Source organism: Dunckerocampus dactyliophorus, chromosome 1 (genome assembly GCF_027744805.1).
Source record: "Dunckerocampus dactyliophorus isolate RoL2022-P2 chromosome 1, RoL_Ddac_1.1, whole genome shotgun sequence".
In the NCBI taxonomy this organism is placed as follows: domain Eukaryota; kingdom Metazoa; phylum Chordata; class Actinopteri; order Syngnathiformes; family Syngnathidae; genus Dunckerocampus; species Dunckerocampus dactyliophorus.
This window is the reverse complement of record NC_072819.1, coordinates 10,438,485-10,556,657: the sequence shown is the minus strand read 5'-3', so window position 1 is coordinate 10,556,657 and position 118,173 is coordinate 10,438,485. Positions and strand designations below refer to the sequence as shown.

Sequence of the window (118,173 nt, the reverse complement as noted above, 5' to 3'; positions counted from 1 at the left end):
AAATTGTATTTTCTTTTAAGAATAAATTTTTACTATCATCCCAAAAGACGGCACTTGAAGTTGGTGATTATTATTATAATTTTGTTTAGACACCAATAAATCAAGATATTGGTGAATTTCTCTTACTAAACTTTAAAAAAAAGTATCTATCTGCCGACGCCCAGCGGGCGTTATGTGCAACTGCACCCCCGGAAGTTGTTTTTTTCTCCTTTCTTACATAACGAATATAAACAATGGGAGGAAGAATGTGACAGAATAGTTTGTTTTATCCATTTGTGGATTTTAATTCAAAATCTGTTAGAGTATTAGTTTAGAAACTGAGATTTAAGATTTGATCTCACCCTTACAAAGACATAACAGTCTATAATATTAGATTTATTTTAACTGGGAGAGCCAGAATATCAGCTAGGGAACAAGGGGAAATCACCTGAAATAAAGGTTATAAATTCAGGTGCATTTGAGCCCTTGAGCCAGGGGCACCGTATAGGGCGGAAAGGTTAGGACAATTCCAAAATAGGTACAATTTAAAACATGATTTTGCTATCTGGGTTGAGATTTTTTTTTTCCAAATAGAGTCAAACAACAATCTCTTTGTTTTACTTGTTTTTTACAGTAAAAGTTAAATCCACACCAACCAAAAAGTAAACATCCAAACTGACGAACCACCTCTCTATAAACTCCATCCATCTATTTTTTATGCCGCTTGTCCTCATTAGTCATGAGTTGGGATGCTGCTCTGCTGCCACCTAAATGTCATTTGTTGCAGCACACCTGCTGACCAGGGGAGGAGCTCAGGAACACCTGATGGCAATCAGCCGTGGACTATTTACACCCTGCGTTGCCGCTCACTTGTTGCCAGACGTCTCCCTACGCCACGTGTCAAACTCGTGCCATTTTTTCTCTCCAACCAGTTTCTTCAGCAGGTGATTTAATTGATGAGGCGCTTCTCTCAAATTGAAGGAGGTGTTGATCATTAAAATCACCTGCTTTAGTGACCGGCTGGAAAGAAAACCTGCATTGTCTCGGCCCTCCATGGACCGACTTTGACACCCCTGCCCTACGCACACCTGATTCCCATTCACGTTTTGCCAGGTATTCCTTCTTCCGGTCGCTCCTTGTATCCTACCGTGATTATTTTTCTGCCTGCTGGTTAGTGCAGTGTTTTCTTTGTTGTTGCTAGTTTTTTGTACTCTGCTTGTTATTCAGCAGCTTCTTTTGTAATCTTTTTCCTATCTTTTGTGATAGTGATTTTTTGTTAGTACATGTTTTTGTCTCCTGGTACCCGCATTTGCATCGCATTTAGTTACCTTTTTGTCCTGCTTTATCCGTGCGGCTCAGCCTGGTGCAGACATTCTCATGTCTGATTTTTGTATTGTTATGAACTGTGATTAAAACCTTTTGTTACACAGAGGTCCTCAGTGTCCTCTCTGCACTTGGAATCCTATTAGCGGCCATGTGTCCTTTTTTTTTGACAATTAGGGTAGCGGGGGTATGCTGGAGCCTATCCCAGCTGACTTTGGGCAAGAGGCGGGGTACACCCTGGACTGGTCGCCAGCCAATCGCAGGGCACATATAGACAATCATTCACGCTCATTCATCCCTAAGGACAATTTAGAGTCGCCAGTTAACCTAACATGCATATTTTTGGAATGTGAGAGGAAAAGGGAGTAGCCGGAGAAAACCCACGCACGAACGGGGAGAACATGCAAACTCCACACTGAGATGCCCAAACTCTTAAAAACTCCGAATCAAAATGTTATGACCAGATGAAAAACTAACAATTTGCCTTTTGCTCTGTTGGATCTTAAGGTTCTCAGTAGAAAAAAAAAAAAAAAAGCAATTTATTGCAAACAAGAAGTTCCAAACATATATAGGAGGTCCTCGGTGTCCGAGCAAGTTCCGTTCCTGCAACGGTGATGTAAGTCGGGTTTTAGTGTAAGTCAGACCTTATACCTAAATGATCCCTACATTCACGTCTCAGTCACACAAGCTGTACTCATTGACAGCTAATTTTTATCAGGTGTATAGTGGAGCGTTGCGTTAAAGAAGACTGACCTTGTGTCTGGTGAAAATAGTCGTATTTTCAAAGTGGAACCAAAGAGGAGAGGAAATTGGTGAGAGAAATCTGGGACAGCTGACAGGGTCGAGCCAAGGCAGATCAACGGCTCGTGTTGGCACTGGTGTTACCGACAGTGCGAGCAAAGTTTACAAGTTTGAATCAGATTGGATCAAACACAGAAGGTCAAAAGGACTACTTCAGAAAATTAATTAAGCCAATTTCACCTCCACCTTTGTGATGAGAAGGAAAGATTACACACCAGATTACATTTAAAAAATGTATTGAAAAATAAGTCAGACAGAATAATTTAGCAGCTCAGAATCCTGGAGTATTTCTCGTCCCACGGACGCCTTCCACCTCCTCTCCGAAGGAAGAGAAACAGGTCTCGATCGATGGTCCCATCTGCTTTTTTATAATTGTTTTGCTGAGATCATTGGCGCTAGTCTCCCCAATGATAACTTTGACTGTCGACACTTAGCTAGCATAAACAAGACACCCAGACTTGTCTGTGCTTCCCTATCTGGCTGCTGGTCCCGGCTGGCCTTCACTACGTGTGAGATCTCACTACTATTACAAGTTAACCTTTGACACACAAACAGTTGTTCATCTACCCAGCTAATTATCTAATAAAGCATTATTTCTATAAACTACTTGTAATCAATCACTCAGTTAATCATAAAACAGTTATAATTATACTGTACTTATATTAAGGCACTCAGTTAATAATTCAATCAATAAACAATGCAAACATTTATTAAATGATATAAAAATATTTTTGATATGCTTCTACTTTATAGAGTTGACCTACTTGAAAGACATGAGATGTTGTGTTTTCTGAATGAGTTTAAAATAGCTTTACTGTTTTTCAGTAAATTAGGGTCACAGGTAAGCTGGAGCCTATCCCAGCTGAATGCAGTGAAATACAAACTATGACATTTATTGGTTTCACCCTATCACTGTATCGAGATATTATCATTATCGTGCGCCATATAATGCGTACCATACCGAATTGTGAGGTACCCTGAGAATTTTCTCAACAGCTTTTTGGCTGTTGCCTGTGATAAGACCTGCGTACTTCTGTTGGCAGCAGATACAACTACGGGGCCCAGATACTTTATCTGTATATGAGTTTTGTTTGTTAGATATAAAACTTTTAAATTGGAATTGAACTGCCTTCGTCTCCATCATCCCTCTAGAGAATTCCACGCTTCATTGGACATCCCTAATTTATTTATTAAGTGTCTGTGTATATGCACAGTGAGAGCTAATTTAACCGAAGTCCCAGCTGCTCGCCCATTTGCCCACCCGCTTGCTCATTTGCTGGCTTTCCTCCTCGCCTGGATCTGGGTTGTGTGTCTGGGACTCCGGGGTCCCTTACTGTGCTGCGCTCTGGGTCACCATAGCGCTGTTTTGACCACCCGTGCTACACGCACCGTCTTTTAGGAGAAACCTATGGATCCTCTGGGATGTACCCTCCTGCGACCCACAACACAGTGAAGCTCCAAAATGTGCTGCTTTGTGGATTGTCATAGCAGGCAGACCACTGATCTGTATTATATATCTGGATAGCTCATACGTCGCACGCCGCCGTGCAAGCCGCTGAAGCCAAAGAGATGTCATCTTACCACTCACATCTCGACTACACAGACTGCACAGCGTACATAGTGTACAAAGCAGACGAAGAGGCTCGCAGAACATCTATATTTTAAATTAAAAAGCGGGGAGATTCTCCCATTCCTTCAAGTAACGCAACCTTCGCCCCTTAAAAACGATTTGATACGTTATTCTCTATCTTTTGGCTATATTAAATGTACTTTTCACCTTCCAGTTCTCATTGCCTTTGGGACAAAATTCAGCACTCCCCTATAGCAATGCATAGTTTTACTCCTCTAGAAAGAGATTTTCATTTTAACTGCATATCCCATCCCTTTTTTCCACTAAAATCCATGGTCATGATCCTTTACTTTTTTTTTTCTTACTTTCATACAATTCACTATGCTCTCGTCTGTACAAAATATGAATCATAAAAGAGAGTGACTTTGGACAAGTTTTAAAATCATACATTTTTCAGATTTTTTTTGTTTGTGTTATGAAATAGAAATAACCTCTCTTCTGATATAGAAATATATTTGAACAAAACCCACAGGAATAATATGTGATAACCATAGTGTGCAATAACCATAAACACATACACACACACACACACAAAAAAACAACAACACCAAAACTGTTATGATGGTGTTTGTTGCTCTGCTGCCGCCTGCTGTGTATTTGCTCTCTGTGCAGCTTCAGCCGGTGTGGGTGGAGTCCCCAGCACACACCTGCAGGCAATCTCATCAGGCACCCTTCATATACCCAGCGGCAACTAGGAGCCAGTGCCAGATTGTACTCCTTGCTACCTCCTGTTCCACTTGGTCCGGCTCCTTACCTGCTTCGTTGCCGCTTACTATTGTGCTTTGGACTTGTATACTCACCGTTGTTCCGGCTCAGGTTTGCCTGTTGTACTTCTCAGTTGTATTTATAGTTACTTCCTGTCAGCCTTTTGCTGACAGCGTTTTGTGTTCTTGCTTTTGGTTTGTGACTTTTCTTGTGTTGTACTTTTTTCCCCGCTACGGCACACCCTCTGTTATTAAACCTTTTTGTATCTGATCTGCATTTGGGATCCGCCACCTCACCAGTGGCTCCACCCCCTGTGACAGAACAATCTGGCCACCATGGATCCCGCGGAGATGGATCACTTCCGCAGCGCCCTGGCTCATCAAGGCCAGCTGGTCGGCGGCCATGATGAAAAGCTGCGCGACCTCATGGACACCGTTTCTGCACTCACCCTGGCAGTAGGAACTATGGACCAACGTCTAGCAAGGGTATGTGCACACCTGCCGCAGGAGGACAGGACTGCCACAGCTGCAGTGATTAGTAATCACTGCAGAAACCGAAGCTTTCTGAAGCAGTGAATCAATATGAAGCAATGTGTCGAAATGGTTCAGTGTTATGAAGCATTTGCCACGAATCAGTGTGGTGAGTCACGACACTGCTTCACCACTGCTTTCTGTACCACTGAAGCAAATGTCTTGAAATGGTTCAGTGCTTCGAGGCATTTGACACAATTCAGTGTGGTGACATCTGCTGGACAAAAATATATTGAACTTTCATATAACCAAATCACAAGGTGTCGTCTGAGCAACTAAACCTGTGGGTGGTATGGTGGTTACATAGCTTGCCGAATGTGAAAGCAGTAGTGGGTTTGACTCCTGGCCTGAAATTTATTTTTTATTCTTCCCCCAGATGAATTAAAAAAAAAAAAAAAGCTGTTGTGTTACTTTTAAATGAAAAACGGAAATGCTTGTGCAATAGGGAACTCTTGATGGTAGGTGTATAGAATGCTAGTGACACTGGGATGGGGATTTGGGTGTTTCACACTTTTTATTTAAAAACAAAATCATCTCAGCAGCATTTGGTTTCAGCCGGTTCCTCATTTTGCTAATGACCTCTCCAGCTTTTGAGATTATTCTCTCACATGGCACAGCGGCGGCAGGCATATGCAAATAAGTCTTTGACAACTCTGCAAGATGGGGATAAATGGCTGCCCTAGAGTTCCAGATTTCAAAGGGTCCTCTGCTCTGGAGAGGTTGGGCTCTGACATGTAACGCTGTACTTCCACAGTTGCGTCAGCTGTCACATTATGGACACTCTGTGTTGCACCTGCAAGACATCAGGACAGAAAGGGATTAAATCAATTGTTCATGTTTCGGAGTTAAAGGTAACTCCAGACTAATGCAACCAACCAAGTCTGCAGTCCAGAAGGGCCCACAGACTATCAGGGTCAGCCTGTTGGGTTGAGGGTCCAGGGGCTTCCTCCATTGTGGACTGTAAAAAATGGAAACTGATACATTACTTTTTATAAAGCCATATACAAGCAGAGAAAATGTTAAAAGTTAAATTACCTGCGATGTTGTGGGTGTGGGTACTGAGCGCCGTGCCATCAGTCCTGCACATTCAGCTATGAGGCGAGACACGGCCTCTTGTGCTTTTGTCTGGTTACCAAATGCTAGCGTTTTGAACCTTGGGTCCAAAATAGTGGCCACTGCCAGGACCCGGATGTTTTCCACATTGCACCTTGCCACTAAAAACTGCAGCAGGCTCTGGCTAAGCTGTTTTGCACATGGGTGGAGTAACGATGTAGATTTCTCAGTAATTTTATGCTGAAGCATTCTGACTAATGGAATTACTTTAGACGCAGACACCTTCTTCTCCACTGAAAGCTCTGTAGTAGCCAGAGATAGGGGTCCCAGAACTTCTAGACATTCTGCCACTTCCTCATACTCGGCACAGTTCAGTGGTAGCACATCTGTGGTTAATGACGCCAGGGCTGCTCCGACTGGCTCACGCTGCTCAAGTAAACGTTGCAACATTTGAAAAGTAGAATTCCACCTTGTGTCAACTTCTTGAATTAGTTTATGTTGTGGTTTGTCAAGTTGTAACTGTACTTCAGTCAGTTTCTCTTTGGCCCTTGTGCTTGTTTTAAAGAATACCACAACCTTTCTGGATCTCAAACGGATCTCAGACTTCTGGTGTTGCCTCATGTGCCTTCTTTGCCACTAAATTTAAACTACGGGCAAAAAGAATGTTGCGAAGTTTAAGTAATTTCGCACACGCCACCATATTTGCAGCGTTGTCAGTGACAAGACAGTAGATTTTGTTAGTTAGGCCCCATTCAACAATTAGGCATTCTTTGGCAGTCTTTAGGTTTTCCGCTGTGTGTACTTGTGGGGAATTTTGTGACACCTAACAGGACAGACAACAGTTGGCATTTTTCATCGATGTAATGACATGTGACCCCAAGGAAGGCATCCATGTTGACAGATGTCTGCAGTCAAAGTGACTGCCACAGTTTTCTCCAGCTCTGCTCTTGCTTTGTCTTTGGCCTCTTATTTTTGGTCCACCATGCCTCGCAGTGCCTGTCTTGTGGGGAGAGCATATGTTGGGTCCAGTTTGTAAACAAATGCTCTAAATCCTTTATCCTCAACCACAGAAAATGACTGGCAGTCCTGCACAATCATGTCCACCAAGGCTTTATCCAGCTCAGCCTGTCGTCCTTTAAACAATGTGACCAATGTAGTTACTTACATATAACTTATAATATGTCATTTATATTTGATTTGTCTTATCTTTTGACTATACTATATATAAATACACGACAGTTGCCATAGGCTTACCTTGTCTACTTACTCCAGAAGCAGCTGGAGCAGCTGGATTGGGTGTTGTTTCGGGGTGTTTAGAGCGCAAGTGCCTTAAAATTGAGGATGTGTTATTAATGAATGCCAACTCTTGAGCACAGATCTGACATTTGACCCTTTTTGGTGCAATGAGGTCAAAGTGCTCCCACACATATGACCTGGCTCTGTTAGTCGGCCTTCCCTCCATTCTCCCTATTTCGCCTCACTCTCTACAACTACACAATCACTCACACACTTAATACTCTCACGCAAACAAACAGACAAACGAACAAATATACAAACTGGCAGACAGACACAAACACAAAAACTGACAGACACAAAAACTAACGTGTGTGTGTGTGTGTGTGCGTATTATATAAATCAGTGTATAGTGTGTCAATGAATGCCTATACTATGTGCAATTGCAAATTAATCTAATGTGTAATCTGATCTAACTTCACCTTACATCCTCGTTCTCAATATGACGTAATGCGCGCAAAAGCTCTCCTCCTCACAACCCACAACATTTTGAGGGATATTTCCCCTTTTATGAGCATTGTGAGTTTGACTGACTCAACCCCTCCCTACCTGAGTGACACGTCGATGGTCACGGCCGACACACGTGTGGCGTCACAACGCTTCGCTTCCGCGGCCAGGTGATTTTCCACTGAATGAAGCGAGACATCGGTACAACATATCGGGATACTTGTTGCCGCGAGCGCTCAACACTTGTCGGGCGTCTGCTTCGAGCGTGACGTCACTAGCTATTCCACCGGATCCAGCGAGACATCGGGACGATTGATTGTGATACTTCTGCCGCGAGCGCTCGACACTTGCCTCGAGCGTCTGCTTCGAGCGTAACATCACTAGTGATTATCTCTAACCCTGCCTCATTCGCAACACTGGTTCCTAATTCAGGACGGGAACCTAATATTCCTCACCCTCCTTGTTTTTCGGGTGAGTTGCAGTCTTGTGAACAATTTTTGCATCAATGCTCGCTGGTGTTCAACCAACAGCCTACTACTTATGGCTCGGACCAAGCACGAATAGCGTTTATTATGAGTTTGCTTACCGGCAGAGCAGCTACCTGGGCTATGGCTATTGGCAGGTCAATACCAGCTATGCGCACTTCTATGCAAACATTTTTGGCAGAAATGAGAAGAGTTTTTCACCACCCGGTTGACGGTAGAGAGGCCGGGGGTCGGCTATTAGAACTTAGGCAGAGGGGACGCACGGTGGCGGATTTCGCTATTGACTTCCGTGTCTTGGCTGTCGAGAGTGGCTACACCGATACTGCCGTCCTTCGGGACATTTCTCGTAAGGCACTTAATCCTCGCATAAAGGACGAATTAGTGTCTAAAGACGATTCTGTGTCACTTGATGAACTTATAGATTTAGCCGTAAGATTGGATAATCGTATCAAGGAATGAGCAAAGGAACACGCGGAGGAAAGAAGGATCGATACTCGTCCGTCTACACCGCAACCTGTATCAACCCCGGAGAGGGGACCCGCCTTGTGCTTGCATATGGAGACCGACTCGGCACCAACAGACACCCTGATGCAGCTGGGAGCTCGCCGTCTCACTCAAGCGGAAAGGACCCGAAGCCGCAAGATGGATTTATGTCTGTACTGCGGTGATCCGGATCACCGGCTCCAACGATGTTCTGCCAGACCCGGACGACGACAGGGATCGACCTCGGGATCGGCCGAGAGCCTTACATTGGTATCAGGGATCGATCAACCCAAGTTCGGGGATCGCGCTGCGCTCAGTAACTGAGTATAAGACCAATGCTACTCCTCTTCAGACTGATGCACCCCCACACAGACTACAGGTCCATGGAACTATCATGGGAAGGGGGAATAATATTCAAGTTACAGTACTCATTGACTCTGGTTCTGATTGTTTTTTGGACCCTATTTTTGCTAAAGCGTGTAATCTCAAGGTAGTAGAGCTCGCCTCCCATAAGGAGGTTCTATCCTTGGATGGGCGTCTCTTGGCGGCTGTGTCTCACCAGACCGAACCTCTGTCACTCTGGTTGTCGGGTAATCGTTTTGAGAGTATCCGCTTCTATTTAATCCCGTCTCGTTCCGCCCCGGTTGTTCTAGGTATCACTATTGTATTTGTACTTTATTTATCCCACAGCGGGGAAATTCACTTGTTACAGCAGCAAGCAAGATACGCAAGTAAAGAGTACAGTGTAAAGAATGCATATAGACTACAGTATGATGGTTCAGGTGGTGCACTTGGCTAAAATTGCACAACCCTTCTATTGATTGGAACAAGATGCGTATAATTAACTGGAGTCCTTTATGTCATGCTAATTGTTTGCGCTCTGCTGTCACGGACACTCCTATTATTCCCGTTATTGAGGAGAGGATTGAACTATCTGGGGGACCTGAGATCTATCATGACCTTAATCAGGTTTTTAGTAAGGACCGCGCCCAAACTCTGCCCCCGCACCGTCCGTACGACTGTGCTATTGAACTTTTACCGGATGCTACCTTACCCAATGCCAAATTATATAACGTTTCGGCCCCTGAACAACAAGCCCTCAAGGATTATATTTCCTCCTCTCTCGCTACGGGATTTATCCGCCCGTCCTCTTCTCCTTTAGGGGCGGGATTTTTCTTTGTCACCAAAAAGGATAAGTCACTTAGGCCTTGTATCGACTATAGGGGGCTTAACAGTATCACTCTCCGTAACGGTATTCTCTTCCGCTGATGGACTCCGCCTTCTCTGCTTTGCATTCGGCGCAGGTATTCTCTAAATTGGATCTACGGAACGCATATCACCTAGTGCACATAAAGAGGGGAGACGAGTGGAAGACAGCTTTCAATACACTAATGGGGCATTTTGAATATTTAGTCATTCCATTCGGACTTACGAATGCCCCGGCGGTTTTTCAAAACCTTATTAACGATGTGTTAAGAGACATGATCAATCGTATTTGCTTTGTCTATCTTGACAACATTCTCATTTTCTCTAGGAACATACCCGTCACGTCCGGCTTGTCCTCCAGCGACCTCCGTGTCCTTCCTGGGGTATATTGTGGAGAACGGTCAGATACGTGCCGATCCCGCTAAGATCCAGGCGGTGGTCGAATGGCCGACTCCTACAACAAGGAAGCATTTGCAGAGGTTTTTGGGATTTGCACATTTTTACCGACGATTTATTTGTAACTTTAGCAGCAAAGTCGAACCTCTGACCATGCTTACATCTTCCAAAATACCTTTTGTATGGAACCCCAAGACGGGAGTGGGAGCCGTCCTGTCGAAGCGGTCCCCAGTCGACCAAAAGCTCCACCCGTGTGCATTCTTCTCGCGTCGCCTCACAAAAGCAGAGGGTAATTATGATGTGGGCAATAGAGAGCTGCGGGAGTGGCGTCATTGGTTGGAGGGCGCAGCCCTTCCATTCATGGTCATCACCAATCACAAGAACCTTGCATATATCAGAACTGCTCAAAGACTCAATGCCCGTCAAGCCCGGTGGTCCCTTTTTCTTACCAGGTTCAACTTTTCCATGTCTACAGACCCGGATCACGCAATATTAAGCCCGACGCGCTGTCCAGGACTTTTGGTACTACGGAGGAGGAGGCTGCACCAGAGACTATAATACCTGTGGCTCGGGTGTTGGGGGCAGTTTAGTGGGAGGTGGAGAAAAGGGTTTCGGAGGCCAACAGCAGCACGGAACCGCCTCATGGCTGTTCACCGGGAAGACTATTCGTCCCCCAGGATCTAAGGTCGGACGTCATACAGTGGGGGCACTTGTCCAAGATGGCATGTCATCCTGGGGTCAGTTGCACACAAGCCGCGGTGGTGCGCGGCCGGCTCTGTTTGTGCCAGAAGCAAGACTCCTCACCGTGCTCCTGCTGGACTTCTTCAGCCATTGCCCATCCATCCCGCCCTTCGTCCCACATCGGCCTGGATTTTGTTACTGGACTACCTGCCTCCCGAGGAAAGACTGTTGTTTTGAGCATAGTGGACCGTTTCTCTAAGATGGTCCACTTCATCACCCTGCCAAGTCTGCCTTCATCTCTGGAAACGGCACACCTATTGGTGAGACACGTGTTCCATATTCATGGCATACCACTTGACATTGTCTCCGACAGGGGTCCTCAATTCACGTCCCGAGTGTGGAAGGCTTTTTGCAAGACTTTGGAAGCATCTGTCAGCCTATCCTTGGGTCATCACCCTCAGACTAACGGCCAGACAGAGCGGGCCAACCAGGACCTTGGAGCGGCGTTACACTGTTTGTCACCAGCACCCGGCATCATGGTCCTCCCACCTCCCCTGGGTGGAATATGCCCACAACACCCTTATAAGCTCGGCCACAGGTATGTCACCGTTCAAAGTTGCATACGGTTACCAGCCTCCCCTATTCCCTTCACAGGAGTCGAAGGTTGCAGTTCCGTCCGTTCAAGCCCACCTACGCCGCGCCCGAAGAGTCTGGCGGGAGACTATAGCGGCACTCAAACGGACAGCTGCACACAACCAACGCCTGGCAGATCGCCATAGGGTTCCGGCACCGGACTACCAGGTGGGCCAGGAGGTTTGGCTGTCGGCCAAGGATTTGACATTAGCAGGAACCAGCAGGAAGCTAGCTCCAAAGTTTGTGGGACCGTTTCCTGTTGATGCCATCATCAGCCCCTCCTCCGTCAAGCTCAAGCTTCCATCATCACTCAAGATACATCCCGTGTTTCACGTCTCCTGCATCAAACCAGTTTCCTCCAGCCAGCTGTGCCCGGCGACCGAGGCGCCGCCTCTGCCGCGTATGATCGATGGCCAGCCAGCTTACACTGTGAAGGCTCTTTTGGACTCCCGTAAGAGGGGTAGAGGGTTCCAATACTTGGTCGACTGGGAGGGATACGGTCCAGAGGAACGTTCCTGGGTCTCCCGCTCCTGTATCCTCGACCCCTCACTCATTAGCGACCTCCACAGTCTCCACCCTAGCAAACCAGGTAGGCCGTCATGAGACGCCTTATAAGTGGGGGGAATACTGTTACGATGGTGTGTCGCTCTGCTGCCGCCTGCTGTGTATTTGCTCTCTGTGCAGCTTCAGCCGGTGTGGGTGGAGTCCCTAGCACACACATGCAGGCAATCTCATCAGGCACCCTTCATATACCCAGCGGCAACTAGGAGCCAGTGCCAGATTGTACTCCTTGCTACCTCCTGTTACCTGTTCCGCTTGGTCCGGCTCCTTACCTGCTTCCTGGCTCACCTTCGTTGCCGCTTACTATTGTGCTTTGGACTTGTATACTCACCGTTGTTCCGGCTCAGGTTTGCCTGTCGTACTTCTCAGGTGTATTTATAGTTACTTCCTGTCAGCCTTTTGCTGACAGCGTTTTGTGTTCTTGCTTTTGGTTTGTGACTTTTCTTGTGTTGTACTTTTTCCCCCGCTACGGGACACCCTTTGTTATTAAACCTTTTTGTATCTGATTTTGGACTGTCGTCTCTGCATTTGGGATCCGCCACCTCACCAGTGGCTCCTCCCCATGTGACAGAAACAAAACCATATGCTTTGGGTAATACGTTGTTTGCAATCTCAAACATACTGGTATGCATGTTCAGTAATATTAGTTTCCAGAACATATCATATGAATGAGTCCTTTTGCGTCAGTCATTCAGCAGCAAAAAAAAAAATTGTTGTTTATCCAAATGAAGGGTCATGCCGGGTCAATTGTATGCAAACTGGCTTGCTAACTGCACTGTATACAATGCCTGGTAAGCATCATGGAAACACTGAGATTCTCTCATTCCTTCAAGTAACGCAACCTTCGTCCCTTAAAAAAATACATACAGTATATCATGATATAACAAAAGTACGTAAATTTCCTATTAGCTAGGTTCCAAACAACACAACATGAGATGTAGATTTCCTGTGCGAGCACACGCAAATAACTGTTAGTGGACAGTAGACTTGATGGAGGTTGTGGGAAGAATTGAAATTTACGGGACGCATCCTCAGTAGTGTTCCTCTGGGTCATAGGGTGTTTCAGCCAATTACACTATACACCCTCACCAGAGGCGGCCAGCTGTAGGGTGATCAGTCCTCAGCTTGCGTCCCAAGTCCAATTAGCCATGAGAATCACCTTGGACATCTCATGAGACTATGCATGGCAGGGGCGTCCTGTTCCCTGAGTCAAGCCTAAGCCGACCGCATACCTCCTGTCAAACTACTTGGCCCAACTGGGGTCGTTCCTCTTCAGCCAGGGCCACTGGCTGCTTCTTTCTGCGGACTCCGATGCAGCTTTGACGGCTGCGCGCTGGTTCTTGCCCTTAACTCCCAAGTCCCTCAGCAGTTTTGAGGTGGATGTTCCCACAAACCCTCTGCACCCAACCTCCACTGGGCGGACTTCCGTGTTCCAGCCACGATGCCTTGCGTCGGCAGCTAAGTCGGCATACCGCAGATGCTTCCGCTCAAAAGCCTCCTCCATAGAATCCTCCCAGGGTACAATAAGTTTGATTATTTACACCTCCTTTATGGAGGGGGACCAGAGCACCAGGTCAGGCCTCAAGGTGATGGTGGCAATCTCTGAGGGGAACACCAGCTGTTTGCCAATGTCTACTAGCATCTTGCAGTCACGTGCAATGGAGAGCTGGCTTCTCTCTGATGGAGTTGAGTTGCTTCTGATAGCTGTAGCCCCTTCATGGACGAAGGCCGTTGGCCATGGTGTTGTTGGAGTGTTAGACGTTGGCAGTGCTAGGGTGTTGGTGCTGGCTCGTTTTTCTTCCAGTGTAGCAGCAAGGCTCTTTAGGACTTGGTTATGGCGCCAAGTGTATCGTACTTCAGCAAGGCTGGTTTTAGACCCCGTGAGTATATGCCGGAGGGAGGCTAGCGTGGAGCACAGGACGCACCCGGGCTCTTCCCCAAACCACTGGTGGCGATTAGTTGGTGTTGGGAAGACGTCATATGTGGCCCTGATGGCAAAGCTCAGGCCCCTTGCTTCCATGGCCCACACATCCTTCTAGCTCAACCTCCTACTTTCAACAGGGCCCAGCTGATGTTCTCCTCAAGTTTTCTGAGTAACCTCCTGGTGCATGGGACGGTGGTAGTCAGGGTGGTGATGTCATCCATGTAGGCTCTGAGGGGAGGGAGGCGCCGGCCAGAGTCGGGTCTTTGTCCTCCGACAACCCACTTTGAGGCTTGGATGATGACCTCCATCGCCAAGGTGAAAGCCAAGGGAGAGACTGTGCATCTAGCCATGATGCCTACTTCAAGGCACTGCCAAGAGGTGGTAAATTCTGGCGTAGTGAAGCAAAATTGCAAGTCCTGAAAGTAGGCTTTGATTAGGGTTGCGATGGTGTCTGGGATGTTAAAGAACTCTAAGGAATTCCCGAGGAGTTCATGGGGCACAGAGCCAAAGGCATTTGCAAGATCCAGGAAGATCCCTTTTCTCCAACTTTGCCATTTGGATCTGGTGCCAGATCATGCTGGCATGTTCTAGGCACCCAGAGAAGCCTGATATTCCTGCCTTTTGCATAGATGTATCCACGTACCCATTTCTGTGCAGGTACTGGACCATCCGTTGTGCAATGACTCCGAAGAATATCTTGCCCTCCACATTAAGCAAGGCTATTATAGAGCTATATAAACGTATCAATTCTGGACATACATTTAATCAGAGGAATTTTACACGATCGAAAATATCTGAGAGATCGACAGTGCAAAACCCTTAAATTATCAAACATAAATCGACATTTCAATCATACTTACAGGTGAAAGGTTTGTCCACAGCCTTTGAACTGGCAATTTGTGCAGTTAATAGCTGCACTACAGGCAGCTTAAGACAAAATTTGTGTCCAATCCGAATTAAAAGAAGTTCACCCCGAATGCAAAAGCTTGTCGAAGTGTTTTTTGCGAGTGGCAATATGGCGGCTGTGTGGCTTCACAAGTCATCGCCAATGAGCTATCCAGATATATAATACAGATCAGTGGGGCAGACGCACTGCCGTGTAGCGGCACTTCAAACTCATTAAACTCCTGAAGAGTTACGAAGTGAGTGATAAGAATACCCAATTGATGTTTTTCTTGAAATTCCTCTTTATTTATACACACATGTGCATTATAAAGAGGTTTTTGTGATGTTCGGAGTGTCCCTGAATGCATCTCTCATTCTTGTAATGAGAATGAGAAAGATTGAACAAACTAGAGACGTGTGTGAGTCGGCGATACATACTGTATATGGTGTTGGAATTGTACTGCTGTGTGTGTTCATGTCAGAGTGAAGTTATAAAACAGTGTCTAGCTCTGTGCGACTGTGTGAGGACGCTCTACTGTTCTTCCGTCTGCCGTCATAACAGAGAGGTGTGCTTGCTATGGTGCGCATGCGTTAATTACACAAAACCATTTAACGGAATTAATTAAATAACTTAGTTACGACCATTAACAGGCTAACACGTTATTTTTGACAGCCCTAATTTTTTTATTTGAGAATTTTATTTATTGGAGAAATACCTGCCAGTACAGTAGTACCTCGCATAACGTAAACCTCCTTTTTATGTAAATTCCACTGAACGTAAAGAATTTATGTAAAGTTTTTGCATTGTATTACGTAAGAAATTCCATATAACGTAAAGCGTCAAGTTGGTGCAAGTTCAGAAATTCTATTTGAATCGCTCACGCGACAGAGAGAGGTAAACATTTTCCATGACTAACAGAGTACACTTGGTGACGCCTTCCAACGATTCACGCTCTCATTGGCTGATTATCGGGGCACCGCCTACGCCAGGGGTCACCAACGTGGTGCCCACGGGCACCAGGTAGCCCCCCACGACCACATGAGGTGCCCGCAAGCCTGCTTTTCATTCAGGTTTTCAGTTAATAATGAAAGAACAGTAGAAAGAAATGCATTCTGAAATACAAAATGTGAGTTGTGGACACCAGCATTTTGTTAATGTTCTGGTAAAACAAGCATATTCGCTTTGTTTGGGTTTAAAATAAGCTCTGAAAACAAATGTTACAAAAATGAGTAGCTCTTGGCCATTTTCATTTTGTAAAAGTAGCTCTCACAAGAAAAAACGTTGGTGACCCCTGGCCTATGCTCGCATCACATTGGCTGATTTATGCAGCGCATACGGGAGTTTGTGTGAGAGACAGGCTTCTCCCTTCCTCATCGTAGTCGCCCTTAAACTAGTTGATTGTTTTTGTTTTTCAGTTTTATTCATTTACAGTAATCTTATTTATTACCTTATTTTATATTGGAATGTTACTCTACTATGTTTATGCTAACGTTTTCTTATATTTTCCCACCATATTTGGTGGACTTTGAATATTTTGAAGGGCCAAAGGGGTGAGTTTGGGAAGATCTTGGAACGGATTAAGCTATTTACATGAATTTTACACTCTGTATAACGTAAAAACCCTATAACGTAAACGTTCTCGGAACAGATTATTTACGTTGTAGGGGCGTTTACTGTATATTGAAATTGCATTATTCATGCTCCATTTAAAAAATCATTTACCAAAAAAGCTTAGCTCTGTTTTTCATGATGTTCCTTTACTGCACTAAGTTCACACAGAACCGTGACCTTAATGCCGACGTACCTACCGAGCTGTAAGGATGTCTTACCCTTGCACCCCAAGCAGTTCCGTTTATTTAACAAGGAGAGCCGGTCAGTTCAGTACCTCAAACCGGATGGTCAACTTTTTTATGTTACAACTATGCACTATGCTCAGGTGTGTGATAAAGCATCAAGTAACATGTTACAATTTTAGGAATTCTCGAATGCCGTATGGGCACTACAGTTGAAAAATGTTTTTTGTTTAATTGCCCAAAGCCTGCTGAAAAAAACGCTTAGGCCCTTGCGAGCCTAGGAACCCAATGATTTACCCAATAACCCAAAAGTTATTGTTTAATCCAAAAGTCTTCTTCAGTTCTAAATGCTTTGTTGCAGAGTTGCCATTCGGAGGTGGAATGATTCATTTGCTACATCGATATATATTCCTACGAGAAATGTACCTTTATTGGATTTTCACAAATAGAATAAATCAAAAACTGTGTTTTTATGAACCCCCAAGGTCTGTAGATTACTCCAGTACAGGTTTGACAAGTCTGAGCCTTGTGGTTTTTAAAGTGGACCAGGTCTAATATGGAGTGGGTGCTAAAGAAGTGTCTAAACTTGTATGTCACTTGTTTGTGAAATACAAGTTTCACAAACACAATAGTGAACGTCAGGTAAAGGCAATGCCTCACCTAAAATGTTTTCACATTAGAAGTGTTACAAAAATAGACAATCAGGACACACACCATTGCGCAATACGTCCGTTCCACCTTAAATTTCCCCTTAACTGCGACTCGGAAGCTAGTGAGTCGGAAGGCAACTTCAGCATCATCAATTACATCGATCTGGGTTCTCAAGTTTCCATTCAGGACGACATATACAGTATATCGATCTAACATCGTTTAAAAGGTAATCAATCGATTACATCGATACTAGGAAATGAAGCATTGGATTTAAGCACGGCAGGCTTTATATGGATGTGCTTTTTTTTTTACGTTAAACGTTACAGTCTGCCTGTCGGTGCCGTCATTGTCTTCCGGGTATGAGGTAGTCATAGGAGTTGTAGTTGACCTGTGAAATACAGTTGATTCGCTTCTTCTTCTTTTGGTCAGTTCATTCACTTTATTCAGTATTCATACTTAACTCATTTGTCCTTATTTGAAACTCCTTTTAAGTGACATTTATGGAGACAATGTGCAATATCCACAGCCTTGTCTGAGTCGTTCAGGTGTTTATTGGGAAGCTTCAGACGCGACTGTACATGATGTTTCTTCCTGTGCAGGGAGCACTGCAGGGTCTTAATCCAAAGCCAAACTTGCATGTTTACCTAAAACATAACCACCCGACCCTCTTATCCCATCAAAAACTGCACCTTGGGATGCACAGCCTTCGTCCCGACAGTCAACACTCACAGAAGCCTTTGGTTGACAAAGTAAATACGAACGGAACGACGCAAAATGGTGTGCGCAGACACGCAGAAAGAAATGCTGCTCTTGATACAATTGAAAAGCCAGCATTTTGAGAAATGCTGCAGATGTCTGACACAGTACAAATTGCCTGTGAGAAAATACATGTCAAACGCCAATTCCAGAACAGAAAATCCAAAATAAATTCAAACATGTGGACCCAATTCTTGTTTTACAATCATTCCACCCAAAATGAATATGCCCACCATGCTTATGATGAGTTTGTAAACTTCTGACATCTGTCTGCGGTTAAATATGTGCAATGAGTAGGGTTTGTAAGTTCCATACAAACTGGATGGTCAACTTTTTGAGGGGCGGCAAAGACCTCTCAAGTATAGCATCAGGTAATGTTGTACAATTTTAGGAATTTCAGAACTGACGTATGTCCACTATAATTAAAACCTGTATTTTCAGTTTCATTGCTGCAAACCTGTTTTTAAAAAAAAAAACAACAAAAAAAAACCATACCGCAGACATACATAAATGGTTGACCGCTTTTGTCGACCTAAAATTTGAGAGCCAAGGAGTAATTTCTATGAAAAATCGGTCAGTTTATGTCATATATACATGTGTTGTAGTATTATTAAAAGAGGACAGATGCTACCTATGCAACTTTTCATACTTATGTACATGTTTAAAATGTTGAACTCTTGTTTTACATGATGTGAAAGTGCCACATCTTGAGGTTGGTGTGTTTTTAAGTCATTTCTGGTTTTATTTCTATACCACTCATGAACGGTCGGATGCAAGAACTTCACAAGATTTCCACGGGATGTTTTTAATTTCTTACGTCACTACTCCAACAAGTCCACAAAAAGCAGTGGTTCTCAATTATTTTATGTCATGCCGGGCAGAAATGTCCCCCCCCCCATTTTGAAGTATTTTTGAGAAACTGATATCAATTTTTTTTTCTGTACTGTACAGACCGAACTCGAAACTAAAATCAGGAAAGTGCAACAAAATGGAGAGCTGTGAAGCATACAAACGTATACTAGTGTCAAATTGCATGTTGAGTATGATAGATTTGTACATGTTGGCAGGTCTGCAGTACATGCCCCCCTCTGCCAGTTCACCGCGCTGGACCTTGCTGTTCTCGTATTAACGAGAAACACGTTAAAAACAAAAACTCATTTACCATGGCAGTTCTACGCTTCCGTACTGTTCCGACGGCCCATCTACTGTTTTCATGACGAAACTGGGATTGTACGCCGTCCCCTATTTGCGTGTCTAGGCGTGCTATACGTCAATGAAAAGCGTAGTTTGTTGAGATTTGAGTGATGTACACCATTCAATGATACACTTATAACTGCAGGTTCCGTAAACACAAATGTTTAGTAATGTTTGACATGAATTCAACTCACCTTTGAAGCATCACAGTATTCGAAATGCACTTTAAGTTCGACATTACGGTCCTGGTACGTTGGCAATTGTCCGATAATTCATTCAGTTTAGTCCACATCCATGAAGACACGTTGAGCGCTGCTGCACACTGTCAGTATTTTCGACAGATACGCGTATATTCCACAGATTACGGATGGTAGCTGCAGTTAGCATATTTTATTTAGCCCCATAGCTCCCGCGTCAACTCTGAACTTTGAAGTTTTGATTGGCACCCCACTCGACCCAATAGACAACTGTTCGCTGAGGCACAATAGCCAATTAACTGAATTTAAATTGAAATTACCAACCCCTCTTCAAATGTTCGTAGCAACCTTAGTAACGACTGACACATTAAATATGAGATTGCTGGTTGATAGGTGGACTTTTGTCACAAAAGCGAGGAAATCCTGTGTAATGGAAAATAGTGATGTGGTAGTGATGTGCGACACCACCGATTTTTTTTTTCTTATCCGATACTGAGTAAAATTCAGGCTGGTATCAGCGATATCGATCCGATCACGATACTTTGTGAAAATTCACCTAATGTGTATGGTAAATTTAAAAAAGTCGTGTATTTCATATCATAGCATAAAAAATACAATACATGTAAATGCATTTAGAGAAATTAACCATGTAATAATTCATTTAAGTAGTTTATTTATTATAAACCCTGAAGTATATTGAGGTTGCGGGGCCTTTTACAATATGGCCAAGCTAATACACAACAACAGACAAAACTGGACAAAATCATATAAAATATGTGAATATGGTATTTTAAACAATAAAAAGAAAATAAGTAAATAATAAAAGCATTGGAACACGTGATTAATTATTAAATTATTAAAACTTTATTCACAATCAAGTTTACGATTGTCATTGTTTCAACAAACGTTTCAGATAAACATTACCTCAAATGAGTGAAGTATCGAAAGGATGGATATTTCGATTTGAGAATCGATTTTTCAGCATGAAGAGCTGGTATCGGAAGTATGGATATTTCAGTATCGATCCGCACATCACTACTTTGCAGTATTTTTTTTTGTTTTTATTTCACAATCATGGACAAGATGGCCTGGAAGCCATGGAGGTACTGACTCTGATTTTAAAAAATGATTGGCAAGGACTCAAGCTGTGGTTCCATTTATTTAATGCACATTTCTGAAAAAATATAGGTGCTTTTTTTTTTTAAATCCTTCATTTCAGTGCATTCAAACTCCTGTTACTCAGTGGCGGTAGCACTGAGACAGACAGCTCAATAACTATAGCCTCAGGTAACGTACAGTTTTAGGAATTTTAGAATTGCCGTACGTCCACTATAATTAAAACTGGTATTTTCACTTGAATTGCCACAAACCTGTTTTAAAAACTGCCTCGCTTGTTAATATGATTAATTATGATTATTAAAAGGGGCCGTACGCTACCTTTCCAACTTTTCAGACTTCCGTATATGTTTAAACTGTTGTTGTACACAATGTGGAAGTCCCACATCAGGAGGTTGGTGTTTTTTTGATCAGATGATAAACAACCTATTTCAGTTTTTTTTGTTTTTGTTTAAATTACAAGTTCCAAATGTTTTTTGTCTCACTCCCCCTTCTTGCTTTTGCATGTTGTAGCTCTACTTAAAACCTCATTAAGATCCAAATGATATCATTGATACTAATCTGAATTCTATGTTTCTCACTGCTGTAACCAAAAAGGAGATCACTGATATTGTTAAACATTTTAAGGCAAAAACATCAACTGATTGTCATGGAATCGAAATGGAAACAATTAAAAAGGGTCATCAATGAGATCGCAGACCCGTTAACATATATCAGTAACTTATCTTTTCAGACTGGAATATTTCCAAGCAAAATGAAAACAGCCAATGTGGTTCCAATTTTCAAAAAAGGAGACAAACACCAATTTAAAAATTATCGACCAATTTCCTTGTTACCACAATTCCCTAAAATTGTGGAGAAGCTATTTAATAATAGGTTGGACAAATTTATTAATAAGAATGAATTATTGGCTAGCAGTCAATATGGTTACAGAGCCAACATTTCAACTTCTATGGCACTGATGGAAATCACGGAGGAAATCACAACTGCTATAGACAACAGAAGATGCGCAGCTGCAGTATTCATGGATCTGACAAAAGCTTTCGATACAATTAATCACACTATCTTAATTTCAAAATTAGAAAGGTACGGAATTAGAGGTTTAGTCTTAAATTGGGTTAAAAGCTACCTAGCAAAGAGGAAACAATTTGTAAAGCTAGGAGAATATACATCTGGGAGTTTATACACCACGTGTGGAGTACCCCAGGGGTCCATACTGGGACCAAAACTGTTTAACTTGTACATTAACGACATTTGTAAAGTAACAAACGACTTAAAATTAGTCTTATTCGCGGATGATACCACCGCTTTCTGTTCTGGTGAAAGCACACAAGAACTCATTAAAAAGGTCAAGGATGAAATGGTCATATTAAAGTCATGGTTTGACAAGAACAGATTATCCCTGAACTTAAGTAAAACTAAAATAATGTTATTTGGTAATAGCAGAAAGGATACGTACGAGCAAATACAAATTAATGGAGTGGATATTGAAAAAGTGGAAGAATATAAATTCCTGGAGATCATAATAGATGAAAAAATGAGTTGGAAATCTCATATTAAATATATACAGCAAAAGGTGGTGAGAAATATCTCGATATTGAATAAAGCAAAATATGTTCTTGATCAAAAATCACTCCACACTCTGTACTGTTCTAGTATTAGCATATTTAATGTATTGTGTGGAGATATGGGTAATAATCATAAAAGCAATCTTCACTCACTCACTGTACTGCAAAAAAGATCTGTGAGGATCATTCATAATGCCAAGTATAGACAACATACAAACCCTTTTTTTTTAAATCACAGATACTAAAATTTGCAGATTTAGTATTCTTTCAAACAGCTAGAATAATGCATAAAGTTAATAACTCGTTACCCAAAAACCTCATACAGTATTTCTCAATCAGAGAGGAGAAATATGATCTTAGAGGAAAATGAAACCTAAAACATTTATACACGAGAACTACGCTGAAAACCCACAGCATTTCAATGTGTGGAATTAAATTATGGAACGGATTGAGTAAAGAACTCAAACAATGTACAGAGATGAGCAAATTCAAAAAACAATACAAGCAGTTGATGTTTGCTAAATACAAGGCAGAAGAGTCCTGATTGTTCTGTCAGGTTTGTTATTTTTTGTTTTTTTTTTTTGTTTATAAAAAAAAGAAAGCTTTGTTCTTTTATTTATTTATTTAGTATTGCTATTAATATTATTATTATTATTAATGTATATGTGTGTGTGTGTATATATATATATATATATATATATATATATATATATATATATATATATATAATTTTTTATTTTTTTTTTGGGGAGGGCTGTCTTACCGTTATCTATTATGTATTATCCTGACTATCACAGAAAACATGACATGGAATGCAGGAAGTGAACTACATGTACTGTACAAGATGTGGAATAGATGGGGGGTAGGATTAAATAAGCTTTGCTTCTTCCTACTCCTTTTGGACATGTGGAACTGTGAAATAATGATAATGATTCATTAGATGTATTCCATTGTAACCTTCATGTTCAAATAAACTAAACCAAACCAAACCAAACCAATGTGCAAAATGCAAATTTTAGCAATTTTTCAACTGGTCTTAAGATTTTGATCAGGAGTGTATGTGTTCGTGTCTCACATAAGGATTGTGGATGATGGCAAAATGCCCCCAAAAAGTGCTGTTTTCCTTTAAATTACGCCTGGTTTCTTTTCTATGCAACTTCTAAATCTCGTGATTGGTCGGGTAGGGTTTCATGAGATTTCCACAAGATCTTTTTATATTCTCACGTTGAAACTTTAGCAAGTCCACGTAAAGCAACTTGCCAGCGACCTTGAAGCCATGGAGCTTTGTTTGTATGGAGTTGGTGAAAACTCTGACCTAGTGTGACTTACAGTCTCCAAATGGAACACCTTTGGAACCCCTGATCCAAATGTTCGAAGCACCTGTGTAAAAAAAATTCTATTTTTGTAGTATCAATGTCAAATTTGTAATGGGATTAGGTAAGGACTCATGATGGGCCCATTGTGTTTTCCAGTCCATACCTCCAAGGTAGTTACTTTGAAGGCACGTTTCTGAAAAAAATATAGGAAAACCTAAAAAAAAAAAAAAAACTCCTTCTTTTCAGTGCATTGAAACTCCTATTACTCAGTGCCAGTAGCACTTAGTGATAAAAATTCAGCTTGTTAGCTTTCAAAAGAGGCCGAAGCCATGCCTCTACACGTCAAATGGTTCAAGGGCAACTTTACATTTATTTTGGGTGTGTCTTTTTAGGCATCTTAGCCAAAAAATTCCAAAGGTGCTGTTGTAGTGAATATTTTACTGTTGGCAGTCATTTGTGGAGACGAGCAATTAGTGCCATAAGTACAAATCATTTTTGAAAACAATTCGTCGTCTTTCTCACGTTAATTAGCATTCTTTCCGATCCAGTTTGGGAGGTTGGACTAGTCATAGAATGTTGCCTGCATTAGGAGGGTATGCACTTGGGGGTGGTGTATATAAACAGATGGACAGGAGACACTCAGAAGGCATCCGAAGAGCCCCTCCTGCGCATCATCTCCTCCCCTCTGCTCCATCAACGCTGCACACGGTAGGTCAGGCTGGCAATTTAGACCAGGGTTATTTCTGGAGATGCATGAACTGGGTTGGCATTGATGAGTAGGATATGCTTGAAAATCTTTGCTACAATTAAAACCCATCAGATGGCGAGAAAGACCAAGCGATGACTCCAAGGCCCAACGCTGCATTTTGAAAAGCCTAGCGTAGGCTCGTACGTTACAGTCATCCCTCGCCACGTCGCAGTTCGAATTTCGCCGCTTCGCGCTATCAGGGTTTTTCAAAAATCTATGTTTAGTAATAAATCATGCTGTTTTGTGGGTGAATATGGCTTATTATTAGTCAAAACATGTTCATGCATTGTTTGGCCTCAGTTAAGCATTTTCAAGCAAATTGCTTCATGAATTAAAATACAAATATAAGGCATTCAAAAGACACGTTTAAAGGCATTGACGTCGTATTCTACACTGGTCACAAGGTGTCAGTAATGTTACTGTAATGCTCGGTGAGACACACAATCAACAGACTTGATTGGTGGAACAACAGGCTTTTATTGCAGGTTGGAATTATCTCACAACAGGCACAATAATCCTTAATACAAATCCTTAATAAAAACACAAGCTATTGTTGCGGCCGTAAACCACGGCAAGATGAAACTCTGCCGTCACTTCCTGTGTGACATTCACTCTGTTCCCCTAGGGAACAAATGTATAGCAACAGACACAACCACGAGTCTTATTTATGTCTTAAATGTCTTATTTACCCTTATTATGGATACTATATTGGGTAATATGAGTGCAAAGGTGACTATCGGATGTTAGTTTCATGGCGAGAGGGCTCTAATAATGTTAACAACTGTATTTAGAAGGTTGTAAACAGGTTTTCTATGTTCTAATTATGAAAATATTTACTGTATATATATATTATATATATAAAAAATAAATATAACAAATATACTTTGCAGAAATTCACTTACCACAGTCGGATATGGAACCCATTTGATAAACTGGTAAATGAGGGATTACTGTATAGTTGTTTGGTGCCAATTGGCAGGCAAATAGGCTACAACAAACGTTGTTGTTCTTCTTCTAAGTCTCATGCACGGCCAGGTACGAGAACTTCATGACATTTCCACATTTCACGTCACAACTTTAGGAAAAGTCCACGTACGTCAGTACAGTTTGTTGCTTCATCTTGAAAATGGCAGCCAAAAAGTGGCTTTTTTAAATGTAAGAACTGGACTAGAATAAGGCAGCAATGGGAAGATTTTTGGTTTTCTTGGGGAGCCTACCTGCCTACCTACCTACCTACCTACCTACCTACCCACCTACCTACCTGAGACCTACTGAAAGCACCGTTTGATACCACATTCACCAATATTCGTCCAATTATATCCAACATCCACTTCTTCTTCACTGTTTGCTGATAACCATTAGCATGTAACCGGTTGAAAGGGGCGTGTCTCTATGCAGCTCTTAGCAGCTAACCCTCAATCCCTCACCAATCAAAACACAGTAGGCGTGGTCAGGGGAGCATGTGGCAGAATCAGAGCATTTCAGCCAAAAGGGGAAGAATGCAAATTGTACACAACCTTGACTATTTTATTCAAAGAAACTTACAATCACGCCCCACCGGGGTCCAATATCATTTTAAAATCTCCTGAAATGAGCAGGGTGGGGCCTCGTTTAACTTTATCATTACGGCCAGGACAGCATGTGAAAACAGGATATGCCCCGGGAAAGCAGGATATATGGTCACCCCCCCATCAAAGATATTTTTTTTGGTTATGTCAATGACCGCTTATGTCAACCAATGCGAGGGATGTCGACTTAAACAGAATCCACCCTTTTAAAATGTTTCACCTCAGATGCCATGGCCACGTGAGACCTAAATGTGTTTAACACCTTCAGATTTGCCATGATAAAATATCTCTGAAAATGGAGATAGACATGTTTAAAACATTCAAGTTTAGACTAAATGTTGGAGTCAAATGTATTGACAGCTCCTGATTGACCCCTGATTTAGACCAAGGGACGTTTTAACAACAGTAGGTGTCCGTGAATGGCAAAGGCACTTAGAGCGGAGGACGCAAATATGTGCACTATGTATAAGGAGCAACACAAAACCATTTCAGAGCTAACACCAACTATAGTCATTTCTGTATGTTGGCGTAGATCTGTCCACGCTAATCCGCATGTGTTTCTTTCAGCGATGAAGACGAGCGCGGTGCTCTTCCTGCTGACAGGTGAGAAAACCTTCACCTCACAGTTTTAATTCTGGGCTTTCACCACTTCATCATTTTCGAATATAACTGTTGACCAAAAAGTTCGTCTTATCCTTTTCATGCAGCATTTGCCTGCAGCCAGTATGATCTGGTCCAGTCAGTCCCAATTGGGGATACGATAATCATCCCAATTGACCAATGTCCTCTCAATATTTATGGGAAATTGTTCACAACTGTAAACGTGAGTAGTACTGTTGATTAGCAGAAGTCAGAATTGTACCATGGCAGGCATCCCTCTAATAATTTACATCTCCACAGATTGATGCGACCGCAGACGGACTGACATACTGCTTCATGAATGCTACGAATGCTCCAGATTGCATTTCAATCACGATTGGAAACCTTACGACCTCAGTGGACACGATGATAGAGAACGCCACTGATCCTCAACTTGAAGCATCGGTCAAGAGCGAGCTGTCGCAGCTGAGTGGAAGCCTGACCTGCTATTTGAGAAGCAACCTGTCCAGCAGTACCGGCACTAATGTGAGTCTTTCCAGCTCTTCAACAGCAGCATTAACCGCTCTGTAGAGGGTGGGTGGATGTTGTTAGTTAACATTTTAACTTTAACCTCCATTATGTCTCCTGCATTTACTTAGTCAATACCAACCTGTGCAGTAACCCCCACCCCATTGCTCGTCTTAAATGCTTCTCGTCTCTCCATGTACTCAGATGATTATTACCTGGATGAAATTTGGATCCCAAACGGCATTGAGTGTGCATCTGATGACGTATCTGGAACCGCTCGTTGTAAGGACATTTGTGGTACATTTGGTTCAATGCGTGACTCGTGTGAACACTCCTTGTCCTTTGTGCAGGGCGTAGTTTCACAAGTAGGCACTCAGACGTTGAGAACCAACTTCACCAAGGCTGAGGGGGAGAATAATAAGTACATGGATGTGAGTGGCTGCAGGTCGGTCGGTAAGTAATGATTTCATGGGCCCTTCATGACTACTGATAGCATCTCGGACTGACACAGCTCTTTAAATCTGCAGATGATATTTTAATTTTGCCAATGTCCGAGCTGACTGATCCAGTGATCTGCATGACAGCCATGTGCAGCCATGCGGCCGAGACCAGTTTTGAATCAACTTGTGGTCTCATGGAGACTTGCCAGGGCAACAATACGTAAATGGGTTTTGGCAGGTTGCAATAAAGAATATGACTTTGCCACACGCGCTGACTGACTTCCGTCTCAATTAGGTGTAATCCGATGTACCGCGTGTGTACGGTGACTGCCAGCCAAGTGATCCAGTTCTTCGGCAATGTAGTTTCCATCACGGACCGCTGTGTCCACAGTCTGCTGAAGCCGATGAGCAATCCCAGGTTCGAACTCCTGGCGACCTTCAAGGACCGCCGCAGTCAGATCATGCCCTTCCTGGACAGTCTGGACCTGGTCCTTCAGTCCAACGTCACAATCTCTCTTAAAACAAGCGGAAGAGTTTGGGTAAGAAGATGACCGCTGAGCTCTGCCTGACAATAACCCCTCGCTGTGACTAAAGTAGACTTGCGCGTGTGTCTTCTTTTCTTCCAGGTTGATGGCCAAATACAAATGCTCAGCCCCGAGGCCACGGCGGTCCACGGAGTCATGCTGTCCAGGGACTCAACTGGTGTGACCGTCGGTATTTCGGACCCAGCCATCTCTGACGACCCCATTACCATCCTGTTTGATGGCTACAGCGGACACATCAAAGGTGTGTTGCGTGTCCTTGTGTGGAGCTCACTTGTGGAACCCCACATTGACTGGATAGCTCTGCTCATTGCTCTCAGTACCTGACGGGAAGTCTCTAGCGGGCTTATGTGGCCATGCCGGTGATTCTACCTATCCAGTTTCATCCGCCCCTGATATTGCCCGAAGTGAGCGTGGGTAGGCGCTTCCTTCAAGCGAGTCATGATAGGTTTTCTCTGGTGTTGATGTGCTTGCTCTTTGTTGTGCCCTAGCTGTACTACTATTCCCCAAAACGATGACCTTGAATTCGACGATACAGCTGCAATGGGACGGTAAGCGCACTCCAACAGCAGCGTGTTCAGGGTTCATCTCCATGGCAACACTGACCCTCGCAATCCCTCTGTGCTGCACAGCTGCTCCCTGCTCATGTCAGCTCCTTTCACTGCTTGCCATGAGAAAGTCCCAGCAGAACCGCACGTCATGTCATGCAACACCACGCTGAGCAACTACCCCTTGGTGGACAACCTCCTGTGCCAGTTCTTTGAAGCGTATGACAAAGTCTGTGAGCTGCAGTACGGGATCAATCTGGAAGACTGGAGGGTCTCTGTCGGCTGTCGTAAGAGTGACACACACAGAAGCACGCACACACCTTTCTGGAAGGTTTCCTAGGGTCGAACACATTTTAAACTTAATTTTGAATTTATTTTTTTGTTTCCCTTAAACTCCTCTAGCACAGCTCATTACAGTGGGTCCCCGCCTATTTGTGGTCCAGCATTTTCTCCCCAGCATATTTGCAGATTTCTCTGCTTTACATTGTAAATAAAGTCATCTCTCGTTTTTCGCGGTTAAGCGGTTCCATACCCGACCACGCTAAGTGATTTGCATTTGTGATTTGTATTTGCATTTGTATGTAAGTATGATTCCTTATTTAGAAATCAAACATTTTTGTAGTTAGAGCACATAAAACCTGTTTACGATCTTTTACATACGGTTTTTAATATCATTAGAGCCCTCTAGACGTAGATTAACACCCCCATAGTCACCTTTGCACTCATATTACCCAATATAGGAGGTATAATCAGAGAAAATAATTTTAAAAAAATCATTTGAATAATAAATATTTGTTAAATAATAATTTAAGACATAAATAAGACTCTTGTTCATGTGTGTTTCAATAAATGCCTTCTGGATTGTCCACACATCCAGAAGTCCATCCATCCATTTTCTATGCCGCTTCTCCTCATTAGGGTCGCGGGGGTATGCTGGAGCCTATCCCAGGTGACTTAGTGACTTTGGGAATTCTTAGTTGAGTTTTGAAGTAAAGCACAGTACTCTGTGTTATTATGATGATGATGATGAGGATTATTATTGTTATTTTGTGATGATTGTTCCTGTTGTGAGGTCATTCAAACCTGCAATAATTGTAATAATAGTTGACAGCAATCAAGTCTGGTGCGTGCTACTAGTGACAGCTCGGCGCCAGTGTAGACTACAGTCCATTCATGTCGTTTAATGCCTTAAACTGTATTTGTATTTTAGTTCATTTAGCCATTTTTATGCTTGAAAATACTTAATTTAGGCCAAGAATATGAAAAATTAGCTTAATATGTATTTTTTTTTAAACTAATAGTAGGCCGTGGTCAACTACAAACCGTGGCCATTTATTAATTTATTTTGAAAAACCATGATAGAGTGAGGGCACAATGTTCGAACCACAAAATTATTATTATTATTAAATTAAATTATTTGTTTTAATGGTAATGTGACGTTACCAGTGGACAACACAGGGAAATCTGGATCCCAAGATGCGGAGGACAAAGGTAGGTGCGGAACAGGCTTTTAATAGTCTCTGCTGCACAGGTGCGTGTGAACAAAAAACAACGGTGCCGGTAGGCAAACAAAAGGGCACCGCGACAAAATGGAAAAACAGAGGAAAAGACTACACCAGGCTTGACGGAGCTACGGGACGTGTAGCAAAACTGCTAACTAGACAATCAGGAAGGAAATAGCAGGAAGCGTGGCTTGGCGTCTTGATGTGGAATAGCAGAGCGCCCTCCAGAAGCAACAGGTGAGTTTAAACGGGTAAGGTAAATGAAGAGCAGCTGCGGCACATCCCGCAGCTCCGCCCAAGACAGGAGTGGCCAGGGTCTAGGTGCAGGGCAAAGAAGAATAAGTAAAAAGGCACAACAAAATGTGTAACGGGAAGAAAATAACAAGACCATACAACCAGTGTCACAGCAGGGCGTGACAGCTAACTTAAAAAAAAGTGCTGCCATATTGGCTGTGCTGCGACTATTAATCCATAAAAGGGTGCTGTAACACAATCCACTCAACATTTTCCAGCAGGAAGATGCTTAGACAAGACATGATGTTGTGTAACTACATGTTTTGCAAGTACAGTTTACTGTATGCCTGTAGTTGTTCCTTAATGTGCTAAACCTAATTTAAAATGCTTAATAACTGTGGGAGGCATCAAAAATAGCTTTTTATGGGTGCACAAATAGCAAGGATCAACTGTACTGTGGATCAACATTTGCATCAAAAGTGACTGTTGTAACACATTGGTTAGTTCCAATAACACGCTACATCTGCCTTTGGATAGATATTTGCTTTATTCATCTCCAAGAGAAATTTTACACTTTTACAGCAACTCTGCAAAAAGTATCATGAACCTAATCACTTCATCACAAAATGAAACAACCAAGGCAAGACATGAGAGATAAGAAAAACAGGAAAAGAGAATAAGAATAAATAAATAAATACGAAACAGATTTTTTTTTTAATTCTTGGCTGTTGCTATTTTCACAAGCGACGAAGAAAGCTTACAAGCTATGGGGTTTAGAGTCGCAAAAATGTGTCCGTTATTCACATTTTTTTTTACCTCTGCGGGGGGGGGGGGGGGGGGGGGGGGGGGGGGGGGTCTTGGAGCCAAAGACAGTTCAGCACCTACTCAGCACAAAAGTGCATGAAATAGCGCGTGGTCTGCAATGGAGCGGAACGTCCGCCATTTTAGTAAGCAAGCAAGCTGGGCAGGTCGAGACGCATGCCGGGGTACAATGTATTTGCTAGCTCTGAGCAGAGTGTAAAATACAATTACACTTTGATGAAGTAAATGAATGTTATTTATTGAACAGAATGAGTATACACTAAGTCCCCAACTAATGAACACAATTGGTTCCAGACGACCGTTCTTATGTTGAATCGTTCTCAAGTAGGGGAAAAGGTAATATTACCAATGATATAGGTACTACATGTGCGTGTATACATATATAGTATATGCGTATGTATGTAAATATGAGTTTGAATACAGTAGTAATATTAAACGAGGATAATTAATGAAAAAACAATAATAAAAGTGATATAATAATACGTAATGATAAATGTTATTTACCTTTGAAGAGGAGTGGTCGAGCATTGTGGAGGAGTTGGAAGAGGAGTTATTGAAAAAAAGGACAAGTCGTCGTCGTTAGACTCTTCTAAAAGAGGTAGTGTTCTGTGGGTGGTGTAGAATTAAGCAGGCCTATTAACTCTTCATAAACTTTAATCACACGCTCTGTCCGGGTTGTATAATTTAGCTTTCCATTTAGCTTTACACTGTATCTCCAGTCTAACTCTTCCTCTGTTGGTCTCATTAGCTCAAGGCTGCCTCTTGGTCCCATTAGCAGTGTCACAGTGCCCTCTACTGGTCAAGCATGTACAGTAGCAGTATAAATACTGTTTGAGAGGCTGACTACAAGGCAAAATAAAATAAAACACAGACCGGTCGGCTTGTGTTCGTATCCGCGAGTGTTCGCTAGTCGGGTGTTCGTAAGTTGGGGACCTAGTGTATATTAGAACTGACAAACATAGTGTGTTAACACCGGTAACTAATATATTTAATGAACTGCTTTTACATTTTTGCATAATTAATGCATGCGTACCATGTCAAGCCACACCTCTCTGTTATGATAGCAGACCGAAGCATAGTCCCCACACAGAGGCTGGCGCTCTTTTGTAACTTTATTCAGACCTGAACACATCAACAGCAGTGTAATTCCAACACCATATACAGTATGTATCCCCAACTCTCAAACACGTCTCTAGTTTGCTCAGCATTGCAACAACGCTTCCTCATTGTCACTAGAAGATCGCAAGGTGCATTCATGGACACTCCGAACATCACAACAAAGTCTTTATTATGCATGAATCTGTGATCTAAAACAAACAGTAAGTGGATATTCATGGCTGGTGAGAGAGAGACTACTGTGGAAGTACAATTTGCTGCACTTAAGTCGGCTCGGGAATCCCAGAAAATTCACTCAACACGTGAATTCAACTTAAATTACGTGGTGTCTTTGAACGCAGCCTCTTATGGCTCATACTATTAAGTGTGATTAAAATGTTCATCTGCTGTTAAAGACACCAGCGTTCGGCAAATACATTTTCAGACATGCGTGGAAATGTTTGAACTCGAGGTAAATTTTCAGTTCATTTGGAGCTGTTGATACATACAAATCTATATCTAATTGTGTTCTATTATTTATCTTTCGGTACATAAAATACAGTAAAAATTGTTATATTTTACACAGTTTGAAATGGTGATTAATCATGATTAATTAATTGGAAAACTGTGATTATTTTGATTTTAAAAATCAGCCCTGATATATATAAGTAGGTTAATGTATGCAGCCCTACATCCTGAACATGAATAAATGTAATAAATGTGTAAGAATCCAATATACTGCACAAATATGTACCTCCATGTAGATGAGCAGCAGTATGGCATTTTTATTTTTTTTTTATTTAATTTTTTTCCCCCTTCTTTTGCATGAAAATATAAATCTGAACTGTTGAAGTAAATGATACATGTAGCAGTTAATGCAGCCAAAACATACGTCACATACGCTCATTCCAACTGTGGTTCACGTAAAATGACCATTCACTGTCTTACCAACGCTTACGAAGCAGCATACAAAACATACAAAAATAATTATCCATCAATTTTCTATGCTGCTTAGCCTTAAAAATAATTATTACATTGTTATAAACATTTAATTAAAATAAAAAATATATTAATTTGGAGTATTTGCACAATGCAACATTTATTTACAGACTATAGCCGATATCATCATCACTGACTTGCCATTAATTCAACTGACCATCCACACAAACAAACCAGCTTGCTCAGCCAGGCACACGACAGGAGCCGCAAATAAAAGGCGCTTTTTTAACGATTGTCCGTCTTTGGTAAGGGGGGAGGGGTGCCAGACACATCATCAATGATGGCTGGCTAAAAGTAGAGTACGATTTCATGGTAAGCCAAGCTGTTACAACTTTACAAACGAGCCACAGACAGCCAGACAAGAGAACTCGATGTAACAATGGCGAGTCCGGAGTCCTGTCTGGCGTTTTCAGGATGGAAGTACAGGCACTACTACTTCATTTGCCGTTGACGTAAAAGGCAAGAAGATACGTGTAAAGAGTGCATTATGTTCCCGGGCAAAGTGTTTGTTCGCGTCCACTGTGAGTAACTCTACAATCATGAGCAATGAAAAAACTCACAACAAGGTTGTCAACCCACTGGAAATTGCAGGAGGACATTAGTCAATATAACTGTCTGACTCACGGTGTCATCTTACAAAGAACGCTAAACTCATCACACATCAACTTTACACTCAAAAGGTATACATAAGAAATATACAAACATGGCCAATACGAGTTCAAAATTAAACCCCCCCAGCTATGTTAAAGTTTTCCCATAATGCATTGCGTTTGAGCAAAGCATTTAATTGCCATAGAAAATGGATGGATGGATGGTGATGCAATGATGCCTCTGTCCACCAGAGGAGCCCAGAGTCCAGAGGGAGGCTGACGTCATCGCAGTGCTGAGTCGCAGTGCTGTGATGAGTTTAGTGTTTAGTGTTCTTTGTAAGAGATTAGAAGTTAGTCATAAATTAGCCACACTGCTGTATAAGCCGCAGGGTTCAGAGTTTAAGAAAAAAGTAGCGGTTTGTACACAGGAAATGACGGTACATATTTGAAGGTTTTTGGAAAAAAAAATAAATAAATTTGGTGTTGCCATTTGGCGCATCTGCAGCACACTTATTTTACCCTAATGTGTCTGTCCGTGCACAGCTGCCGACCATCAGGCCTACTGTCAGAACCACACCTGCAGCGCTCACGAGTTCTGTGGAGAGTCCCCGCTCAGCAGAACTGGCTGCCTCTGCCGTGCCATGTTTGCCTCCGAGTACAAGTCAGATAACTCTTTAGGTATGGCTGCGCTACTGTTGCCGCTACCCTACCCGCTAGCTTCCTTCGCTAACGTGATTGTGTTTGCGCAGGCGAGGAGACAACGTGCCAGGAGACCTCGGCGAGCATCTCGCTGATTGGCTGCCTGCTGGAGGAGCAAGGCATTGACTCCTCCGAGTTGCACCTCCTTGATGACACCTGCAAAGGTCAGATAGACAGCGAAACCCATAAGGTGACCTTCAACTTTGACACAAACAACAACTGCGGGTCACAAATCAAGGTGGGTCACCAACACGGATATAACACAGAGCAACTTTGTTACCCACTCAGACTTCGTTGTGGCTCCACCAAAAGGAAATAATGAGCCTTTCTGCTCTGTGCAGACAAACAGCAGCCATGTGGTGTTCAAGAACAGCATCGTCGTGGGCGAACCTGTAAACAGCATCATCACACGCCAAAACCTGTTGGAGGTGGACTTCTCGTGCTTATACGTGCAGCCGGAAGTGAGCACCATGTCCTTCAACATCAGACAGAGGTGCGTGGATCTTACGATGACACATGGGGACGAGGATACGATCAAAACCTGGCTGGTTCGTGTGTGTCCCGCAGCTCCTCGGTGCATCATGTCGTATCGCAGACGTGGAACTACACGTTGTTCATGAATGCATACACGGATGCCGAGCGCAAAAATCTGCTGACACCGGTCATGGATGTGGACCTCAATCAGGAGGTTTGGATCGAGCTGAGCACGGACGGACTGCAAGGGGGGGCGGTCAAACTGGTGACCGACTCCTGCTGGGTGACCAGTGATCCTTTGCCCACGGCAGATTTGAAGTACGACCTCATCATTGATGGGTGAGAACGTGCTCCAGACTGCACCACGTTTGGTCACAATCTTTTATGGACAGCACCTCCTCATGCCCGTTTTATTCCCGAGCAGCTGCCCAGACCTCAATGACGGTACCGTGGGAATAGAGGGCAACGGGTTGGGAACGAGCAACTACTTCTGGTTCCGTATGTTCCAGTTTGTGAGCAGCAGCGACTTCTACCTGCACTGCGAAGTGAACCTGTGTGTGGAACAGGACTGTTCCCCGGTGAGTTGCGAACGCATGCGCCTGCGCATTCTTTACTTCGACTGACATGCGAGAACAATTTTGTCTTGTGTCGTCCACACAGGATTGCAGTCAGCCTGGAGGCAGGAGACGCAGAGCCTTACAAGAAAGCAGAGGCGAGAGGCTGAGAGACAAAAGAAGCGGTGACTTCATCTCGATGGGGTGGAGCAATTAGGTACCTGCTCATGAAACACTCTCCTTGGTCAGGGATGTTCATGAAAATCAGCTCTGGCGAAACAATGTGGGATTAAAAAAAGGAACTATACCAATTAGCACTAATGCTGTCCTTTGTGTTTTCAGGTGACCCAGTTTCAGGCCAGTATGACGGACTCGTGCTTGAAGTCAAGCAGGGTGTGATAGCGTTACATGGACAGAGCAGTGACAAATCAGCCATGTTTCTGCTGATTGGGGACAATGATTTGATTGATTTAAAAATGGAAGAGGGGTTTTTGAATATATTATGCATACAATGGAACCCGCTTAAACCGGTCCCGCTTATGTCAAGTTCAGGGGTGTCCCTAAAAATATAATTTAACAAGAAAAGAAAAAATAAAAACAAAAAAACCCCAGCAAAAATGGACAAATCAGCAGTAATGTCACGAGAATAAAGTCAAACTATTAAGAGGAACAACGTGTAGTCCAACAAGAATTTGTAATAGGAATAAAATAAAGAAAATAATAAGAAAATCGGAATTTTATGAGAACAGTGATGTAATATTATGAGAAAAAAAAAATTAGTAGCATAAAGTTGAAATATGAAAAAAAGACAAAAAATATGTTCTTTTTTTATTTCGTGCTATTATGGGAAACCAACCAAACAAAATTGTAATTTTTGAAAAATGATCTTGTGGAAAAAGTCTTAATATTACGGGGACAAAATTTACAAGAAGAAAATTGAAATAGTTGGAATTATTATTTTTTTTAAACCCAGCAGAAGTGGAAAAAAAATGCAGTAATTTGACAAGGATAAGGTAAAAATGTTAAGATAAAAAAGTCACAATTTTACAAGAATAAAGTCGCAATATTATGAGAAAGATAAGGTCAATTCAGAAGCATACAGCTGAAATATTAAATTAAAAATATTTTATTTTTTTTAATTTAGTTTCTTAAATGATGGGAATAAAGTCAATAGTTGGAAAATGACAAAAAACAGCAAAAAAACTCGTAATATTACAAGAAATATGGCGTTTTAGTAGCATTCAGTTGAAATATTACATGTATATTTTATTTTCTTTATTATTATTTTTTTTATTTTATTTTCTTAGTCTCTTAAATAAAGTCAAGTTGGGGGAAAAAAAAAAAAAAAAGACCAAGATGGATGTTCGTACTAATAAAACGCTTTTTCACCTATATCACAAAGCTGAGATGCAGTTTTTTCTTGAAATACTGTATACATAACTTGTATATCGGCATGTGTTGCGTTACAAAATATCAGCGACCCTTGCGTCTTTTCATTTTTCACTAGGTGGCCCTCGCTGGAAAAGGTTTGGACACCCCCGGTTTCGTAACACCACATTCAAATGTGCACACAATGGCCTCCTGCTCAGTGCAAAGTAAGCTTGAAAATAAAAGCACGGCAGTCGATGCACACTTTAAAAAAATTAAATTGTTAGTCACTGGAAGAAAGATTTGCGTATGGACAAAATCTTTATTGTCACTGTAGTGAGGACATACTACGAAATTACTTATCTAACAGTTGTTAGATAAGAGTATGACATATGAAAATCTAAATAAGGGCGAGTTTCGATTATGTCGTCAACCACTCATGTTGACGTAAGCGGGTTCCACTGTACATAATGGGTATCTCATGAATAGGGTTGGGCATCGTTTGAATTTGAGCGATTCTGGTTCAAATTCCCTGTTTCGATTCCGGTCCCTAACGATTCTCGATTCCGATTCTTTTCAGAGGTAGGATCATAAATATCTTTACATGGGAGTACTCGTTCACAAATGATTTTTATTTTGGAAAACCTCATGAAAAGAAACAATGACACAGAATGCAGAACAGACAAAGTGGAACTTAACCATGTTACCGAGTTCCTACTAACCTGTGAGCAGAATAGCAAGGAAGTGCGGCGACTGGAGTAACACTTCATGCGTGGTCTTGCCAACTTCCTGGCTAAAGTTAGCATTAAGGTTAGGTCGTTTATCTATGAAAAAGTACACAGCTTTACGTTAGCAGGATATTTGAGTAGGCCACCGTATTCACAGTATAAAGTGTCATTTGTTTGCTGCTGCAATGTTGGCAGAAGATCGACGTAATTTGTTGTTTTACTTACCTGACCGGTTGGAAGAAGTCCGGCGTAGCGCGTCAAAAACAGGGCTCTCTGTCCACCGTGAATCCAGAGGTGTTTAATCATGTTAGTGGTGCACCCTCCCTTCATGGTATGATGGCGATGCAATAGTTGCACTGCGCGGACTGTTCATTTTTCTTGCAGAATTTCAGCCAAACTTTCGAGTGCCGTCGCACACTGTCCATGGTTGGAATGGATGAACACAAACGCTTCCTGACGCGTCTTCTTCGTTGATGTTCACCGGCTTCTTCTTTTTCCTGTTATCCGATCAGCAGGCTGGTCGGTCATCGAAAGGCGGAATTGAAATTTTTAAAGATGAACCATTCTGGGAGAATGGGAATGTTAGTCTCGGATCCCATCGATGCCCAACCTTACTCATGAATGGGGTTAAGTGCTGTGATGACTATGTAACAAATGCAGTTGAAAATGATAATAAAAAGGTGGTGATTGCAAACATAAGATTGAGATCTTGTTTTCCTTTCAGTTTCTAAACTATACACATGTAACCCACCCTGTTTCGCACTGCCCGCACCGGGGCTTGAACACAGGACCTTCGTAATGGGAGGCGAGGGTGCTGAGCACGCGACTAAAAGCTCGGACTGTCGGCTGTGTGTTCAGGGCAGCTCTTGAGGCTGATGGAGTGAGGTTTACCAACGTACACTCGCACAGCCTCACAGGCTGGCATCTGTTACACACATACACATCAACACTCCAGGTATTTTGGGCGGCATGGCTCAGGTGGTAGAGTGGTCATCTCCCAACCTAAAGATTGCTGGTTTGATCATGTCCTCCCGTGTCGAAGTATCCTTGGGCAAGATACTGAACCCCCACTTGCTCTTGATGCTGTGTCATCAGTGGGTAAATGTGGTAACAGCGCCAAAGCGCTTCGAGTACCTTAAAGTAAAAAAGCAGCATACAAGTCAAAGTCCATTTACCTTTTACCAACTGAGCACAGTTTGCGTGAACATTTCGAGGTGGGCGTGTTGTCAGGAAATGTCAAAATTGGCTGGTGGGTGGCGAACAACGGCAACAGCTCATGAGCTGATGGACGCTACTTGGCCTCCACAATGATAGGTTTGAGGAAGTCCCACACGAGAGTCGGCAGCACGGTGTTGGTTGGCTGCTTGGTAATCTTTAAGAACGCTGCCATGGCCTCTAAATTGAAATCCACCCAGGGGATCGTTGTCAGCAGATCAGAGTGCAGGCGACACTCTTTAGAGCACGGTCACATATGGAACACGCTTCCTTCATCCCTACGGACCATCGTCGACCGGGTGGGCCACTGGCCTCGTGGGCTGCAGACCCTTAAATTAGACACAGCCAGTGTGACAGAAGCCTGCTGACCTCAACTGAGGATACAGTTGGACATTGGATAGAATACTTTCGGGAACTCAATCCCACGGTGCCTCAAGATTAGCAAATTAGTCTCTTTTGTTACGAGTCCGTAGGGTGTGTTCCAACTACAGGAGGATCACACTCCTCAGCCTTCTTTTTAATCCGGCCCACCGAAGATTGTACAGAATTAAGGTTTGATGTGAATGATTGCGTTCGTTTCATTTTGACTTGTAATGATGGCATTTCAACACCAGGTGGCGCCGTAGGCCATTTCCAATTACCGTTCTTCTTCTACTGGTCAGACCAGAACCCATCTGCAACAATGTCAAAGAAAAGAAAAGTTGACAGTGAGTGCCGGGTGTTTAACAAACTTTTTTTACTGGTCCAAGGCTGTATGGTATGTCTTATTTGCCAAGAAACCGTTGCGGTTTTAAAAGAATACAACATCAGCCGTCACTTTTCCACCAAGCATGCTTGCAGGCTCAGCAAAACACCTTTATTCCATCCATGAAGCAAACACGAAGACAAGTTATTTACTGGCATTCAAACTAGCAAAAGCCAGCAAGCCTTTCTCCGAAGGGTAGTTTGGTAGAGACAGCAGGTATTTTATATCCTGAGAGCAAGAACAAATTTGAAAAAACTAGCTTATCACGCAGGTCAGTGATTCCCCGTATTGAAGTAATTGACGAACACTTAACTAGCAAGCTAAACAAAAAAGCGGAGTCATTTACATGATATTCTTTGGCACTGGACGAAAGCCATGATATAAAGGACACCGCTCAGCTTTTCATTTTTATCAGAGGGATTCATGAGAATTTTGAGATAACGGAGGAGTTTTTGGATATGGAATCCCTGAAAGGAAAAACAAGGGGAGAGGATTTATTTAACAGCGTGTCAGCAGTCATACAGAGGCACAAGTTACCTTGGAGTACGCTCGCCAACGTTACCACAGATGGATCGTCAAATCTGACAGGAAAAAACGTCGCGATGCTCAAGAGAATTCAGGACAGGGTGAAAGAGGACAACCCTGAGCAGGAGGTCATGTTTCTACACTGCATAATTCACCAGGAAGCGCTGTGTAAATCCGTGTTGCAGCTTGACCACGTAGTGAAGCCCCGTTGTGAAGTGAAACTCGTTAACTTTATTCGAGCGAGGGGACTTCACCAACGTCAGTGTATTAATTTTCTTGAGGAAACTGACGCGGATCACACGGACTGACTTTACCATTCTAATGTCCGCTGGTGAAGTTTTGGAAAAGTATGTCAACGTGTGTGGGAGATGATTTGGTTTTTGGAGCTACTTGAGAATACTGACACATTTCCTGAGCTGGATGACACAGTTTGGCTTTGTGATTTAGCTTTTACTGTGGACATACTGGCACACATGAACGAGCTGCGTGTGAAGCTACAAGGGAAAAAACAGCTTGTGCATGAAATGCAAGCAAACGTCAGAGCCTTCAAAACCAAGCTGCTTTTTATTTTCGAAGCAAATGTATGTTAATACATTAATGTTTTTTTCTGTTTATGTTTATATGTACTGTTAACAAATGCAGTTTTTTTTATATGTATCATATCTTGTGCTGACCCGGCCCGTCTGTCAAATTTTAAAAGTCAATGTGGCCCCCCGCCCGAAAAGTTTGCCCACCCCTGCTCTAACCCAAGGCAGCTGTGGATACAAATGTAGATTACCACCACCAGGGAGTGACTGAGGAGTACTTTACTGTGAAGTGCTTTGGATACCTTGACAAGCGCTACATAGAATCTAATCCATTATTACTACTATGGGGCTTCTAAACTATTTTTACAAAAGGAGTTTACCGAGGAAAACAGGATAGTTGACAGTTATGGGGACCCGTGGCTAGTTAATGACCGATGATGTCAATGTTTGAGGTCACGCCAGTGCTACGCAGCCGATTAGGTCGCGTATAAGGAGAGACTATTCGTTCTCCTGACCATTGGACTAATGTGTTGTATGGGTGAAATCTTAAAAATGTCTTTGTTGTACAAGAATCCTAAAAGTGCTGTAATTACAACCTGTCTAATCTGAAGTTCCTTTCTGTTTTCAAATGTAAAAATGAAACAGGTACAGGTGAAATAAATACCTTTTATTATTCTTCACTGTCATAACGAACACACAGCTGTTGCATTACTGCAGAATTTGGCCAAGAAAGTTTAAACGGCACTGCTGCATTTGTCTGGACCAACCATGCATAAATCTTCCCAAGTGAAATAAAAAATATATATATTAAAAAATTATACGTACCACTGATATACAGATCTGATATAAACAGGCGTATTGGTCACAAACCAATTAGAATTATAAACATGGCTTCTTTTACAAGACACACATAAACAGACTTTAGAAAAACAAAAAAAAGGTACATTTCACTTTTTTACATTTGTACAAGTTTTAATCATCGGTGTCCTCCGCTCGTGATGACAACGCTTTAGGCATTATGGGTGGCACCAACTGAGCATAGACAGTAGTTACACACACACACACACACACACACACATACAGTGGCTTCACACACTCAAGTGAGAATGCGTACTGACAAATACTGGTAGTGAAACGTTAATCCACTGTGGTGAATGAGGCCATCTGACAACTTACATTCATTGCAAACACACACACACACACACACACACTTATGTGAGGGAACATTATGTTATGTGCAAAGAAACAGCTGAGGAAGAATTGCAAAAATATAAAATAAAAACTACAGAAAACATAAAATAAAAAAACAAACATTTAAAAACTCAGTGAGTCAAAGATAGTGCATCCTGGTTTAAAGGTTTAAACACAACATGGCCACTAAAGTTTCTATGACTGTATGAAGAGTATTTGTTATAGTGCCATGCGGAGTGAATGTTAAGTGCCGTAAGAGGAATTGTACATTTTGGACAAAACGGGATGGAGGGGAAACAAGTGTGTATTAGTGGCTTTTTGATCCATCAAGTGACCGCTGAAGGCAAAAACACCCTCTAAAATTTAACTGGAATATTTTACCTACAAGACCAAGTGTGGTCATTCCAGCAGACATCAGGCTTCACATTTAACTAAACTACATGAAGCTCAGGGCGTGGTCAATATGGAACATTTAGTTAGGTATGATGGAAGCCAAGTGTACATTTTTTTGGTAAACAGGGGGTGGTGGGGGATCTTTTAAAGCAGACCTCTCTCTGGTGTGGCTCTCATTGGCTGACTGACAGGAACATTTAAGGCATCAATCTCAGGCCAGATGGAGAGTGTTACTGATGGCGACTCACGACTGTGTCACTGCTAAAAGGAACATACGCGAAAATGAAGTATTTGATCCCTTGCTGATGAGGTTTATTGTAACCAAGACAGACACAATGTTGAAAAAAAATTCAGAAAAACTACTTGTTAGGTCGATAAGACACTTACATCACAAAAATCTAACCTCTCCACCACCATGGGCAAGACCAAAGAGCTGTCAAAGGACCGCGGGGACGAGATTGTACAAGACTGGAATGGAATCATTCAGAAATAGAAGAGCCCCAAGCGAGATTTTAAGGGTACGGATGATTGTGAGAAAGTTGAGAGAATTACACGGGAGGAGTTGGTTAATGATGTCAAGGGAGTTGTGAGCACAGTCACCAAGAAAATCCACACCTGCCAGACCTGAAGACATTTCATGAGTCGGATGAGGCCAAAAGTGATCTCGATGGCATAAACTCTGCTCAACGTGTTTGGAAGCAGAGAAATGCGGCCTAAAACACAAACAACTCCATCCCCACTAGCAAACATGGACGTGGAAACATTCTGTTTCTCTACTAAAGGTCTCTCCTGAGATGTGTGCAACCCTGGCGACCTACTAGAAGAAACATCTGAGCTCCGAGCTTGCCAACAACTACTAAGCCACGTTTTGCATTGGGGATCAAATACAAATGAATTTTTCTTTGTGTTTTTTCTGGATTGGTTTCACATTCTGTCTCTCTACCATAAAGAATTATGGATTGTCTTTGCAGATTGGTAAACTTACTAAGCAGGGGATCAAATACTTAGCAGCCCTAGACTGCAACACAGCTGAGGGTTTCATTCAAGGTCTTACAGTTTTTTGTATGTGTGAAAATTACAGTGACTGAAGCAGGCTTTCTTGCATCTATGAGATATTGTGTGTGTGTGTGTGCGTGTGCGGGCTAGCCAGCGGCAGGACTTGGAGCCAACATGTGTGACATAATGCGACGACGACAAACTCATTCAGGCAATGTGGAGAAACTGAAAAAAAGGCACATGGCAAAATGGCGACCGAAAAAGAAGGCGAGATGAAGGCAGGTGAGTGGAAGGTGTTGTCTGCATGGGGTTTTTTTTTAGCAGCAAGTCCAGGTCATCACAGGCAGGAGACTACATTCTGGGGTCTGGTCCACAACAACGACACCAACATTTGAAGAGAGGGCATTAAAAAAAGGGGAGCTGTTTTCTGAGAGTTCTGAGATCGCGCTTGATTCCTCCTTGTTTGAGAAAGTAAGGTGCAAAAAGAGAAGACTTGTGTCTTCAGCAGTTTCATACAAAGAGGCCTGGAAGCACCCAACCATCTTCCTGGTCCAATATGGTTACAGCAAGCAAGCCCGGCTTTAGAAGTGGGTGTGCTGTCAGGCTAAGCCGCTCTCATCTTAATGTACAAAGATGTGCCTCAGCAGCTCATCTGCAGACGGACGCTGCTTGGTCTCCACAAAGATACGTTTGAGAAACTCCCTGCAGTGGTCCGACACGTGAGCTGGCAGCACAGGGTTGGTGGGCTGCGTGGCAATCTTAAAGATCGCCGCCATGGCCTCGAACTCCGCCCAGGGGGGTCGTTGGGTCAGCATTTCCACAACAGTGCAGCCAACACTCCTGAGAGGACGACACACATACAGTATGGAACGTGGGTTTCCCCTCACCCACACGGACCATTCACATTCATCCAAAATAAACATGTACAGCGAGTCCTTTGATGCAAAATACAGTGGAACCTGATTATGTCGACGTCCCTTGGACTGGCGGACTCACATCGACATAAGCAGATATAGACATCACCAAAACTGGCCATTGCTTGCACATTTACTTGTGACTTTGGACGGAGACATACGGAGAATGGGCGATAGTAAAGTATTCATTTTTTGTATATTTTATACTTTTACCTAACAGAGTTACTGCATTGTATGTCTTGCCTACAATGACGAAAAAGGTTTCAGACATGCGCAAATTTTTCTCCTGGTGGCTAAAATTCATTCTTTCATGTTTTTTTCTATACCACTTGTCCTCACTAAGGTCGCGGGGGTTTGCTGGAGCCTATCCCAGCTGACTTCGAGCGAGAGGCCACATATAGACAGACATTCACATTCACGCCCAAAGGCAACTTAGAGTCTCCGATTGGGCTGAAATAGGATGAAGTATCCAGAAAAAACCCACGCACACACAAGAAGAACATGCAAACTCCACACAGAGATGCCCGAATGGAGATACGAACCCACATCACCTCACCTTCATCACCTGACAGTGTGGCCAAGATGCTAACCACTAGGCCACCGTGCAGCCCCAAGCTTACAGCACCTGGTGTTCCCAGGCGGCTTGGCATCTAAGTACTAACCAGGCCTGACCCTGGTTAGTACTTCTGAGATCAGACGAGATTGGGCATCAACAAAGTAGTGAGGGCTACCAATACAAAAAAAAAAAGAAAAAAGAAATGGGTACATTTTGTTCGTTGTTGTAGTAGAAGCAGGTTTCCCACTCTTTCCCTGAAATTATCTTCCAGGACTTTTAAAAGGACATTTTCAGCTGTTACAGAGATCAATACTCATGATATTTTTTAACTTACAGTTGCTAGTTTGGTCTCTAGGCTCAGGGTCTCCAACCAGTGGGAGATACCAGTAGCTTGCCAGCTGATTTTGAGTAGCTCACCAAAGGGTCAATGAATACTGGCTTCAACTCTAAGTATTTTTTGGGAAGCACGATATACATTTTTTCCAACAGATACCTTTCTGCTTCTCAAGACTGATACTGATAAAAATTTATTTATAGCTATTGTTTTTTTTTTAACTATAGATTGAACTGTAGTTTGTGCACACATAAAAGTAAAGAGAGTCAAAGATGGATTAGACAAAAACTGTGCCTGTAGACTTGTCCTAACCATATATAACACCACTATTATTAAACAAAATATAAAGAAACAAAAATCGAGAACAGTTCTGTTTCTAGAAATGGACGTTTATTTTTCTCAAACAAATCAAAACTGTATACAGTCATCCCTCGCTATATCGTGGCTCGAATATAGCGTTTTTTTTTTTTATTATTATTAATGAATAAATGATCGCTGTTTCATGGTTTGACTATGGCCTGTTAGTCAAAAATATTGAAAGATGAGTTACATGTAGTACTGTGGTCACGAGGCATCGGTAATGTTATGAGACATTACATTAGTTAAAGTAGTTTAAAGCAGTTAAAGTATGGAATGAAGAAACTGATCAAGTACTTCAGGACTGCTTTGGCTGCACAAACTGGGATGTGTTTAAAACTGCAGCGGGGAGAGAAGATTGTACTGCTGATTTGGATGAATATGCTTCTGCTGTTACTGGCTACATTAGCACATGTATAGAGACTGTTACCACCACCAAGTATTACAGAAAATACCCTAACCAAAAACAGTGGATGAACTGTGATGTAAGGGCTAAGCTACGTGCTCGTTCGACTGCATTTGTCATGGGCACCGCTGATGACTACAAAAAGGCCAGATATGACCTGAGGAGGTCCATACGGGAGGCCAAAAGACAGTACAGACAGAAGCTGGAGGGCTACTATTCCACCTCAGACCCTCGGCGCATGTGGGCGGGGCTCCAGCACATCACAGACTATCGACAGCAGAGTAGCGTAGCCACGTCCAGCCAAACCACACTTCCAGATGAGCTGAACGAGTTCTATGCCCGCTTTGACACCCAAACTTCTGATGAGCAGAGAGGGTGGCTGAACCTGGGGAGCACACAGGACGCACCTCTCATGGTGACATCAGCTGATGTGCGCAGGGTTCTAAACAAAACAAACCCACGAAAAGCAGCAGGCCCAGACAACATCTCAGGACGTGCACTTCGGGTTTGCTCATCAGAGCTAGCTGATGTGCTTGCTGACATATTTAACCTGTCGCTTGCACAAGCATCTGTACCGACCTGCTTTAAGTCCACCACCATAGTGCCCGTACCCAAGAAGAGCAACGTGACCTGCTTGAATGACTATCGCCCTATAGCACTCACTCCTATTGTTATGAAGTGCTTTGAAAGATTAGTCATGACCCACATCAAAAAGAGCATCCCGGCGGCAACTGTGGACCCTCTACAGTTTGCATATCGCCAGAACCGGTCCACGGATGATGCAGTCAACACTGCCATCCACACAGCCCTTTCTCACCTACAGGGCCAGGACACATACGTCAGAATGCTATTTATAGACTATAGCTCCGCTTTTAATACAGTCAGCCCCCACAAACTCACAAATAAGCTCCTCACACTTGGCCTGTCTCCCTCCCTCTGTAACTGGGTGTTTAACTTTCTCACAGGCAGACCCCAGTCAGTCAGAGTCCACAACCGCACATCCAGCTCAAGAATTGTGAGCACTGGGACCCCACAGGGGTGTGTGCTGAGTCCACTCCTCTACACGCTCTTCACCTACGATTGCGTGGCCTCCCACAACAACACCAGCTTCATTAAATTTGCGGATGACACTACAGTCATCGGACTGATCACTGGTGGTGTTGAAACATCATACAGAAGAGAGGTGGCGGACCTCATAGCTTGGTGTCGTGATAACAATCTCCTTCTCAATACAGATAAGACTAAAGAGATGATCATCGACCCAAGAACAAGGGAAAAGGAGCCACATAGACCCCTGTTTATTGGTGAGACTGAGGTGGAGAGGGTGAAAACCTTCAAGTTCCTTGGCACACACATCAGCGAGGACCTCACCTGGTCTCACAACACCCAACAAATTCTGAAGAAGTCCCAAAGGAGACTGTACTTCCTGAGAAGACTGAGGAAATTTGGCATGTCCACCACAATCCTGAGTTGCTTCTACAGATGCACCATCGAAAGTGTCCTTACCGCCTCCATCACTGTTTGGTACGGTAACTGTACAACACGTGATAGGAAGGCACTCCAGCGGGTGATCAAGACCTCACAGAACATTGTTGGGGCAGCCCTCCCCTCACTGCAAGACATTTATACATCTAGAGTCCTACGCAGAACACACAACCTCATCAAGGACAGCACACATCCACAACACTCATTATTCACACTCCTACCATCAGGCAGACGCTACAGGAGTTTGAAGTCCAGGACCACAAGGCTGGCAAACAGCTTTTACCCACAGGCCATCAGGCTTCTCAATGAAGCACTCAGACACGCCACACGCAACACACACTCATAGCACTTTATTTATTTATTTATTTATTTGTATTATTTACTAGCATTAATGTCTCTTCTGTTGTTGTTGCTTAATTTCTTGGTATTTATGTATATGTGTTTATGTTTCTTATGTTCTTATTCTTTCTTGTGTTTTTCTTTCTTTTCCTTGGGAGAATGAACAGAATAAGATTTTCATTGCATGGTATAACTGCTGTTTTACCATGCACATGACAATAAAACTCTCTTGAATCTCTTGAATCTTGAATTACGTTTCACACTGCATGGAGACTGGTTATTGAGCCTGCAGAGCCGAGGCGACATGTCATGGTTGAGACGGACATGCAATGGCTGAGATCAAGTAAGAAAAAGGTGCTCTCATTCCGTGTGGAAGTGGTAAGTTTTGGGCTTCTTTATCCTTTCCCCCGTTTGGCATCCCCACTCCAAAAGTAAATTGGAGAGGCTAACTAGTTAGCTCAGTAGCTTGCTATGCTAGCGGCAGCTGTCTGTCCATGCAGTGATCCCGTAGCCTGAGCAATGTGATGAGGTGACAACACGTGCGTGCGCATAACTTTTCACCTGTCGGAAGTCACCAGGCAAAAGCGTTTCAAAGACATTTAACCTTTCTTCCTCATTTTCCATATGTTTTCTATGACTGGAAAGTGGGTCGATCATTCTCCAGGTTTTCCAGGACACGTGGGAATCCTGATTTTGCAGTTGTTGTTTGACGCTGCTTAGCAATAATGAGTAAGTTAACATAATACAACACATGTCGACATAAACGGACTCACTTTTCATAGAAATGCATGCCAACGTCAACTTAAGCTGGCACTTTTTAGTAATAAGAAGAATACAGTGGATCGTGACTTGATGAGTTGGTGGACATAGACGGGTTGTCAAAATAAATGGGACCGACTTGAACAGGTTCCACTGTATAGCTTAACATTGGACTGAATTCTTAATTGCAAGGGTGACCAGTCCTGTCTGCACCCCGCCTCTGTACAAGGTGGGATAGGTTCCACTCAAACTGTAGAAAATGGAAGAATGAATATGTGGTCTTACCAGATGTCAGCCTTCCTGCCGTAACCCTCGCCACTAATTACTTCCGGGCTCATCCAGTAAGGGGTGCCGGTCACCGACTTGATTCCTGTTCCTGACAGACAGATGGTCTGCAGCCGCCGACTGGCCCCAAAGTCGCCCAACTTCACATTTCCGACAGAGTCTCTGAGGATATTGGCCCCTGAAGACACAGAGTTTTGAATGAGACTCGCATCTTTCAGGCACATTCAGGCCCTAGCCCAGATACCTGGAGATAACACAATGACACAGGCATCACCTTTGATGTCCCTGTGAACGATCATGTTGCTGTGAAGGTAGGAAACACCTTCAAGAATCTGCCGAGTGTAACGACGTGTCACATTCTCTGTCAGTGCGCCATAGGACTTCACTTGGTCCTTTATGGAACCCTAAAGACAAGAGACATGCTTAGTGGAGCATTCAGAGCTTAACCCACAGCTGAGAGGACATGAGAACTCACTCCAGGCATGTACTCCATGAAGATGGAGAGCGTTCGTTCCAAGGTATCTCGCAGACAGCCGTAGTATTGCACGATGCGCTCGTGACAAAGGTTTTTCAGCAGCTGAATTTCGCACTCCAGCGCACTCACCTCCTGCTCGTAACAAAAGAATCTTTCCAGCTTTCCCGCCACATGAGAAAGAACATTAAAAGTAAAACAATTCTGACCTTGCTCGTCTCAGGACTCTCTGGATCAAACTGGACCTGTTTGACAGCCAGTTCCCGTCCAGTATCAGCGTCATAGCAAAGGAAAACCCGTCCGAAGGCACCCTGGCCAAGCAGCTTCCCCAGACGCCAGTTGGTGGGCGCTCGTGGTGCTGGAGATACATTGCATGGTCAAGGTGGAAAAAAAAAAAAAAAAAAAGCCGAGCTGTCGGGATGTCAAAGAGAGAACTCACAGCGGCTGGGCGGACTGATGTCCATGACTGTCAAGCTTGGGGTGGTCGACTGATTGACTTCAATGTCACTTCCTCTTCGTGGCCGCCTGGCAGGCCCAGCAGCATCTTCCAGGTCGGGGGTAAAGACACTGCTGCCGCTGCTGGTGCTGGGAGACTGCTCCGTGGGGCTGAAGCTGACAGGTGAGCGGAGACCGTGTGCCTGTGTTCGCCGAGCACGAGGGAATGTCTTCCTCCCTGGTGCACAAAAAAAAGGAGAGAAAGGTGTGTTGTACTTGCATCACCCAACGTTTGAGAGGGAACTAGAACCGAATGCACACCATCACTGTAATCCTGCAAGCCGAAGGGAATGCCGTATCGCCGAGGATATGTGCCTCCTTTTCCTGTCTTGTCAAAGACTGGGATGTCGTACTCTGCAGAAGCGGGGATAAGGAGCGCTGCTCATGACAAAAGGTATAGAAGATTCTCTGAATGGGTATGTACCAGTGCTGCAGCCATACATACAGTGGGGGGGTGGATATATCATACAATATTTGATCCCCTGCAAGCATTGAGACCAGGATATTCTTATCCAAGATCGTACGAAACGTGGCCCCATTTATTGGCCACTGAATGCAGCCTGTCCCCTTAGCAAAGAAGCAGCCCAAAAGCAAAACGTTTCCACCTCCATGTTTGACGGCAAGGATGGTGCTGATCCGTCACCTTCCTGTTTTCCTTCCATTTTTAAATTATCACACTAACAGTGGTCTCTTTTTCACCAAGCATCAACTAATTCATTTATAAACCTTATTTAATGGGTGTGTTTGTAGAAGCAGATATGGACTGTGATATTCTGCATCTCTTTGTTAAAATCAACCTAAAATAAAAAATGAAAGACTTAGAATTTAAAAAAAATTCATATCAGTGCTTGGTGGGGGTGACAACTTACAATATCAGCAGGAGATCAAATCATTATTTCCCCCACTGTACATAGACAGTACCTGCACCTGGAAAGTCCTGGTGGTTGTCAGGGTAGCTCTGTGCTCTCGGCATCCTTGACTTTGGGTAGTCGCTGTTTAACAGACGATTATCTCAGTCAAGTATGGTATCATGCAATCTCACTGCAGACTGACTAAATTTGTCCTAACCTGTCCAGAGGGCTGTCCAAAGAAGGACAACTTCCAGACGCAGAATTTTCTGGACTGCTCATGCTCAACGGGTCCAACATCTGAGGAGAGAAAGACGCAACACTCATATTTCCCATGCACGGAGAATGGCAAGGTTTACATGCTTGAAACTGAGGAGGAGCACCTGGTCCATGCTCTCTGGAATGAACTCTCCTTCGCTGTTGATACTTGTGAAGGAGCCATTCCTCGCCACCTGCTGGAGTGCATCAGGAATATATCCAGGCGGAGGAGAGCTGCGGTCCGTCGAATGAGACCCTGAGCCAATTGGACACAACATTTGCTCAATAATAAAACCTTTGGGCCTCTAAAACACAACTGGCCTTGCACGTCACAAGCCACTGGGTGGCAAAGCTTCACTCTGGGTAGGTGATTCAGTAAAAATATTGTTATTCTCTTACCTAATGATCCAAGCATGCTCTTCTTGTCTGGGACTCTGAATCCTGTGTTGTCCAACTCCTCACAGGACGGCAGAAGGCCCATATTGCAGGAAGAGTTCTGGAAACATTGGAAATACACATTGTATCCCACTAGGCACCAGACAATTGGCTACTTCGTTATAGTTATCATTGACAATGTCAGAGAGATTTTGTGTTCCTAGGTTTGGCACATGATATAACAGAAAGTAATGATACAGCATCAAGTCACTTGCAGTTGTAATCACTTGTGTAAGCATACTGAAACCAGGAAGTGCTTCTGAAGTGTGTTGTAAGCCCGTAGACAAACGCAAAGTCTGAACAAAGCCGACTATATACAGAGATAACTACATATGAATGATGACTGAAAGGGATAAATGAACGTTTAAGGTTACTTTTACCGTCGTTGAAGACGTGAATCTGGATGCGACTGTTCCCAAAGACACGATGTCGCTGCAAGACCCCACACGGACACCGCCTTCCTGTTGTGCCATGAGTTATTTACTGAATTCCATAATGTTTTTCACCTCCATAACCCAAAATGGAGCCGAAGAAAGTTGTAAGTCCCAGCATTTTGATAAAGTAGGTGGACAATTCAAAATATGACAAAAAATATGATGGTGTGTGGTCTGTGTGGTTTCTCGCCATGACATTGTGTCTTTGAGAACAGTCACATCTTCAACAAAGGTAAAAGTAACCTTAAAGGGATAGCTCGGATTTTTTTACATGAAGTTGTATGACATCCTCATCAGCAGTGTAGTCCATCAACAGTGACTTACCGCGCACTTGGTCCCGTGAGCCCAGTTCTGGTCTGATTTCCGTGATGAGAAACGTAGTTCTGGTTAGTTATTGGGGCTACTTATGAAAAGAGTTTGGCTTCTCAAAACAATATGCGTTCGTAAGAGTAATACATTTGCATGACAAAAATGCCTCCTTGAAAAAAAAAAAATTCAAAGCTCACAAATTGCTTGGCTTTACTTTTTCTGACGTCGTGTTAATGCACACTATCGGCTGTCAAATGCTGTTTATGTGATGAGAATGGCTGCGACCCTCGCATCTTCATCCGCTGTGGAACACATACGTAAAAAAGATGGCTGCGATGACGATGCATCTTCATCACACACACAACAATGGACAGCCAATAGCATGTTAACATTTTTGAGAGACAACTGCTGATGACAGATTGGCTACATAGCTGACTTTCAGTTCCCATTTTGTTCGTAAGCTAAGGATGCTAACAAGGACGTTTGTGATTAAAAATACAAAATAATCATACAATATATGATTAACAACACAGTTGGACTCATGCAAATCATATTGTAAGCCAAACAGAAAATGTACACAAACTGAGGCAAAATCTATAAATCAATTCAATATTTTTTTACCCAGCCCCTAATTAAAATATTTAATCTGTAATTGATTTTGATAGGCAGCTCCCTCCTCCTACTCAACGCACAGTTCCAGACACTATACAGTCTCGGTCAAAAGTTTACATACACCGGGGGTTTTCAAAGTGTAGCACAGGTTAAGACCAGTTGAGAACCCCCGGTACACAGGGTTTCTTTGTTGGTGTTGTACTGAACCCAAGTTACCTGTGAAGAGATCTGCAGCACCAAGAGGATCTTCAGGCTCTTCATGTGAATGCTCCGATCCAGTAGCTCCACCGCCTTGTCCAGGTCATCCTGAACGGTCAGAGGAATCACCAGCTACAGAAGCCAAGGGGCGAAATAAGCGAGGAGAGCTCAGTGAATGTACTGTTCATCTGAAAAGACTGACTGGGTCAGTTAATAATGGTCTTAACAGTTTTGGCTCTACCTCGTTGTTGCTGTAGTGAAGGTCCATCGCCTGACCAAAAGCCACCTTAGCTTTTGCCCTCAAGTCATCCAACTTGATGGGTCGACGGAATTGCAAAATTCTACAAAAATGAAGACGTCAGAGGTCAAAGGGTGTGCAGAGGAGCACGAGTACTGAAGCAAGCCCAAGCCTCACCTCTTCTCGCCTTTAAACTCGAACTTCACTCTGACGTCATTCTGTCCCAAATGCAAACATTGAGAGAACGTCAAATGTCAGAAGAAACGACATACTGAGAAGATGCCAGTTTTTGTTCTTTGCGTTTTCTGTGTCATTTAAGCAAAGACAAAACCAAACTATATTTACTGCCTTCTGCACTGTTTGGCAGTTTTAACTGTCTGTGGCATCGCACTATTAGAAAGAAACTTGAAAGAATTCACTGCTTTCACTGAAAATAAATGTGTAGAGCAAAAATGTTGCAGGCTAGTTTGTGCAGTATGTTTCTAAGCGCCTAAAAAGAGTATGTGACCTGCTCTGAAATGGTTCTAATATCGTTTATATGCCAAATAATACATTGTGATATATATTGTTATCACAAGAGGCAGCAATGTACACTCCTGGTCAAAATTTTAAGACCAGTTGAAACTGCAAGAATTTACATTTTGCACTGTTGGATCTGAAGGAGGTTCTACGTAGAGTTTCAAAATACAAAAAGAAGACATGGGGAGTGAGACAAACAAATGTTGAGACACGCAATTTATTGCAAAGAACAATTAAACCGAAATAGGATATTCATCATCTGATCAAAAGTTTAAGACCATAGCTAAAAAACAAAAAAAAACAAACAAACCGAAACCCCCTAAAATAAAACTAAAATGTTCCCAAAATGACACAATGAGTAGCTGCACCATTCGTGTTAATCACTTCAAAAATTGGCATGCTTGATGCCAGTGTTTCAAGGAGGCTAGTGGGAATGTTACTCCGGGTGGTGAAGATGGCTTCATGGAGGGCACATTGTCCTGTTGAAAAAGTCAGTCATTACTAGGGTTGGGCATCGAGCGTCGATGGGAACAGGGAATCGTTCATTCTTTAAAATTTTGATTCCTACGTTCGGTGATTGACGAACCCGCCGACCGGAAAAAATGGCCGGATAAAACCAACTAAGAAGAAGGTGGCGAACACCAACGAAGAAGAAGCGGTAGCAAGCGGTTGTGTTCATCCATTTCAACCATGGACAGTGCGCAACGGCGCGCCAAAGTTTGTCTAAAATTCGGAGGAAAAAATAAACGGTCGGTGCAATGCGACATTTGCAACGCCATCATACCATGAAAGGAGGGTGCACCACTAACGTGATTAAACACCTCTTGGATTCACAGTGTACAGAGTGCCCTGTGTTTGACGCGCTACGCCGGACTTTTTCCAACCGGTCAGGTATGTCAAACAATAAATTACATCAATCTTCTGCCAACATTGAAGCAGCAAAAAAATTATACTTTATACTGCAAATACGGTGGCCATGTCAAATATCCAGCTAACCTAAGGCTGTCTACTTTTTCATAGACGTTAACGCTAGTTTTAGCCAGGAAGTTGGCAAGACCACGCGTTAAGTGTTGCTCCATACACCGTACAATATTCTGCATGCAGGTTAGTAGGAGCTCAGTAACATGGTTAAGTTACACTTTGTCTATTCTGCATCATAAGACACTCAACACATAAACAACAATGTGTCATTGTTTTTTCATGAGGTTTTCAAAAATAAAAATCATTTGTGAACGTGTACTGCTATGTAAAGAGACATCTAAACATTTATGTTCAAGTTCAATGGTTTGATATTTATATAATGGTTGAAAATAGCCCTGTGAGAAATTCATTCATAAAAAGTTTATATAATAATAAAAAAAAAAAATCATGGAGAGATTCAGACATTTCAAGAACTTTGGTTAGCGCCCTCATTTAAACCATGAAACTTTTATGATCCTACCGCTGAAAAAAATAGGAATTGAGAATCGTTAGGAACCGGAATCGAAACGAGGAATTGAAATTGGAATCGCTCAAATTCAAGCACTGCCCAACCCTAGTCATTACCACAGACGAGGGCCTTCAGAGGGATGCCCCCCTGCGACATCGCCACATAGCCAGCTGCCGTTTGACGTCCCCGCACAACCTGAAGCTCCATTGTTTCATTGAAAGATAAAGCACCCCAGATCATGGCACCTCAGGTGGGATCTCCTTGTCATGCCAGTAAGTTGGAAGCAAACATTTTTCTCATCAGAGACTAAAACGTTCTGTGGCAAAGAGACAATGCTTTTGAAAAATGTTTTTTGTTCTTAAAACCCTTCTCTCGCAGATGCCGTCTGATGGTTATTGAACTGCAGTCTGCACCAGTAACAATCTTCATTTGGGCTTAAGATCGTCCCGTGTCTTGATAGACAACCAATCAAATCCTCCGGCTCAGGGCCGGTGACATTTTCTTGGGTCTTACCACTTTGAAGCTACTTAGAACCTTCTTAAGATCCAACAGTGCAAAATATCAATTCTTGCAATTTTTCAACTGGTCTTAACATTTTCTTCAGGAGTGTATATAGCAATATGGATTTTATACATGAAGTAAGTCTGCCCTCACCAAAGAGTTCGCCAGGAGCCAAAGTAAGCTTTGAGATGAGATGAGAGCCACAGAAAATGGCTCTTGCTCGGCACCTCCATTGTGCACTTAATCACTGAAAACCAACTCGGAAACAGCCATAATGGAATAGGGGTATATTTGAGCACGGTGCTTACCAGGTTCTTGGGCGAGGAGGCTTTGGGTTTGCTCAGGTCCGACATGAAGCCGGCAGGACGGCTGGAGCGGTGCAGTTCTGCCAGGTCCTGCATGATTGACTGCAGCGCCTCCTGCTCATCTGTTCATTCAAACAAAAAAAAGGAAAATAAATTAACCCCTGTTCATAAAGTAGAACATAGAAACAATCAAACACACTACCTTAACTTTTGATTTTTTTTAAATAACGTATAATTAAAAAAATAACATGATAACACAGTTATCAGTAACAGTAACAGGTTACAGTCGGCTGTAATTCATGCCTAAAGCAACACACCGCAAATTTTACCGCTTGTTAATGTGTCTTACGATGCCCGCTGACGCCGGGCAAATTCAGACTGAAATAAGGACATGAGGCATGTTTATTCTTGCACCAAGCTTGTCTTAGCTGTCAAGAGACATTCTGAACACACACAATACACTTCAAAATAAGAGCACTGCCTGCCACATCCTAATTGTACAAAAAAAGTAGTGTGTCATAAAAAATGTATTACATTAATAACACAATTGGAATAGCATTGGTGACCAAGTCCTGCTTAACCACAAGCATGGTGAGAATTTTGTATCAATGTGTGCAGAGGGTGGCATCCCATAAGAAAAGTTAGCCAGGGTACAGGCGTTTCTGAAATACTGGGCAAAATTGTCCAGTGATGTATTGCAGTGGTTCCTAAACTTTTTACAGTCGCGTACCCTTTTCCGACATTTGACTTGAAGACATGTACCCCCTACTGCTGCACACTTAAAAAACAAAGCATTTTTACATGTCATTAAATTTAAATATGAATCAGGATTAATTGGTTAATTAATTTTATAGTAAGTAATTCTGGTTCAAAACTTTGTATTGTACATGCTCAAATTTTGAAGAAAGTTTTACCAGATAGATCAGATGTCAATTTCTCTTGGAAATGAATAAAGTATCTACGTATTCGTCCGACATATCTTATTTCAGCCGAATTTTAGGATCCTTCCCTTTGAATGGGTTGAACCTAAGCTTCACTTTTTCACTTGCAACCACTTTGATTTAAATATGCACATTAATTTGATCCCAAATTGAAAGGGAAAGGTGAACAAACATGACAAAGCAGTATCTAAAAGTACAAAAATACACACAAGCAGCGATAAAGCCTCATTTTCTTGGGAATCCCCACTCTCTCATCCTGACACGCACATACGTGTCTCCTTCCTTCTTTCTGCTATGACCATGTGCACCGTGTGCTATGAGGCGTTCAGGTGCGCTCATAATTGTGTTAGCCGCTAATTGTTTTCCATTTTTATTCACGTAGCCCCAATGACAATTGGCGTACCCCACTTTGGGAACCTAGGATGTATTGCATCAATAAATGTAAGTATGTTTGCTTTTAATTAAAGGACATTTTACTTACTGTCACAAAAGTACACACTCTGTGCTGGTAAAATAAGTGCAAAAGGTAAAAGACGGAATTCTAAAAAATTTACACGAAAAAAAAAAACAATTTGGAAAGAACTAAAACAAATTACTTAGGGCCCTATGACACCGGCATTTCAGAAAGTGAAACCCGTATTTAAAATAGATTATTTACACAGAGTGAAATATTTCAAACCTTTATTTCTTGCAATTTGACCATTATCACATACTTACAATGAAACCCAAAAATTCAGTGTCTTAAAAAAATGTAAATATTGTTAAAAAAAAAAAAAAAAGCCATGGTGTCACAAACTAATCAGCTAACTAACTCCAAACACGTGCAAAGGCTTTCTCTGCATTTTAATGAGCTCTCAGTCTGGGTTGATAGGCTACATAATCATGGGGAAGACTGTGGACTTGACACATGTCCACAAGACAGTGACTGACAGCCTACACATGAAGGGTAGGCCACAAAAGGCCATTGCTGAAGAAGCTGGCTGTTCAGAGTGTTGTATCCAAGCATATTCATAGAAAGTTAAGTGGAAGGAAAAGGTGCACCAGCAAAAGGGATAAGCGCAGCCTTGAGAAGATTGTCTAGAAAAATCCATTTAAGAATTAGGGAGCGGACTGAGGCTGGAGTCAGTGCATCAAGAGCCACTACGCACAGACCAATCCTAGACGTGGGCTAGGAATGTCGTATTCCTCATGTGAAGCCACTCCTAAACCAGAGACGTCAGAAGCGTCTTACCTGGGCTGTGGAAAAAAACTGGTGGTCCAAAATCCTCTTTCCAGATGAAAGTCCATTTTGCATATCATTTGGAAATCAAAGTCCCATATTCTGGAGGAAGCATTGGAGAGGCACAGAATCCAGGTTGCTTGAAGTCCAATGTGAAGTTCCCACAGTCAGTGATTATTAGGGCTACCATGTCATCTGCTGGTGCTGTTCCACTGTTTTCTCAAGACCACACTCTACGCAGCCATCTACCAGGAAATTTTAAAGCACGTCATGCTTCCTTCTGACAAACTTCACGGAGATGCTGATTTCATTTTCCAGCAGGACTTAGCACCTGACCACACTGCCAAAAGGTACCAAAAGCTGCTTCAACGAACATGGTGTTACTGTGCTTGATTAGCCAGCAAACTCGCCCAACCTGAACCCCACAGAGTCTATTTGGTCAGGGTCGTCAAGAGAAAGATGAGACACATCAGACTAGAGCCCGACAGATATGAGATTTTGGGGCCTTGCCGAAATTAGGGTCTGAAAAAAGCCGACATATTGGCCGATAACTGATATATCAGCCGATATACGAAATAAGAGCACTGACATAGACAGGCTATATACTGCACATACAGGAAGTTTAATTAATAACACTGTCAACATAGGGACATGCCTCTGTGATTAACTTTTAAGTGTTCTTTGCTTTGCTGGTGCAGGAGCCCTAGCTATCTAACGTAACGTCTCCACACCTTACTCTTGCCCTCTGCCTGTGTAATGAATGAATATATATATATATAGTGTATTTTGATAATTAGCATAGAATTTGATACTATAGTTGACCATTTTTAAATAAAAACAAGTGGCTGCATTGGACTGAAGGTGATAATACATAGTTTAAACACCTCACATTAGCCTAATACATGATGTGTTTATAAAAGACACAAAAACATCTTACCAATATCAATTAGTCATACTATTTACTAGCTATAGACAAGTTTCGTATGCAGCCACTGAGAATTTGCAAACAGCTGAAAAACCAACCCTAAAGCAAACATTAAAAAGTGAAAAAAAAAGTTCAATACAAACAAAATAATAAATCAAAACATGTATCGCGTTACTTGACTTAATACAAGAGACTAAACTACATTTTATATAACAATGTAACTGCTTTCAAAACATTAACTTGTGAATGTATGAGTATGTGTATATCTGCATATATTTTTTTTCACTTTAAAACGCTGTATAATGGTCTTACATAATGGTGGACATGTGGATTAACAGTTGAATCTATTTTTAAAACTTGCTTGAAAAAACTACAATGTCCTCCTTGACTGGCCCTGACAGCGTGGCACTAAAGTGTAGTGTTATATTGTTTTATAAAGTCACAGATTACCATGGTGTAAAAATAAATAAATAAATAAAGTAGTATGTTTCGCAGTTTCTCACGTCGTCGTCTCCTGCTGCGGAGTGAGTGAGTGAGTGAGGCACTGCGTTGCTTTGTCTGTGTGTGTGAGGTTGACCATCGGTATCAAAACACTTGTCACTGTGTTTCCATTAGCTGCATAAGTTCTGTTTCATCCTATAAACGACACAGATACATACCCATCATAATGACACGGCTATTGACCCAACAGTCCAGGCAAGAGGATTCTCCCATCAAAGGGATTCCTTCCTCCTGTAAGAGCACACAACACACAAGTTGGAGCAGGAATAGGCTGGCTGACGAGTGCAACGGAACACTTGGTTGACATGTTGTCTTCATGCAGCACCATGTATCGAGCACAGCCAGCAACAGTACATTTTACTAACTACCACCGCATGTTTTAACATAGACAGCAGGTTTTTCACTAGACAGTAATGAACTTTCGCTCCTTACCCATTCAAAGCACAAAACTGTAATGATGAGTGTTTCACTTGAATATATAACATGACAATTCACATGTAACAGCCATGACAAGGTTAAAAGATGACACTGCTGACACTGTTCATCTTGCTCAACAGGCAGTTCATTGTTGTTTTTTGTTTAGGGGTATATGTATGTATGTGCATGTGTGTGTGTGTGTGTGTGTGTGTGTGTGTGTGTGTGTGTGTGTGTGTGTGTGTGTGTGTGTGTGTGTGTGTGTGTGCGTGTGCGTGTGCGTGTGCGTGTGCGTGTGTGTGTATATATATATATATATATGAAGAACATTAATGATTATCAGCTGATGCAGTCTATGGGCATCACTCATTGACTACAATCATGTTGGGACTTCACACACTTACAATATCATTTACACTGTGTTGGTAACATGCTAGCGACCCAGCGTTGCTATACTCACAACAAACATTGCAGCCGTGACTGTGGCCTGCTTGGTGGTTAATTAGCTTCAATGCTATCGGCGAGAGCAAGTTGATAGCTAAAAAATGTCAACTGTTGCGATTCAATTTGCCATCCCAATAAAATAACAGGCTGTGTCGTCTCACAACATGCTAAAATGGCCGTGACTGACGACGGAAGCGAAGGGCAATAAAAAGCAGAAGACAGTTCAGCGTGCAGCTAAGCTGTCAGGCCGGGGGAAGTTGTCAAGCTATGCTAACGCTAAAGTGGATGCACAGTGGGGCTATACCACGATGTGGTAGTAAAACAATCCTTCACCGTTACAATGATAATCTGGTTTGCCACTTGTATTCCACGTATCTTACCTGTACGGAATTCTATTTACTCCCTCATCCACAGGGCCGGTGACTCGCGCACCGGGCCCCGCGGAGAGCCGCTGGGGGAAGCCGAAGTTTGGCACTCCGCTGGCAACTTCACTCGAGTGCTGTTGGAACACGACGACGAGGCCCTCGGGCTGTCACTTTAACCATCAATGTATCTCCTGGCATACAAATGTACCATTCATCCGGTGGTGTAGCCCCTTCTCCGTGCTGTTAGAAAAACGAAGTTACGGAAGAGCTGCCATTTTGTGCTACTTTTCGTTGTGTTGGCTGCCTAGGATAGCTTTGCTTGCTGTGTGGCCTCATCTGCATCAAGGTACTGGATTGTTGACAGCGAGTGCCGGAAGTTGCTACATATGACTGACAAAACAAACGTCTCATGCGATGACACTATAGTAAATAAGCTTTTATTTTGTTATTCCACATGAGGAAATACCACCGTTTTCAGAGTCTACCTGAGCTGTCAGAGAATGATAGCAATTCATGAATATACACACTAAATACAACTTGAACACCAAGACTGTCCTTAATTTTTTTTATATTCATTGCCAAAATAGCTGCAAGAACTGATCGAAAGTAATTATAGCGTTTAACAGTATCACAGTGTAACAATAAAATGTTTATTACGAATTATGATTTTATTTTGAAAGTGGGTCGTTTGTTAACGTCAGTTCCTGTAACCAAGACTCTCACAACATCGGGCTTATGGTGAACGAAGCCGCGTTTGCTAGTTAGCGCTAATTCTATTGTTATTACATTTGTGTCTTCGCCCACAGTGAAAACATGTCAGATACGGTAAGATGCAAGTATTTCATCGTAATTGTTGTTCATTACATGCTTGTAAGGCAAAACGAAACATAAAGCTGCTTTAGTGGTTGTCACGTCGTACCTTGTGCTGTAATATGCTAACATTAGCTCCTGTAGTTAGAGGCCCTCCCCCCAAAACACTTACTCGGTTTATCTTGTAGCTAAAACTTTCCAAGATATTATTTATCACGTTTTTGTTGTAACATTCGGCTGCGTTGTAATCCTCGGCAGTTTGTCTCCTAAGCATCATTTGGGCTACTTTTACAGTCGTGATGTTTAACATTGTATTGGTTGTTTTGTAGGAGACAAAACCATCCAGCCAAGACGGTGGGGATAAGAAGGATGGAGAGTACATCAAGTTGAAAGTGATCGGTCAGGTAGGAGTCCTGTCATGTTATCAAGTTCACAGTTCTTCTGCACCAAACAGGATGCATTTGTATGTAAACAGATAGCATATTCCTGAAATAACGTGTTGGGGATTTGAAATTCTGGTGGTTGGGTGACACTGCCAATATTTGTTCTCCAGGACAGCAGTGAAATCCACTTTAAAGTGAAGATGACAACACATCTGAAAAAGTTGAAGGAGTCTTACAGCCAGAGACAGGTTAGATCACACACAGTATTGGACTTGAACAATAGCAACTGGACCTAAAAATATATGTGTTGCAGGGCGTCCCAGCAAGTACACTCAGGTTTCTGTTTGAAGGACAGAGAATTGCAGATAACCAAACTCCAAAAGAGGTACACTTCTATTACCCATGATGTTCACCTTGATTCGGTCTTAGTGATCTTAATGAAGTGCGTGAATTTGTTTTAACAGTTGGGGATGGAGGACGAGGATGTCATTGAGGTGTATCAAGAACAGACAGGTGGACTTTGGAACGATTAAACCTCCTATCTCCTTAACCTTCTTTTTTTATTTTGTATTTTGCTTTTTTTATGAATGCATTTTGTTCACTTTCAAACCATCTGGATCAAAACTGTCAGGGCTTCCATGCATCAGAATGGAGAGGTGAGAAATAGGACCAGGGCGAATTGCAGGGACCCTCATGCAGATACCTTATCTATTATATAACGTAATGATACAACCGGGAAATGTAAAGGAGTCTGTGTCGTTCAAGGAAGCCAAATCCTGGGATGTAACGTGCCAGGAAGCATTGCACCATGTGAACAAGTGGCAATTTTTGATGTACTTTATTTTTGACATCACATTTCCCTTGTACAGAATTTGAAATCCAGCCCCATTGTTTCCTTTAAAGGTGATGTTAGTGCAACAGTTTGTAGGGCAGGCGGCTTATGTTCTCCACATTTGCGGCTACGTCCCCTAAAATAATTATCATCGGTATTGAAAACATTTTTATGATAATGGTAACTGTGCTTGTACATGTCGGTGTCGGTTTTAGAGCATTTTGAGTGATACAACCATGTTTTTATCTCCTGTGTGGTCGACTGCTCATATTGGAAGGTTTTCATTATGTAAATAAATACCCTGCTGCACCTGTTTGGACACACTTGGTTGGCATGTGCTGCTTCTGTTGTGGCAGCTCCTTTTGTTGTTGCTGTTGGAATCCGACTGTCCGTACTATAAAGTTCCTTGAGAAGATCGCCGTTATTTTAAATTTGAACACATCTTCGTGCTTAGCAAATCAAGAATGTTTGAGATGATGACGCTGAAGTCAGTCTCCCAAAGTGGTGCACATTATTATTAGCAAGGACTGATTCCAGTCCCAATACTGATCTTACTTCTGAGGAACATTGATACAGATGGTTTGAGATTCTGCTGATTTAGCTTTTTTCCAAATAAAATATTTATAAATGGAATGTATTTTCTCCCTTTGTTTGCACTGTATTTGGTGTTGTCCTGAAGTGATATCACATAAGTGATAAAGATGACAAAAGTGGACCAGGCTATAGGTGTCAAACTCAGGCCAGAGGGCCAAATCTGGCCTGCGCTGCAATTTCATCTGGCCCACAGAACAGTTTGGAAAACAGCATGAGCTGGCCTGCCTCACGGACCTTATCAAACAAAGTCTGAGAGCCTGATGCAAGGTCCAGTCTGTTTATCCTCTAAAGGAGGATGCAGGTCCAGACAGCAATTTTTGGCTCTTTTGTGGTGTGAAATGACCATCGTTAGGATACAATAGAGTGGGGCCTCCGGTTGCCAACGATGGTCGTTTGGGTGGTATCACCTTCGTTAGCATCCCATTCAGATGTAATGATAGTCATGAACACATTTGAAACCAAGGTGGCTATGCTTTGTTTATGTCTTAGAGGCTAGAGTCTTTTAGGAAGGGATGAAAGGACAGCATTGTATGTGGGAGTAAAGTGTCGTACACCCGCCCGGGTGCAAATTGGTGCATTTCTCGCTGCACTGGACAACATAGACCAGATTATTCTTCTGGGTACGGGGTGTCCTGTTTTGGGGATGTACAGACCTCTGTCTCAAAGTGTTAGCAGGTTTGAAGTGTACTGGTATGTTTGTCAAAAATCCTGAATTTCTCAGATAGGCCTGAGACATACGGGATGATAATGTTGTTGCATCCGCTACTGTTTTCTTTCTCATCCACCTTGCTTTTTGTTGTTCCTGGAATGAGATGCACTTTTTACAGACGATTGTTTTCAATACATTTTAAGTGTGACTCTTCTCTATGGATATAAAATTGTTACCCAAACACACAGGAAGAGCGTTCAAAAACATCTAGAGTTTCAACACTTTCAGAAGGCAGCCTTTCAAGGATTACGTCACATGCAGCAGCGTGCCCTAATGTGGGCCAGTTTGATGGCCCGATGAAAAACAATGAAAACCAGGACATTTTCATCACTTTAAGGACGTGAAAACAGGACATGTCCTGGGAAAACAGGACGTTTCATCACCATACCATGCAGCTGATGGCCTTAATGCTGGTCAATTTAATGGGCTGGTGAAAAATGAAAATGAGGAACTTTTCATTACTTTGTAAAAAAAAAAAAAAAAGAAAAAACATAAGGATGGACAGGAAGTGAAAACAGGAGCTGTCTTGACTACTTGATATGCTACACCCGTGGGGTGGATGAATTATGAATGATGAATGCTCACTAACACAAATTCATACAGATTTGCGAAAAATATTTGACAGGAATAGGCCTTTTATATACACAGAAAAAATTTGGATCTTTGAGTTCAGCTCATGAAAAATTGGAGGAAAAACAAAAGTGGGGAAATATAATAACATAATCATGCTCACGGACCGATCTCAGCCGCAGTTTGCAGGTGTAATTATTTCAGTTATTATGGTTTCATGACAGCAAACGCGGCGATGTCACTCAAAATGTTTGTTTACTTGCCGAAAAGTGAATGAGAGAACAACGGCTTGCTCCAAAGTAAAAAAAAAAAGAAAATCGAACGTGTCAAACTGCTGGGTCTCATGTGCTCTGGAACTGTAGCGCTGGTCAAAAGTACAATACGATGTGACAGATCATTCGAGGGGAAGTATCCACCCAAGTTGGATGTGAGAGCGCAGAAAATAACGTCGTTTTGAGCCCAGTATGAACAATCTACGAGAGTCTTAACGCGTTCATTTGCAGCACAGCAACGTGCAAAATGAGTGTTCACTTAGGATTGTATGAATGTTGGAGCAAAACAAAAATCTTTCTCTGACGGGAGAGTTGTGAAGTGTTTCTGCAGAGACCTTACTCAAAGGTTAAAAAAGAAAAAGGAGGAAATGTGTGACAAATTTAGGCAAATCCCAATGTCAGCTACAACAGAACAAGACAATCAGAAACTTTAAGAGGGTGTACTGTTGCAGCTTTTGTTTCAAAGAGATACTTATTAAATTATTATTTAAAATTATTTTTTCTGAAAAACCGATGCAGTTTTATTTAACTTAAAAATAGGCCTCTTGTGTTCATTTCATTTTTTGGACAGTCAAACCTTTTGTTATTTATGTGAAATGTGGTCCCTTTTTCTTTTAAATGCAATTGGGGTGCCAAAATAATTACGTTGTATTGAAACAATAGGGTGATGTGCAGGGTTTCATTACATTTCCTATTCATATAAGATAGTTTGTTTGACGCAATGTAAGGCAAAACGAGGCTCGGACTTTTGCTATGAAAAAAAGTAGTATAAACTGACCTTACTCAATTTTAATTGAAGAAAAAAAAAGAAATACAACCCAAGCTGGAAACATTGGTACGCACGTACAACACTGAACCATCAGCACATTTGTATGTTGAATTGAAATATGCAACAGATTGGTGAAAAAACTCAAAGACGATACCATTGCCTGTTACTCATTTATATATTTATTTATGTGTACATGTATCATATCATTGCATTGACCAATACATTTACTGGTTTACTTGCAAATGGGCAGCACGGTGGTCTCGAGGTTAGCATTTTGCCTCACAGTCAGCAGATCAAGGGCTTGAATCTTCCTTTGGGTGTCTTTGTGTGGAGTTTACATGTTCTTCCTGTGTGTGAATTTTTTTCCTGTACTCCTGGTAGAAAATGCATTGGATGGATGGATGACACCAAAACAGATGATCTCAAAGAGAGTCATGTGACATGAATAAAACTAAATGTCCCAAATATGTTCATGAGAATCAAATGCTGGGTTATCCTTTCCGCCAGAGACGTCCCACCGCAACCTTATTGGTGACCTGTATCTACAGTACATAAGCCCAGACACAACCATCAGGACTGTGCCCACCAAACCCATGGCGATGCCACAGCCCACATGCTGAGAATCAGGGGCCCGGGGCATCTTGAATGCGGGGGGGAACATGATGGTCTGATTGGTCACCACTGAGCTCAGATTCCATGCGAGGGGCACAAGTGACATCCCAGAAGCTGACAAGAACAGCGCCCCTGTGATAAAGAAGCAGCTGGGAAAGTTCTTCTCCAATCCAAAGTGGACGTTCCTCAGGGCATAAACCCCACTGCTGTTCCCCAGCAAGCCCACGAGCACAGACAGGAGCATGAGGACTTGACCCGCTGCAATCTCAGGTGGTGTGGACGCCTCCGAGAGGCTGATGTACCTGCAGTGTGTGACCACGAAGCCAGGGCTTACCTGCGTGTGGCTGTTGAAGCAGGCCCTCCACATGCCCACCCAGGCTATGCCTGAGCTGATCGCTTCGTTGTCATACACCAACCAAACCCTCCACTGGACGAGTCCCATAGCCACGGCAGTTAGAATCCAGCCCATGCAGCCCAGCCACAAGGCACAAAGCTGGGAGTGTGTCATGGCAGGGCGCAACGTCACCAATAAGTCCACATCAGAACGTCAACAACAACATCCTCCTGTCCACTCTGTCGCTTGGACTTCTGGCAGAAAAACATCCTAACCCTTCCCCACCCTTCTTTATCCTGTCCTGTAGGATGTAGAAGTTTCTCCAGATTGAGTGAAATTTTGAGTGGGAAGGTTTAAGGCTCACACTTCCTCATCCTCATCCCGGTAACACAGACTGATTCCCGTCATGACGGCGCTGTAAATGATTGACAGTGCCAACTGTTATTGTGTCTGTGCTCAGACTGTCGCTACTCAAACACGCCTTTGCCTTTTTGCCCTGATTGCTTTTCTACAACCAGGAAACAGAAACACCACAGGAAGATGATCACCTGGTTGTTTTATTGCTTTTGCTCCACTGAAAGGGAGCGGGGAGGAATCTGTCCACGAGTCCTGACAAAGGAGTACTTTTAAATGAGAGTAAACACTTATTTGCATCCAGCTGTCTTTCTGAGTAGAAAATAAGACCATCACAAAGTGCTTACAAAAGAAAAAAACACCCTAAATATCTTGCATTGTGACAAATGCATAATAAATACAAAGTATGAAGACCTCGGGCAAGGCCCAGGACATGTTGGAGAGACTATATCGTGTCCCATTTCAGGGTCTGCACCCTGCAAATGTGCACATGCATGTATTTGCGCGTCATTGCAGTGCGCGAAGGCCGTCCCAATTCTAAAAAGCTCCAAAAAATGCGGGCGATGAATGTGTCCTTCAATGCGTGCTCCAAGTTTTCATTGCTACTATCCTTACCGGCCTTCCCCATCCCAAGGTGCATGTCCAGGTGTGAAAAAACATTTTCAACATGCCAGCGCTACACAGAGGAAAAACAAGCGACTTGTATCGTAAGTATAGCTTTATTTACTCATTACATCATATAACGTCACATATGTAAAGCATACTGTGGCATTTGATACGGAAAATTGTGTTAATATACGAGACCTCAACTACCGTAATTATGATCGACCACCGCGGTGCTCGCTCCCCTTTAAGCCAGACAGCAAGGCTCATAAGGCTCAAGGCTTTGCAAGTGTGCCGACAGCCTCATTCATGGAGCTTTTTTTCTTTGGAAGTAAAGACGTAATTCTTTTACTCCAATTGTTAGACTTTGTAAATTTGACTTATGTCTTACTAAGTCAAACCTGTGCGACAGTTTATCATTTGTAGTATAAATTATTACGTAAGTAAATGGACAGGATGGAGTTACTTAGTATTGTTTGTGGACATCGTGTACATTTTATTTTATTGACAAATGTTGACTTTTATGAACGTTTCCATTACTGTCGTTAATGTGATGCGGCGTCTGCTCCCAAACTGCAGGGGGCAGTGTATCAAAAACACGCGTCTACCACGGTACTAAACTAGAGCGGAGGAAGTTTGCCATTGTTTACTTGACTTCCAACATGGCGACACTTGCGCGTCTACTTCTTGAAGAAGAGGAGTTTTTTTGTATTTATTTGCTGCTGCGACAGAAGAGGAAGAGAAGATGGTCCACTCGTCCTTTGAATAGGAGTGCTGCAAATGCAGCTCGTCCATTCCCACCACAGGGACTTGTACCACGGCAGGAGAATGTTCTTACAAAAGGTTTTCTGAACACAGCAAAATAAAAAAAACAATCAACTTGACTTAAAACAACTTGTTTCAGTGTTTCTTTATTTAAACTATTGTGCGTCAGTCTCGGCTGCTCATCCTCTAGTGCAGAAATACCGGCAGTTATATGAGTTAACTGCCGGTATTTCTGCACTTCAGCTGCGAGGATCTCCTGCTCGTCTGCCATTTTTTTCCGCGTGTCTTCGTCTGCGTGGTTGGAAAAATTTGGAGGTGCGCGGGGAGGGAATTTTCCGCATAAAAACGGCCGCTCGAGGGGACGTGGGTGCGAAAATGACGTAATTTTTCCGCAGGGAGCCGCACGGACCTCGCTGATGCGGAAGCATGAAACAGGCTTCAACTGGCCTGGGAGCACCTCAGAATCTGCCGAGAGGAGCTGGACAAAGCGGCCAAGTTAACGGAGGTATGGGCTTTTCATCTTGGCTGCTGCCCCCTCGACCGCCTGCGCATAAACGGAAGAAGATGGATGGATGGATATTCAGCAGGACTTTGAGTCGGTGTCTCGGAAAACCGCCTAGTCTGTGGAAGAATAGCCAGCAAGTTGGTGGATCTAAAAGTAGGGCACACGCTTAAAAAATCTGTGAAAAGTTGAAGAAAACCTAGCAAGATTATAAGAAGCTGAAGGACAGTGGCAGTAGGTCTGTACCAACAAATGGTATAACCAGCTTGGTTATACTACTGCAGCAACAAAGAACTCAGCAGGCTTGAGAATGTGTGAAGAACAAGCAAGAACCGAGAAATAACAGAAATCTCCTTAAAGAATTTGATATAATCGGATGAATATTGGTCAAACTGTGCTTTGTTCACAAACGGCTTTCTGTGGAGCAGTGACTGTGATGTAGATCTTTAGCTCCCCGAAAAAACAAAAGATCTTACTATTGCTCCATTACTCCAGTTTAGATATGCAATACTTAGAAAAAACATTTTCTGGCTGACATTTTCAAGGAAAGGTGACAAATGGTACTGTCTACCTGACTGTTCACAAGATTTAGGCGTGGCATAAAAATGAAAGCAGGGATAGCTAAAAACACACCAAACTCATGATATGGCACTTCCACATCATGGAATGAATAAATTACCTTGAACTTTGAAGTTTGGTGGAAATGCAAACCCCACCTATTAGCAAGAATTATTTTCCCAGGTAAAAAAGTTGTTGGTAATAAAAGTTTCTGTGATTTTGAAGAAAAAGGGGCTCCTGTAAAATATACTACTACCCATACGTCATCAGCCTGATCTGAATAAATTATCCTGAACTTTGAGGTACAGTTGAAACACAAACCATAGAAATGGCAAAGAATTGTTTTACCTGGCTTAAAAAGATGTTGAGAATAAAAATTACTGGGATTTTGGTGGAAATGGCCCAAGGATACTGAAAATCAAAACCATCTTCAAAATCATTTGAAGGTTGTTTTTCAGTACTAACAAGACACACAGCATCTCAGCCTGAGAGCTGTTGTCATTTAAATTGCGAAATTCAAGCAATCTGTCAATCTAGTATTGTTGAGAAAGCATGACACATCACTCTGTGGTTTTGTTCAAAGTTTTCACACAATCCACTTCTTTAATATTCCTGTCCACTATTGCACAAAAAAACCTTCACGGGAAACAGAAACGGTGTCAGTGTCACCAGCAAATACAGTGTAACCAGTCCAGATGCCAGTGAGAGCTTCTTCCTTCACTCCAGAAGATATCAGAGCCATGGCCTCTGCTCCAGTGGCAGACTGTCCAACAGGCACTTGAGCTGCTCCTCCCCCAGCTTGATCTTGTCCTCCAGTTTACGCTGCTCGATGATGAGGGCAGATTTCATCTTCACAAAATGGTGATAGTCATCCAGGTGCTCTGTGTCCAAGTGGGCCTCCATGATAGCGGAAACCAGACACTCCCGGCGATCTAGGTTCTCCTTCAGTTCTTTGGCGTCCTCATGCTGTTGTATTAGCAGTTTGCGCTTCTCAGTTAGTGTGCGCTGATAAGAAGAAATAGATGTTTAGAATCTGAACAAGACAGTTTTGAAAGAGGAAAACGTGACACTAATTACCTTCTCCTCCGGGGGTGTATCATCTTCCAGGCTGTTGAGGGCATTCTCCACCCGGGCAAGACGACCCGACAGCGACAGCAGCAGGCTCACGACCTTGTCCAGGTCACCAACAAACATCCGGAACTTGTCGAGCTGGTTGGGCAAGCAGACACGCTGCACAGTGGTCTCCACCTCAAAGCCCAAAGCATCATTGTCCTCTATGTCCTCCTGTAGGCTTTGGCGTGCTTCTCGAAGCACCTCTAGCTTCTTCGCCAGGCTGGAAATCAGCTCGTGCTGGAGATATTTGAGAGAGAAGTCAGAAAGATAAGTTCATTAAAAGTCATGAATCATCATAATGGGATACCTTTTTACTGGCCAGGTCCACATCCAGCTCATCTTCAGACTCCTGCTCCTCAAATTGTTCCTTCATGTCCTTCATCTTGATGAGGAGCTCAGCCTTTGGAGCTGACGTGTTGTAGTAGGAGGAGCTGGGAACCAGGGAACCTGTTGCAGTGAGGTCGTCCTCCTCCCTCCTAACAAATGCGGACACATGGATGTATTGAAGACAAATGAAGGTCAGTCTCGACCAGCAGGGGGCAGTCCGGGTGAAGGTTAGAACTGACGACTTCTGATTGCACTAAGGTCAGAGTAACTTTAGCTTTTCATATCTGTAAAAATGAGAGAGATTATCATCAAGACCGACCTGCTTATGATAGGTAGCCTGGAGCCGTTGGAAGTCTTTCTGCGCTGCTGGGCCCCCTCAAGGATCCGCTCCTCCGAGGGAAATATTCCTTCCATCAAATCCATGGTGGTCTTCCTTCCACTGTGATCTAAGATGTCCACCAGAGATTTATTTTTGCCCATAATGTCCCTCACTAGTTGCTCTCTCTTGGCCTCTCCCCCCATTAGGCCTAACTCAAGGCTGTTGCCTTTGACTGATCCAGGTCCCCTGTCCACCGTGGGCTGGTGACTGCAGACAAATCGTGAGGAGGGTGAGGCCTCGCCATGCGGAGAGATGACATCAGAGATGTTGCTGCTAGGAGACCACCACATATCTGACGGGGGGACTATTTTCTCTTGGTCTGAGCACTCAGTGATACTTTCATTTCCATCCATCGCAGCTTCAGGGAGCTTGAAGTCATTTTCAGACCTGAAAAAGGTCCACTGTGGTTCAGTGACTTGAACTACAGGTCATATTACTAGGACAGCAAACCTTTATAACAAGTAGACAAAGGGATGCAGCAGACCCGAAGCACTTCAGATAAGCTGCTTACCTTAGAGTTGAGTCCTCCTCCGCAGACACAGCCGGCCGTTTGTCTGTCAGCCTCAAGGGGGAAAGTTGTGGCGAAGGAGAGCGAGCTTGATTAACCGCAGAGGTGATAGATGCAGACTGCTCCTTTATTTTCTCTGGTTCTTCATCATTCCTGTCAGATCCAGGCATCCTGCAGAAGTGAGGACATTCAGCAGGGGTGGGCCTCTTGATAGAGGCGTACTGCTGGGTCTCCAAGCCAAATGAGGGCTGGAGCATCGCTGGGTCTTCAAGGGACTCTGAGAGGAAATCCTGAGATGAGGAAGTTGTTTCAGGGCCTAAATGGGGATGGGATGGTGACACGGCATTGGCTTGTGGGGGTTGGACTGCGTGCTGGGAGTCAAGGACAGGGCTCAGGCTATGAGGGCCAGATGAGACCGCAACATCGGCAGGGCGGACAGCATCTTGGCCAGTCAGGTGGTCAGTGGTGCCTGGAACTGGGGTCTCTTTTCTATCAGTCAAATAGACAATATTCATTTCAATTTAAAGATGACCCAGGTGTAGACATTAGAACACTTGGCATTTAAAATATTGGTTCAAGAAATTGCTTTTTAATGTCATGAATTAAATACTGTATTTCTGTGCCACTAAATCCAAATGGATGGGGAAAATGCAGGCGCATAATAGGTAGCGTGGCATGATCGCACAGCCAGACAGACCCTTTAACTCGCAGCAAAAGTGCAGACTTCAAACTCCTTAAATGGTGAAAACTGATCAAGTAAAACCAGATTCATGCTCAGTAATGCTGACCGTGATTTTGTCATTGTGTCGGTCATGTTAATCAAGACACAAACACCCGTTTGGTTGCAGAGGGTGAGGGGGAAAGCTGAGCCAACAGCGCAAAGACCAACACAGGCCTGATTTTTTTCCTCTGGATGATCAAGGATGTTATATTCAGCTTTCTTGAGGTGGACAAAAAATGTTTTTGGACTGGGACACATTGTTGTAGACATAGTAGGTAGTAAATTGGAATCGCCCGAGGCCTTGCCTGGTTTTGAAGGTAAATAAATTAACTGGTAATTGAAGGTAAACTATTTCACTAACAATTATCTTTGTTGTTTGCTACATTTGTACATGCGTTTTTGAATTTTACATTATATAATTTTACGTTATATTGCAAGAATGGTTCCTAACACAAAAAAACCCTAAAATTTCCCTACTCAGATTTCAGGTTTTAGGATGATTTTATGTTAATGCACTATGTCAAAATGAAAAAATAAAAGTAATTTTAAGTAATTGTACACACCGAGGCAAGATAAACAGTTTTTAAGGTAAGTTACTATGTAAAGATAAAGACAAAAAGGCGTAATTGTGTAAAAACGCTTAAAAACTACCAAAGACTCCAAAGGAGTAAACATGACACACATTAGGACATGACACAGCAAACAACTGGAAATGGCCCAAATGTTAAAGCACTTAAAAAGGTGATTTACGTGCCGGAATAATGGTATAATTTGTCAGCTATACCACAAAGTTGAGATGTAGGCTATTTTTCTTTTAAATTCAATAATTGCTTGGCATATCTTGCACCATATTGATTGATTTTAGCGTGTTTAATAATAAAAATGTGTGGAATATGTGAATACCTTCAAATGCTGAAACCTTTCTACTGTACATGCCCTCAATGGAAAATGTTTGGACGCCCCTGCACTAAATGCTGCAATTTCAGCAAATGCCTTACTATTTGGTCTTACTGGACATACTTACTACCCGACATAAGTGGTTGTCAACAAAACCGAGACCAAAAATGCTTGTTCCGTTTAGCAGAGACACAAGGTGGTGATAAAGGTGAGGTGATAAAGGATTTTTGAGCCTACGGCAGTTTGGTTATCTGTTGTTTCACGCTGCTTAGATGAATAACAATAACAATAGCACAACACATGTTGACATAAACCTACCGATTTTTTTATAGAAATGACCCCTTTGGACCTCAATTTTTATGTCAACAAAAGCGGTCTATGATGTACGTGTATGGTGATGTCGGCTTAAGCGGGCACTTTTTAAGAATAGGAAGAACGTGGTGGACCGGGACTTGGATGACATCATAAACAAGACCGACTGTATGTTATAACATACAGTAGTCTTACCTGTCATTGCTCTGCTTGGCTTGAGGATTTCTCATCAGGGATGGACTGTTCTACAAAAAAAAGGAATGCCTCTGTGTTACTAAGCAAAATAAAAACATCTAAAACAGAAATTTAGAGTGTCTATTCAGAAGAACCTCCATACATCACTTTGGCTCACCTGTGTATGGAAGTCGGCAGAGGGAGAAGATCTAGATCTCTCATGGAAGCACACAGCCTTTTCCTCAGCTTCGCTATCTAAGATGTTCTCTGCTGAGTAATACCTGCCTTGGATCTTGGCCTCAGATGTCCTCTTCTGTTTGCTCCATGAGGCTTGGTACTCAGCAAATGTTCCAAGCCTCTGTTGGTCCTGTTGGACCTCCTCCCATGGGGGGTTGAGGGAGCTAGCTTCTCTAGAGAGATGAGTCACCTCAGCTACTTCTGAAGGGGTTCTGTCCTTTGTTTCTATTGTGTTACCTCCACTTGGGTTCAAATCTGTACTGGATTTAGACACTGGCTTAACCGGCTTAGAAAATGAAGGCTTGGCCTCAAACAATTCCATTTGGTCAAATGATGCAACCTGATGCTCTCTGTCCATCCCGAGCCTGTCTATCTTGTCTGGTTCTGAGAAGGAATGTGTTCGCTTGGCCAAAGGGAAGCGCTTACGCCCTCTAACACGTCCATTGGTGGTTTTAAGGACTGGTGCGTCTGCTCCAAAGGGCTCTAGATCACGTCTCTGGAAGGAGGTTGCCTTGAGGACCCTGGCCTGCGCCTCTTTCAGATTGTCTTTGTATGTGTTTGAGGAGGAGACACTACATGATGTAGAGGTCTCTGCAGATTTCCACTCTGCCAGGTCCGCATCATCGACATTGCAACTCAGTGTTGCAGCACTACGGCTTTTTTGCAGCTCAACTCGCTTCTGCTTCACTTCATTCCGTAGTGTGGTGGCATAGCGATCACTGCGCCGACTGACTTTCTCACAGCTGGGGGCCATGGAATCGTAGACACTCTGTGGTGACACAGTGCTCTTGGGCGTAACTGTTGGATGAATTCTACTCTCCTGTGCCAGGGAGTGTAGAAACGGGGTCCTCAAGGAGGATATTCTGTGGTCTTCTTGAGGCACCCAGGGGTCATGGAGTCTTGAAAGGCTGAAATGCTTATTATTTAGATGAAATGGGAAAATTGTGTGTCTTTCACTTCTCTTTGCGGCATCCTGAGGGCCATGGCAGTGAGAGTGTTCAGAAATTTGATGGTCAAGGAGAACGTTTCTCAGAGGGCCAATGTGTTCCTTATTTTCCTTGTATGGCATATGATGGTTTGTACTTTTGTTGACCAGGCCTGAGTATCTGTTGAGTTCTCTATTTTCTCTTTTTGTGTTTGTGGTGGCCATGTAAGTCTTCATCGGCAGATCCTGAAGACTGCGATAGTAACTTCCAACACTCTGAATATTGGTGGGAGGAACTACGCGTGTCTGGGTGTAGAAAGGACTATCGTCACTGTATTGCCTCTGGTGGACAGGTATGTTGGTGTAATGAGACAGTCTGACATCAGTGCTGGACAAGGAGAAATGTTTCTTTGAGCGTGGTTGGTTGTGGTCACCTGCTCTGCTGGGATGGAGTAACTCCTTGTCAGACAGTGGGGTGAAGCTACGTCTAGATTCTGAATTTTTTTCCGGGAGGGATTTGTTACTCTCAGTTAGCTTTTGACCTAACCTGTCGTAAGTCTTTCGATGTCTCTCAGACCCCTCAGAGTATGGGAACACCTTTTTGGCAGCAAAACTGTCACTGTGCATTGGGAGAGGTGGAGGTGGAGACTGGGATTTCTTCTCTGGTACCTGCCACAGTGGGCCAGCGCTGGGCCTCAGATCACTTGACATCCGAGATGAGTTCTGCTCGTCTAACCATGACCCCTCGAGGTGAAGAGCCTGCAAGTATTTGGGGCGCTCCGCTGCAACAGACCCTTCACCGGCAAATCCCTTGAAAAAAATGTTTTCAATGCTTGTTCCCTTCCTGCCCAGCAAGCTTGGATCTAGAAACGGAGGGCTTGAGCCACCGGAGAAGCAGCTGAATGCGTCTCTTCTGCTTTGTGTATTACTGAGAGGCTCAGTGATGCTGGTGTATTTAGTCTGGGAAGAACAATCTGCTGGGAAGGGATGAGCAGGACGCTCAAGTTTCTCCATGCTGTTCATTGAGCTGAGCTGACCAGTTAGCAGATGCTGGTTATTCTGGTCCACTTGAAAGGATGACTCCTTGGACCTGGTGTGTAGGGTCAGATGACCGTTTATAGTTACAATGCCATAACCTACCACTATTTTGTCATAATTACTCTGAGATGTCTAGTTTTCAAAGAAAATACTGAATCAGTTGCATACAAAAATGACTGGCCCACCTTGCTTCTTTTGGCTGCCACACTGGCACCGGCGTGCCAGGAGACTCCGACTCCTCCTCTTTCAGCTTGGAAGAATGCCAGGAATGAGGCCGTGAGCTCGAATCATTGTTTCTGCCAAATAGAAACGCAAGAAACCATTGAGCTTTTTTCCCTTTACCTTAATCATTGCAGCACATAAGAGAATGCAAGACTGAAAGGTGTAACAATAGAGTGTCCTATTCTCAACTTTGGTTTACTTCTAATATGGATCTAAATCGGTGAACATGTTTACATGAACACAATGTTCCTGTATTAACCAGAATATTGTCAATATTTGGAAAACTTTTGAGGCATGAAAATATTTCAGAATCCCAATTCCAAACTAATTTCCGGTTATTAAAAACACGATTCGGAATCCTGGCATACAGTGGTGTGAAAAAGTGCCCGCCCCCTTCCTCATTTCTTATTTTTTTGCATGTTTGTTACCCTTAAATGTTTCAGTTCCTACAAATTTACATACCTGTATTAGTCAATGAGTACACAAAGTGGCCGGTGAACCAAAATTACCCCAAGAGCGCAGTGACCACTTGTCCCAGAGGTCACAGAAGACAACATCCAAAGAACTGCAGGCCTCACTTGCCTCAGTTAAGGTCCGTGTTCATGACTCCACCATAAGAAAGACACTGGGCAAAAACGGCCTGCATGGCAGAGTTCCAAGATGAAAACCACTGCTGACCAAAGAGAACATTAAGGCTCGTCACAATTTTGCCAGAAAACACCTTAATGAGCCCCAAGACCTTTGGGAAAATACTCTGTGGCTTGACGAGACAAAAGTTGAACTTTTTGGAAGGTGTGTGTCCCATTACATTTGGAGTAAAAGTAACGCCACATTTCAGATGGCAGTGTGTGTGGTGGTGGCAGTGTGATGGTCTGTGGCTGTTTTGCTGCTTCAGGACCTGGAAGACTTCCTGTGATAAATGGAACCATGAATTCTGCTGTCTGCCAAAAAATCCTGAAGGAGAATGTCCGGCCATCTGTTGGTGACCTCAAGCTGAAACCAACTTGGGTTCTGCAGCAGGACAATGATCCAAAACACACCAGCAAGTCCACCTCTGAATGGCTGAACAAAAACAAAATGAAGACTGTGGAGTAGCCGAGTCAAAGTCCTGCCCTGAATTTTATTGAGATGCTTTGGTATGACCTTAAACAGGCGGTTCATAAAGGAAAACTCTCCAATGTGGTTGAATTACAACAATTCTGCAAAGGGTGGGTCAAAATTCCTCCACAGCGCTGTAAGAGACTCATTGCAAGTTATCGCAAACGCTTGATTGCAGTTGTTGGGGTGGCCCAACCAGTTATTAGGTCTGGGGGTCAATCACTTTTTCACACAGGGACATGTAGGCTTGGATTTTTTTCTCCCTTAACAGTGAAAAGTTTCAACAGCATTTTGTGTTCAGTTGTGTTGTCATTCACCAATATTTAAATTTGTTTGATGATCTGAAACACTTAAGTGTGGCAAACATGCAAACTCAGGAAGGGGGCAAACACTTTTTCACACCACTGATTACCTGCTTCAACCCGAATAGTAGGTTATACAAACCATGTAAATGGGAAAATGCAGCTGACCGGAATACAGTGTTAAATTATGTTCACTGCTCAAATTGCAAAGGATTGTGGGATTTGTTTGGGTCCGGCATGCTGTCAAACGGAGACGGTAAAGGTTGACACGTCTGGGGTGAGGAGGAACTGAACGTAATGCTAGACCAAAATATTATGTTATCGATGGGCGTAGGCACCTGAGCAGTAATATTTTGGATCTGAAAAACTTAAAGAAATTGTTTTTTGTCTGAAAGAGAACCTTACTCATGTGTCTTTTGCATGCCTCTGCCAATGTAGTCAGTGTAATGTCGGTAACAATATTACAAGTGATGGAGTCTCTTTCACTTTGAGTAACATCATCCACTTTTGTATCACATACCCTTTGAAGCGGTTCTTCCTGGATAGCATGTTGCAAAAGAAAGACGTTTATCATTCTTGTGTGACACAGGGAATTGTTCAGGATTCACAATCAGAACAATGGAGCTAAAATAAAAACGCTAAGTAATCAGAGGACATCTAGCTACAGGCTAGCAACATAATTGTACCTCATAGAGCTTCGCAAAATCTTGGTGAGAAAGCACCTCGCCACATGAATTTCGCTTTCTGATGGCATTGCGTGTGGTGAGACAACATCAACCATTTTAGCCCTGATCATGCCGAGCAAGGGAAGAGAAAAGGAAAAAGGAGAGATGATTTATTATGACTTGTTATTGTGAAACAGATGGCGACATGGGGAAACTGCATCAACACACAACTGTCATGATCTGTGTTTGTTGCTCTGCTGCCGCCCGTCTGTCGTTTGTTGTAGGACACTGCCATGCCGGCTAGGGCGGAGCCAACCGTGCACACCTGCAAGCAATCTGCCTCATTGTGTATTTTAGCCTGGCACCTGGACTCATTCGGTGCCAGATTGTCCTTCCATACACGCTTGTTGTCCACGCTGCCTTCTTTGTGTAGCCTCACTAGCGCTGTATACTTCCTGGTCTTTATAGTGTGTACTGTGAGTATTCCTACCCTGTTTGGCTATTCCAACAGTGGTTAGTCTGTCTCCAGCTACCATTAATTTCCTGCCTGGGTTTTTCAGTTGTAATTTAGTATTTTTCCCTTTTGCTTTCCCCCTTTTTAACAGCAGTGTTTTTCGTTATTGTTTTTATGGCTCAGCCCAGTGTTTATGTTTGGACTCGGTTTTTGGTTACCCTTTCTGGACATTTGTGTTTACTCCCTTTGTGGACGCTTTCTGTATGAAAAGACTCATTTTTGCATTCACGTGTCGTTCTCTGCTTTAGGATCCAGACCCGGCTATTGCCGAATCGCTACAACAACAACCCTTTCGACCTTCCTTCGCGTGGAAACGCAGATGTGCGCCAGTCACAAGGACCATGAAGCCTCTAAGGTGAAGCTTACACAGAGCTGTTTTACACTCCCACACTCATGGGGGGGGCAGGCATGTCACAGCCATGTGGACCACATGAGGCTTACAGCTGCGTTACTTGGAAACAAATTCAGACTGACCCTATGAAGCAAACAGTGGAATACAGTAATCCCTCACCGCTTCACGCTTCAAATTTCGCAGCTTGTCTCCATCAGATTTTCAAAAATATAAATCACAAAATAAATCAGGCTGTCTTGTGGTTGAATATGATCTATTATTCGTCCAAAAATATGCACATCTAAGCAAATTGTATGTATTTTTTGCCTAAATTAAGTATTTTCAAGCATAAAAATATAATAATAGACTACATTTTATAGCGCGTTTCACGGCACCAAAAGCGCTTCACAATGAAGTGGACCCATTGTTCAGTCACACACTGGTGGTAATCTACTGGGGTAGTCTCAGTGTGGGCAGCACTGGAGGCAAGGTGGGTGAAGTGTCTTGCCCAGGGACACAACGATAGTGACTGGGTGGAGGGAGCGAGGATCGACCTACCAACCTTCCGGTTTCTGGACGACCTGCTCTGCCACTGCCGCCCGCATTCAGAAGGCCCATTCAAAGACGGTGTAATATGTAGAATTCTACACTGGTCATTAGGTGTCAGTAATGTTCGGTGAGACACACAAGCACCCTTGATCGCTCAGAACAACAGGCTTTAATTGCAGGTTTAAATCTCTCAACAGACAATTCCTAACACGGGCTACTGTTGCGGCCGTAACCCACGCCAAGCTAAAACTAAACTATGAACCACCGCCGTCACTTCCTGTCTGACGTCCCATTCAACTCCCCTAGCAGCGGACCACACACGTGTAAGTCTATTATCATATTGATATCTTAAATTATGTTTTTCTGTTGTCTACTACTGTATGTTGGGTAATACAAATGTAAAGGTTACTATAGGGGTGCAATTTCATGTCTAGAGGGCTCTAATAATGTTAATCGGATTTACAAGGTAGTAAACAGGTTTTCTATGCTCTAACTACAAAAATATTTCATTTATAAATAAGGAATCCTACTTTGCGGAAATTCACTTATAATGTACTATACACTACCAGTCAAAAGTTTTAGAACACCAATTTCTCTGGAGGAAAAACCTGCATTTTTTAATTTTAAGATGGTCTGTCTCTTTTCTATTGTTAATTCCCTTTTTACTTGCCATTTTTGAAGCAAAAAATTACTTTCTCCAGTAGGGTGTTGTTGAACTGATGTTCACGAGGGTATAGTACCACAGTGTGTTCCGAACTCTGTTTTTATGCAGACGGCGAAGGTAGTTCATTGGACCAACTAGGATTACTATACAGTGGAGCCCGTTTAAGTCGAGGCCCCTCGGACTAGCTGACTTACAGCGACTGTCAACATCGCCACTCCAAAACCGAAACAAGCCCACTGCTTGCACATTTACTTTGCGAGGAAACGTAAAGAGTGGTCGATAATACAGGGTCTTTGAACAGTTGGCCGGCATCGTTTTCCTCCATTTGCGCATATTTATATTTTGTTTTGTATATTTTATACTAGGGATGAGCGAGTACACCACTATCTGTATCTGTTCACCCATCTAAATTATCTGTATCCGAACACAACTGGATATGGGTGGGGCTTAAATCGGTACATTTCAATTCTGAAATTGACATGGATTGATCAGAAGTTGCTATATTGTTTATTAGTCAGCTATATGTGTACTGTGGATGTGTGTAAGTGATCTGTAAGACTATTATTAATACATTGTTTTTTTAAATGATCTGTGTTAAGTTGGTAATTCATTCAAACATCCAGTGATGGCAAACGGGGAAATAATCTTGTCAGCCTTGTTCACTGTAGTTTCTTCAACAGTACCATGTTCAGTACTATGAGCAAAATTTTCCAACTGACTTTATATCAACAGCCAAATTAGAAGCAAGCACACGGGGGGGGGAGGGCAGGGAGGGACTGACGCAACACGAGCCGTTTACAGCTCTGTCTTGTCAAATGCATTGCGTACGTAACGAAACAAGTTTACTATTTTAATAGTTTACCAAGTCACTATTTATTTACGAGCTGAGCTGAGGGAAAACCTAAAACAACCCGTCCGGAGTTGAGGCAGTGACCAATGCGATACAAGCCATTTTCAACTCTGTCTTGTCAAATGCACCCGTGTGTGACTGGCCAATCACAGAGCGTGAAGCGTAAATACTAGTGATGGGTAGATGAGGCCTCGTGAAGCATTGGCACATTACCCAAACTGTATCGACACTGTCTGTACTGTCGCTCAATACTGACACCTGCTGGATGTTAAAGGGTGCGCATTGCTGCCGTGACACATCACACACACACTAATAGCAGATAACGTTCACACTAACAATAACATTCAGAAAACAATTTGTCCCAGTTCACCCTTAGGCGAGAGACTCAACTGACATATTGATTTAATGACCTACTGTATACAATAATATTGAAATTATTGCATTATTTGATATCTTTATCGAAGTTTAAAATAGATTTTATATCTTTAAAATATACAGTCAATAAATAGTGAACGTGACCGTGTGTCATAATGTGGAAAGTAACGTAAAAGTAAATCAACACTGTAAATTGAATTAAAGTAGTAAATTCATTTAATGAACTACTGCTGAGGAAGTGGTAAAATGTTTATATACTGTATCTGTGTATTGATAAGGTGGCTTTCTTTAGCAGGACAATTCAGTAAAACAATTAGGACATTTAACCGGCAGAAAATAAAACAAATATTTTCAACTAACATGCAGATGAATTCTGTCAGCTCAAGAGGAGATGAACTGTTTCAGAGGAACGGGATGAAATAGGAAAATAAAACCAAATGGCTTATTTGCCGATATAACATCCAAATGGTCTCACATGGCGAAAATCTTTCTTTTATTTCAGTCTCCACGTCACACTGGATTCAGTGGAAGAATTGTGCTTTCAAAGATTTGTTCTTATTGCCGAGACGTTGCACCCTCGCTTCCCTATGAACACACTTTGGTGCCTCACCATAGTCGTTTTTTTTAAAAAGAGCACAGCCTTACCTGTTTTAAATGATATTCAATAATGATCCAATGATGTGTCATATGTAAGAAGCGGGTGACACACGTTGCACTTCTCTTTCTGGTGACATCTTTCTGTCTTTTCAAAATACTGTATTTACACACTAGGAACCTTTTTTCGTAGCCATTATGAGCCAATAAGTCCGTGGATTCTGACGCTTTTCCTAGTGCTCAAAGCTAGCGTTCACCTCAGCTCCTTTGGTTTTGCCACTCAAGCGGGTGATTTTATTAATGCGTGGTCAGTATCTCTTCTGTTAGACGCATGTCATTTTCAATTATTTAACACAAATTAGGCTTTTGAATCAAAATAGGCTATTTATAGCAAAAACATATATTCTTCGTAAAAATGCATGCTCAGCAGGAGCTGTGGGAACCCCCCATGTAGTCGCATGACATTATCATATGATTCGACCGCAAGATTGACAGTCGAATCAGACTCCTCCAAATCGAATCGTCGACTATTACCTAGATAGAGCCCCCTTAATTTGGTCCCGTTTATGTCAATAACCCGTTCGTATCGACAAACTCAAGTCCAGGTCCACTGTATTCTTATTACTTACGTCTATGATACGATCTTTCAGAAAGTATCATTTGCTGCAACTTTGACAGTCCAACATCAGTGTGGTGCTCAGTGTAAGAGTTGTGTTGCTTCCCAACAAGCTGGGCCACAATGGGAATGCAAACATATTTTTCTCCACTGTCAGGGGTCCAGTTGGCCTGTCACAGATATCCCACGGGGGAAAAGACACCCAAGAAACATACACGCCGCTGGTTTAGCTCTGAGGTGTATCAACACTTCATCAACTTGTGACATCTGACACACTGAATGGGCCAGGCTGATTTACCAAGTAGTGAAGAGGAAAAAAAACAACTCACCCAACGCATGGACAGTTAATGTGCACTGAAGACTCAGCTCAGACACGCGCTCATGTCACTTCCTCGCAGCAGACGCCTGAAAAGAAGTTGCACCTTCACTCCAGTGTGACACAAGAGTCCGTGCCGTGTACAAACAACACACCTTGTGCTGCTGGCAGATCTCTGCAGGGATTATAAAAGGGGATTTGAGAGGAGGGGAGGAGTTATTGTCCTGCATGGCGTCCTTGCTGTAATCTAGGCTTTTGGAAAGTCGCTCTGCTCAAGACTGTCATGTCAAGAAGAGCTGTGTTCAATAACTTTTCTTGAACAAGTGTGTGTAAAAGTCAACAGTGATGCATTCCAGCGCAAATGTATTTTGTAAGCCATTTTTTTCCATCTGACTCTGTCCTTGTGGGCAGGCAGCCTGGAATGTTTGCCTTGTGGAGAAAGCTGACAATGTCAGACTGAGCTCCACCAGCAGTGGGAGAAACACAAAGCATGCCCCTGCATCACCCCGTCACTGAGGGCTCACCTGTCCAAAATGAGACATTTAAACTTCCGTCACCTGAGCTGTGCTGCCGAGTCAAAGGCCTGCTGACAACAGTCCCTGAACGTGGGGCCTACAAACACGGCAACACAAAGCAAAGTGCCAGAGTCATCACAGATGGGCTTATCTGAGCGCCACTGGGAAATAAAGCATGAGCAGAGGACAATAAACACCAAAAACCTGATCATTTGGAGCTCTGAGCAGTTATCCACACCAATATAGCCTAAATTATGCAATCTAACTGTTATTGTGTCAACTCACACACTACTTTTTGATGTAACCCTTTCTCTCCTCGCAACACAGAATTATATTGGAGCAGAGAGACGAAGGCACGGGAAAGAGGAAGTACCTGCGAGTAGAATCCTAACATGTCCAGAAAGGGTAAAAGCAGCCAGTCTGTGCACTTGGAGCAGCCAAAGCCCTTGAGCACAATGAGCTCCGCAGATATGGCCTCTCACCTAGGCAACATGGGCCATACCATCCTCCAACAGCAGGGGAGGATGCTTACCCACACACACACATGCACACACTCACTCACACATACCTGGAAATTCTAAAACCTCTCACACAACCTGAGTGGGGTCTGTCATATTGTGATTTTTGGCACAATGTCCACCTCCTCACATCTGCTATATCATCACCATGTGCTCTGTGTCTACAGTGCGTAGACCCCCCCAGACCCACCTACCGTATCGTCGCCAAGCTGAAGCCTGACCGGTGGCTTTGCAACTCCTAATTGGATTTAAACTTCACCACTCTGTGGCAGTCTGCCACTAAGCATGGACTACAACAAAGCCAAAGAGAGGAAACAAAAATAAAAAGTCACATGACTTCCTTTAGGGTCTTCATTTTATTTCATGTTTGTGTACTTTATTTTGTTGTACACATGGCGACATTAATCTTGATAATCTGCACTTTAAAAAAAATCTCTCAAACGTCAACCTTGACTCATACACTTACAAATATACCAACACACACACACACACACACAACAGGACCTACTTGTTGCATCATGATCTACCAGCCATGGGCTTGAAAGCACAAAGCATAGCTCTGAAATCGACTCAGTGCCCTGAGAAAATACAATGACATTGGATGAATGAGTTATTACAGATTATTTTATAGGTGAGTCATAGTTCACCCAACCCCCCATTTGCTGCAAATGAAACCAAAATAGTCCCATTCGTTTGTGCTGAATTTGTGCTGTTTTTTTGTACTTAAAATGACCGTTTGTGCTATTATACATTTTGAGTTAGTAAAGATTTAAGTGTCGGGCTATTACATAAACCCCCCAACATGCACAGAATGAAACCAAACTAGTCTTGCTTTTTTCCCTCTTTAGTTGTGCTATTCTGTACAATAAAAAATATTGATTGTGCAGTTAGGTTTTTAAGTTATTACTTATTACGAAGGTCAATTTAAGTTCACCCAGCCCCCCAATTGCTCCAAATTAAACCAAAATAGTCCCGTTTGCTTTTGCTGCATTTGTGCAATTAAAATGAACGTTTGTTCTGATTTTGTTTTTGAGGTATTACAGATGATTTTATAGGTCAGAGTTCACCCAACTCCCCATTTGCTCCAAATTAAACCAAAATAGTCCCATTTGTTTGTGCTGTGTTTGTGCTGTCGGCTTTTTAAGTTATTCAACATTTAAGTGTCCAGGGATTACATAATCAACTGATGTCATCCCCGCCCCCTCCCCTCCCCGACATGCTCAGAATGAAACAAAAAGAATCAAATTCTTTTTGTCTTTTTTGCGCTGTTTTGTGTAAATAAAATGTATTTTTTTAAACTTATGGTTTAAACCAGGGGTCACCAACGTTTTTCCTTGTGAGAGCTACTTTTACAAAATGAAAATGGCCTAGAGCTACTCATTTTTGTAACATTTATTTTCAGAGCTTATTTTAAACCCAAACAAAGCGAATATGCTTGTTTTACCAGAACATGAACAACATGCTGGTGTCCACAACTCACATTTTGTATTTCAGAATGCATTTCTTTCTACTGTTCTTTCGTTATTAACTGAAAACGTGAATGAAAAGCAGGCTTGCGGGCACCTCATGTGGTCGTGGGTGGCTCCCTGGTGCCCGCGGGCACCACGTTGGTGACCCCTGGTTTAAACAATATTACAAGATTTCTCCGGCGATGACATAATCAAATCCTAACGCTCCAAATTGAGCAAAAGTGGTGTTGCAACTGTCACGGTGGTCTTACCCGATCATACTTTTTTGCTGCCTCACGTCCTCCTTGTTCAGGTTTCATGTCAACCAAAACATGTTTAAAATGCCAATAAAAAAAGCAATGCAAAGCATTTGTTTTGTTACCTCCAAAGCGTTTATCTGTTTGTCTGTTTGTTTGTGTTCAAACTAACTTGAAAAGTTCTGAAATATTCAGGAATTGTCAGAAATGGGATATGGAAGAACTGATTACATTTTGGGGTTGGTACGAATTGTTAACATAACATTGCGAGGTAGGACCATTTTCGCCATTTGTGCGTATAACTCCACAAAAACTGGTCAGAGCACTTGGAAAAAAACTACATGACAAGTTTCCAACAGGTTCTACAAAATATCTGAGGCTGATCCAGATGATGGAATAATTCCGGTTACTATGATCCAGAATATGAAAAAGTAGGGGACTTTTGGAATTTCATCACAGGAAGACAACAAATGAAGCTATATAACATGCATCAAACGGCATTATGTATAGTCACGACACTGTGGAATCTGGAGTGTGCCAACAGATTTGTTGTATCTTTAAAAACTATGGAGCTAGATCCAGAAGAAAACCGCCATTATAGAAAATGCAATTTTTGTGAATAACTACTGAACTAATATTGATATCATTATGAATCCATTGCTATTGGTATGGTTTCATGGACAAGGAATCTAAATATGTAGATAAAATAAATGCAGGACTAATATTTATGGTGTAAATCACAATATGGGGGGGAACTATGGCACTTGGCGGAGGTCTGCTTTTCTAGTTCCTCATTTATTTACAAAGACTACGCTTCAGTGTTCACAGTACAAGGCAAACTGACTAGTTATGAGCAATATTATATGATAATCGTGACTGTACGAAAACTGAAGCAAAATTTTGGTAAACATTTTTGACAAAAACTGGGGTGTATAAAAACAGAGATTTGACTCTATAGGGCTAAACAGGATATGACTAGATGTGTCAGGTAAACACACGTGAAGGAGGTGTGAAGGAGCACAACCAGAAGTGGTGCTGGTACGGGTCTGGCCACTCAGATTTTCCTGTATTTGAACTTTCAGTGCACAGAAAAGTCTTTTTTTTCCATCAAAATTACTTTTCCCCGCCTCTTTTTCTCCGCACGCGCGGGGTGTAGGTACGTTATAATACATAGTTGACAATGTGTTCAGAGCATGTGCTTTTACTGCCATCTAGTGTCTACTTGCATCAAGCACAAGCAATCTGTGAGGACAGCGGTGCCTCAATAGTTCCTTACTTTCCCTTATTTTCTAATCTTGACAGGTAAAGTACACAGCTACTCATATTAACTGCGTGTTGCAGGCGAGTTCAAAAACTTCTTCCAGGCCTGCAGTGACGTCATCATCTCCCCGCCACCAATAAAATAGGGGAATTGCAAAAAGCCGCGACTAGTGGACTCTTGGCGCCCCCCGGAATTGGTAAACAACAATTGCAAATGTTTGTCACCCTCTGGTCCTCCATTAAAACCCACGGGTTGTTCAGGGGTTTTGCCGTTTAATATGCAAACATACATGGTCAATTAAAATTTGTGCTGTTCATTTATTTCATTCATTACGTTTAATGAATGATTATTGGAATGAAATCATGGCCCATGGCAAGCCACACCTCCGCTATGACGACAGATGGACAGACAGTGTAGAGTCCCCTAAGTCAGGGATCCCCAACCCCCGGTATCAGGCCGTGGGTCATTTGGTACCGGGCTGCACAGAAAGAAAAAATAATTTACATTATGTTTTATTTTGAAAAGTGGCCGGATTCTCTCTGTCACATCCGTCTCACTTGACGCTTATCCATTGTGCGTGTGCTAACTTTCCCTCGCCACAGATAGACTACTACTGGATGTTTAGCATTTTTCTTTGACCTCATATTTGGTCTCAAATGCTGATACTATGTGGGAATGCATAAAGGTAAGTTTTGATGACTTACTGAGTGCTAATGTGCAGTTGTCTCAAGTGAATTCATGCTAGCACACTGCCTTTTACCACACACGTCAAACAGCGATGTAATAATCTCCAGAGATAAGATAAATTAGATAGCTATAATGTACGAACCCCAATCGCCCCCTTCCTCCACTGCCCTAAGTCACACATAGTCTGACATTTATAATGTTATTTCTGACCGGAAGACATCAACAGCAGTGTAATTCCTACACCCTATGCATTATGTATCTCCAACTCACAAACTCTCGGAACGACACTTCCTCATTGAGGTGCATTCAATAACTCACTGAACATCACAACAAAGTTTTTATTAAGCGTGTAAGTGTGGTCTAACTAAACAAAAAGCAACAACAACGAAAAAGTGGTATTTGCTGCATTTACGCATACTCGGAAATCCCAGAAACACATCTACACTCGTTAATTCAAGTTAAATTACGTGGTGTCTTTGAACGCAACTCCCATTGCTCACAGTAACGTGTGATTGAAATGTTCTGCTACTGATAAAGCGACTATTGTTAGGCAAATAGATTTTCAAACGTGTGGTATCTTTTAGCTTGATTTACATTTTCAGTTCATTTAGAGCTGTTAGTACATGCATTTCACGTCCTGTCATTGATCTCTCTGTTCATAAAATACAGTGAAAATGGGCATATTTCACACATAGTTGCAAATGGTGATGAATCATGACTAATTAATTTGAAAACTGTGAGTAATTTGATTCCATTTTTTCATAATTTGACAGCCCTGATTAAAACCCCTAAGAACCCACTTCTGCTTAAAAATGAAGGAAGTGCAACACATGCATGGATGAATAGATAGATAAATGTTCCCTATATGTCACTTATGGACTTAATGAGTTAAAATCAAGCACACATCAGTACATACATATTTAAAATGCAGAAATTATTTGTTAACTAAACAGTGGTGATTCTTCCCAGGAGAGTGGCCAGCCAACCAAAGAGCGCAGCGGCGACTTATCCATGAGGTCACAAAAGACCCCACAACAACATCCAAAGAACTGAAGGCCTCACTTGCCTCAGTTAAGGTCAGTGTTCATGACTCCACCATAAAAAAGACACTGGGCAAAAAGGCCTGCAGGGCAGAGTTCCAAGACCAAAACCACTGCTGAACAAAAACAACATTAAGGCTCATTTCAATTTTGCCAGAAAACATCTTGATGATCACCAAGGCCTTTGGGAAAATATTCTGTGGTCTGACGAGACAAAAGTTGAGCTTTTTGGAAGGTGTGTGTCCCATTACATCTGGCGTAAAAGTATTGCTATTGCTCACTGATAAAGCCAACAAAAAGTGTCACTTCATTATCTTGAAGTACTTTGCCTAAGAAAATAGTACGACGTCTCTCACGACGTGCATGCAGATGTCGGCGTGCATGCAAATACCAGAAAGAAGGAACAGCTGTACTACAGGAGTCCATCAAATATTTTAATGAGGGTATAACTGGGGTACAATCCCCTTCTGGGAGGTGTAATTTTAATGGCCATTTAGGTGAAATCATTAATTATACTCATTATCTGTGACAAATAAGTACTAGGTCGACTCAAGAGCTGCATCAGTGCGCTCATGGGAAATGCTGTACCTCGTGATGACCTCGAGGTGGCAGTGTTGACATGTTTTGTGGCGACTTTTCCTTTGTGACAACTTTTTCCTTTTTGTTCAAATAAAAAAGTGTTTTATTGCAGTTGATTGATGCCTCAGAGTGCTTATTGCTCCAGCAATTATTGTAATATAAAAAGACCAACAGGTACTCACACAAGGACTGATTTGACGAATACATCTGCTAACGTTAGCTGAAGTGAGATTTTATATTACGTTTTATTTGTGACGCTCAGCTCAAAAAGTGAGCATATCATGAGGGAAAGCTAGAGGATCAGCGTGATCTTGAAAAAGACGTTCCCATTGTAGTGCTGCTTGGATTATTCTTGCTCCCAGGTCCATTGGGTTGGTAAACGGTGACGCCATCTCCGAATTACGGTAGTTAAACTGTGAAACAGTGGCGCATTCATAGCTGAAAGTCTGGAGGTTATGAGTTTAACCTAAGTTACCATGGTGATATAGCAGGCAAGCCAGGCTTTACAATCAACACACCTCGCTAACCCACTAAACTCACTTCGCAGTATACCTCCGTATTCTGCAGCTTTCAAACATCAAGTTGTTTCCTCTTGTTTGAAACATTTGGAAATAAAAATACTGTACATGTAAAATCACTTAAATATTATAAATTACTAAATAAAATCATGAACTAAACCTTTAATAAATATTTATCAACCTAAAGTGCCCTGTTTTGGGATTATAATAAAGACTCGTTCTTAAATGGCAATACAAATTAATTTAGAAACTTTATAAAACTTTATAAAATGTATTAGCTTTATTATGTATGTTGTAATAATGTTTTTTTTAATATATAAATTCAGTCTCTCTCGGTTACAATAAACAAACCATAAAAGTTCTGTACTGTTTATATTTTTGTAAAGGGGGAAACTGTGTTTTTGGAATTAATTAATAACAAAAACTGAGAACCATTGTTTAAAATTTTTTTTTTATCTCAAGTACTCCCTGGAGTGCCTTCAAGTACCCCCATTTGAGAACGAGTGCTCTAAAAAGACATGGACTATTGCTGTTCTTGTGGGTAAAAATGGACCCTTAATACGTAGAACCTGAAGAGAACGTAGTTGCCAAACAAAAAGGCAAATACCCCTGTTTAATTTACAGCAACTGCATGTTAAACAAGAAAACATTGCTACGTCTTTAAATCTCCCTTGGGATTAAAAAGTGGACCCTCCTAGCAGCCAATCACAGAGTCCTGAGCGCAGAGACACACTCACATCAGATAGTGCCGCCACACAAAGCACTTTGTCTCTCCAAGATGCTCCTCTTGCTGGGTCTAGCCACCGTCCTCTCTGTGGGCTTCTCAAGGGAGCTGAACCGGACCTCCAAGCTGCTGGCGGACGGTACAGAGCTGTGCTCAGCCTGTGAATTCAGGGAGCATAGCAAGCAGATGAGACTCTACAGCATCAAGTCCCAGATCCTCAGCATCCTGCGGCTTGAACAGGCCCCCAACATTAGCAGGGACATGATCCAGCAGCTGCTCCCCAAAGCACCGCCTCTGACGCAGCTCCTGGACCAGTATGATCCGCGGGTGGAAGACGAGGACCACGCCACCACAGAAACCATCATCACCATGGCAACCAAGTGTAACTAACCATTGTTATTATGCCGAGCGATGTATATGTCTGAGCACAAGCTAGAAAGTAGATCACCTTGGGGGTATCAAAGTATGTAACAACCTAGAAATCAAACATTTATCTGTCTATAAGATTTGCATGTCACTTTCCTTTCAATCGGAGCGCAAACTAAACTTATGATTCACTTTTCCTTCCATCAGAGCACCAAATAAACTACAAGCCATCTTTTCCTTCAATCGGAGCACCACCTAAACTACAAGGCGCCTTATTTTTCACTTTTCCTTCAATTGGAGCACCACCTAAACTACAAGGCGCCTTATTTTTCACTTTTTCTTCAATTGGAGCACCCACTAAAGGCATGTTATGTGTCACTTTTCTGTCAACCGGAGCACCGACTAAACAACAAGGCATCTTATGATTCTCTACACTACAAATCATCTTATGATTCATTTTTCCTTCGTTCGGAGCACCAAATAAACTTCAAGGCAACTTGTGATACACTTTTCCGTCAATCGGAGAACCAACTTAACTACAAGGCATGCACAGTATGTTTCACTTTTCCTTCAATCGGAGCACCAAATAAACAAGGCATCTTCTGATTAACTAGACGACAAATCATGTTATTATTAATTTTTCATTCATTCGGAGCACCAAATAAACTTCAAGGCAACTTGTGATACACTTTTCCGTCAATCGGAGCACCAACTAAAGGCATCTTATGTTTCACTTTTCTGTCAATCGGCGCACCAACTAAAACAACAAGGGATCTTATGATTCACTAAACTACAAATCATCTTATATTCATTTTTCCTTCATTCGGAGCACCAAATAAACTTCAAAGCAACTTGTGATACACTTTTCCGTCAATTGGAGCACCAACTAAAGGCATCATATGTTTCGCTTTTCTGTCAATCGCCACACCAACTAAAACAACAAGGGATCTTATGATTCACGAAACTACAAATCATCATATGATCTACTTTTCATTCATTCCGAGCACCAAATAAACAACTTGTGGCAACTTGTGATACGCTTTTCCATCAATCGGAGCACCAACTTAACTACAAGGCATGTATGTTTCGCTTTTCCTTCAATGGGAGCACCAACTAAAGGCATTTTATGTTTCACTTGCCTGGCAATCGGGGCACTAACTAAACAACAAGCATCTTATGATTCACTTTTCCGCTGATTGGAGCATCAAATAAAGTACAAGACACATTATGTTTCACTTTTTTGTCAGTCGGAGCACCAGCTAAACTACTAGGCATTGTATGTGATTATTCAATGAACCAGAAATAGCCAAACCAAGTTTTGTTGATATGCAATTGAACATTTTCTATATGAATGATGTTTTTCAGCAGACTCCATCCCAACAGACAGGTTGTCCTATTGCCTGTTCAGCCTCAGTCCAAAGATCCACCCTGAGAACATCCTGAGCGCTCAGCTGTGGGTTCACCTGCGGCCAGTCGACATGGTTACCACAGTCTTCCTGCAGATCTCACGCCTCAAACCCGATAAGGAGGGAAACAACACCCGGGTCAGAGTGCGTTCTTTAAAGGTTGACACTGATGCCGGCGCTGGATCCTGGCAGAGCATCGACATTAAGTCTCTGCTTCAGGCATGGCTGCGTCAACCAGAGAGCAACTACGGCATTGACATCAATGCTTTTGACCCCCAAGGAGAAGATCTGGCGGTCACATCTGCAGAGCCTGGAGAGGAAGGGCTGGTGAGTGCACCTTAATCATTCATTCTTCAAGGGTCTCGCTCAGGGGTGTCTCAGGGGTGAAAAATCAAGGGTGCGGGGGAGAACTTTGAAATGTCAGTTTTTTAAAAAAAGAAAAAGAAAAGGCAAAAACCAATCCAACATGCTGAGGCTGGTTAAAGAAACAGCCCCATTACTAATAGTGTTTAAGTGACGTGGGCCAGCACTCCTGATTCATGGCAACACATAAAAGCTGAATTCTGATTGGACAAAAAAATCTAACATGCATATTTAACAGCCAAGAAACACACTACGAAATGAAGATAATCGACTGTTGGGAATAAATTAACACAATTTCAAGGGACAAATACTAGAATTGAAGTTGTAAATGCAGGTCAGTGCTTCTGATAGTGGTTAGGCCATCAGCGAAAAGCGAAAGCTTTATATATATTAACCTGGATTCTACCACACCAACTAACAAAATGCACCCATTATTATTATTTTTTAAATTGAAGAAAAATTTGCGCATGGACGAAAGCTTTATTGTCACTGGAGTCAAGACATACATGGCCGTGTAAATAACTGCAGGATCTCCGTTAGATAAGAGTATAAAATATGAAAACAGAAGACTGTGACGCATTCGCCTTGGATTCTCCTAGTTAGCTTGGTGTTTATGTCGACACGAGTCAGCTAATCCAAGGGGCATTGACATGAGCGAGTTCCACTGTATATTAAAAAAAACAAAAAACAGCCTCTATGTCAGCTTTGTGTATGCCCCATTTTTGGTGTTATTTTTTAATGAATTGTACATTTAGAATGTGCTGTGGGCCAATAAAAAAGTACCTGTGGGCCACAAATGGCCTCCGGACCACACTTTGGACACCCCTGGTCTAGCTAATTGGACTTTTTGGACAAATGACAATCCGTATCTGAAACGTTTGTGCAAAAGTGAGTCATTTCTTTCCAGCAACCGTTCATTGAAGTCAAGATACAGGACAGCCCAAAGAGATCCCGGCGCGACTCAGGCCTAAACTGCAACGAAGAGTCTGCGGAAACACGTTGCTGCCGTTACCCGCTCACTGTGGACTTTGAGGAGTTCGGCTGGGACTGGATCATCGCGCCAAAGCGCTATCGAGCCAACTACTGCTCAGGGGAGTGCGAGTTCTTGCACCTGCAGCAGTACCCGCACGCACACCTGGTGAATAAGGCCAACCCGCGAGGCACAGCGGGACCCTGCTGCACGCCCACAAAGATGTCGCCCATCAACATGCTCTACTTCAACCGCAAGGAGCAGATCATCTACGGAAAGATCCCTTCTATGGTGGTGGACCACTGTGGCTGCTCCTGATGCACACAACACGCAACAGTAGAGCGCATGGGAGCAGCACTCGATGCAACGATTAGATGCAGTTGTGGATTTGTAGAGTTTTAAAAAGCTATCTATGAGCAACAACACAGTATCTGTTTTAGTGCATTTAGTTTTGCACAGGACTGTGAGCCACACTCGGCTGTGATGGACCCCTGCTGCTTCCTGTCCCTTCTGTCTCATTTGAGCTTTGGCCAAAAGAAAGCCTGCATGATGTCTAACATGTGCTTTTATTTGAAAAACATTGAACTGAATGCCCTTTCCTTCCCCACGCATGTTTGCAAACCCCTCACTGGGAATCACATGCCATTAATTTATCAGGACATTTACAGAGGGCGTGTACAATTTATAGGATAAGATAAGATAAGATAATGTTTACTGTCATGTTCATATTAAGGAAAACAAGAAAAAAATGAAATTATTTTTTTTCTGCTGTCGACAATGAATGCCAAACACAACATAAGAAATAATACAAAAGGTAAAAATGCAAACGAGAAGAATAAATAATGCAGAAATATAAACGTACTCAAAGATCTAAAACGCTTTCAGGGCACACTATTTTTTTGATTTATTGTTCACTAAATCTAATCTAAGTCTAAATCTGTGTTTGTGAGCACTTCCCAAATAATGCCAAAATAATCCATCCACCTCAGTGGTGTGGCATATCAAGACACTGATTAGCCAGCATTATTGTTGCGCAGGTGTGCTCTTGGCTGGCCACAGTAAAAGGCCACTCCAAAATATGCAGTATTGCAGTATCTGTTGTGCTTTAGTAGACACAGAGAGTTCAGCTCATGAAAGATGGGAGCAAAAAGAAAAGTGTGGTGTTAATATTTTTGTTGAGTGTATGTCCATCTGGGGGCAAAGTATATGTGCGGTGGTAACAAAATTATGTAAACTGAGCAATGTGCAAACAGTAATATGTAAATAGTGAAATATGCAAACTCATCCAATTTTTTTTTCATTGAAAAGTGAAAGTCTGCTTTCAAAGGTGCACAGTGTGAGGCATGAAGGAATATGTGAGTTATATATTTGCATGCTAATGATACACACACACTTGCTAGCACACACATTACACTTGACAAAATGAATATATTGATTTTTCTCATAGATCATATTTCTGCATGCTAAATATTATAGTATAAGCTACAGTTGTAATTGAGGTAAATCGGGTTTAAAGTATCGCACACAATCACACAATACAGTCTACTATCACACTGGGATTTAAGAGGTATTGACAAGTGGAAAATCTCTGATTGGATCAGCACAAGATACTTCTAAGGAGACCCCCCTTTTTTGATCTGAGGGGCGTAGGGTCAGTATCGGATATGTGGCCTCGGACAAAAGAGTGGGGCAGACATTTTTGAGAGGAGCGATGATGTGACAGGATGTCTCCTTTCTTGAGATACCTTTCCCATTACAAATAGGTGAAATGGTGGTGAAAAGTATGCAGAGTTTTCCCCTTGAAGAAAGTGGTGGGGGGGATGTCATAAGGAGTTTTGTCTTGATTTGATGCTGCGTGCAGATGTCCCGGGTGTTGTGCTTCATGGGGTTTTCTGACCCAAACTGTTGGGACACAGTGTCCACAAGATGCCCGTTACTGTACTGACCTTGAGTTCACATTTCGTACCAAAGAAGTCACTGCACTCAACTAACTTTATACTCAGCAAGTCACCAAGCAGATGGGAAAGGGAAACTTATAACCTTCTTTTGTTAAATGACGTGCCAACAGTATTAATTGTGTTTATCCCTGCAACACATTAAAATAAACTGTAAAATAACTTGAGGTGTTCAGTTTTATTTCACGAATAAGTTTGTTAATTAAATTTCCTAATGTAATACTTAAGTGACATACATTTAGGTGCCCTGTTTGACTAACGTGAAAAGTTACTGTCGAAGAGTTTAGGTTTCAGTTTCAAATGCTTCTAAGTTCCTTTCGCTTTCTCTGAAAACACATGGTCACTCTGGCTGTTCCACCAAATGGTCTTCCTCCCTCGGTTATTATTGTTATTCTTTTAATTCGTATGATTTGAAAAAAACATGTAGATTTATACTACCACGAAGAAATGAACACAAAACTTGATCACGTGTTTGAACTCCAAATTGCGCTGCAACGAGACGTTTTTGGATGTAAAAGCTCAATTGGGTTATCTTGCTCTTGTCTGTATAGGGCGTAAACGACGGAACAGCCTCCATTCCGCCAGCTGATTGGCTGTCATAAGCTGAAGGCGGAACTTTGTTGCGTATTCTCGGCGGCGATTGGTTTACCTGCGTGGTCGCAGGAAAACGTAGGAACTGTCTGACAGTCTGATTGTCGGAACAAGGAAGAAGGTTCACTCGTCAAACCAAGCCTTCTTTTACTTACAAACGGTAACTTTCTGAATTTATTAATCTCTGCCGTGACAATGTTGAACAAATACCAATATGCTCCATTATGGGTTGCTACTGTAATGAGCCGCTTGTAAGTTTGCTGACTGTAATACATGGCGTGTTAATATTGCATGCAAGGTGTTTATAGCTGATTAGTGTAATACTGTACACGAGTATATGATTGAAGCTGGCTCCTTTGTTGAGGAAGCTCAGAACCATTTACAGCAAGGGTGTCCGAACGTTTTCCACCAACACAGGAAAAACTTAGATAAATTTTATACATTAACATGCTAAAACCAATCCAATGTATGTCAATTTATGCTGAAATATCTGAACAGAATTTCTTAGCTATTACTCTATCGTAGGGATGTTGCGATCCCCATTTTTTGGCTTCCGATCCGAGCCGATGTTTAATAGTCCTGCCGAACCGATCCGTTCGTTACTGACCCTTTAAAAAAAAAAAGCTTTTGTTACAAACATGAATTTGTGGAATTGAATATTATTCTTCAAAGCATAAAAAATAATGTAACCAAAGAATTGCTGAATTTACTTTTTGATTACACAGTATGACCTACAATATTGTTAGGCTTTTGTAACAAACCTCTGTGAGTCGGATCCCTAATCCAACAAAAGAGCCAATAAAAGTCCATCCAATACAGCCGACCTTCAAAATACAGTGGATCGACAGCCGATCCCGATCCTGAAGATCGAGAATAATACATATTTTTAAAATACGCAGAAAAATGAGCTGTGGTGCGAAAATGTCACAGATTTCTTGTGATCAGATTAATTTTGTTGACCTTGTTCACCAGGAGATGACACAGTGGTGCCAGCTTCAGTTGCTGGACTCCAAGTACTTGGAGCAAGTAGACCAGCTGTACGACGACTCGTTCCCCATGGACATAAGACAGTACCTGAGCAAGTGGATTGAGAGCATCGACTGGTGAGATGACGGCAAACTTCTGCAATACCTGACAGATGATCAAAAGACAGAGAGAATCAATGTACTGTTTTACAAAAAAACCCAGAAAAAATAGTAACATAATTATGATTGATTTAAGATGTCAAATTGTAGTTACAGTGTTCCCTCGTTCGTTTGCATTTCAATGATCAACACAAGAATTTATTAAGTCACTCACGCATGTTTCACAGCGCGGTTCCACTCTACTGTAGCGTTTTTGTGTCCTTGTTAAAACATATTGCTTCAGAGGAACCGAAGATTAATTTACCAGCTAGCAAGCAAGCAAGCTGGCGATGACACAGGAGACATGGCAACATGGCATGAAGGAGATCAATTGACAATGGTCTACAGCCAATCGGGACGCAGAAAACAATGGGTAGTGTAGACAGATGGGAAGAGGGAAGAAATAGACACTCAACTTCCCAAAATGCAATTATTCTTAAAGGGCCAGGCTCAGCCCGTAACAGCGTTCATATGCTGTAATAAAAAAAACAAGAAACTACTACCTGGCTAGCGACTAGTTTCACCACAGACGCGGCCGCAGTGCGTCAGCGTCGTGCTCACAACACCACTGCTGCAGAGTTTGGAAAAGTTAACGCTAGCTGTAGGCGTTTGTTTATGTATTGCTATGTGAAATCAATGCGCCTAAGAAGGAAGTTCCGGTAATGCTTAAAACGGCAAAAATACTGTATTACATGTTATCATGAATCTACTTGTTACTACATGGTCACAGCATCTATATAAAACCATAAAACCTTGTTTTCGGAGGTGTTTTAATAGTGGTCGTTGTAGGCGCCATATGTGGATCCTGTTACATGAAGTAATGACCTGTCTCTTTTTATCTGTTTTTATATCTTTAGAACGCACAGAAAAAAGAAAGACGTGTGTTCATGTCTCCCATAAGGATTGTGGATGATGGGCAAAATTCCCCCAAAAAAAGGCACAGTTTTTCTTTAAAGCTGAGGTGCACTCAAAACTTGTTTATTGTTTGCATCATACAAAACATGTAGAAAGATAGCTGTACAATGTAAAAATGGTGCCAAATAAATCCATGCACTCACAAAATATTGATGTCAGTGATAACAGTTGTGATCATTGGACACCACATGATTTTTTTAGATATCAATACATAACTAACTCAATTTTATTCTTGTGGAGTCGTAACCCATAACTATAGACTACCTTCTGGCTTTGCAGCTCATGTGTGTTAGTAGCAAAACAGAAGGTGTTCAAAGGCATGTGGTGGCAGAGGACACGAAAGGTAACAATTGCTATTGGATCTCCAATAGCAATTAGCAATTGGCAATATTATCTGTCGAGCACAAATTGTGTGCCTATTTTCCAAACAGCACATCAGTAATGGCTTCCAATGTAAATCATTTTACAGGATGCAATTACAGTTCATATCAGAGCCACTCTATAAAAACCATGATATTCGTTTTTGTGTCCTTTTTTACCCAATATCCAGTATTAAATAGGGTTCGGCATTGAGCATCCATGGGAACTGGAAACTAATATTCCGATTCCCCCGGGATTGTTCATTTCTTAAAATCTTTATTCCTACGTTTGGTGATTGACGAGCCCGCCGACCAGAAAAAATGGCTGCATAACACCAACAAAGAAGAAGCCGGCGAACACCAATGAAGAAGAAGCGGAAGGAAGCGTTTGCATTCATCCATTTCAACCATGGACAGTGTGCGACGGCGCTCGAAAGTTTGGCTGAAATTCTGCAAGAAAAATAAATGATCGGGGCAGTGCAACATTTGCAACGCTCTCATAACATGCAAAGGAGGGTGACCACTAACATGATTAAACACCTCTGGATTCACGGTGTACAGAGTGCCCTGATTTTGACGCGCTACCCTGGACTTCTTTCAACCAGTCAAGTAAGTAAAGAATAAATTACGTCGCTCTTATGCCAACATTGAAGCAGCAAACAAACGATCTGACCTTAACGTAGCTTTAGCCAGGAAGTTGACCAGACCCCGTGAAGTGTTACTCCATTCACCGTACTTGTTTGATATTCTGCACGCAGGTTAGTAGGAGCTCAGTAACATGGTTATACTTTGTCTGTTCTGCATCATAAGACACTTTTCAACACATAAAAAACTGCAAAAAAAAGTAATTCATAAAAAGTTCATATAATTAAAAAAATATAATAATAAAAAATCATGGAGACATCCAAACATTTCATCCAAGAACTTTGGTTAGCACCCTTATTTAAACCATGCAAACTTCAATCGAGAATTGTTAGGAACCGGAATCGAAACGAGGAATCGGAATTGGAACCAGAAACGCTTAAATTCAAACAATACCCAACCCTAGTATTAAATCATCAATCAAGACCAAACATTATTCAATATTAATTTTATTATTTCTATACTTCAATAATGAAACAATTACAACTATGTAATTTCCATTTTAATTTCAAAATATACTTAGATCCTTGTAAAGATCTTTGCGGGCTCAGACAATGTTTCATATTTTTTTATACATACCGTAGCATTGATGATATTTATAGCAAATACTTAATAATTTTTGGACCAATTGATGAAAGTGTGCCATGGCCCATTGGTTGAGAATAACTGTTCTCATTGTTTTGTTAAGCACTGAACATTACATTGATTTGCGCGTGGCCTACATGTCCTTTATTTTTTCTCTATGCGACTCTCAGCGGAAAAGATTTGTACGATGCTGGGCTGAACAGAATAGGCAACTTCTCACCTCCTCAAGCATGGTAGCGGATTTACAAGAATATTCTCCACATTTGTTTTTTGGCAACCTCAGGGATGCTGTGTCAGCCCAAGATTCATTAGCCACCGTTCGCTTTCATGACCTCCTGGCCCAGCTGGACGACCAACACAGCCGCTTTGCCCTGGCAAATAACTTCCTGCAGCAACATAACTTCCGCAAGATCAAGAGGAACCTTCAGGTCAGAATGAGCTGGACCTTCTACTCCACGTGGAAATGTTCCTTTTATTAACATTGTCGTCAATGTACCCGTTTTCCAGGATAGATTCCAGGAAGACCCAGTCCACATGGCCATGATCATCTCAAGAAACCTGAAAGATGAGCGCTTCATCCTTGCCAATGCAAAGAGTGCAATGGTAGAACTACACTTGACTCAAACAAAGCTTTAGACAGTCAAGTTGAAACAAAGAGATATCCTCTACAAATGTGTCATTCTGCAGGAAGGTGAGGACACTGTGTCAGCCATGGTGGTGGAGAAACAGAAGCTGGACAGCAAAGTGAAGGACATGAGAGACCAAGCTCAGGTGACACAATCAAAGCAGTGTGTTCTGCTTCGGGTTTGACTTTGGTGACATTTGACATTTGGTGACAAATGTGTGTCTCAGATGGCAGATCAGAACATCAAAAATGTGGAAGATCTGCAAGATGAGTACGACTTCAAGTTAAACACTTGGCGGAACAGAGGTGACCACCTGCCTGCCTCTAAGGCTCAGATACGTAGATGTGACATGAAGGAGGTGACTTAAAAGGTTGTGTGTTTGTGCAGAGAATGAACTTAACGAAATGATGCCTAAGGAAGTAGAGAGGGAGAAGCTGATCATCGGTAGGATGTGCTTGGAGCTGAAAGCCAAACGACAGGTTGGTTCATCTTTGGTTTATTGCTGTAGAAATCTGACTCTGGCTCATTGTGAATATCAAATGTACAGATCCGGGCAGGAGTGTACGTACACTCATTGTGGGAATAAATGTCACATCAATTTTGGCATTTAAATGGCTTATTTTAACCTATCTTTTTGTGGGCTGGAAAGATTAATAGACCAGGGTCCGGTTGTTCAGAACTCGGGTTATTTTAACCACTGGTTAACCCCTAACCACCGGTTAAATTCTTAACCCGCCGTTAGTTAACCAACTGTTAAATATGCCTTGTTCCAAACATGGTTAGTCACGTTGTTAGTTAATGGCACTGTCAAAGTTAACCGTGTGGTTGACGTCACTCGTCAGCGTCAATATACTGTATTTTGTTGAATTCCGGTTTAGCAGAAAAATTGATAGCGAAACGATTTAACAAATAAAAAAAATGAAGTTAGTCAGTTAAATATATTATTAATTAACGTAAGCAATATTTAACATGGTTTCAAGGTTTACAGCAAAATGAACCTACAACGGATACCGGAATTACTTAACCAGCCTTCAAAGTAAGAGCCCAGACGCGCTTAGCTTGAAAATGTTCAATGTATTCTGCAACAAATGAAGCTAAACGTTTTAAGAATTCAAACAAGCGAGCAATTTATGAACGACACAATTATAAGGTGATAAAATATTTTGTTCAGCACAAGCTGTTATAGTTTGGAAAAATACCGAAAGTCGCCTCGCCTTCAAAGTAAGAGTCTTAGGGTTCAACGTAATATTGGTGCCAAGATTATAATACCTGAACAAGTACTGTAACAGAATTCCAATAGCATATCTGTATCTCCAACTCACAAGCACATCTATCTGTTCTTCCTGGAAACAACGCTTCCTCATTCTCAAGGTGCATTCACGACTCTGAAAATCACAACAACATCTTTATTATGCGTGTGGTCTAAATAAACCGAACGACAAAGAAGAACAGTAAGTCGCTATTCTCATCAGCATTTCAGTTTGCTTGAAAATCCCAGACAATACACTCAAAACTTATACATTCTATGTGGTGTCTTGCCACGCAGTACCTCTTTGCTCATAATATGATTATATATGTATATATATATATTATATATGTATATGCGTGTGTGTGTGTATTAACAGTGCCAAATTAACATAAAGCTAAAATTTACATAAAGCTAATACCCAAGATTGGGTCTACAGGAACAAGATGAGACAAGATTTTAACATTTTACTTAAAATTACAATGAAAAAATATAAAAAATATATGACAATATATCCCAATCTACTAATTAAATTTCTACTACGTTACACTCTTCTGCGCTCTGTGTGTATGCTAGCGGCCCTGCCTCCACCCATCGAGACAAAGAGACTGTATGAAGGACAAGGGCTTACTCCGTTCATGCCGTTGTTCTATGGAACAAACGCGCCAAGGTGCTGAAACCAATGCACAGAGTGATCTCGCTTCCTGCCTGTTTGGAGGCGGGAGATGAGGAAAACAGACACGCATGCAAGTGGCAACATATTGAGGCCAGCAAAAATGATCAATTTCATTTTCATTTACTGCGTGATTAATTAATTATTATCGTCCCAGGCCGAGTGCCCACGAGATTTTTTTTTTCTGAACGAGAAATCTTGTCATGTTTTAATCTTGCGAGATCTTGTGACACCCGTAGTCATGATTAATTAATTTCAAAACTGTGATTAATCTGATGAAAGATTTTACAATTTTAGCTGTAAAATGGGACCTATACAACTTTGTACTGGATTTTAGCCCATTGAGTCACTCAGTGACGGTCATGAAACATTTTGGATTGGTTGTCATGTGACAGTCATGTCATGTTCATTACTATAGCTCTTGAATGAATTCATATAAAACAGGACCCGAAAATGTATATGTCCTATTGCTATGGAAAGCCTGACGTGATGTATTTGCCGCAATAGCAAAAATGGCAATAAACCACACGGTAAATGTCAGTGTTTCAGTTATACTGAATTAATATTATGGCCGTCAAAAATAGCGCATTAACAGCAGTAACTAATTTATTTCATTAATTACGTTAAATTTTTTTGCGCAATTAACGCATATGCATCATAGCAGACGGCGGCACAGTGTAGCTCGCCACAGAGTCTGACGCTCTTTTAGAACTTTATTCTTACCTGAACACATCAACGGCAGCGCAATTCCAACACCATTCTCCAACAGACACGTTTCTAGTCCATTCGTCATCGCAACAACACTTCCTCATTGTCACTAAACAGACCACAAGACGCATTCACGGACACTCCAAACATCACAGTAATGTTTTTATTATGAGTGTATGTGTGGTTTAAATCAGGCGTCAGTAACACGGTGTCCTCGGGCACCAGTTCACCCCTAAGTACCACATGAGTCGCCCACCAGCCTGTTCTAAAAATAGCACAAATAGCACCACTTATCTGCGAACCGCATTTCATTTTTTTGGTTGCTTTTCTTGTTTAAATCACACTCACATGTAAACTGGAAATGACAATTTCTTTATAAAAAACTTTTTTAATAAAAATGCACAAAAGACCGTTTTAGTAGTGCCAATTCTCCTTTGTTGCTTAAGTTAACATGTGATTAAACGGGATGTTCACTCACTTTGAAGTACAATTTGCTACATTTAAGTAGGCTCGGAAATCCCAGAAAATTCACTCAAAACATGTGAATTGTACATAAATGACGTGGTGTTTTTGAACGAAAATTCCTCATTGCTCATAATAACACAGTTAAAGTCTGATTCAAATATTCTGCTATTAAAAACCAGTGTTGGGTAAATAGATTTTCATAAATGTGTGCCATCTCAACTAGATTAAAATTTTCAGTTCATTTGTTGCTGTTAAAACATACAAATATATATCATCTTGCACTGTTATTTATCTTTCTTTCAATAAAATACAGTAAAAATTTGCATATTTCAGACATAGTGTGACATGGTGATTAATCATGTTTAATTAATTTGAAAACAAGGATTAACCTGATTAACTTTTTTAATCATTTGACAGCCCAAATTAATATATGTGCTTTTGTTCAGTTCCAAGTACACTTGTTGAGTTTCAAGTTGAATTATTTCAAATAAGGAGCATTCGTTGTATTTTAGAAAAACATCAGAAATCCGTTCAATGTGTTTCACTTGGTCTGTGGTATATCCCCCCCCCATTATGTGGCACTTATAACATGAGATGGAACAAAAGTCAGCTTCACCTTGTGCCTCTGTTCTTACATGTTTTTTATTGTATGTGTCACGCTCAGCATGACAGTTTTGATTCTTTTGTGTTGATTCACCTTATTCCCCATTTTATACTCCTGTTTTGCAACCGCTTCCTGTTCTGTGCTGTTTTCAGTCATCTTTACCTCTTTCTGAGCAAGCTGCCAGTCACAGCTGGCCCTCATTTGTAATTAGTTGGCTTCTTCAGGAGAGTGTGTGGTTTGTTGTTTTCTGGTTCATTGTTGTTTGGTTGCGTTGGACTCTTGTGATTGTCTGCATTCCGCTGCTTCACCTCTCACTACTTCTGTGTAGTTTTTTGCCCCCCACAACTTCCTTTTTTGCACTCGCTTTTTGTTAGTGTGCTGCCTGTTTGCACATCTCCACTCCTGTCTCTGCATACTGGCGTCACGACGATGCGCCATTGTGACAGAATGACAATTAAGGATGAAATGGAATGTTACTTAAAACATTGTCTTTGCAGTTAATAAAAAAATTATAATGACAACAGTTTGACATTGGAACAGATTAATTCTATTCACATTGATTCCAAAAGGAAAAATCAGAGCAAATGAGTTTCCACTGTACCTACAATGCTCAATCACGTGCTCATTAATGTTGTTTACGTTCAGTTGGAGCATTTTGAGGCATTTGTAAGCTGCAATTGTGCTATTTCCCCACTCAAATTTCCAACTCCATTAGTCTCAAATGCGGCATAGTCACCCAGCCTTCTCCTTCTCTCGTCAGGACGTGGTGCTCCAGCTGACTGAGCTCCTGAACGTCACTCAGGCTTTACTGTCGGACCTAATCTCAGAGGAGCTCCCCGAGTGGAAGCAGCGGCAGCAGATTGCCTGCATCGGTGGACCACCCAACGCTTGCCTAGACCAGCTGCAGAATTGGTGAGTACTGTCTGAGCCTCTGATCTGCTGGATACATAAAACTACTCATCCTCTTGCAGGTTCACCTCGGTAGCAGAAACCCTTCAACAGGTTCGGCAGCATCTGAAGAAGTTGCAAGAATTGGAGCAGAAGTTCACTTATGAATGCGACCCCATCACCCAGAAGAAAGATTTCCTTGAGGCCCGAGCTCTGGAGCTCCTAAAGAACCTCCTCACCAAGTACTTATTGTTGTCTGGTTTCCTGGATGATTGTTCATCCACTTAGGTGATGTATCATCTGGTTATGCTGTGTGTGTGTTTGCAGTGCTTTGGTTGTGGAGAGGCAGCCCTGCATGCCCACCCACCCGCAGAGACCACTGGTGCTGAAAACCTGCATCCAGTTCACGGTAAAACTGCGGTAAGTAGTGACTCTGCTGGAGTTGGCATTTCAAAACAAGACACAACGTTGTGATTGCCAAACATCCCACTGTCTGCTTTGTGCTCAGGTTCCTGGTGAAGCTGCCCGAGTTTAACTACCAGCTCAAAGTCAAGGCTTTGTTTGACAAGTACGATCTCACGCGTGCGAGGGTAACCACCACAGTATTTCAACTTGTTGTTAATGAGCTATCTTGGTCTTCTCAGGGACGTGACAGACAAGAAAGGGTATGTCTCCAAACAGTTTACACATTTTTGAACATTCGAGTAAGTGAAGCGAGTCTACGTTTCATGCCGAGAACCGTCCCAGTGAGCGATACACGTGTCTCTCAGGTTCCGCAAGTTCAACATCCTGGGAACAAACACCAAAGTTATGAACATGGAAGAGTCCAACGGCAGCTTGGCAGCAGAGTTCAGACATCTGGTCAGTGTTCTGTACATCATTCAAACAGAGCATCTTAATTTGTGATAATACAATTGCTGAAAGTGTGTTTTGTTTTACACACAGCAATTAAAAGAGCAGAAAGTATCAGGAAATCGAAACAATGAGGTAAGATTGGTAATTCTTCATATTTACCGCTTGGGACATGCCATGAAATATACAGTCAACCTTAGTTTTAGTACGCCCCAGTTTTGATATGTTTTTGTCAAATTTTTTTGCGAAATGTTGCCTCAGTTTTCGTATAATATTGCACATAAAAAAACAGTCCATTTGCCCTGTATTGCATTGTTCTTGGACATCGAGTGCCCAAACAAAGCACCCTGTGCGTTGCTGACTCACTGTCCGCGCATGCAACAGGTAACTCGTCACGGGGCCAAAGATAGTTGCGAGTGCCAGCAATTTGATAAAGAACGTGAGAAGGTGATAATTCAAACCTGCAATAAAAGCATTTTGTGCCGGCGATGAAGTCTGGTGCTTATGTGTCTCACCAACATTACAGTAACATTACTGACACCTAGTGACCAGTGTAGAATACTACACATCATCACAATGTCTTTGAATGCGTCCTCTGAATGCCTTATATTTGTATTTCAATTTGTTCAGCTATGTTTATGATCGAAAATGCTTCACTTAGGCAAAAAATAAGTAATTTTTTATTTTTTTTTTTTTTACTAATAATAGGTGGTATTCAACCATGAAACGGCATGATTTAATAATTACCGTAATTTCTTTAATTACAAATAAAACACATTGTAATCACAAATTGTAATTTAATTACAAATAAAACTGCACTTTTTTTGTAATTTTGCCCATCATCCACAATCCTTGTGTGAGACATGAACACACACGCCTTTTTCTTTTCTGTGCGTTTTAAAGACATAAAAACAACTAAAAAGAGGCAGGTAATTAATGCTTGTAATGGGACACACCGTTTCCGCCTAGAGAGCCCGCTATTAAAATACCTCCAATAACCTCCAACAATGTTTTGTAGTTTTATATCCATGCTGTTAACATACAGTAACAGGTACATTCATGATAACATGTAATACTTTGCGCTTTGATTTCACATAGCAACATAGAAATCAACGCCTACTTTTCCAAATTCAGAAATAAAAACACAGCAGCAGCTCCAATATGTAGGGTTAGCTGAAGCAGCTGAATGGTATTGGCAGGCGAAGCGGCACGTGGCTTCGGCAGGGGTTGAAGCAAAAACTCAGGTGTGGGAGGAGTTTGGTGAGGCCATGGAGCACGACTTTCGGTCGGCCTCGAAGAGGTTCCGGCAAACCGTCTGACGCCTCAGAAAAGCGAAGCAGTGCCCAATCCACACTGATTACAGTGGGAACGGAAGCCTGACCTCGACTTTCGGCCAGACTGTTCCATCGCCGTGGCTGAGGTATCTGGGATAGTCAAAACATGCCCCAGTAGCAAAGCACCGGAGTTGAACGAGTTTCGCCCTGAGTTCAAGGCTCTGGATGTTGAGGGACTGTCTTGGCTGAAACGTCTCTTCAACATTGCGTGGAAGTCAAGAACAGTACCTCTGGATTGCAGACCAGGGTCGTGGTCTCTCTTTTTAAGAAGGGTGACCAGAGGGTGTGTTCCAACTATAGGGGGATCACACTCCTCACCCTTCCTGGGAAAGTCTATTCCAGGGTGCTGGAGAGAAGGGTATGACCGATTGTCGAACCTCGGCTACAGGAGGTGCAATATGGATATGCAGGTATATGTCAACATCGACTTACTCGGGCACTGTTTAGTAATAAGAAGAAAATTGTGGACCGAGACTTGATGAGTTGGTCGATATAGACGAGTTGTCAACATAAGCGGGACCAAATTTAGTGGGTTCCACTATATATACAGTAGTATCATGGGACAACACTTTGATACAATGTAAAGTAGTCAGTGTACAGCTTGTATTATTTTGCTGCCCTCTCAAAATAACTCAGCACACAATCATTAATGTCTAAAATGCTGGCAACAAAAGGGAGTATATTGTATCAAAGTATCATCGTAGATACTAGTATTTGTAGACACGGGGCTCTTTTTGTGTTTAGGTACCACTGGTCGTCACAAATGAGCTCCACTTGCTGAGCTTTGAGGCGTTGTTGCAGCTCGGCCAGTCTGGAATGACCATCCAACTGGAGGTGAGATGACGACAGTTGAGGAGGATCAATGATGAATGAGTTTGCAGATGATGAGATGGTTGTCTCTGTCTCAGGCGCTGTCTCTGCCCCTGGTGGTGATCTCCAATGTGTGCCAGCTGCCCAGCGGCTGGGCCTCCATCCTCTGGTACAACATGCTGACCAGTGAGCCCAAGGTGATCACAAACTCATCCAGATGTGTACATTATGAATCGTACAGGCCGCATCTATCAATGCTGATCTTGAGCACTTGTTCCAGCAGGTTTTTGGGTTTCAAAATGGACCTTGTATGCTTGAAGTTAAAGTGTCTTTTGTGATCTCATTTAGAAATTGAGAATGTTTCCAGGCCGTTCTCATCCATACTGTATTTCCCTTCACAGAACCTGCAGTTCTTTTTGTCTCCTCCGACAGCAAAGTGGTCTCAGCTCTCCGAGGTGCTCAGCTGGCAGTTCTCCTCCGTCACCAAGCGAGGCTTGAGCCAGGAGCAGCTGAACATGCTGGCTGACAAGCTGCTGGGTCAGAACTTCCTGTAGCACTTAAAAACATGAACATGTTGAGCAAAATAATCGTGGAGTGTCTTCTTGAGCTGATGAAAAGGGACTGTGACTCTCTGCAGGAGCCAAAGCTGAGAGGAACCCAAATGGGCTCATTCACTGGAACAAATTCTGCAAGGTGACAAAACAGAAATAATAACACAGCTCTTCAGAAGTCTGATTGTGTTTGAACTAAAAAGATGATCTGGTTCTGTTTAGCCACAAAACAACAATGAGAAAGCAAATCCCTTCTGGTTGTGGATTGAAGGCATCCTGGATCTGATTAAGAGACACCTGCTTTCCCTCTGGAATGACGGGTGAGTTCCACCTGTTCAGAACGGTGTGTGTGGGTTGAATGCAAAACAGCTTGGCACGCAAAGCGAACGCTTCTGCTTCCTGTGTGTGCACAGCTTCATCATGGGTTTCATCAGTAAGGAGCGCGAAAGAGCTCTTCTGAGTGACAAATGTCCGGGGACGTTCTTGCTCAGGTTCAGTGAGAGCAGCAAAGATGGAGCAATTACCTTCACGTGGATCGAACACGACATGCACAGTGAGTACGCGATTTTTTTCAACCCGACTTATCATTCAAGTGTATTGGCTTCATTTACAGCAGGGTAAAGTCCGGCCGGGGAGCTGTTTGTGGCAGGTTTCTTATTGGCCTGTCATTTTTCGTACAAGTAAAAGGGCCAATAATTTAAATAAGATTGCAAACACTTTAAAAAAATAGCAGTTTCACAAATACAATTGTCATCAGTTGACTATAAACATATGTTCCTTTATAAATGTATAAATTAACAAATACTAATTTATACTGTTGATAATCTATAAATTAATTAATAAAAATTGTAGATTAAAAAAATTATAATCTATCATCAACCACCAATAGAAGAAAATCACAGTGGATAATGAAGATTTAAAAAAGATGCATAAATCTTGTATTATAGACAAATATGCAGCAATAGCATAAGGTGGATTATGATTGCAAAACTGAACATTATGAGTACCCCAGTTTTTGGACTATTGAGTGCACGTGTATATAAGACACACTCACAAAATTTAAAGAAAAAAAAAAATGCTAATATATAGGCCACACCTGCCTATAAGCCACAGGTGTCCACGTCGCGGGATATTTAGTACACAGAAAGTTGTTTATAAATGCTTTTTTCCAAACAGTGCTGAACAGTGCGTTGTGACATGGCTGGTTAAACAGTAGCCCACCAGAAAAGTCTCTGTCATCGCTGTATTCATCCTCCCCCTTCCGCACTAAAACCACTAAATTAGTCTTCTTCAGTGTCGGAACTGGACAGCCCCGCAATTCACACACACTCCACCGGTCTCTCTCCCTCTTTTGTTGTCATCTTTACACTCTTTACACTCCTATTACCCAAAAGAGTAGACATTATGACAGAAAATAAGACATTTGAGACATAAATAAGTCTTCTGCTTGTGTTTGTTGCTGTAAATGTGTTCCATAGGGTAGCTTAGTGAAGAGTGGACAGGGAGTGACCTTGGGGGTTCAGAGTTCAGTTTTAGCTTGGTGTGGATTACGGCCACAACAGTACAGTCAAACTTGTCTTTAGCGGCCACTAGAGGGAGTCTGCAAAAGTGGCCACTATAGACAGGTGGCCTCTATAGACAGGTTGGTGTCCAGTTTTAATGTTGACCAGTAGAGGAAAAAAAAGAAAAAATAATAATTTTAACCAGTAGAGGGCACTGCGGACTGTGGATAAAAGTTGTACATCAGTACTAGGCTTGTTATTATCATGGTTCATGGTTTTAATCCTGAACATGCATGAGTCAAACAGTAGCACATCACATAGTACAATTCACAATTTTGCATGTCCAAAAAGGAGTAGGAAGAAGCAAAGCTTATTTAATCCTACCCCTCATCAGTTTCACATCAGTTGCAATACATTTATTCACCTCTTGTTCTTCCAAGTGTACTTTGTAGGTCTACATGACAATGTAGTGCAATCATAGCCAAGGTTTTTACTTACTAAAAGGAAGCTAGAGGCTTAATAATAACTGATAGAATATATCCACGACCCACAGAACAAAGCTGTGCTAGTAATGTCTTACGCTTGTTTTTAATATTTTACTTTTTATATGGCAGTGTCATTACAGCTTTAGTTCATCAGGAAGTGACGGGAAGTGACGGTGGGCGTCCCGAGCAGGAGAGCTAGGCTCAGTGCTAGCTGTGAGTTTGGAGAGAGTTGGGAAGTGTGTTTATGTTGGCGTGGATGTAAAGTCCTGCAGTGTTCTGCGCTGTTAATAAAGCCATTAAAGTGCATTAGAGTCCTCCTTCCCCACAACAAGCGGCATTACAGTATTGACCAGTGCACACCAGGAAATAAACGGTGTCATTTCTTACAGGCATTGGCTGGACAGCTATGTATTGGGTCTTGTTTAAGCTTTGCCTTGTGGGCAAGCAGGAAGGAGAGACGATGCTGAGAGATGTGTGTGTGTTCTGAGCTGCTGTCTGGTTGCCGCGTTCAAGAAGGCAGAAGAAACATGAGAAGTTTCCTTCTTTGCTTCAGAGCTGAATAACACTGACAAGTTAACAGACTAGTAGCGAACGGAAAAGAAGACGGCTTTGTTTGTGTCGAATACAGAAGATGAGGACTTTGATGGATTTGTGGATGAGGATTGATGAAAAATAACGTGAGTACATTCTAAAATACTTCAATTAAGTACAACCAAACTCAGTTTTGCTCCCGCTGCCGCATGCATGCTAGCGTATGTTTTTTTTTTTTATTGTAGCGTCGCTGGGAGCACGTCCTGTTCCCAGCCTACTTTGCGGTAATGTTTTGGTGCAAATGCTCTTAAAGCTACATGTTTGACCAGGAAATAGCAAGCTCAGAAGAAGACGGCTTTTTTATGTGGAACAACTGACAGTTTGTGTGGATCTTGTGAATGATGACTGAGCTCAGTAATTAAAGTCTACACACGACGGCTTCATTGATTGAAAAACGAAACTTTTTCGTGCATGAAGCTTCTACTTGAGTTGGTAATTTGGCTGCTATATGCGGTCAGATATTGACCAAGGGAGACAAAATGGGTGGCCGCTGGCAGCGTTGGACAGGTGACTGCTATACACAGGGTCTATAACATGTAAATTTGCTGCGGGGGATTTTTTAGTGGCTGCTATAGGCAGTTGGCTGTTCTATAAAGGTGGCCGCTAAGACAGGTTTGACTGTATTTTGTATATTACAGTAACATTACTGACACCTAGTGACCAGTGTAGTATATCAGTATACAGACCCTTTCCAAAAAATTTGAATGTCATGGAAAAGTTGTTTAATTTCCATAATTCCATTCAAAAAGTTAAACTTTCATAGATTATAGATTCAGGGCCCACAATTTAAACGATTTCAAGTATTTATTTGCTTATTTTTATGTAATTTGGGCTTCCAGCTCATAAAACCCACGAAAACAGGAATTCAAAAAATTAGAATACTGTGAAGAAATCACCATTTACTTCTCAGTTTTTGCAGGAAAAAAAGAAAGAAATTAGGATCACATCAAATCAATCAAAATATGGTACTTTCAAAACGATATGTCAATCTTCAATACTTGGTTGGGAATCCCTTTGCCTTAATCACTGCCTCGATGCGACGTGGCATTGAAGCAATCAGCCTGTGGCATTGCCTGGGAGTTATGGAAGCCCAGATTTCCTTGATGCTTGCTGTTAGCTCTTCTTTGTTGTTGGGTCTGGTGCCCCTCATTTTCCTCTTGAGAATACCCCATAGATTCTCAATGGGGTTTAGGTCCGGTGAGTTGGCTGGCCAGTCAAGCACTGTGATGGCATGGGCATCAAACCAGGTTTTGGTGCTTCTGGCGGTATGGGCAGGGGCCAGGTCCTGCTGGAAGATGAAATCTGCATCTCCATACAGATCCTCAGCAGAAGGAATCATGAAGTCCTCTAAAACATTCTGGTAGACTGTTGCGGTGACTTGGATTTAAGAAAGCAGTGTTTACTAACACCTGCACCGGACATTGCACCCCAAATCATGACGGACTGTGGATATTTCACACAGGACCTCAGGCAGCTTGGGTTGTTCCTCACCCGTCTTCCTCCAAACCCTTGGACCTTGATTCCCAAATGAAAGGCACACTTTACTTTCATCAGAAGAGAGGACCTTGGACCACTGGCCAACGGTCCAGTCCTTCTTCTCCTTGGCCCAGTGGAGACGCTTCCTACGTTGGCTCAGGTTCAGGTTCAGAAGCGGCTTGACCCGAGGAACCCGACAGTTGTAGCCCATCTCCCGGATGCGTCTGAATGCCTCGTTCCACTCTTTCTGGATCTCTGCCAGATTCTTGAATCTTCCCTGTTTGATAATCCGCTGAAGCCCACGGTCATCTCTTTTGCTGGTGCATCTTCTCCTGCCACATTTTGCCCTTCCTCTAGACTTTCCATTGATATGCTTGGACACAGCACTCTGTGAACAACCAGCCTCCTTAGCTATGAACTTTTGTGGCTTACCCATCCTATGGAGGGTATCAATGATGGTCTTCTGGCCAGTTGTCATGTCTGCAGTCTTCCCCATATTGAACCGAACTGAGACAATTGAACCAAACTGAAGCAATTTAATGACACCAGGGGAAGCCTGTGCAGGTGATTTGAGTTTAGTAGATGATTAGTGTGTGACACTCAGTTTAAAACATTCATGCCCTGCAAAATTTGGGCTGATTTCTTCACAGTATTCTAATTTTTTGAATTCCTGTTTTCGTGGGTTTAATGAGCTGGAAGCCCAAATTATGTAAAAATAAACAAATAAATACTTGAAGTCATTTCAATTGTGGGCCCTGAATCTATAATCTATGAAAGTTTAACTTTTTGAATGGAATTATGGAAATTAAACAACTTTTTCATGACATTCTAATTTTTTGGAAAGGGTCTGTATATCAGTGTAGTATATACTGTATGTCAGTGGTCCCCCACCCCCACAGACTGGCTCGTGTTCCCACAAATCTCCGGCGGACCGGGGGCGGGGGTTTGTTCATACATTACAGAGATCTAATGTATCGTATTCATTATGTACTGTATAAAACTAAGACAGGAACAACATCAAATTAAAAGCACAAAATGAATACAGACCCACCATCCACCAGTATGAGCCTGGAGTTTGCTTTTCAGAGAGCTTTTGTGTGTGTGTGTGTGTGTGTGTGTGTGTGTGTGTGTGTGTGTGTGTGTGTGTGTGTGTGTGGTAACAGGCAGTGTTGTGTTGTGCACTCAATAACATCATCAAACCTTACCTCTATGCATTCCCACAGACTATCAGCATTTGAAGTGAAAGAAGAACAGTATAAATACAGAGTAGTCGTCTATCTCTGCAGCATGGGAGAAAGTTAGCACACGCACGAATGTCCTGTCAAAAATTGTCGAACAAAGTGGGACGGGTCGCCGCTCGCAACAAACATAAACATGCAAAAACTATATTATTTTTTAAATAAAATAATGGCCCATATTTCCTAAATTGATATGCATTTACATTAAGTTTTAGATACTTATTTACACTTTTTTTTTTTTAAAGTGTTTTTTATCATTGTGCCTGAAAGTTTCCCCTGGTCCGGTTCGGCAAATGCCCACAAACTGGTCCCTGGTCTGGGCACCCCTGCTGTATATCATCACAGAATGCCTCATATTTTTGTTTTAGTTCCTTTAGCCATTATTATGGTTAATTTAGGCAAAAGATAAATCCTTTTTTTTTTTTTTTTTTTTTTTTTACTATTAGGCCTTATTCAACCACAAAACAGCATGATTTATAATATATAGTTTTACTTCTCCCTAAACGCTTTTGGTCAATGTCCACACCTAAAAGTGGTATCGTATTGTACTGTTTTAAGTTTAAATTGAATGACTGAAGTAAAAACGAAACAGAGGGAAATGTACTGTCCTATAAAGTATTTATTTAGCTCCTTTCATTTCCTGTATGTGGACGTTTGGATTGGACGCCTGATTTTGACAAATGGTCACGATAGTCATGTGATTTTCCCACCAGACAAGCCCATCTTACACTCAGTGGAGCCATACACAAAGAAAGACCTGAGTGCAGTCTCGCTGGCCGACATCATCCGGTCCTACAAGGTGATGGCGGCGGACGACATCCCTGATAATCCGCTGCGCTTCCTCTACCCCGACATCCCGAAGGACCTAGCATTTGGGAAGTACTACACCAAAAACTCAGAGTGTAAGCCGCAAGTGACTCCCTTTTATTGTTTACGTGCGTGGAAGGATTTGTAAATGTGTGTCAACATTGGCATCCAGCTCCAGAGCCCATGGACGTGGAGAACACCGAGAAGACCGGCTACATGAAGACGGAGCTTATTTCCGTCTCGGAAGTGTAAGCGACTCGTTTGAATTTTCAGGGTGTCTTCACTAATTTGAACTCTTGAATTGATCACTTGTGTCACGATGGTGCAGACATCCATCCCGCCTGCAGGAGAAAATGATGCCGATGCCACCTGAGGTCTACAGGTTGTTGGAGCAGTCCGTCAGTCCCGCAGACCTCAAAGATGCAGTGAGACCAGCATCACAACGCATCTCAGGGTGAACTCACGATCAAATGATCATTTTTCTCCGTTTCTTCACAGTTGAATGCAGACTTTCAGGGTCAGGAGTGAGGAGGTCTGAACTTCCTTGAGAGGTCATCAAACGCAAGAGCTCACTTTTTGTGTTGAATATGCTTGCATGCAACTTTGTCTTGCAGTCTCACTATTACTGGTGACTTTTGTGTCAAGTGAAAGACGAAATAGTTTGTAGCTTAACATACCCGGAAGATAAGATTGTTGAACATGCATCTACAAATTACTGCACTATATATTCAGTTGATGTAAACCAACAAAGTATACATAGTTTATGTAGTGGGTTTATGCAGTCTTGTTAGAAAATGACTTCAGGAAAAGCCTTAAAGTAGCTGGTATCCGTTGTACTCAAGTATATGGAATGTGAAGTACAAGTAAAAGCAGGGAAGTTAAACGTTTTCCAACTGTTTATTTATAAAGCAACATAAAAGTCAAAATATGCCTGCTGCATAACAAGTTAAAAATAAAGTGCTCAAAAAGTGCACTCGACATTACAGCGATCGAATTTATGTATTGTATAAAACTAAGACAGGAACAACATCAAATTAAAAGCACAAAATGAATGCAAACCCACCATACACCAGTTGGAGCCTGGAGTTTTTGTTTTTCAGAGAGAAGATCAACGTCGCTGTTTGATGTGTGTGGAAACGGGCAGTGTGCTAGCATGGGTTAACTTAAGGTGTGCACATACGTAACACATATGCACATTAGCACTCAATAACATCATCAAACCTTACCTTTTATGCATTCCCACAGAGTGTCAGCATTTGGGGATATGAAGTGAAAGAAAATCGGTAAAAATACAGTATTGTCCATCTGTGCAGAGTGGGAGAAGGCTAGTACATGTACAATGGTGCATTCAACGACTGTCAAAGTGGGACAGATCGCTGCTTGCAACAAACATAAATATGTAAAATCTTTGAGATTTTTATCTATTATTTTTGAAATAAAATAATGGCTCATATTTCCAAAATTCATATGCATTTACATAAAATGTGATGTACTTATTCGTGTAGGTGAGTTTGAAAGTCATCTCGATTAACGTTAGAATATGCAGTGGATAGCTGTTGAATGATGTCACAGCTCTTTTCAGCCCTTCTGATTGCAAATAAGACTGTCTTCCATATCCTTCCCAGAAGTGTGCCTGGACAACAATCTCAGTTTCTGTGAACTTTGTAAAAGCAAAGCTGGTAAATATGGGTCTCCAGCATGGAGCCTGCACCATTTTATGGTGAGCAAAAGCGTCTTTGGTGTTGAATGCAACATCCGGATCCTGCCAGCACATTGCATTGCGCCGTACAGTACTGTTCAGTGTGGACCAAAGACGCTAGATAATATAAGACTGCGCATTTAACGCAAATACACTAAGTCCCCAACTTACGAACACAATTGGTTCCAGATGACCGTTCTTATGTCGAATCGTTCTTAAGTAGGGGAAAAGGTAATATTACCAATGATATAGGTAGTACATGTACGTGTATACATATACAGTATATGTGTATGTATGTAAATATGAGTTTGGATGCAGTAGTAATATTAAACCGGGATAATTAATGAAAAAAACAATAATAAAAATGATATAATAATACGTAATGATAAATGTTATTTACCTTTGAAGAGGAGTGGTCGAGCATATGTCGTTGTGGTGGAGTTAGAGGAGGAGTTATTGAAAAAAAAGGACAAATCGTTGTCATAAACTTTAATCACACGCTCTGTCCGGGTTGTACAATTTAGCTTTACACTGTATCTCCCCAGCGTCGAACTCTTCCTCTGTTGGTCTCATTAGCTCTAACGCTGCCTCTGTTTGGTTTGGTTTGGTTTAGTTTATTTGAACTAAATGGAATTTGTTACAATGGAATACATCTCATGAATCATTCTTTGACAGTTCCACATGTCCAAAAGGAGTAGGAAGAATCAAAGCTTATTTAATCCTACCCCCCATCTATTCCACATCTATTACAACACTTATTATTCACTTCCTGCATTCCATGTCATGTTTTCTATGATAATCAGGATACTAATACATAAAAGATGACAGTAAGACCAAAAAAAAATGTATATATAAATTAAATATGAATAAAGAAAGTTTTTTCCTTTTTTTTTTCTTTTCCCTTCCCCTTTTTTTTCTCCTCCCCTTTTCTTAAAAAAAAACAAAAGCAAAAAAAAACAACATACATATATATATATATATATATATATATATATATATATATATATATATATATATATATATATATATACACATACATACATACACAAACTTGTCTATAGCGGCCACTAGAGGGAGTCTGCAAAAGTGGCCGCTATAGACAGGTTGGCGTCCAGTTTGAATGTTGACCAGTAGGGGAGAAAAAAAAGGGGGGGAGGGGGGAATAATAATAATGTTGACCAGTAGAGGGCACTGTGGGACTGCGGATAAAAGTTGTACAGCACTACTGATGTTCTTATTCTTTTTCTTTCTTTTCTTAGGAGAATGAACAGAATAAGAATTTCATTGCTTAGTATAACTGTCCGTTTTACTTTGCATATGACAATAAAACTCTTGAATCTACTAGGCTTGTTATTATCCACGACCCACAGAACAAAGCTGTGCTAGTAATGTCTTACGCTTGTTTTTAATATTTTACTTTTTATACGGCAGAGTGTCATTACAGCTTTAGTTCATCAGGAAGTGACGGGAAGTGACGGTGGGCATCCCGAGCGGGAGAGCTAGGCTCAGTGCTAGCTGTGAGTTTGGAGAGAGTTGGGAAGTGTGTTTATGTTGGCGTGGATGTAAAGTCCTGCAGTGTTCTCCGCTGTTAATAAAGCCATTAAAGTGCATCGGCGACGTGAGTCTCTCCTTCTTGTGAATGATTGTGACTGAGCTAGGACTCAGTAATTAAAGTCTACACACGACGGCTTCATTGATTGAAAAACAAAACTTTTTCGTGCATGAAGCTTCTACTTGAGTTGGTAATTTGGCCGCTATATGCAGTCAGATATTGACCAAGGGAGACAAAATGGGTGGCCGCTGGCCACGTTGGACAGGTGACTGCTATACACAGGGTCTATAACATGTAAATTTGCTGGGGGGGATTTTTCAGTGGCCGCTATAGGC

The 118,173-nt window shown here is 42.2% G+C and overlaps 8 protein-coding genes across 35 annotated transcripts; 4 read left to right on the top strand and 4 right to left on the bottom strand.

Annotated features, from left to right (window-relative positions):
- Positions 1-5,515: 5,515 nt before the first annotated feature.
- LOC129192650 (zinc finger BED domain-containing protein 4-like) lies at positions 5,516-19,881 on the bottom strand. 6 transcript variants are annotated; one of them, XM_054796899.1, is made up of 6 exons: positions 10,507-19,881; positions 10,272-10,389; positions 7,276-7,349; positions 6,004-7,154; positions 5,845-5,926; positions 5,516-5,761 (listed from the first exon to the last, which is right to left on the bottom strand). In XM_054796899.1, exons 4-6 carry the CDS (start codon positions 6,640-6,642, stop codon positions 5,565-5,567), a joined length of 918 nt encoding a protein of 305 aa, XP_054652874.1. In that variant the 5' UTR covers positions 6,643-7,154; positions 7,276-7,349; positions 10,272-10,389; positions 10,507-19,881; the 3' UTR covers positions 5,516-5,564. The 6 variants fall into 6 exon arrangements, with proteins under 6 accessions (XP_054652874.1, XP_054652855.1, XP_054652893.1 ...); XM_054796880.1 differs by having other exon boundaries at positions 6,004-9,118; XM_054796918.1 differs by lacking the exon at positions 7,276-7,349 and having other exon boundaries at positions 6,004-7,021.
- Positions 19,882-35,077: 15,196 nt separating this feature from the next.
- On the top strand, positions 35,078-36,097 carry LOC129186744 (zona pellucida-like domain-containing protein 1). The gene is made up of 4 exons (XM_054785313.1): positions 35,078-35,314; positions 35,400-35,553; positions 35,636-35,746; positions 35,872-36,097. Exons 1-3 carry the CDS (start codon positions 35,118-35,120, stop codon positions 35,744-35,746), a joined length of 462 nt encoding a protein of 153 aa, XP_054641288.1. The 5' UTR covers positions 35,078-35,117; the 3' UTR covers positions 35,872-36,097.
- A 5,186-nt stretch (positions 36,098-41,283) lies between these two features.
- Positions 41,284-60,882, bottom strand: map3k2 (mitogen-activated protein kinase kinase kinase 2). Of its 9 annotated transcripts, XM_054785237.1 has the most exons (18): positions 60,723-60,878; positions 60,530-60,648; positions 59,450-59,522; positions 55,709-55,827; positions 53,129-53,169; positions 52,955-53,054; positions 52,732-52,845; positions 51,125-51,221; positions 50,851-50,981; positions 50,688-50,767; positions 50,541-50,611; positions 49,881-49,997; positions 49,564-49,797; positions 49,334-49,482; positions 49,128-49,259; positions 48,897-49,056; positions 48,653-48,830; positions 41,284-44,057 (listed from the first exon to the last, which is right to left on the bottom strand). In XM_054785237.1, the coding sequence occupies exons 3-18, from the start codon at positions 59,502-59,504 to the stop codon at positions 43,838-43,840; spliced, it is 1,998 nt and encodes a 665-aa protein (XP_054641212.1). In that variant the 5' UTR covers positions 59,505-59,522; positions 60,530-60,648; positions 60,723-60,878; the 3' UTR covers positions 41,284-43,837. The 9 variants fall into 9 exon arrangements, with proteins under 9 accessions (XP_054641212.1, XP_054641204.1, XP_054641238.1 ...); XM_054785229.1 differs by having other exon boundaries at positions 60,530-60,881; XM_054785263.1 differs by having other exon boundaries at positions 48,927-49,056; positions 60,530-60,881.
- A 338-nt stretch (positions 60,883-61,220) lies between these two features.
- sumo1 (small ubiquitin like modifier 1) lies at positions 61,221-63,172 on the top strand. The gene is made up of 5 exons (XM_054797798.1): positions 61,221-61,339; positions 61,654-61,728; positions 61,878-61,955; positions 62,021-62,092; positions 62,172-63,172. Exons 1-5 carry the CDS (start codon positions 61,328-61,330, stop codon positions 62,238-62,240), a joined length of 306 nt encoding a protein of 101 aa, XP_054653773.1. The 5' UTR covers positions 61,221-61,327; the 3' UTR covers positions 62,241-63,172.
- Positions 63,173-65,617: 2,445 nt separating this feature from the next.
- LOC129193345 (claudin-34-like) lies at positions 65,618-66,799 on the bottom strand. The gene has a single exon (XM_054797797.1). The coding sequence runs from the start codon at positions 66,571-66,573 to the stop codon at positions 65,905-65,907; it is 669 nt and encodes a 222-aa protein (XP_054653772.1). The 5' UTR covers positions 66,574-66,799; the 3' UTR covers positions 65,618-65,904.
- A 2,963-nt stretch (positions 66,800-69,762) lies between these two features.
- LOC129184711 (protein Shroom2-like) lies at positions 69,763-83,889 on the bottom strand. Of its 12 annotated transcripts, none has more exons than XM_054780909.1 (14): positions 83,797-83,839; positions 83,466-83,520; positions 83,064-83,083; positions 82,922-82,997; positions 78,121-82,762; positions 77,955-77,972; positions 75,998-76,108; positions 73,791-75,864; positions 73,634-73,683; positions 71,512-71,997; positions 70,941-71,387; positions 70,602-70,770; positions 70,259-70,531; positions 69,763-70,186 (listed from the first exon to the last, which is right to left on the bottom strand). In XM_054780909.1, exons 5-14 carry the CDS (start codon positions 78,228-78,230, stop codon positions 69,914-69,916), a joined length of 4,011 nt encoding a protein of 1,336 aa, XP_054636884.1. In that variant the 5' UTR covers positions 78,231-82,762; positions 82,922-82,997; positions 83,064-83,083; positions 83,466-83,520; positions 83,797-83,839; the 3' UTR covers positions 69,763-69,913. The 12 variants fall into 12 exon arrangements, with proteins under 12 accessions (XP_054636884.1, XP_054636928.1, XP_054636918.1 ...); XM_054780953.1 differs by having other exon boundaries at positions 78,121-78,222; positions 83,797-83,838; XM_054780943.1 differs by lacking the exon at positions 83,466-83,520 and having other exon boundaries at positions 78,121-78,222; positions 82,606-82,762; positions 82,922-83,083; positions 83,797-83,889.
- LOC129184752 (growth/differentiation factor 8-like) lies at positions 81,970-95,661 on the top strand. Of its 4 annotated transcripts, XM_054781035.1 has the most exons (5): positions 87,485-87,592; positions 88,564-88,670; positions 90,560-90,837; positions 92,187-92,554; positions 93,498-95,661. In XM_054781035.1, exons 3-5 carry the CDS (start codon positions 90,642-90,644, stop codon positions 93,876-93,878), a joined length of 945 nt encoding a protein of 314 aa, XP_054637010.1. In that variant the 5' UTR covers positions 87,485-87,592; positions 88,564-88,670; positions 90,560-90,641; the 3' UTR covers positions 93,879-95,661. The 4 variants fall into 4 exon arrangements, with proteins under 4 accessions (XP_054637017.1, XP_054637010.1, XP_054637001.1 ...); XM_054781042.1 differs by lacking the exons at positions 87,485-87,592; positions 88,564-88,670 and adding an exon at positions 81,970-82,029 and having other exon boundaries at positions 90,564-90,837; positions 92,190-92,554; XM_054781026.1 differs by lacking the exons at positions 87,485-87,592; positions 88,564-88,670 and having other exon boundaries at positions 90,488-90,837; positions 92,190-92,554.
- A 482-nt stretch (positions 95,662-96,143) lies between these two features.
- Positions 96,144-117,896, top strand: stat1a (signal transducer and activator of transcription 1a). The gene is made up of 24 exons (XM_054769324.1): positions 96,144-96,266; positions 97,079-97,209; positions 100,015-100,159; positions 100,239-100,334; positions 100,419-100,502; positions 100,584-100,662; positions 100,745-100,836; positions 104,814-104,965; positions 105,025-105,183; positions 105,269-105,361; positions 105,450-105,509; positions 105,586-105,606; positions 105,712-105,802; positions 105,887-105,928; positions 107,872-107,961; positions 108,036-108,134; positions 108,339-108,474; positions 108,575-108,630; positions 108,711-108,808; positions 108,902-109,041; positions 114,494-114,682; positions 114,760-114,835; positions 114,916-115,012; positions 115,086-117,896. Exons 2-24 carry the CDS (start codon positions 97,082-97,084, stop codon positions 115,113-115,115), a joined length of 2,253 nt encoding a protein of 750 aa, XP_054625299.1. The 5' UTR covers positions 96,144-96,266; positions 97,079-97,081; the 3' UTR covers positions 115,116-117,896.
- The last annotated feature ends 277 nt before the right edge of the window (positions 117,897-118,173 follow it).

Coding starts and splice junctions, on each gene's coding strand:
- stat1a (XM_054769324.1), top strand. CDS start 97,082: ATGACACAGTGGTGCCAGCTTCAGTTGCTGGACTCCAAGTACTTGGAG. Junction 105,184..105,268: donor CTAAAGAACCTCCTCACCAA/GTACTTATTGTT, acceptor GTGTGTTTGCAG/TGCTTTGGTTGTGGAGAGGC. Junction 115,013..115,085: donor CCGCAGACCTCAAAGATGCA/GTGAGACCAGCA, acceptor GTTTCTTCACAG/TTGAATGCAGACTTTCAGGG.
- map3k2 (XM_054785229.1), bottom strand. CDS start 59,504: ATGGGAGAATCCTCTTGCCTGGACTGTTGGGTCAATAGCCGTGTCATT. Junction 53,055..53,128: donor GAGTTTAAAGGCGAGAAGAG/GTGAGGCTTGGG, acceptor TCATTTTTGTAG/AATTTTGCAATTCCGTCGAC. Junction 52,846..52,954: donor TTCACTACAGCAACAACGAG/GTAGAGCCAAAA, acceptor TGGCTTCTGTAG/CTGGTGATTCCTCTGACCGT.
- LOC129192650 (XM_054796880.1), bottom strand. CDS start 6,642: ATGAGGCAACACCAGAAGTCTGAGATCCGTTTGAGATCCAGAAAGGTT. Junction 5,927..6,003: donor CCACACCCACAACATCGCAG/GTAATTTAACTT, acceptor CATTTTTTACAG/TCCACAATGGAGGAAGCCCC. Junction 5,762..5,844: donor CCTTCTGGACTGCAGACTTG/GTTGGTTGCATT, acceptor GATGTCTTGCAG/GTGCAACACAGAGTGTCCAT.
- sumo1 (XM_054797798.1), top strand. Junction 61,956..62,020: donor AGTCTTACAGCCAGAGACAG/GTTAGATCACAC, acceptor TATGTGTTGCAG/GGCGTCCCAGCAAGTACACT. Junction 62,093..62,171: donor ATAACCAAACTCCAAAAGAG/GTACACTTCTAT, acceptor TTGTTTTAACAG/TTGGGGATGGAGGACGAGGA.
- LOC129184752 (XM_054781042.1), top strand. CDS start 81,970: ATGAACACACTTTGGTGCCTCACCATAGTCGTTTTTTTTAAAAAGAGC. Junction 90,838..92,189: donor CATCACCATGGCAACCAAGT/GTAACTAACCAT, acceptor GTTTTTCAGCAG/ACTCCATCCCAACAGACAGG. Junction 92,555..93,497: donor AGCCTGGAGAGGAAGGGCTG/GTGAGTGCACCT, acceptor ATTTCTTTCCAG/CAACCGTTCATTGAAGTCAA.
- LOC129184711 (XM_054780929.1), bottom strand. CDS start 78,230: ATGATCAGGGCTAAAATGGTTGATGTTGTCTCACCACACGCAATGCCA. Junction 75,865..75,997: donor TGGCAGCCAAAAGAAGCAAG/GTGGGCCAGTCA, acceptor CCTACACACCAG/GTCCAAGGAGTCATCCTTTC. Junction 70,187..70,258: donor ATACACCCCCGGAGGAGAAG/GTAATTAGTGTC, acceptor TCTTCTTATCAG/CGCACACTAACTGAGAAGCG.
- LOC129193345 (XM_054797797.1), bottom strand. CDS start 66,573: ATGACACACTCCCAGCTTTGTGCCTTGTGGCTGGGCTGCATGGGCTGG.
- LOC129186744 (XM_054785313.1), top strand. CDS start 35,118: ATGAATGCATACACGGATGCCGAGCGCAAAAATCTGCTGACACCGGTC. Junction 35,315..35,399: donor TACGACCTCATCATTGATGG/GTGAGAACGTGC, acceptor ATTCCCGAGCAG/CTGCCCAGACCTCAATGACG. Junction 35,554..35,635: donor TGGAACAGGACTGTTCCCCG/GTGAGTTGCGAA, acceptor TCGTCCACACAG/GATTGCAGTCAGCCTGGAGG.